Source organism: Globicephala melas, chromosome 4 (assembly GCF_963455315.2).
Source record: "Globicephala melas chromosome 4, mGloMel1.2, whole genome shotgun sequence".
NCBI lineage: Eukaryota > Metazoa > Chordata > Mammalia > Artiodactyla > Delphinidae > Globicephala > Globicephala melas.
The window spans coordinates 71,194,343-71,297,111 of record NC_083317.1 but is presented as its reverse complement, the minus strand read 5'-3'; the positions used below and the strand labels follow the sequence as shown (position 1 = coordinate 71,297,111).

The window sequence follows — 102,769 nt, the reverse complement described above, 5'->3', positions numbered from 1 at the left end:
TATATCTCTCCATCTATTGGTATCATCTTTAATTTCTTTCATCAGTGTCTTATAGTTTTCTGCATACAAGTATTTTGTCTCCCTAGGTAGGTTTATTCCTAGGTATTTTATTCTTTTTGTTGCAATGGTAAATGGGAGTGTTTCCTTAATTTCTCTTTCACATTTTTCATCATCAGTGTATAGGAATGCAAGAGATTTCTGTGCATTAATTTTGTATCCTGCAACTTTACCAAATTCATTGATTAGCTCTAGTAGTTTTCCGGTGGCATCTTTAGGATTCTCTATGTATAGTATCATGTCATCTGCAAAGAGTGACAGTTTTACTTCTTCTTTTCCAATTTGTATTCCTTTTATTTCTTTCTCTTCTCTGATTGCCGTGGCTAGGACTTCCAAAACAATGTTGAATAATAGTGGTGAGAGTGGACATCCTTGTCTTGTTCTTGATCTTAGAGGAAATGCTTTCAGTTTTTCACCATTGAGAATGATGTTTGCTGTGGGTTTGTCATATATGGCCTTTATTATGTTGAGGTAAGTTCCCTCTATGCCCACTTTCTGGAGAGTTTTTATCATAAACAGGCGTTGAATTCTGTCAAAAGCTTTTTCTGCATCTAGTTAGATGATCATATGGTTTTTCTTCTTCAATTTGTTAATATGGTGTATCACATTGATTGATTTGCATATATTGAAGAATCCTTGCATCCCTGGGATAAATCCCACTTGATCATGGAGTATGGTCCTTTTAATGTGTTGTTGGATTCTGTTTACTAGTATTTTGTTGAGGATTCTTGCATCTTTTTCATCAGTGATTTTGGTCTGTAATTTTCTTTTTTTTTTGTAGTATGTTTGTCTGGTTTTGGTATCAGGGTGATGGTGGCCTCATAGAGTGAGTTTGGGAATGTTCCTTCCTCGGCAATTTTTTGGAAGAGTTTGAGAAGGATGGGTGTTAGCTCTTCTCTAAATGTTTGATAGAATTCACCTGTGAAGCCATCTGGTCCTGGACTTTTGTTTGTTGGACGATTTTTAGTCACAGTTTCAATTTCATTACTTGTGATTGGTCTGTTCATAGTTTCTATTTCTTCCTGGTTCAGTCTTGGAAGGTTATACCTTTCTAAGAATTTGTCCATTTCTTCCAGGTTGTCCATTTTATTGGCATAGAGTTGCTTGTAGTAGTCTCTTAGGGTGCTGTGTATTTCTGCGGTGTCTGTTGTAACATCTCCTTTTTCATTTCTAATTTTATTGATTTAAGTCCTCTCCCTCTTTTTCTTGATGAGTCTGGCTAGTGGTTTATCAATTTTGTTTATCTTCTCAAAGAACCTGCTTTTAGTTTTATTGATCTTTGCTATTGTTTTCTTTGTTTCTATTGCATTTATTTCTGCTCTGATCTTTATGATTTCTTCCTTCTGCTAACTTTGGGTTTTGTTTGTTCTTCTTTCTATAGTTCCTTTAGGTGTAAGGTTAGATTGTTTCTTGAGGTAGGCTTGTATAGCTATAAACTTCCCTCTTAGAACTGCTTTTGCTGCATCCCATAGGTTTTGGATTGTCGTGTTTTCATTGTCATTTGTCTCTAGGTATTTTTTTTATTTCCTCTTTGATTTCTTCAGTGATCTCTTGGTTATTTAGTAATGTATTGTTTAGCCTCCATGTGTTTGTATTTTTATGTTCTTTTCCCTGTAATTGATTTCTAATCTCATAGCATTGTGGTCATAAAAGATGCTTGATATGATTTCAATTTTCTTAAATTTACTGAGGCTTGATTTGTGACCCAAGATGTGATCTCTCCTGGAGAATGTTCTGTGTGCACTTGAGAAGAAAGTGTAAACTGCTGTTTTTGGATGGAATGTCCTATAAATATCAATCAAATCTATCTGGTCTATTGTGTCATTTAAAGCTTCTGTTTCCATATTTATTTTCATTTTGGATGATCTGTCCATTGGTGTAATTGAGGTGTTAAAGTCCCCCACTATTATTGTGTTACTGTCGATTTCCTCTTTTATATCTGTTAGCAGTTGCCTTATGTATTGAGGTGCTCCTATGTTGGGTGCATATATATTTATAATTGTTACATCTTCTTCTTGGATTGATCCCTTGATCATTATGTAGTGTCCTTCCTTGTCTCTTGTAACATTCTTTATTTTAAAGTCTATTTTATCCGATATGAGTATTGCTACTCCAGCTTTCTTTTGATTTCCATTTGCATGGAATATCTTTTCCCATCCCCTCACTTTCAATCTGTATGTGTCCCTAGGTCTGAAGTGGGTATCTTGTAGACAGCATATATATGGGTCTTGTTTTTGTATCCATTCAGCAAGCCTGTGTCTTTTGGTTGGAGCATTTAATCCATTCACGTTTAAGGTAATTATCGATATGTATGTCCCTATGACCATTTTCTTAAGTGTTTTGGGTTAATTTTTGTAGGTCCTTTTCTTCTCTGGTGTTTCCCACTTAGAGAAGTTCCTTTAGCGTTTGTTGTAGAGCTGGTTTGGTGGTGCTGAATTCTCTTAGCTTTTGCTTGTCTGTAAAGCTTTTGATTTCTCCATCGAATCTGAATGCCGGGTGGAGTAATCTTGGTTGGAGGTTCTTCCCTTTCATCACTTTAAGTATATCATGCCACTCCCTTCTGGTTTGTAGAGTTTCTCCTGAGAAATCAGCTGTTAACCTTATGGGAGTTCCCTTGTACGTTATTTGTCGTTTTTCCCTTGCTGCTTTCAATAATTTTTCTTTCTCTTTTGATATTTTCCAATTTGATTACTATGTGTTTTGGTGTGTTTCTCCTTGTGTTTATCCTGTATGGGACTCTCTGCACTTCTTGGATTTGGGTGGCTATTACCTTTACCATGTTAGGGAAGTTTTTGACTATAATCTCTTCAAATATTTTCTCAGGTCCTTTCTCTCTCTCTTCTCCTTCTGGGACCCCTATAATGCGAATGTTGTTGTGTTTAATGTTGTTCCAGAGGTCTCTTAGGCTGTCTTCATTTCTTTTCATTCTTTTTTCTTTATTCTGTTCCACAGCAGTGAATTCCACCATTCTGTCTTCCAGGTCACTCATCTGTTCTTCTGCCTCAGTTATTCTGCTATTGATTCCTTCTAGTGTAGTTTTCATTTCAGTTATTGTATTGTTCATCTCTGTTTGTTTGTTCTTTAATTCTTCTAGGTCTTTGTTAAACATTTCTTGCATCTTCTCGATCTTTGCCTCCATCCTTTTTCCAAGGTCCTGGGTCATCTTCACTATCATTATTCTGAATTCTTTTTCTGGAAAGTTGCCTATCTCCACTTCATTTAGTTGTTTTTCTGGGGTTTTATCTTGTTCCTTCATCTGGTACATAGCCCTCTGCCTTTCCATCTTGTCTATCTTTCTGTGAATGTGGTTTTTGTTCCACAAGCTGCAGGATTGTAGTTCTTCTTGCTTCTGCTGTCTGCCCTCTGGTAGATGAGGATTTCTAAGAGGCTTGTGCAAGTTTTCTGAAGGGAGGTGGAGCATCTTGTAGAAATGCAGAAAGTTAAGGAAGTGCTCATCAATAGATGAATGGATAAAGAAGATGTGGTACACACACACACACACACACACACACACACACACACACTGGAATGTTACTCTGCCATAAAAAAACGAGTGAAATCTTGTCACTTGCGACAACATGGGTGGACCTAGAAGGTATTATACTAAGGGAAATAAATCAGAAAGAGAAAGACAATACTGTATGATTCCACTTATATGTGGAATCTAAAAAAACAAAACAAATGAACAAGCATAACTAAACAGAAACTTGAGCCATAGATACAAAAAACAATCAGGTGGCTGCCAGAGGAGAGGGTGGTGGAGTGATGAGAGAAATAGCTGAGGGAGATTAAGATGTACAAATTTCTAGTTACAAAACAAATGAATCACAGGGATGAAATGTACAGTGTAGGGAATATAATCAATAATAATATAACATCTTTGTATGGTGACAGATGGTAACTAGACTTATTGTGATGATCATTTTGAAATGTACAGAAATATCGAATCACAATGTTGTGAACCAGGAACTAACATAGTGTTGTAGGTTAACTATACTTCAAAAACAAACAAACTCATAGAAAAAGAGATCAGATTTATGGTTACCAGAGGTGGGGGTGGGGGTGAAGGAAGAGGGAATTGAATGAAAATAGCCAAAAGGTAAAATCTTCCAGTTATAAGATAAATAACTACTAGGGATGTAATGTTAAACATGATAAATATAATTAATGCCACTGTATGTTATACATGAAAGTTGTTAAGAGAATAAATCCTAAGAGCTCTCATCACAAGGAAAAATTTTTTTTTCTTTTTCTTTTGTATCTATATGAAATGATGAATATTCACTGAATTTATTGTGGCAATCATTTTCTGATGTAAGTGAAATCATCATGCTGTCATGCTGTACACTTTAAACTTATATGGTGCTGTATGTCAATTATGACTCACTAAAGCTGGAAGGAAAAGAATCAGAAAAAAAGAGAATTAGACAAATGAAACATAAAAGCCAAAGACATAAAATATTAATCCCAAAATTTTACACGATAATATGCTTATTTTATTTTTTATTTATCAAATTGTTGGGTATCATTGAACCTATTTTATGATTATAAATATACAGTGATTGCTTAGAGTATTTTTTCTGATTAAAAATAAATTATAGGGCTTCCCTGGTGGCACAGTGGTTGAGAGTCCGCCTGCTGATGCAGGGGACACGGGTTCGTGCCCCGGTCTGGGAAGATCCCATATGCCGCGGAGCGGCTAGGCCCATGAGCCATGGCCGCTGAGCCTGCGCGTCCGGAGCCTGTGCTCCGGCAACGGGAGAGACCACAACAGTGAGAGGCCTGTGTACCGCAAAAAATAAATAAATTGTAGCACAATCAGATACCCTTCATCTGACTTTTAACTTATTCTAATTCAATTACATAGAGCAGAGCCTGGCAAACTTTTTCTGCAAAGGGCCATACAATCTCTGTCCATAGCTACTCAACTCTTCCATGGTAGCATGAAAGCAGCTGTAGACAGTATGGAAACGAATGGGCGTGGCTGTGTTCCAATAAAACTTTATTTACAAAAATAGGCAGCAGCTGGATTTGGTCTGTAATTTGCCAACCCGTCACATTTTAGCCAAACATTTGTGAAATTTATGTTTCCCCAAGAGTATCTTGGTTTTCAAATCACTATCTTGTGAAGCAAACTACTCACTTCTTTTCTTTGTGGAATTTTTTTTTTTTAAATTCTGGCTTTCAATGAATATTGCTTGATGGGCCCCATGAATATAGAAGTCTTTCAAATGACATTATAAAGTGAAATAAACATTCCTAGAGACACGTTTATTAAACACATAGAGATATTATTTCATTTAGTACCAGAGTTTCAAATTGTCAAAAATCTTCATTTAATTTCCATGAATTTTTCTCTGATATTGTTCCCTTACATTGATCTATTTACCAGTTCTTAGACCAAGACTATACTTTAAGTTACTATAGTTTTACATTTTGATGTCTGGCTAGTTACTCAAAATTTATTTTTCCATGTGAATTTGAGAATCAAATTTTCAAGTTTCAGGACTTCCCTGGTGGCACAGTGGTTAAGAATCCACCTGCCAATGCAGGGGACATGGGTTCGAGCCCTGGTCCGGGAGGATCCCACATGCCGCGGAGCAACTAAGCCTGTGCGCCACAACTACTGAGCCCGCATGCCACAACTACTGAAGCCCACGTGCCTAGAGCCCATGCTCTGCAACAAAGAGAGACCACCGCAATGAGAAGCCTGTGCACTGCAACGAAGAGTAGCCCCCGCTCGCTGCAACTAGGGAAAGCCCGCGCAGCAATGAAGACCGAATGCAGCCAAAATAAATAAATAAAATAAATTTAAAAAATAAAATTTTTTTCAAGTTTCAAAAAATAACATTAGCATTTTAGTTCTAACTGCAGAGATTAATATAGGGAGAATTACATGTTTATACTATTAACGCTTTTCATCTGGGAAAACGACATGTCTTCCTATTTATTCAGGACTTTCTTTTTTAAATCCTTCATTAACAGTTTAAAAGCTTTCCCCATATGACTTTTTCACAATTCTTTTAAAGTTTATTCCTAGCTGTTTTATGCCAAATGTTTATTATATAAGAGAGAAGCAACTTCTCTGTCACAGTGCTGTCGAAGTTCCCAAACAACTCTTCCCAGTTTCTGTAGTTATCTCACGGTGACCAGCATAGGTCTGAGGGCTACATTTGGGAATGCACCCACTTGGACCTCTCTGAGCCTCAGTCTCCTCTGGGCTGACATAAGATGGTAATCCCCTTCTCGGGGATTGTTATGAGGGAAGGTAAAGTGTTGCCAGAGGGTACAGAGCAGACCCCTAACTGAGGGAGGCTTTCTCATGCGCTCCTCAGGGCATTCGAGGAGGCATGCCTTCTCTGCTTACATCCCCCAAGCCCTGTAGTTGCTCCCCACGCTTCCCACCCTCCAATCCCCCCTTCCCAGACCCAAGTTCAGGAGGGGGTGGGGAGAGGGGAATCTCCCTCCTGGATGTGATGTGACCCAAGAATTTGGGCACAGAAGCTCCTTGACAACCAGCCTATTTCCAATACTCATTCCCACCTGCTCTTATTCGGTGTCTTCCTCTGTGTCCTTTCTCCCTCGTTTCCACCCCCTTCTGCCTCTTCTGCCCCATTTCACAGACTATGCCATCTCCATAGCCTTCCTCCTCTGGTACATCCTTGGAGCCATCTTTCCCCCTTCCCTCCTTTCTACTCTCAAGCCTTCTTTAATTGTTGGTTGTCACTCTGGGAACCCAAGACGAGTCAACACAACTTTTTATGCGCGCCTTCTCCCATCTTTGGTTCCTCCCAGTGGGAGATTGTTGAGCGCTCCTGCCAGCCTCAGCCACTCTCCAGCCTCAGCCCCACCCTGGTCACCTCTCACATCCCCTCCACTTCTCTTGCTTGGTGGCTGCCTGGCCCTGTGTGCCTCTGCAGGCTGGTGCTCACGTGTGTCCCTCGCCTCTGGCACAATAGGTCATTAGGCCCCCGAGACTTCCCATCATTTGCAACCTGCCTTGACCCACCTCCACTGAACTCCTCAGTCTGTTCTGCATCTTCCCAGCTTCTGCCCTTGAGTCTTGTTTTCCTGTCAGCCTCAACCCGCCCCTCAGACCTCACTCTTGGCCCTGCTTCACTGTCTATGAGCATCTGCATCACATTGTCCCACTGGCTGTGCTGTGGTCCGTAGCACTATCCAGCCTGGCCTGAGACCTTACACTCCCCTAGGATGTGACAGGTGTGCGTCCCTGGTGAAGGGATTTGCAGACTGTCCTGGTTGTCAGGGCTGCACAGGCCTCACCTTTTTCTGTGTCTGCCAGAGAGCCCTCTCCTTTCTTTGCCTGGCTAATCCCTACAGTCTTGAAAGATTCAGCTAAGGTGTCACCTCCTACGGGAAGCCTTCCCAGATATGTGCTTACCTGTCAGGCTGGCTCAGCTGGGAATGCCGGGAGGACAGAGACGGTGTCTTTCCAGGCCTAGGCAGAGCTGAAACTTAGAAAATATTTGTTCACTGAAAAGAAAATCACTTGCTTGTGATTCACTTGGCGCTTGGCCTCAAATCTCCCTGGGCCCACCACACATAATATCTTTTGAAGAACAGCTTCTTTGATTACATTTATGTACTGTGGGGCAGGGTTTTGTGACAGCCATGAAAATGCACTGCTCAGGTCTCCTGCTGCAAGGAGCATAACTGACTGACAACCCAGCTGCTGTCCCTCTGTGTCTACCGTCACTTTTGCCCAGAGGCCATTTCTTCCCCCTACCCCCCACCTTAGGCTGCTCCCAACCAATGCCTGAGCACAGTGAGACTATAATGCAGGCCCATTCCAGCAAACCATGGAGCTTCTCCAATGCATAACTCTGGCTGGAGAACACCCTATTGACCTGATGAGAACCATCTTAGAACTGAGCTGTGACCTAGGACTCTTCCTACCCAGTCCTTTTTCCTTTCCTCTTTCTCTGAATCCTGGTCCAAAGGCTGCTCTCACCCTCTCTGGTTCCCTCCCTGTGGTAGCCAGTCTCCAAATGGCGTTCAATGATCCCCACCTCCCAGTATTCGCGTTCCTATGCAGTCCCCTCCCACATTGTACCAGGTTCGGTCTGTGTGACCAGTAGAATATAGCACAAGAGATAGTATGTCAGTTCTGAGATAAGGCTATGAAAGGCACTGCGGCTTCTGTCTTGCTCTCTCCCTCTCCCTCTCTCAGATCACTTGCTCTGGGGGAAGCCAGCTGCCATGTTGTTGAGCAGCTCTAGTCCACACAGTAAGGAGCTGAGGCCTCCAGCCAACAGTCACCTGAGTGAGTTTGGAAGCCTTTAGCTGACCGTTGCCCCGGCTGACAGCTCAACTGCAACCTCCCAAGAGGCCCTGAACCAGAAGCACCTAGCTAAGTGTCTCCAGATTCCTGACTCTCAGAAACTGTGAAATAATACGTTTGCTGTTTTAAGCCACTGAGTTTTGGAGTAATCTGATCTGCAGTAATAGATAACAAATATACTCCCCTTCTTTCAGAGGCTTTTCCTCCAATTGCATGTCTAATCCTGTCATGGCAACAGCTTTTCAGAGGACTGAAACAACATAGGTGTCAAGAGATGACAATAAAAACAGGTATCAGTGGTGGACACTTCTAATCATGTATCATTTTAGTTAATCCTCACAACAGTCCTATGATAAACTATTATTGTCCCCATTTTATAGACAAGGCACAACAATGTTAACTCTTTTGAATGTGGAGAGAGAACTTAGAATAGCAGAAAGAGCTGTGTTTACCACAGGGGCTGCCAGTTCTGGCTCAGCTGTGTGACTCTGGACAAGCCGGTTCACTCCTCTGGGCCTCAGTTTCTTCATGCCTACCATGAGAGTACTGAAATAATTGGTCTTTGAAGTCCTTTTTAAGGATAACAATAAGGATTGTTATCCCATCTCTAGGATTCTGAGAGACTAACAAAACTAACATGTAATAGGTAAGATCATACGCACATACACATGTGTACATATACAAACATATAAGACCCAAATGTCAACTGGAGTCATCCTTTCCTTGAAGTCTAGATATGGTGGGTTCAAGTCCCATCCCACCTCCCTCATCAAGTTCAATGCTCCTCCCAGACACTGAGAACCCTTTGGTGGTGGGGGATTGGAAGGGATGCTCTTGTGTCAGCCCCCTACACCCTGACCCCCTCCTCCAGTTTCCTGCCTGGTGACTTTTTGGGCTCTACCCTGCACAAGGCAGTTCTGCTTTTCTCTCTGTCCCTGTGCCAACTCAAATGTGAGACAAAGTCTTCCTCTCCTGGATCCTGGCCCTGTGCCCCAGCCCCATGAGGCACCCCCCTGTAGCAGAACACTGACTGTTGTCTCCAGGTCACTGGACGCACGGCACAGCAAACAGCTGCCTGTCACAGAGGGGCAGGCAGTCTTCCTGTCACCTGCCTCAGGCCTGCCCCCAGCACCCCCGACTCCCAGCCACCCAGGCCTCCCCTTCTTGCTGCACAGAGCTGTCAGATAAAATATAGGACGTTCAGTTAAATTTGAATTTCACATGAACAACAAATGATCTTTAATATAAGTATGTCCCAAATACTGCATGGAATATATAAAATAATTATCTGTTGTTCATATGAAATTCAAATTTTACTGGATGTTCTATGTTGTTATTTGTGAAATCTGGCTTCCTCTCCTTTTCCAAGGCTTCTCCTCACCTCTCCCTCTAAGATCACCCCTGACACTCCAGGTTCTAGTCACTGTGTAAGTCAGAGCAATTCTGGTCTCCCCAGACCTCATCCCCAAACTCAGCCCAGGTCCGTGCCTGTGTTTCTAAATCCCTCACGGACATCTGCTCCCTTATTGGCTCAGTGCACCTGCCCTTTATGATTTTTTTCTTGAATTCCTTCCTGGTTCTCCTAAACAGCACTTTCATCCCCTGTTGCTGGTATAGAAGTCGTCTTAAACACAAAAAGGCTTCCCAAGCTATCATCAGGGTATAGAAGGGTTGTCAGAGCCTTGATAATGCAAATAACACGGATAAAGAAAGAATGTGCTAGCAGAAACTGGTCAACAAGGAGAACAAGAAAGGGGGCCCATGAAGCTGAACCAGGTGGGCCAGCCTGATGGGAGGGGAGAGGCCCTGGGACAGGAGCACGGCTCTCCACTTCCCAGAAACCATTACCCACAGTAGCCCAGCATTAGCCTTCTGATAGTATTAGGGAGTGTGGGGGAAAACAGTTTCACCTTCAAATAAATTTGGAAAATTTCTTGTAAACTTGTTCATTTCACAGCCTTGAATAGGCCAACACACACTGTCAATTTGCAGGAGGGGGTTGAAGTATGCAGCCTTCTCCAAATGCAACTGGCTTTACACGTCCTTTTTTTGGGAAAGTTATTCATGTGAGAATGTTGTGCTTTGGGAAATGCAGCCTTATACTCCCCTCTCCCCTAATTCTGATCCTAGGCTCACCAAGCTACTTAATTTGAGTGTTCAGATACCCACAAGTTGTGAAGGAAATGCCCTGTCATCAGATGCAAGTGTTCTAATCCTTGCAAAGGGACAGACCCCACTGAAGATGAACAGACTAGAACTGGGGAGAATAAATCAACAGGCATCAAGCATTCAGACCCTTTGGGAGTTTCATCTTATATTTTCAGTTAACTAACTGGCATTTTGGTTTATATACCAGGTGTCCTCCAGTGGGTGTGGTTAGCAGGAATCATTTCCCCAGAGGCTGGGGCACTGACAAGACCTCACGCTTCGCCGCTGGGCTGAGAGCATGGGCCCGGCCAACGTGATCAGTAGGCTCCCTGTCACCTCCCATGGAGCACCTTCCAACTCTAGAATTATGGGCTTTAGGAAATGTGGATCTTTCATAAATGTTAAATTTGCTGAGGATCAAAGGGGTCATCATGGGTCTACCATCTTAGCAATAGGCAAAAGGCCAGCTAGTGGCCTGAGGTGTATGAGGGAGGAGAGAATTGAGGAAAAGGGGAAGGATGACAAAGAAGAGGAGAGATGAGTCAGGGAGGTGCATAATTAGACACGGACAGGAGATTTGGTAGGTGCCCAATACAGCAGGGCAGTGGGGAGCAGAGAGGTATGGGAAACAGGAGGACAGAGGAACCAGGCTGCTGTGGGCTGGGGCTTCAGAGCAGTTTCAGGTTGAATGCAGGAGAACAAGCCAGGAGGAGATGCACATCCTAGCCTGGGAAGGCCGAGAGATGGCTGTGGGTCTGCACAGCCACGTGGAGTTCTGCAGTAGTGGACAGAGTGTGGAGACCATCCCTGGGGGGGGCACCTGCTCTGAGCTCTCACATGGGGAGAAGGGGCAGGTGAGGGCTTGACTGGGGTGCTGAGTGATGGCAAAAAATCTCTGAGGACTGAGAAGTCAAAGCCTCCCATGCCCCACCTTCCCTTTCATCAGCCACTGCCCTGGTCCTACTCCTCTGATCCAACCTGGTTGTAAGAGGAGAGGGAGCTTCTTGTGGGCCAGTGGAGACCATCAAGGTCCCTCCCTAGGGGAGCCCCACATTTGCCCCCATCTCTGCCAGGATGTCATGCTGCTGATTCCGTTTCCTCTGCCTGGCCCCGGGGTCTGAGCCCACAGTCACCTCCTCTCTGCTTGTGACAGCCCCACCCTTCACCCCATTCCCCACCCAGTTCTCACAGCAGCCCACATTGAAACTGAATTTGAAACATTCCCTTACTTCCTTGTTCCTCTTGGCACTGGGATCACTGCTGTCTCAGCCCCAAACATCCATGGTGCCAGCACCCTCCGGAATCAGGGACCCACCCAACCCGACTCAGAGTCGCACAGTGTTTGACCTGAAAATGGCTATAGCAACTGACTAGTCCAACCTCATTTCACAAACAGGAACCTGAGGCGCAAAGTGGTAGCAGCCGCCCAAAGTCACACAGTGGTGAGACTGTCCAGGTTTCGGTATCTCCATGACCTCCCTGAACCAAAGCAGCGCCCACACAGAGAGCTCCTGTGATCAAAATCCAGAGCTCATTTTTTCCAGCCTCCTGCCTCCAAGGGGTTGATGACAGCAGGGGTTGCTGCTGTCTCATAACCTCTGGAACATGCAAGGACCACTCTGGCTGCCCACTGGCAAATCCAGTCCTCTTCCTTCCTCAGGCCCTAGCACATTTTTCTACTCACTGACTTAACACAGGCCATCAAGTAAATGGTGTCAATCTAAATAAAAAGGTAAAATGAGGTAAGATAAAAATTGTCAAAAAAGGGCTTCCCTGGTGGTGCAGTGGTTGAGAGTCCACCTGCTGATGCAGGGGACACGGGTTCGTGCCCTGGTCTGGGAAGATCCCACATGCCGCGGAGCGGCTGGGCCCGTGAGCCATGGCCGCTGGGCCTGCGCGTCCGGAGCCTGTGCTCCGCAGCGGGAGAGGCCACAGCAGTGAGAGGCCCGCGTACCGCAAAAAAACCAAAAACAAAATTGTCAAAAAAGATGAGTTTATTCAGGAATAGCAGAGGAATTCCAATTCAGGACACATATGGGCAGGAATGTACAGAAGGGAGAATTCAGTTAGAGTCTGTTAAAATAAAAAAAAAATGGCGACCAGCTTTGAAAATTCCTGAGCAGATAAAACCAGTTCAGTCATACAAACAAAGTTCAGGTCAGCTTCTTTTGCAAGACCAACCTGACTTGGGTCATTTCTTCTTCATACCTCTGGAAACCATAAGCAAAATTTCCCAAGGTTGATATGAAGCAACCCCTGACCAACTCTTCATCATTTAAGAAAACTCCAATATTACCAGTTTTCTGTAAATCAGGCACTTACAAAAAAATCAGTCTCTCAGTCCTTAAGTTTTGTTTTCCTGAGGGTACAGGCAAGAGATTTTCCATTTTATATCCTCAGGTTCCATTTTAGATGGAAATTCTTTCACATTTCCCCCGTTTTGATCAAGATCTTTCGCAGAAAGCATTACTCATCAATTATGCCATTCAGGTGTTTTTGTTAATTTTTGTCTAAGGTATAGTTCTTTAAAAGGTTTAAATGGTTTCTGTTTAAATGGTTTGTAAGCATTAAATTCAAGGCCACCCCGGTGGATTCAATGTCTATAGGGAGTCCAGAATTTTGTTTAAAGACAATTTGGAGTCTGCTGTAGTAATCATAAATATATTTGGCAGGCTTTTGGGTGCACACCTGAAATTTGTTCTAGTTTAGTAGTTTAGAGAAAGGCCTTGGAATGGCGAGATGCAACCTTTGAGTATGGTATGAGCTTGGTCATATAACATACAAGCTTGGTCATATAACATACGAGCTTGGTCATATAAAAAATCTGGTGGTTGACTTAATTGGAATTCTAAAGATTGTTTGGGGCTTTCCCAATTAGCAGTTTTCATCCAATGCTGGACTTGACCTTCTCCAGCAAGCATGTGGACTGACTGATAAAGATCGGAGAAGCCAGGTTGATAAATTTGAATTGCAATACTGAATTCTTCAGCGAATCTGAGCACCCTCAGTTACCTTGGGGAAAATCTTTTATTATAGCTCCAAATTCAGCTTTGGTCCATGGGATTTAAGAAATCCTCAGGAGGCCTAATTTTATTTATTTATTTTTTAATTGAAGTACAGTTGATTTACAATATTGTACTAGTTTCAGGTGTACAGCAAAGTGATTCAGTTATGTATATTTTTTCCAGATTATTTTCCATTATAGGTTTTTATGAGATATTGAATATTGTCACCTGTGTTATACAGTAAATCTTTGTTACTTATCTATTTTATGTGTAGTAGTATGTATCTGTTAATCCCATAAGGCCTAATTTTATTTTATTTAAAAAAATATATTTATTTATTTAATTTTTTTGGCTGCGTTGGTTTTTGTTGTTGCCTGTGGGCTTTCTCTAGTTGCGGTGAGTGGGGGCTACTCTTTGTTGTGGTGCACGGGCTTCTCATTGTGGTGGCTTCTCTTGTTGCAAAGCACGGGCTCTAGGCACGCAGGCTTCAGTAGTGCATGGGCTTAGCTGTGGCATGTGGGATCTTCCCGAACCAGGGATTGAACCCGTGTCCCCTGCATTGGCAGGCGGATTCTTAACCACTGTGCCACCAGGGAAGTCCCAGGAGGGCTAATTTTAAAAGGGAATATTTTAGCAGGCTCAGTTGGTTAGTTTCAGCACTAGAGAAGAAAGGGAGTTCAGATAAAGGAAGGAGATTAGAAGAGGGCAAAGGTGGATATAGAGGAGGCAGAGTAATGGGATTAGGGAAACTTTGGCTGGTGCTGCTGAGGAAGAGGCCTCAAATGCTTTTTAAAAATCTGGGCTAAGTGAAATAAGTCAGAAAAAGACGAATTCTGTATATCACTCCTATATGTGGAATGCAAAAAATACAACAAACTAGTGAATATAACAAAAAGGAAACAGACTCACAGATACAGAGAACAAACTAGTGGCTACCAGCAGGGAGAAGGGTGGAGGGAGGGGCAAGATAGGGGTAGGGGATTAAGAGATACAAACTATTAGGTATAAAATAAATAAGCTACGAAGATATATTGTACAACACAGGGAATATAGCCAATGTTTTATAATAACTCTAAATGGAGTATAACCTTTAAAAATTGTGAATCACTGTGTTACATGCCTATAACATATAATATTGTACTATATCTCAATTAAAAAAACTAGAAAAAAATCTCCTTTTTTATTTTCCTTCTGTTTAATCTCCTTCTGTTAACTTAGAAATAGTATTTTGTAAAGAAACAATTTTAGAATTCTAAATACTTTAGAAGTCTTTAGTCACCAAGTAAAATAGCTATTCCATTCATATGTTTAGTTCTATTGACACAGTCTTCTAATTTAGTCCATAGAAAAACAAGTTTGGGGAGATCTAAGGTTCTCCATAATGGCCATTGAAGTTCTAAATTATCTTTAGTAAGGTTGGTCCAGTTAGTCAAAAATGCATCTGAGGAGAGACCATAATTTTTTAACATAAAACCAGCCAGGGTCCTTGAAGGAGGGCCACCCTTAGAGCATTCAGATGACTGGGATTACATATCTCAGAGGTTTTCTTCTGAGCAAAAGAAAATTCCTAAATAGTCTGAAAGGGGTGTTTTCAGAGTTGGGAGTTGTGTTTTGTTTCACAGAGTGCCTTTCATGGGATTCTCTCTCTCTCTCTCTTTTTTTTCCGCTGGCAGACAGCCTTTGTCTCAGTTGTTTGACTCATGACCAGTTATCCCTTGTTACACAGAAATTGTCTTGCAGTTGGCAGGTGATCTAATGTCAATCTGGCCTGTCCACAACCAACTTAGCTCTCATGGGAGTCTTGCTTCAAGATCGAAATCTCTCATAATGAGGAGCGGGGAGTGCTCTCGTAGTGTTTATTTGCTTGAGCTGTGCCCACTGATTATTTATTTACTTATTCATTCATTCATTCATTTTTGCACTCAAGAATTCCAAAGGAATTATACCAAAATTCTAGCGTGCTTCCAATAAGAAAACAAACAAGTACTCACCAAAAAGGACAAAGCCTTTAAATAGAGCCCAAGTAAAGTCATAAAGTCGGAGAACTCAACCAAAGGGAGGGACCTCAGAATCTGAGCGGAGACTCACCAAACTGGAAGTCACGGGTAACACATGGAAGCGATGAGTACAAGGGGCTCAGTGCATGCACCTGGCTGGATTCTGAGGGGCGTCGTCCTTTAGAGGTCATTTCCTTTGGATCTTACTTCAGATTCCAAGGAATGTTGACCTAAATAAAAAGGTAAAATGAGGCAAGCTCAAAGTTGTCAAAAAGATAAGTTTATTCCAGAATAGCAGAAGAATTGCAGTTGAGGACACGAAAACTGTAGCAAGCTACAGGCAAGTCTGATGAGGATCTGTGGTAGTCTGTATTTATGGGCAGGGACTGTAGAGAGTGGGGGACTCAGTTAGAATTTGCTACAATAAAAAACAAACAGAGACCAGCTTTGAAAATTCCCTGAGCAGACAAAACCAGTCCAGTCATATAAACAGAGCTCAATTCAGCTCATTTTGTGAGACCAACCTGACCTGGGTCATTTCTTCTTCATGCCTCTGGAAACTATAAGCAAAAATCCACAAGGTTGATATGAAGCAACCCCTGATCACCTCCATACCATTTAAGAAAATTCCAATATTATCACTCTTCTGTTAATCAGGGATTTATGAAAAATCAGTTTCTTGGTCCTTAAGTTTTGTTTTCCTGAGGGCCCGTAATGAGATTTTCCATGTTATAGCTTCAGGTTCCATTGTACATTGAAATTCTTTCACGGTGGCTTCACCTAGGTGACCCTCAGTGTATTCACTGGAGAAGAAAGAGAATGGTCCCAGTAGACTCTTCCTCTTCACAGTGGTACAGTATTTGTAAAGCCAAAATGAGATTCAGATGCAAAAGTACTTGGGACAGGAACATGTGAGGCCCTCACAAGGTGATGGGGAAAGGAGACCTTGAGCCTTGGCTCTGCTCAGGCCAGTGGCTGTGGCTGCCCTGACCCCCTACCTCCAAGCCACAAGGATTCTGGCTGACACTGTTCCCTGCCCTGGACGGTCCTTCCTCCAGCCCTCAGTGCGCCCACCTGACACCACCTTCCTTTTAGGAAGAGACAGTGTCCCCTGCTTTGGGAATCAGATGGAACTGAGTTCAAATCTCTGCCAGCTAGCATGCTGTATGGTCTTGGTCTCAACAGCTTCCCCTCCTCTTAGGAAAAGTCTGAGATCCTTCAGATGGCTGATGACACCTACATCTGTACTCCTTGAGGTGTCTGCTTCTGGCTACCTGCCTCAGCATCACTTGGGGAAACAGGTAAAAGTGCAGGTGCTCTGGCTGAGACTCGGTGGAGGGTGGGCTCCAGAGCCGGCCTTGAAATCAGCTCCCCCAGGAGATCCTTATGCTTGCAGAGCTTGAAAACCTGAAGGATCTGACTCCTACCCAGCTCTCTAGCCTCATTCCACTCATTCCCCTGTCTTGGCCCCAATCCCTCTGGCCTTCTTTCAGACCCTTGATTAGGCCAAGTTTCTATTCACCTCAGGGCCTTAGCACATGCCATTGCTCTGCTCACAGCCATCTTGCCCCACCCCTCCCTGGCTAACTCCTGTTCCTCCTTTAGCTCCTGCCTGCCCCCCACTAAAGTAAGTGTTCCTGCTGTATGTCCCTAGAATGTTCTCTACTTTCCTTCATGGCACTTATCATAATTATTATTTGCTTGCCTTTCTGTTTAATATCTGCTTCCAGACAAGACTGAGGAGGGAAGAGACTGGCAGTCTTGCTCCCCACTGCCTTTATCTCTGCTTCTAGTCTCATACCTTGCACAGACAGGTGATCAATAGACATTATTTGTACAAAAAAATTAACATCTGTGTTTAATTTTCTCATCTGTAAAACAGGATAAACACCTACTTCAAGAAGTTTCAATGATTAGAGATAATACATCAAAATGCCAAACATAGTGGATACTAAATAAATCATAGCTTAAAAAAAAAAAAGAGCAGAAAAATTTGATAACAAGCACAAAAGAGCTGGCATAGACCTTTACGCTTAGTAGCAAGTAAATTCTGGGAGGATGGTTCTGTTTTATTCCCCTACCCGTGCAGGAGGTGGCTGGCACAGGTACCAGTTGTCAGGAAACTTCGGAGCCTCTGGGGGAAGGGGAAGTGAAATACAGAGGCTTGTGTGGCTTCGGGCTGCTTGCTGGAGGGACATGCCTCATCCCAGAGCTGGCTGAGGCGCAGAGGAGCTGGCGGGCAGGTGGCGGGCATTGCCTGTGTGATGCACAGAGGCAGGCTTCTCTCTGCTCAAGCAGAGGGAAGACAGCATGCTGAGGTCCCTGGGTGAATGTAAGTCTAGCTGGCCATCATGGGCAACATAGCTTAGTCATGACAAACATGATCTGTGCTGACGCATCTCACTCCACCAGACTAGGGGATCCCCATGGCAGGTGGCTGGGTCTTCCTTCCTTCCTTCCTTTCTTCCTTCCTTCCTTCCTTCCTTCCTTCCTTCCTTTCTTCCTTCCTTCCTCGCTCCCTCCCTCCCTCTCTCCCTTCCTTCCTTCCTTTGTATCTTTCTTTCTTTCTTCTTTTTCTTTTTTTTGTCAAATGAGAGTTAAGTATTTATTATCTGATAATGCTTTTAGTTTATTTTTCTGCAATGATTATTTGGGTAAAGAGTGTTTTCAGGGAGGAAAAACTGACACACTTACAAGGTTCCCAAAATTGGACAGAATGTTTATGAATAGAGCTTTTCCTTTAGGATTTTTCTACCAGTAAGCTCCTAGCACCTAAATTTTCACACACTGCTCCACGACCTTTCTCAAAACGACTGCCAACTTCTACCACCCAACAGCTTTTCAACCCACCCAAGTGAGTGCGGTGGACACAAGATAGAGTGGGGAAGACTCAAGCGAAGAGTGAAATGGCAGTGTAACCCCCGAGGAAGGAGCTGTGGCAGCTTAAAACTCAGGATGTCTCTGAAAATATCAACACAGTCAATGAGATACAAACCTGAATTTTCTCTATTTTTGTGGTGTTTAGTGTTTCTGTTAAAGTGATTCATAATTTTTGTGGTGGATTTAAGTTAAGAATAAAGAAGGACAAAAATCCCACAGCCACCTGCCAAGCACCTATTAACCAAAACCTAAAGTAGCGTTGACTCTCCTCGGTCAAGCCTTTTCGCCTAGGAGATAGATAACTGCAAAACCAACCTGGGTAGGCTAACTAAGGGTGTAAAAGCCAAAATGAAGAAAAATACACAATCAATGGCTTGATGTTACATATGGCTGTAATGCAGAAATACTGTAAACTGCAATTTAGTGTTAATGCTGTCAACTAATCAGAAACTTCTGAAAACAGGCAAGGCCTAAACCATAAGAATAAATATACCTTATGTTTTAAGTCTATCAGCTTGGGATTTAAACTATTCCATGTCTGGTAGCATACACTCTGAAAAAAAATGCACAGCTAAAACAGATGAGACAGAAAGTACCCAAAACTTAAAAGACAAGAGCATATCTCTTAAAGATAAAAATCCTTACTGGAACCACAGAACTTATTGAAGGAGGGCCATTCCACTTAAGTTTTCTTTTCATCTTAAAACCCTATTTTCCCCAGCTCTATGTACCACCAGTCCCTACCATCAGGAAACGTTCACAAGCCTCTCAGATAGTCTCATCCACCAGAGGACAGACAGCAGAAGCAAAAAGAACTACAATCCTGCAGCCTGTGGAACAAAAACCACATTCACAGAAAGATAGACAATTCAAAAAGACACATGCACTCCAATGTTCATTGCAGCAGTATTTACAATAGCCAGGTCATGGAAGCAACTTAAATGCCCATCAACAGACGAATGGATAAAGAAGATGTGGCACATATATACAATGGAATATTATTCAGCCATAAAAAAGGAACGAAATTGGGTCATTTGTTGAGATGTGGATGGATCTAGAGACTGTCATGCAGAGTGAAGTAAGTCAGAAAGAGAAAAACAAATATCGTATATTAACGCATATATGTGGAACCTAGAAAAATGGTACAGATGAATCGGTTTTCAGGGCAGAAATTGAGACACAGATGTAGAGAACAAACGTATGGACACGAAGGGGGAAAAGCAGCCGAGGGCTGGGGGTGGGGTGTGATGAATTGAGTGATTGGGATTGACATGTATACACTGATGTGTATAAAATTGATGACTAATAAGAAAACAAACAAACCCCCCCCCCCATTTTCTAGCAACAAGTTAAAGACAGCTCCACTTGCATTAATCTACAGAACCGTCCATATGCCAGTGTGAGGCTGCTGTTCCAATACCAGCACAGCTAGTCTGCCTTTCCACAAGTGGTATTTTGGCAAAAATGTCAAAGTCAGGACAGGTCGTGGGTTTCTCCTTAAGAAGGTCATCCTGTCACCCCTCTCTTTCCCTCCCCAACACGATCCCCAGCTCACGCAAAATAAAATAAATAAAGAGTGCAGTAGTAGCATCAGCGTGCATTGCCAGTCCACCTGGGGGCCTTAATTGCTGCCTTCTCCTCCGGCGTCGTCTTGTTGATCACTTGTCCAGAGCGTTAGGTTGTCTCGAGGAGCTGCATGATGAGCGTCGAGTCCCTGTAGGAGTTTCAACTGAAAGTGTCAAGCTTGGCAATGGCGCCATTGAAAGTTGTCTTGGCCAAGTGGCAGGCTTGCTCTGTGGCATTCCGGATCTCATAGTAGAAAACGCAGTAGTTAAGGGCCAGGCCTAATCTAATGGGGTGAGTGGGCTGCGTGTGCCCTTTGCTGACCTCATGGGCTTTGCTACATGTCTTCTCAGATGACTCCTCGAAGGTTGCCCTCTTCTCTCCAGTGGAGACTTTGGCCAGGTAGCGGTAATAGTCCCTTTTCATATTCAGTTAGAACACTTTGCTCTCATACTGGCTGTCCTGGCAATTCTTGATTGGGTATTTATCCAGCAGGCTCAGCTCATCCTGACACACCAGCTCCTTGTCTATTTTTTCACGGTAAGCACGCACCATGTCTACCTTCTCATTACCCTCTGCAGATATCTTCTGCTCAGCACTACTAATGACCCTCCAGGAAGAACAGCGTGCCCCAGCCGTTCTAGGGTCTCTCTTGTAGGCCACAGAGAGAAGGTTTCCTTCTTCACTAGACACTGGCTGCTTCAGCTCTGTCACGTTCTTCGTGGCCGCGGCCCTGTGGTCCTAGCGTTCCGCCTGCTCCACCAGCCGGGCTTCTGCACCAGTTGCTTGCGGTCTACCGTCTTCACAGGCTGTTTCGGGCCGGGCGAGGAGACCGGGGCAGCCTGGAGCCTGGGTGCTGGAGGGACCGACCCAGGCTGCGGCTAGAGCTGCGACCCTGGGACCGGGCGCGAGGCATCTGCCGGGTCTTTCTTTTTCTCTGGGGGTCTCCCCTGCACCCAGCACAGAGCTGGGCACACAGTGGGTGCTCCCTTAATGATATCGAATGAATCTGTGGATTCATTAATGAGCAAAATGGCCTGGCATGGTGGCTTCAGTCTTGGGGGAGGGTCATGGGCGTGTGTGTGACACTTTAATGGACCGGGGACGAGGAGAGGATGACTTAAGAAGAGACAGGGGAGGCAAGGGCCTCAGAACTGGGAGTGGGGTGGTCAAGGAGTTGAAGGGGTGGGGAGGCAGGCCTGGACTCAGCGAGACTTGGTGGCTGCCTTCAGACGTCTGAAGTGCTGCCCTGGAGGAGGGAGTTGGGGGCTGATCGGGCATGATGAGAAGCCAGGACTCATGAAATATAAGGAAATCTGTCTAACAGTTTGTACTGTCAAACACCAGCACAAAGGTAGTGAGTTTCCCATCACTAGAAGGGCTCAGCCAGGGCTGGGCAGTGCCTGGTGGGGCTACTGTAGAATAGGGTCTCAAACTTTTTTTTTCCAAACTACAACCCATATAAGAATATAGTTCATGCTGCAGTCCTCCTCTGCACATGCACAGAGAGTTTTTTAAAATGCTACTGCTGACCCACTCTGTTCGCATGAGACCCTACTGCCTGGTGCTCAGCACAGGCCTGGGGAATGCATCACGCTAGTTGGCCCCAAGGCCCTATCAGGTCTGGGACTCTTGTGGCTGTCTGTCTTCTCAAGGAATTCAAACTCCTGTGAATAGTCAGATGAGAAAAACTCGTTTAGGAAGGTAAATCTTTGTTTTAAAAACTCACAAAACATTTACTCTTTTCTTATAAAAGAGTGCTTAGTGTTGACTATACCAAAAAGCAAAAAGAATGAATGTCACTGACTACTCAGAGAATGCCAATGTTAATATTGGGGTATATTTTATTCCAAGTCTATTTTTTTTTTTTTTTTTGCAGTAACCAGGCCTCTCACTGCTGCGGCCCCTCTCGCTGCGGAGCACAGGCTCCAGATGTGCAGGCTCAACGGCCACGGCTCACTGGTCCTGCAGCTCCGCGGCACGTGGGATCCTCCCGGACTGGGGCACGAACCCGCGTCCCCTGCATCGGCAGGCGGACTCCCAACCACTGTGCCACCAGGGAAGCCCTAAGTCTTTCTTTTTTTTTTCTCGTTGTATATAGCTCTTTAAAAAACTTTTGCGATAACATGGCATAAACGATTTTGTGAACGTTTTACTGCACACTGTTTTATTGTTTTCCCTGATTGCTGTATATTCTTCCACAAGATTATTTTTAATGAATGCATTATATTTTATTGTACTAATGCATCATAAGAACTTAACCAAATTCTAGTTGTCATCAATTACGCACTTTCCAGCTTTTGCTATGTACGTATGTCTTAGTATACTTGGCCTGTAATTTCATTTGGATAAATTCCTAGAAGTGAATTTTGAAGAGTAGAAGTAAACTCTTAAGATTTTCATTATATATTAACAAATTACTGTCCAGTAATATACGCTTTTATAATCCCAAGAGCAATTATGAATGTGAGCTTCTCCATATGCTCATCAATCCTGGCTATTGTCATTAATTTGAAATCTTTACAAATGTGATTTTTTTTAAAAAATGGTATCTTGTTTTGATTTTACATTTCTTTAAATACTGGTGGGATTGAAAACCTCTGTGTATTTCTTTGTTTATTCATGTCCTTTGCTCCCATCTTTATTTTATTTTAAAGTATTATTATTACTTTGTAATAATAATATATGATATTTAATATATAAACAGTAAATATATATAAACATATAAATATTATGTTTATATATTAAGGATATCTTGCAAATATGTTGCAAATATTTTTCTTTAGTTATTTAAAATTGCTTTTCAAGTTGACTTATGCTTTTTGTTTTACATACAGGTTAACCTTCTTTTAAAATATTGCCAAATGTATTTGAAATGTTTGGACTTTGCATGTGATTCTTCTTTCCTCACTGCCCCCTCTGCCTCTTCCCTCCCCACCATGTACACTACAGATGTAGATAAGCAAGTACTCTTTATGGTTGGCGAGGGTTATCTCATTTTCCAATCTCATTTTTTTTCCGCCACTCTCCAGGTCACAGTCAGGTTATGACCATATAGTTAAACAGAAGGGTCATGGGAGAAAAGGCAACTGTGGATATTCCCTATAATCCCAAGCTGCAGCCATGCTGGGGATTCAGGCCCCACTCTCCTTCCTGGGCACAAAGCCCTGTCACCCCGACTCTGCTCCACATGGGACAGAGGGGGGTTAGCCTGCACTCCTCCTGGTGTCCTCACCCCTGTCCCTGATGGGCTTGTCGAGAAGATTCCAGGGTGGAAAGGCCTTCGAAGCCCTGTCTCTTGGGCCGGGCACAGCCATTCCCGTCTGGGATCGGGCCTCTCACAAGCCCCCAACCTCCATCTGCCTTTCCAGCCCTGACCGCTCCACCAGCACACTCTCTTTCAAACTACAGATGCTTTCACTGTTGGAGGAGGTTAAGTAGCAAGAGTGAAAAGCTGTGGAGAGAGACAGACCTGTGTTCTAACTCTGGCTCTGGCCCCTGTTAGCTGCAAAATCCTGGACAAGTTACTTAACCTCTGAGTTGCTCAGAGACAGTTAGTTATCTGCATGCAAGTAATTTATTTACATATAAGAGGCAGGAGAGCAAATAGGCTGTTGGTAATGAACAAAAAGCAAAACAGGATTTTTAAAAGGCAGGAGAGGAAAAAATTTTCTGGGAACTGTGATTTTCTTTTTAGATTTTCTTTGTCAGTTGATAAGTGGGTGGCTAGGTGAGAGGCCCATTTAGGCAATCAGCCCTGAGCAGGCTGGCTGGGCCTTGGAAGGCAGCAGTTTTCATTGTTTACGGATTCTCTGGGGAGCTTGAGAATTTAGCATGTGGTACACAGGAGGGCAGACTCTGTGAGGTCCGCCATGCCCCTCATGTAGGCTGAGTCCTCACCACTACCTCATGGGAATCTCTCCCAGTAACCACCTCCCGGGTTAGAACTGTGAAGGCTTTATGGGTAAGTACCTGTAAACGTTAAAACAGGACAGTCGGGTCTGCTATAATGATTGTCTCAGAAATACTAATTTGTTCCAGTGCAATTGATACATGAGGGAACAATCTGAACCTACTGCAAATTTCACATTTGCTGATGAATGATTTCATCTTCGGGAAACACTAGGTGAAAGCAGAAATCTTCACCCAGGTGAACCAAGCCGCCTGGGAATACAAAAAACACACATGGCCACACCCCAGACACCTCCAGCTACCTCAGTTCACCATATCCTTCCATATCTGGTAATCGCATAACTGATACCCTCGACCATCCACCATAACACGCAGCCACCCATGTCCAGGAGCCAACATCCCTTCCAACACCCACATCCAGAAGCCAGCTTCAGGTCTTTCTTGAGGTAAAGTACCATACTTATCATCGTCCTGATGAACTTCTTAACCATTCAATGTGTAAAGCCATGCTAGCGTTTTAACTAGGTGTATTTTTTTAATTTTTTTTTTTTTTTTTTTGCGGTACGCGGGCCTCTCACTGCTGTGGCCTCTCCCGTTGCGGAGCACAGGCTCCGGACGCGCAGGCTCAGCGGCCATGGCTCACGGGCCCAGCCGCTCCGCGGCATGTGGGATCCTCCCGGACCGGGGCACGAACCCGTGTCCCCTGCATCGGCAGGCGGACTCTCAACCACTGCGCCACCAGGGAAGCCCAACTAGGTGTATTTTTTACGTGTCACTGACAAAGTTTTTGAGTGTTGTGCCCCAACGTCATTTTCCCCATAAGCCCTGTGATTTTTATTCCACGATTTTGCAGAGCGCTGTGAATTTTAGTAACACATGTGCAGACTATAGCCAGGACCAGCTACATAATGTGTGGGATCCAATGCAAAATGAAAATGTGGGCCCCCTTGTAAATAAAAACTAAGACTTTCAAGGTGATGGCAGCAGAGCATTAAACCAAGCTCGGTGCCCTCCTAATCCTGAGGTCCTGTCTGCCTGCACAGAGACACACCCATGAAGCCAGCTCTGGTTGTAATAGAACTGACTATGCTAGCACGTAGCAAGTACTTGATAAATGTTAGTTGTCATTCCTATTGTGGTTTCTTTAATGTTTAAGCTATTTTCACACTGTAAAGCAGACATTCTATAAAGACCCAGTCATTTATTTATCCATTTTACAAACATTTATTGAGAATCATCAGGGGTCAGGCACTGGGCTGGGCGCGGAGACCTGGGGGAAGGGAGTACCTGGCACTTGAATGAGTCGCCCTAGTAAACCCAAGGTAGGGGAAAGAGCCAACAAGCTGGGCCAGCTGGACTTGGGTTTCCCTGGTGTCGGATGTCCGGAGACAATTCCCCTTTGATCTCTCCTGTTTCTGCAAGTCTGGGGAGCAGAGGTACTGACAGCCTTTTGTTCTCCACTATCTTTTCAAGGATGTTTATAAAGTGTGAACAGCCTTGGAAGAGAGAGATAGTGTCTCCCTCTGGGACAGAATGCTAATTTGTTTGCCATCCGATATAATAAAGATAACGTCTACCTTGGGGGAAAGGTTGGGCAGGTTTTCTTTCAGCCCCTTAAAAAGATTGGTGTTTTCTAAGGTCAGGGTTCCTCAGCTATGATACAAATCCATTGTGTCCCAGCATCCACTTGGGCCTACCTCTGCACTGCCCAGTAGGACTTTGTGGGCAAGGGAAGCCAATGTGAACATGAAGTTCAGGCTACTTCCTGCTCCTTGAGTAATAAAGCCCTTTGTCTCTGTCTTCTACCTGAATCCATGAAACTGTGCAGGCCAGTCCAGGAGAGACCAGGAGGAGGGGCCAGGCCGGGGCACTGGGCACCTGGGAAACACCTGACTGAGCAGGACGGCAGGCAAGGAGGCTAAGGTTTGCCTGGGAAAGAGCCTCAGCAAAAACCTGATGAATAAGCTTCATTCAAACCCTGAGGCACTGTGAGGACCCGCCAGGTAGAGTTGGAAATGGAAAAGACAGCTGCAGGGAGAAGGGAGCCAGGGCAGGAATCCCTGGGGGCAACTTGAGGGAGGACCTCCTCCTTAGCAAGCAGGTGTAGGCCACCTGGAAGCTTGGTCAGAGCTTCCTGATTGGGGGTGGGAGATGGCGGCAAAGCCAGTGAGGAAGGGTCTGAGGTCTCAAAGAATCTTCGGACACCGGAGGGAAGCCCGGAGCCTCTGGCCAATGCTGTTCCTGTAGAAAGCCCCTCCTCCCAGAGATGATGACTTTCACACCCTGGTTCCCACTTACCTTCCCTCTCTCCCTCCCCTCCAGGAACTAAAAGTCCTCCATCCCAGGTAGAAAACAGAAACACCCACCCAAGGGAACCCCCAAACACAGGTGCCTTCTGCACAAAGTCCCCCTCCTAACTCTCGCCTCCCAACACAGCAAGCTGGGAGATGCTGCTCCTTGCAAAGCAGGCTCCTGGCATGTTCCTCAGGCCCTTCTCTGCAATTTCCCTCCTTTCCGAGGCTTCCCTCACTCAGGACAGTCATTCTGGATTCCAGTCAGGTACCCAAAGGGTTTCACCTACATTCCAGGAAATTTGGGTGAATCAGCTGCGAGGACTTCCCACGTTTCTCATAGTGCCATGCAAGCTGGCAGCACCAAACGGCTAACACCTTGTAGGAGCCCTGGTTGCACTGCCTCATTTGCTCTTATTACCACTCCTTCCACGCCCACACCTGGGCTGCATCCGCAGGGGCTGGACTCCTGATCTGCCTCAGTCAGAACGACCATCTTCCCGTGTTCTGGGGACTCTGCCCACAGCAGCCCTTTCCCGTGGTTCGGTAGTTCAGGGTCTGGCCTGGATGCCTGAATCAAACCTGTAAATTTGCTCAGCTCTCCCCTCTGGCCTCCGCATTTTCTCCTTGCCTTCCTCACGGGCTGTACTCATCTGATGAAAGGCTGTACTTTAGGTCCTGAGAAGGGAACAAGAAGTCGTTGTTTTTTGTTTGTTTGTTTTTAATGTGTTGGTCATTTATACAGAAACGCAGACTCACTGACATGGATAAAAGCACCAGTGAATTTTGATTTTGCCTCTCATTCTTGCCGAGGGCTGGTGGGGAAGGAAGGAGAGGCTCTAACCAAAGAATAAGGGTTTGGGTTTCACGGTCTTCATTTTTTTTTTTTCCTTTGCTTCCAGTTTATTTTGACATCTATAGTGACAAGAGTCATAAAATGGGTTTTAATTAAATACCATAAAGCAATTGGAAAGAAACAACTCCCTTAATTGTTTTACTGGTAGAAAACCCTCTGGTCAAAAATCTCACCTAAACTCAGACGCATATATCTGTTGTCACCTTGATAGCTTCACTTGAGTATCTCATCAATACCTCCAACCTCAATACATCCCCAAACTCGAATGAATGACTGTAGGTCTGATTTGCCAGGTACAGGCTCAGTTTAAGTTGTTGTCCCAGTTGCTCCAATGGTGCCTCCTTTCATTTTCAAATGTGTGCTGCTCGGGACAGAAACAACGTGGTGACCCTACCGAGAAGAGACTCATGTCTTTCCCTCCTGCAACCTCCCTCCATGCCTCCAACTTACTACTCCACTGATGTTCCCTTTCTCAGTTACTGGCACCATCTTCCTTCCTGTGGCTCAAAGTGGAGCAGAAGGATGACCCTCTCCCATCCAGCCTTGTGGGTTCTAGCTCTGAAACCTTTCTCCAGCCAAGCGTTTCTCCACCTCCCTGCCGCTGTACTTCTCCGTACACCATCATCTCTTGCCTGGGCTATTCTGTGAGGCCTCCTCTCTCATCTAGTCTCGCTCTTTCACAACTTGATTTCCACCTTTTTTGAACCAAAAGTTGGATCATGTCACCCCTGCTTAAATCCCTGCAATGGTCTCTCCTTGCCCTTGGATGAGGAGTGCCAAAAGGAGCAGCCTTTTGTGATAGGCCCTAGCGTGATAGCCCAGTGTGATAGGCCCAACGAACCATGAGTTTCATGTTCTTAATCCTTTAGGCAAAGTACAGTGATCTTTACTCCGATGGCATGGGGTGGGGGGGTGGGGGGGCCTCTGAAAGCCAGGTCCTTGCAGGTGTGTGCCTGCTCTTGGCAGAGGGGCAAACTAACCAAGGGCGGTGGCCTAACTATCTCATAGGGACCAGGGCTTTGGGGTTTGGCTGCCCAGGACTGTTAAAAGCGATCAGACATTCAGGGGCTCTCCAGGCAATAACAGTCATGAAAGCTTTCAAAGCGTTTTTAGAAAGCCAATCTCACACTTAAATTAGGCTAATACGATAAGTATAAATTATATATACCAGTATATCTTTCCAGGGCCAGCCCGGGGGGAAGTGGGCTCACTTGCCGGGCTTCCCTGAGGAGGCCACCTGTCCTCTACCGTAACGACCCACAAGTACCCTTCGCAAGCTTTCTTCGAAGAGATTTTATTGGGCTGGATGAGTGTCCCCCCAAACTCATGTCGCCTCAGAATGTGACCATATTTGGAAATACAGTCTTCACTGATGTCATCAGCTAAGTTAAACTGAGGTCATACTGGATTAGTGTGGGCAGTACTCCAATGACTTTTGTCCTTATAAGAAGAGAAAAGAGACAAAGACACACAGCGGGAAGATGGCCATGTGGTGACAGAGGCAGAGACTGGAGTGGCGCAGCTGCGAGCCAAGAAATGCCAAGGATGCCGTCAACCACCAGCTGGTAGAGAAGGCGAGGATGGACTCTTCCCCGGAGCCTTTGGAGGGAGTGCGCTTTTGCCAACAACTCGATTTAGGATTTCCGGCCTCCAGAGCTGGGAGAGAATACATTTCTGTTGTTTTAAGCCACCATGTTTGTGGTACTTTGTTACGGCAGCCCTAGGAAACTAATAGGAGAGAGATCCTCTTGGACTGCCCTCAGTGAGTCTGTTCCATTGCTCAACATACACCCAGCCCTCAGGACCGCACACCCAGAGGGCCCATCTGTAAATGCCCCTACCCCCATGTCTAGATCCCTCTAGATTGTGACCCTGTGACGGCAGGGGCTATATCTTATTCATCTCAGCATCCCCTGTGCTGGGCACAGTGCCTGGCACAGAGGTTCACAGAATAACAGGGCTGTTGGAGTGCCAGGCTGACCCTGAGTTTTGCTGCCTCTGCTGTATCCTGGGGAGCAGGGCTTGCTGGGACTCCTTGGCTCTGCTCCCCTTCCCTCCCCTTGCCCGACCCCTCCAGCTTCAGCTAGTTCCTCTCCCCAGGGAGCTGGGGAAGAAGGAGAGAACCTCACTTCCCAGCTAGGTTTTGCTCCAGGACTATTTCCATTTTCTTCTTCTCTGATCCTCTGGTTAAATTCCCCCACCCCATCCTCTTTCAAATTCCTTCTGGATTACTTTCTGTAGAATATCACCTGCGCTATGTATCAAGTCTCAGTTCTTCAAATAAGAGGCCTGGCAGCTGGTCCTGGATCAGGGCTGGGAGCCCACCCAGGAAGCCATCCTTGAGGGACTCCACCTGTTTCCCAATCCACCTGCAGAGTCCTTAATCCAACCATGATTTTAGCTCATCTGACTAATGATCTCATTTTACTGTTGGTTCTGCCTCTACCGTTAGACTGTCAGCATTAGACCCCAAGTGTCTGAGAATTCGCTCACACACTGTAGACTTAGCTAATTCATGTTCATTGACTTCCTGCTGTAGGAGAAGGAAGATCAGAGCAGTGTATCAAAACATACCAGTCTTGATTCTAGCCTAAGGAAATGAGCTTAAATAGGAAATCATCTCTGCACTACTTGTAATAGGGACAAGTAAATAGCCCGTGTCCAACTTAATTAAATAAATTATATGGCAGTCCACTCAATGGAACATTATGCTGACTTTAAAAATGTGTGCATGAAGTGTTTCATAACAATGAGAGGAAATGTTTAGGTTTAAAGTTATGTGGTAAAGTAGAATCCAAATTTATCTATGATGTGATAGATTAAAACTATGTATATGAGCTATTCCTGGAGAAGTAGCTAGAAATCTATCAGTGTATTAAGAGGGGTTTTTCAAACGTACTGATGATGTTTTTCTCCTCTCCAGTTTTAAATATTTTCCATATCTGCTATCGTGAGAATGTATTACTTTCATAAGGGGAAAAAAACAGCGATGGTAAACTTTATTTGAAAAAACTCTTTAAGGCCTGGGCTGGGCTCTCTGTCAGAACCCAGTGTTGGAAGTCTCTGCTGGCCGCCCTGTCTGAGAGGGCAGGAGGCCTCATCATGACAGCCCTTACTGAGCATTGCTTGTGGACAGAGGTTTAGGCTAGAGGCGGGTCTGACTGGGGTTCTAGGAGTGCACAAGACAACCTAATAACCATGGGAGGAAGAGTGCAGGGCAGAATGAACACTGGAACCATGGGTGCAAGCCCGCATCTGCCGCTGACCAACCCTGTGACTTGGGACACTCCCTTTTCTGTGGGCCGGCACCTCTTCCATGGCAGAATGAGCAGTGTGGACTCCATGATTGCCAAGGTTCTTCTGGTTCTAAAATTATGTTCAGACTCTTTTTTTCTTTCAGAATTTGAGAAGGGACGCCTACCCGTAGGTCACAGATAGTGAATCTGAGCTCCTAGGTGCTGGCTTTTTGACTGAGCACTGTTGCTAACTTCCAGGACTGAGTTTTCTTCTCCTTCAAGTTGAGTGAATGGATAAATTTAGACTCCTGGGCCTCAAGTCTACCCCTTCACCCCTGCCCAGGCACTCAGCACGGAGCCTCCTTCTTGGGTACCCCAGGCCTGGAAGGTGTTGCTTGGGGAGGCATTAGTCCCCCTCCGCCGCAGAGGGAAAATGAGAAATGAACTAACTGGTGTGAGAACGCAGGGCACTTTTAGAGAAAGGGCCTTGAAGCCCAATCCTGGGAGAATGACAGAGGCCTTTGTGTGGCCCAAATACCAGGGCCCTGGCTTCCACCACGGCCTGGGAGCCAAGATCTCACGAGCAGAGCTTGCCCTTTGTCACCTCGGCTCCCTCATCCTCAGTGGCCTGACACCAACACATAGCACACTCCCGTGGCGGGTCCAGCCATGCGGGAGCCCCCGCCCCAATCGGCACCAATCCCATTGGTCTGTATCTTTTGCAGCCTGGGAATCTTGCCCTCGCAAGCAGATCTCCCCCTCCTCTGTGTAGCAGGAGCCACGCCCACCAAGACCATAACCACCAACCCCTCCCCTTGCTGGACTGTTGAGTAGAGAGCAGTGGTCAGAGAACTTGGAGTTGTGCAGATTGGGGTTTGAAACCCAGCTCAGATGGTCAGTCTTTATATCGTAAAATGGTCATCCTCTTTTAAGTGAGTGTCTCAGGTTGGGTCCTGCTGGAAGCAAACGCTGAGATGGAGTGAAATGGAAAAGTTTATTGGGAATAACACCTGTGAAAGGAAAAGGCAGGAGGCAGGATTGGGCGGGAGCCAGCACAGCTGACAAAGCCACGAAGTCCCTACAGGTGCTGTGGGATTCTCTGGGGCGCAGACTGCCTCTTAAAGGAATCCTGTGGGACTGGAACTAGCCAAGTCCTTGCACCACTGCCTTGCTCAGTCATTGACCTGAGGGTCACCATGAGAAGGGAGTGCTCCTGGCTTGAAAGTTGAGGTGCACCTGAAGGAGCTGACAGCTGGCGCTACCAACTAACCACTCTCCTTGCAGCCAACAGTGTATCCATTCTTCAAGGCGTATCTCTGCGTCTACCTTGGGGAAATAACCGTTCAGCATATAAGCCCCCACCAGCAGAGGATAAGCGCTCAGGGCATGTTAATTCCATTCTTTGGCTTTGGAGCCAGGCAGACCTAGGCTTGAATTCCAGCTTTGCGACTTCCCCGTGTGACCTGGGCAGGAGTGATTCAGGACAGTTAGCATTCCCCAGTTGCACCTGATCACACAACCCGGACCGTGACTCAGTCATGATGAGAGTGCGTGTTCATTTCCCTGAACGTCAGTTTTCTCAGATGTGAGGTGGGGATGGTGATGTGTACCTTGCAGGGTTACGGGGACATACACAGGGCCTGGCACTCTAGTTCAAGTCTTAAGATTGAATGAATCAGGATGGATACATATCTGACTTCCTGCCCCATCTCAATCTAAGTGTTTTAAGGCTGGCCAGGAGTAACTTTATTAGGAGCATGAGGGTCTATCAGGGCATAACTTATATGGAGGTAAGCAATTTTAACCCCATCCCAAGATGAGAGTCTCCCACTTTGGGTAGCCTAGGAGAGAAGTCTCCTTTAAAGATCTTGACACGCTGCCCAGAACCCAGGCTGAGTCTATTCAAGCCACATCTGTATCTTCCTTCCACGTGGAAATGTCATAATCTTATCCTTGCTCCAATTTACTGATACCCCAAGTCAAGACTGAACTCTCTGGCCCCCCATGGAATATCAACCTCAATTTGGTTTCAGATTCTTGCCCCCGAGAACGCCCAGCAGTCTGCAGGTCTAGGAGGTCTCCATCAGACAGACCTCTGGGAATCTACTCATCTCTTCCCTTCTCACTCACCCCTCTCTGTCCCCATCAGACGCCTCGGGAGGGGAGAAGGAAGGACAAACAGATAAAGAGGGGCATTTGTCATAGAGACCCAGAAGCACACCAACCCTGGAAAATGGGCAAGCCAAGAGGTAGCTGGACTCAAAGGGAAATGGGAAGGGAACTGGAGGCAGACAGGGAGAAGATGAATTAGATTCACACGTGCCAACATCCTAAAACCCAAAACGGATGCAAGAAAGACCTCAGTATGCAAATGAGCCTGGAATTCTTCTCCAGACTCCTCTTCATGCCCTGCTTCCCTCACTTGTTTCTACCTTCAGGGTTGATGTCAGGATGAAACGAGAGGCCAAGTGCCCTCTACAGGTGTCTTCACAACTATAAAGCACTTTTACATGTTTGAGCTCATTTTATTTTCACAACCTTTTGGGTAGGTGTTATTTGACAAAGACTTTTGTTTGACTAAACTTTAGTCAGGCTCCTAAACTTCCTTCTAGGCCCGTCTGTGCACTTCCCTGTAAAATCCGGTTTTAGCAAGAGCCCTGCCAAGTCAGTTTAGCAAGAGTGTCCCATCCTCAATATCTGGAACTCTCAATGTCTGATCAGGCGCTTCATCCTCCTCCATCCCTCCAAGGTGACGTCTGATCACCCTGGCCTGTCTTCGGCCAAAAGTCCTGTTAGGTTGGTTTAGCCAGAATCCGCTCACCCCTGATGTTTTTTCTTAGTAATTTTCTATCCACTGACCCTTACCCTGCTTCTTGGCTATAAATTCCCACTTGCTCATGCTATATTTGGAGTTGAGCCTGGGTCTATACTGAGGTCCCTTTTCTCACATTGCAAGAGTCCTGAATAAAATCTGTTTTTATGCTTTAACTACCCGTCCAGCTCTGTTTTTTCTTTGACATATTATCCTTATTTTATAGATGAGGAAAATAAGTCTCAAAGAGGCTGTGACTTGCCTTGGGTGGCAGAGCTGGGATTCAAGTTCAGGTATCCTGAGCCCAGTTGGAGTCTTGGCCACCACAGTAGCTTCTGGAGAACACTCTGCGCCTCCAGTGTCCCTTGCATTGGAAAGTGGGAGGTTTGCTGTGTTAGGTCGACAAGATGTCCAACGCTTACTTTGGTCTAACCTGGAATGCTTTTTTCTCTTCTAAATAGGAAACTGTAGTCCAGTAAATGTCACCAAACAAAACACATAGCAAGTTAATAGAAAGAACTCATGAGCAAGAACTGACACAGAAAAACTGATTAAGAGACCAAGTTGGCCTTGGCGTCTATGTACATTTTTTCCAGTGATATCTTCCTCGTATCCCGTCCCACTGCTCTATGCTTAAAATTCTTTACCCTTATGGGTTTCCTTCTCCTGGGAAAGAATGGGATCAATGGATCCATACAGAGGTGGGACTGCTGGGGGGACCATGCTACTTCTCTGAAGTAGTTGCACTATAACTGGAAAGTCCAGCCTTTGGGCTTTGGCTGTAATTGGGATTTCAGCTTCAGAAAGCAAGTAGCCGACAAGGTGGTGGAGCCTTCCTGGTCCTCTGAGACGGCGCCACAGTGTAGCCATCCACTCGTCTTTGGATGTCTCCAGGTTTCTGCCTGGGAACGTAGAAATGCCGATTCCTCATCCTAGGCTGTGCAGTGAGAGCCCGAGCTCCCTGCCTGGGGACCAGTCACTCCACAGACCCCACACTCAGGGAATGAAGTCTGGAGAAACCAGGGAAGCAGGGGTTCACACCGTGGCAAAGGGTGGGGGAACATCGCTGTTGCTGTCCTTTGCAGAACTATACCGACTACCTTCTTTCCCCTTCAAACTCTGCCTGACACGCTCAGTTTGGCGTTCCTGTCCCTTCTTGGTTATGCTTGTGAGTCCCAAGAAGTCAAAATGGGGTGCCCTGGTCTCCAAGGTCTCCAGGAGCAGCCCCACTTCCTCATGGGCTCACAATCCCTTCTCCCCAGGTTCTACTCTCTACCACACTACCCAGCCCAGATCTCTCAAGCAGCTTTCCCAGGTTGCCTTGGGCTTTCTGGACCCTGGTTCTGCTGCGTCCTGTCCTGGAAAGAGGAAATTCACCATTTGGTGAGGGTCTACCTTGTGCCTAGCACTGAGCAGATATTCCGAGCCCAGTCCTCCATCCCACAAGTAGCATACGGGGTGGGGGGGTATTTCTGATTCCCACCTCTCACCCCACATTGTTCCCCCCACTTGCCATATTTCTTAGGGTCTCCTCAAGTTTCACTCTCCTATTCATACAGCCCCAAACTCACTCCCTCTTAGCCCCTCTCTTTCCTGTTCTGCCCTGCCCTTCCTCCTGAAATGACCCGGCTGCTCCCGCTGTGGCAGTCCGAAACGCCGGCAAGAAAGGGGCAGCCCAGGACACCAGGCAGGACGGGGGGCCCTCATTTCCGTGTGTCCTGGTTTCTATTCCCCTACATGCCCCTCCCATCCCTCCCGCTACTTGGCCCAGGCTGACTAGGAACAGAGCAACCTGTTTATATTTTTTATTTTTTCCTGGTAGGGGAAGGGGGTGGAGATTGAGGAAAGGAAAGATGGGTCAAGGATGATTGGCAGGGACCCCACCTTCTTTTGTCCGCTTCCCCTGGTACTCTGGCCCCTCAGGGAAATACACCTGTTTAAGGCCAGCAGCCAGTGGGGACAGGTTCACCTCTGCTGCTTGCACTACCACTTCTGTGCTGAGGAGCTTTCCCAGGGGAGCGTGAAGGACTCTTTCTGGAGCCATGAGGGATGTCCACTGCAGGAGGGTCCCCTGGGTGTTCCTGAGCTGCTTGTGTTCCTGCATCCTTGGGCCAGTGCTCCTGGGTAAGTGATGCATCTGGGGCAGCATTCTGGGGACAGGGTAGCAGCTGACGTCGCCGATCCCATCCGAGGAGCTGGGGTCTGTCATGGGGAGAGAGACAGAGAGGTAGAGAGAGGTGAATGGATAGAGATGGGACAATATAGGGGAGAGAGAGGGAGAACGCTAAAGAGACCGAGGAAGGAGGATGTAGAGACACAGAGAAGCAGGGAGATGGGGGAGTGTCCTGGTTTGGGGAAACTCACTGGGGGAACCAGGGCTTATTTTGTGGAAAGAGACAGGTAGGCAGAACTGTAGAAAAAGGGAGAGAGAGTTGAGAAGGAATGACACAGAAAAACAGGAAAGCTGGATAACACCCAGAAGAAAAACTTGCAGAAAGATATAGAGTCAGAGGAAAAGACAGGTGAGAAACAGATGAATCAAAGCAAAGTAGATCCAGAGAGAGGAGGGAATCGGAGGAGACAGGCAGGATAGAAAGGAAGGACCAGGGGAGAAAAGAAGCGACTGGCTTGGAGAAAAAAGGCAGGACAAAAGGGCAGCTGAGACGGGCAGCTGAGACAGGCAGTCGGCTTCTTGCCTCTGAACTTGGGTTTAAAAGCTTCCTCTTGGGCTAATGCCCCCAGGGCAGGGCTCATAGCCCTGGCGTTGGCCTTGGCCTCCTCTACACCCTGCCTGCCCGCCTCTCTCTGGAGCTGCAACTAGAGCTGGAACTAAGGCTTTCTGGGGAAGCTCCCCCTGGGTCCCCTGTCCCTTCCTCACTACCTTCCAAGCTGCCCCCCTGGCCCCAGGGCCAGGTTTCATTCTGTATTTCTGGGTGTCTGAGTCTTCTGAAAGTTTCTGGGGCCAGGAGACGGTGAGGGGTCAGGAGCCCAAACCAAAGATATAATCACAGCTCCCTCCCCTCCTCAGCAGGCCCGGGGAAGCCTTCACCCAAGGAATCATTTCTCACACAGTGGGTCAGAGGAACACATTCTCTTACAGATAGTAAGAGGCACAATGCCAAGGATGTGGAAGATTCCACCTTCCTTGAAATGTTTAAGGGCTTGGCTAAGACCAAACGGAACGCCCACCATCTACACCACCCTCACACCCAAAGCCCCTCATCCTCCCTACTCATCACACAGTGAGGAAACAGAGGCCGGAAGGAGCCTTCGGAACCTTCTGTTGCCAGCCCCACAGGGTCTGTTCCTGGGGGTAAACTAAGTGGTGTCTGTAGGAGTCATGACCATGGGCAATGGGGAGAAGGGGGCTTGGATTTAGGGACCTTGGGTCCAGTCTTGGCTCTGCTGCTAAGTGATCTGGTCCCATTACCAGGTCCTATTGTATCTCTCTCCAGGCCTCCGTTCCCCTATGGAAAAAGGATGGCATGGCCCCTGGATTGCTAAGTTCTTAACGGGCAAGGACTGGGGTGGGAGTGGGCAGGGGAAGGCAGGTGGGGAGCAATGGGGTGTGGGCGAGAGGAGGACCTTGAAGTTGGAAGGGAGTCCCCACGATGGCTCTGAAGCCGCGCAGCGTGCCCTGGAACCGAGTCCTGTGCGTTGCGAAAGGGCACAGGATGGAGCAGCGTCAGGAAAGGAGGGGGAGTGGGATGGGAGGTGGTGCCCCAGGCCTGTGATTGAGCATCCAGAGGACCTTGGAGGGAAAAGTAGTCTCTGCTGGACAGGCAGTGGGTGCCCCACGTCTGCCGGGGTGGGGAGTTCTGGGAAAGTGGGAACTGGTCAGTCCCATTCCCTTGGCTCCCTGAAGGGGACTCACGAGTGACCTGCCTATATTTGAACCCAGGGTCTGCTTCCACGTTGCTGCCAGCGCCCTCACCCAGGCCTGGGTCATCCTTGGAGCAGGTGTCTGAGCCTTCACCCCAGGTTGAAGGGAGAAACCCTGGGGTTTCCATGAAGGTGCTGTAGTGTAAGGGCTTCCTTAGGAAAAAGCCCTGGATCCTGAAGGGGAAAGGGGAAGAGAAGGGTGGACAGAGGTGGACTGGACAGGGAGCCAGCGGAGACTCGGTGCCTACAGGTGGCTCCCGGCAGGAATGGCCTAGAAGGAAGCCTGGCAACCCTGATTCCACGCCCTCTGTCAAGAAAACGAGGTAAAATAAGCCTCAGTCTCCCATACTATCAGTGGCCCAGTAACCGAGGGGCCACCGCCCTGCACAGCCACTGGGAGGTGATGGGACTGTAGCAAGTGCAGGACGGTGGAGATCCACGGCCACAGAGGGCCCCAGGGAGGGCTCTCCTGCTTCCCTTTTCTCCGAGAACCTCTAATCTGTCTGTTGGTTTAGGGGAGGCCCACCCAACTTGCCACCAATGGCACCCAAGCCCTCCACAGGCTATCTGCCCCTCACCCCAGGAAACCCTCCCTGGGCTTGTGAGCTTCCAAAAGGAGAAAGTCCCTGAACAGGAAAATCAATCAAATTTAAGTCAATGGCTTGCAAAATGTATGGCAAAAAGCAGGAAGTTCAAGCCAGGAGACCCCACGTCAAAATTGCCTCTTACCAGCCCAGAATTTGTGAGAGAAAAAACTTTAACTTGGTGTCTTCATTGGCAAAATTAGTGAAGTGGAAAGAAGCTATTTCCCAGGGTTGTGGTGAAGATTAAATAAAGTAATATCTAGTACAAAGTAGAAGATCCATAACATCTTGTTTGACAGACCCCTGCATGTTATTTTTTAAATTTTATTTTATTTTACAATGTATTAAACTATAGTTGATTTACAATATTGTGTTAGTTTCAGGTGTACACCTTCAGATTCTTTTCCATTATAGGTTATTACAAGACATTGAATACAGCTTCATGTGCCATACAGTAGATCCTTATATATCTATTTTATGTACAGTAGTGCGTATCTATTAACCCCATACTCCTAATTTATCCCTGCCCCTCCTTTCCCCTTTGGTAACCATAAGTTTGTTTTCTACATCTGTGAGTCTATTTCTATCTTGTATACAGATCCATTTGTATTATTTTTTAGATTCCGCATATAAGTGACATCATATGATATTTGTCTTTCTCTGCCTGACTTACTTCACTTAGTATGATACTGTCTAGATACATCCATGTTGCTGCAAATGGCAATATTTTGGGACCACTGCATTTCAGAGCTGGGAAGCTGGGGCAGGAGGATGACGGAGGAAGAGTGGAGAGGGCACCTCTGTTGGCTCGGAGGCATTCCCATTCCTCCAAGGATCTTTGAGCTCTAAAAAGCCACCCCCGATCTTCCTGTGGGTTTGCAAGGGTCCGCTCGGTGTATTCAGAATGTGGCATCTCGCATGAACTGATGCCAGCTCCACCGTGGGGCAGAGGCCCTGCTCCCTGACATCGCGGATGCACGCTTCCTTATGTGGCAATCTCCTCCACACCCTCGGTTTCTGGGCTCCGGAGGCAGAGGCTGTCCTGGCAGGGTTTGACACACCAGTGATTTACGTCTCCATTGCCAGGAGAGGCCAAGAAGCGGTCGGCCTTTTACGTGCTCAAACAAGCAGTTTGCTACCGTGTCTGTTCTCTGGTTTCGTGGTGCTGCTGAATGCTTCAGAGATGCAGCCACCAAGCCACCTCTCCCAAGGCCAGGACTGAGGACTTTCCAGCCATCTCTCCTCCTACTTCCAACCTTTCACCTTCCACCAGGCTGAATTCATGGCAACAAATACTTAGTCACTGTTGTGTCCCTGTCCCCAGCACAGCACTGAAGAGTTCAGTTGAAATGGACTCAATTTGTTGGCATTTCATAGAGGTTTAAATACTCAACATTTTCCATGAGACTCCAAAGCAGCCCCAGGAACTGGGCGTCTGTGTTTGCACATGAGGCCTCCACAGTCGTGGCCAGGCTCCTACGGAGGGTGCTGGCTTTGCGGCAGGCAGCTCGGTTCTCCTAGTGTGCATTTTTAAGGTCTGCAAATACATCTCCGCTCTATACAGATGTCCCCGACTAAAATTGCAGTTTGAGTTTGACAGTGGGTTTGGAGGAATTCAGAACAGGAAAGAGTGGGGAGTTATTCATTCACTTGCTGAATTTCCACTCATGCCAAATGCTCTGGACACAAGGATGACGAAGTCATGGTTCCAGCCTCCCAAGCTTGTGTGAGGCCGCACAGCCTGTAAATAGGGCAGCTGGGCCTAGAAGGCAGGTCCCCTGACTCCTCGGTCACTGCATTTGCATTGTGGTACACAAGCTCTATAATCCAGCCCTGCTCATTGGTGGAGGATGAACAGAAGCACCCACACCTCGTGCTGAGATATTCGTTCGTTCGTTCATTCATTCATTCATTCATTCATACATTTGTTAGTTAAACAACTATTTAAGGAGTGTCTCCTATGCGCCTGACATTGTTCTAGGCAGTGCTGTGTGAACACAGTGAAGAATGGAACAGATGGGGCCCAGCCTCCTGGAGCTAAGACCTAGTATGCAGAGAGACATGAAATAATTACAGAAAAATTCCCAACTGCAAATGTGGTGTTATGTTGAACAAGTATTATGATGAGAGTAAAATAGGGAAACTTCATTTGGATTAGTAAGTCCACCAAGGCCTCTCTGAGGAAGTGCCGGACACGTGAGCTGAGACCTGAAGGTTAAGTAGTAAGTGAGGTGGAAATTGGTGGGGTTGGGGAGAGTAGTGGGGGGGGGCAGTGGAGGAGGGAAAGGGAGCATGAACCAGGCAGGGGAAGATGTGCAGAGTAAGGAAAGAGCTTGACCCTTTGGAGGACTTGAAAGAGGTAGACAGGTCCAGATGATGTAGGGCCTTGTAAGCCGTGGAATGGATTGTGGATTTTAAGGAACTAAAATGAGCAGACAGTAAGGGGTTTTAGGTAAAGGAGGGATGTGATCAGATCTGAACTTTGGAATGGTTGCTCTGGATACCATGGAGGGAAATGGATTGGAAGGGGGCAAGGGTGAAACCAAAACTAGTTAGGAGCTGGCTGCGGGAGTCCAGGCAGAAGGTGCCATGATGGCCTAGGGGTAGCAGTGGAGATCTGGGAAGGGCGTGGATAACAGTAAAAACAGCAGCAAACAGAGCTTCTGCCATAATAAGGACGTAGTCACAAGGATTGCTGCCCTTGTCAGGCAGCAATCTGGCATCTCAGGACCTTGTAAAGACCAAGATAACAGGCAGTGCAGAGTGCCCTTTATTGAGCTTAGGAACTGAGCTAAGCATTTTACATTACCCCGTTGGTATTACTATTATTACCCCGTTGGTATTACTATTATCTACCATCATCCCACTTTTATAGATAAGGACCTCAAGCCTCAGAGAGGTCAAGTAACTTGCCCAAGTCAAACAGTGAATTGGTCAGTTCGACTCTGGAAACAACAGTCATTTTTTTTTGAAATTGATGTATGGTTGATGTATAATGTTGTGTTAGTTTCTGGTATACAGCAGAGTGATTCAGTTATATGTATTGATATATACATATATATTATTTTTCATATTCTTCTCCATTATGGTTTATTTTAAGATATTGAATATGGTTCCCTGTGCTAGACAGTAGGACCCTGTTGTTTATCTATTTTACATGTAGTGGTGTATATCTGTTAATCCCAAATTCCTAATTTATCCCTCCCGCTTCCCCTTCAGTAACCATGAGTTTGTTTTCTATCTATGTGTGTGAGTCTGTGGAACCACACTCTTAAGCACTCTGTGGCCTTGTCTCCATTGACTTGTCCCTGTCGGTCTCAGAAAGGACCTTGTTAGGGGGCGTCAGCAGTACCACGTCTGTCTGGAATCACAGCTAAAATAACCAAACAAACACCAAATCATAATAGTTACTGCCGTATCATCTTCCCGCTTCATTCCCTACTCCCCTAAGTCAGAGACCAGCTGACCTATGTTCTGAGGGAACCGGCGTATCGGAAAATTCACTGACGTCTTTACAGCTTTCTCAAGGCTCCCTTCTTTTCCTCATCAGTAAATGGAGCAATCTCCTAGAGCTGACTGCAAAAAAAATTAGGTCAATAACATCAAAGAAAATTGGATTCCCATTTGGCTTCAAAGCAAGAACTTTATCTCTCCTTCGCAACTGTACCCACTGAAGTCACACCCCAAACAATGCCTATTCTTCACCTTGGATATCACCACAGGTTATTTGACCTAATGTCTGGTGTAGCAGACATTAGGTGTAGCAGCACTAAGGTTGCCCTGGTGATAACCCCAGAAACTCTGGAACCAAGTCAAGAAGCGTCACAACCTAGCTCTTACCGTCTGCTCGGCACAGCTCCAACTTTCCTTTTCCTCGATGCCCTCCTTGCCTCAGAAGTCCCATCTCCAGCTTCCAATATCTTGGTTTCGGAGCTTGTCTCTCCCTGGCCCCAGTCGAGGCAGGCCCACCCTCCTAGCCAAGGAGGAGGAGTTTGGCTACCTTTTGCCACAGCAGTGTTCACACTGCCCAGGCTGCAGCCGTCGTGTTGGTCTCCTGACCCCGGGACCACTGTGACAGTCACAGGAGAAATTGATATCATTTCACCCTCTCTCAGCTAAAGGGACCAAAGACTAGGGGATGGGAACACATGAATTCATTCATTCAGCGGATGTCTATGAAGTAATTCCCATATGCCAGCCATCGTTCTAGGTGCTGGAGATATCTTGAGATCAGTTATCCTAAGGGCATTTTGAGTTAGCATCCTTCCTCATCATGAATTCTAGGAACAATGGAGGAAAGATACCCAGCAGACACAACAGTGGTCACAGTTTCTGCTTCCTCTAACAGCAGGAACACAAACACAGCCACCAGCTCCATTGTCACCTGTCACAGTTCCTATAGCAGCGGCTCCAACAGCCATCACATCCATTACCTAACACCCACCCATCATCCCTGAGGGACAGCTCTGGGAAGTCTCCAGCTCCCAAATCCTGACCACAGAGGGGCAGAAGCCTGAAATCACCCACAGCCCAGGAACCTTTCAGAAATTTCAGCCTTTGGTCACCAAGAATGTCTGAGAGGATGACAGTCTTCATCCTTGATCCTGGGAAGTGCAGACCCAGCTCTCTGTGAGCAGCAGTTTCTACACCCTCCTTCCTCCTCTGTGGGAGGGGCTGAGGCTGCATCCCGTTGAAGATGGGGGGCTACGCCGATTCTGAGGCTGACACACATACAAATGGCCCTGGTCTCCCGGCATAGCATGGCAAGGAGGGTGGTTCTGCCCCTTTCCTCCAACTTCTTCACAATTTTCAGGGCACCTGCCACCCACCTGTGAGTCAACTTTCTCTTCAAGGTGAATCTTGCCATTGGGTGGTTTCCTTGGCTCTGTGCTGCCCTAGGCACAGCCCAGTGAAGAGCCCCACAGATCAGGAAATAACAGCAGCAAAGTGAAACTTTGTGGGTGAAATGGCATATGGGTTCCTCACCTCCAGTTCCAAGAATAACTCAAGACAAACAGACCAGGCACGAAGAAGAAGCCTCTGGCCACAATGCACGTCAGCAAGACACAGGCTTTGTTTTGTTTTCTCCTCAGGGAGTGACGTCACCACTATGTGGGAACGCTATCTCCCACTATCTCACCGCTTCTGCCACCACTCCTTCACCTGAGTCAACAACACACCCGTCACCGCCTCATACCTCTGGAGTCACCAGAGGGCCACACAGGAGAAATGAGGCCTGTCAGCACCATCACGCTGGCCGTCCCCGCAGCCCTGAGAGCACAGGGGCAAGATCTGGCCATCTCCCACCGGACACAGTTCAAGGGGAGAAGAATAACGGCCTTGCGGGGAGACCTCTGACTGCAGTGGTAGCAGAGAAATCCATGGAGGGTTCCAGGACTCCGAGTGAGGAATGCTCCACCTCAGTGCCAGCTCTGATGTCCTCACTGTCCTTAGATGCAGGTTCCTCCTCTGGAAGAACTTCTTTAAAACTATCCATTTTAGGTGACACGTGTCTTCTGACAGCAGTCTTATCACTGCAAGAGGTCAACAGCCATCACAACTCACTCCAACATCATCACAGACAAGGGGACACCAAGAAAATTGGCAGAAACCTCCTGGTGTCACTTGCCCCTGAAAATGTGTCAGACTTGTTCTCAGGCTCAGACCACTGCATGTGGCAGGCCAAGAGCTCAGGCAGGTCAGTCACCGTCCCTTACTTTATCTCTCCTGAGGTAGCGTTTGAAGAGCCCAAATTGTGGAGAGGCCATGCACTTGGTGACAGCCCCACAGCTGAGCCCTGTCCCTCACAAGGTATGCAATGTTGGGCAAGTCACTTAACCTCTCCAAGTCTCAGTTTCCTCATCTGTGAAATGGGGGTACTGTTAACTAAGAGAAGCTATAAAGCACTCCACAAATATGTGGTATCAAAATTGTTATTATTTATAGAGTGAAAATATGCCTGATGAGAGAAGTATGAAATAAATTCCTATTCCCAATGGTGTGGGTCAGTTAATCACAAGTCAGTTGACACTCAAGAACTTGATGTGAAGACAGTATCTCCACAGAAACTGCCAACAGGGTAGAAATGCCTGGGTAAGAGGGATTCTTCATTACAGAAACCATTCTGCAGTGCAGACAGAGCCACTGACAAGACTCTCAAACACTCTTCTCAGTCACAACCAGAGGAAGATCAGCCAGCACCAAGTGGCCTCCCTCTGAGGACCCTGGTTTCCTTGTCAGTAGTGAGAGGATGACAGGACCAATTCCAGCCACCAGTCTCCATGGCTCTGATAAAAAAATGAGACCCTGCCCTCAGGATCCAAGCAGCTGCCTTCTAGGGCAGGCAATCCAGGTGTTTTCTGAAGCAATCCCTGCTACGGAGGCGATAGTAGAAATTCCCCTTCCTGGTCCCCATAGCTGAAGATCAGCCCAGCAGTGGTGTGATGGAAGCTAAGAGTCAGGGTGGGAAATGGAGGAATCAGGAAGAGCAGTTAAGAGGTGGCTGCAAGAGTTAATGAGGATAACACAGCAAAGTGAACAGGAGACAGTGTGGGAGAAATACAGTAATTTGGAGGAATAATAGTTGGTCCCAAACTCTGTTGCTGGCAACAAGGAAGAGGAAGGAATCAAAGATGACTCAGGGATTTCTGGCCTGAATATCTGAATATCTTCAGTTAACTGAAGTTACAATTAACCTAAGGAACGTGTTGGAAGGAAAGAATCCTTCAGCTTCTGTGAGGGCAATACTGTGCAAATACCAAAGGGACACTGGTCAGGGAGAGACTATTGAGGTAGATGCTCAATAAACGTTTGTTGAATGAGTGAATGGATGGTGCCAAATTTTACAGAAATTAATGGGAACAGAGAAGAAAATTTGTTTTGGTGCTTAGGAAGGAGTTTTCTGGTAACTCTGGAGGAAAGTGTTTTCAGCAAGGTGACTGAGGTGGAGGAGAGAGTGTAAGGAGTAGATGATAAAGAACACGTGGAGAGTGTAGACCCCTCTGTCAGGATGCTCATCTGAAATAACAGATAGGGATGTGGAGGACACAATATGGATGAGAGACTTTTATTTTAGGTCAAGAAAGACCTGGGCATGATAGTCAGGAGAAGAGAAGGAGCAATGCACAAAGAGACCCTCAGACAGAGAGAAGTGATGGACTAAGCCATCTGAGGGGGGAAGGAGGAAACAGACAGGGCACTGGGCATGCGTACGTGCGTGCGTGTACACAGCCTTTCAGTGAAGACTTAGCCTTTCTTTTTAGGTAGAATAAGGTACCTGGTGAAGACAGAGACATTTCCTGGTGGAGAGGTTCTTGGGACATTGAAGGAGATCAAGTTAGATGGCTTTGGTCTTTTCAGTGAAGTAGAAGGTAGTGTGTCATAGAGAAAGGAGAGAGAGGACGGGAGAGGAGAGGAGGGAAGGGGAGGGGAGAGGAAAGGAGAGGAGAGGAGAAACATATTTCTCTCAAATAGCAACTCTCCACAGTCAAATCCTCAGCTCTCTGCTCTGCAAATATATTACGTATTTGGCCAGGGTGAGAATGACGCGCTTCCGCTGTCTAACAATCTGATGAAAACTGAAAAGCCTGACTTGAGTTCTGCTAAAAGACAAGCAAAGCTTGAGCAGCAAGAATAAGGCTGGGAATATTCTTTAGAACAAAGCGTGGTCAAGACCCCCATTATCTGTGGCTTCAGTAAGGTGGTTTTAGCTTACAAAAAAATGTTAAGAGCAGATACTATCATTTTAAGGACGGTGTTTCTTAAAATGTGGCCCATAGACCACCTGTATCAGAATCACCCTGGGCACATGTTTAAATGCAGGTTTCTGGGGCTTCCCTGGTGGCGCAGTGGTTGAGAGTCCACCTGCCAATGCAGGAGACACGGGTTCGAGCCCTGGTCTGGGAAGATCCCACATGCCGCGGAGCAACTAAGCCCGTGCGCCACAACTACTGAGCCTGTGCCCTAGAGCCTTCGAGCCACAGCTACTGAAGCCCATGCGCCTAGAGCCCGTGCTCCACAACAACAGAAGCCACCGCAATGAGAACCCGCACACAGCAACGAAAACCCAACGCAGCCATAAATAAATAAACAAATAAATAATAAAAATTTTTTTTAAAAATGCAGTTTTCTGGATCCCACCCCACACATGGGGAATCGGAAGTGGTGGTAGGACCCAGAACGTATCCTTACAAGCTCCCGCAGGGATTTGGATACACCCTATCTTTTGAGAACCACTTTCTTACCAATAACAACTTCTCTATAGCCTTCCTCCCTCACCAGGATTTCGTGCCTAAGAATAACCTACTCAAGTTTAGCAGGTTGGGTTATCTGCAAATTGTTTTCATAAATAGCTGAATAATCTGTTGAAGGAGCGTCTTAAGACATTGTTTAAATGGTGGTGAAAGACAAATACAATACTGTAGTTTTGATGTAACTAATGCTAATCTCTTCCTTCTAATAACGAGCCCTACAGATTTAGAAACTTGTTAAGACTGCACCTAACAGTAAAACTCTGTCATCAACGTGAAGGGGCTCACTTGCCTTCTTATACGCTGGAAAAGGACACTCTAATCAACTCAGCCCATGGTTAGCAAGTTCTTTAAAGATTCAAAAGGACACGGCCCTGTTGGACAATATCTAAAATTGGTACTGCCAAAACAAGATTTTTCTCAAAGGGAGAGGGTATTGGGAAACATGTACTTGCTCATATACTGCCAGTGGGACTGTACATTGGCACAGCTATTCTGCAAAGAAATTTGGCAGTACGTATTAATGACATGAAGACTTTTATAACAGCATTAACCAGTAATCCCACTTACAGAAATTTATGTTGAGACAATGAGCTGAAATAATGAAAACAAAACAAAATATCATACAGAAAGATAGTCATCGAAGCTTTATTTATAGTAAACAGCCTAAGTGTCAAACAGTAAGTTAATTATGGGAATATTATTTGATGTAAAAAGGTGATGTCCAATGTTCCACAAGGGACACAGACTCTCTCCCTCTCTTTCTCTCTCTCTCTTTCCCTCTCTCTCTCTCTCTCTCTCTCACCACCCCCCCACACACACCCACACACACACACTAGCAACACATGGAACAAGCATAAAATAAGGTTTATTAAGGAAAAACTTCCAAGCAAAGTGCACATGCTCCCTGAGCTCTCATTATTTCACAGAGAGGGGGTTATAGCAGGACACAATGGAGGAAGTGTTCTAGGAGAAAGACCTGCCCCTGTGCTGCTGCTGTTTGTAGGGAAATGGGAATGGTAACAATGCAGGTTTTCAGGTTGAGGGAATGGCTTTGTTAGGAAAGGGGACCTCCAGAGCTCAGCCAGTGGTGTTTATGTAAAACACCCAAGATCTTGCTGTTGACATTAGCTGGCCCAATCCCCCTGAGCCAGCTCTTCCATGCCTACAAAAGGAGGAAGAGAAAGAACTACCATCAGAGACAGAAAAGATTTGTCTTTCTTCAGGCTATCTGTACAAAGAATAAAAGCATGAAGAAATGCTTATATCAGGTAAAATTTTTAAAAAGAATGCAAAGTTATATATGCTAGGTAACTTGAACTATATATTTTTTAAAACATAGGAAAAATCCTGGAAGGACACATAACAATGTGATTGTCTGGGGAGTGAGATTATGAAGTTTTGGTCTTTCAAGATCTATAGTTTACAATTTTTATATAATGAGTATGTCTTCTTTAATATATTTCAATATTGTATAACTTTGTCCATAAAGATTAAGCACATCTTTTGTTGGATTTATTCTTATGTACTTTATATTTGTCACTATCAAAAACACTACCACCAAAAAAATTTTTTTTGCTGATGTATAGGAATGCAGTCATTTAAAAATTTTTTGGTCATATATGTAAAATTTGTTAATGATTTATAAACTTAGGTAGTTTTCTATGTAAACAATTATATCATCTGCAAATAATCACACATTTATTTCTTCCTTTCCATACCAAAAAGAACTTCTCTATACCTTCATACCTTTGTTTATTTTTCTTATCTTATTGCACTGGCTAGACCTCCAGCCTGATGTCAAATAGAAGTTGTTATAGCTGGCATCCTGGACTCATTCTGAATTTTAAAGGAAATATTTCCAATGTTTTGTCTTTAAGTATGATGTTTACTACAGGGTTTTATTGATATTGTTGAGCAGGTTAAGGAAGTTCACTTCTATTTTTAGTTTGCTAGGAATTTTAACAGGGATGAGTATTGAATTTTATCAAATAGTTTTTCTGCATCTGTTGTGACGATCATGTTTTCCCTTCCTTCTGTTTATATGATGATTTATATACTTTAATAAAGTTTTATGTTTCTCTTGTATTTCTGGTTTAAACAGCTTGATCATGATATAATTTTTTATAAATCCAATATTGAACTTGGCTTGCTAATATTTTGTTTAAGACATTTCCATCCATACTATTACTGAGATTTACTGATCTATAGTTTTCCTTTCTTATACTGTCTTTGCATCTTGGTATTATACTAACCTTACAAAATTAGTTGTAGAGCATTCCCTCTTTTACTAAACTCTGGAAGAGTTTGTATAAATTGAAATTATCTATTCCTTGAATGTCTGGTGAAAATTGCCTATAAAATCATCTCGACCTACATTTTGTGAGGGATGGACTTTTTCACTTTTAACTGATGATTCAGTTTGGAATAGTTTATATTCAGATTTCCTATTTTTTTCTCAATTACTTTTCTTTTTTTCTTTTTTAATTAATTTATTTATTTTGGCTGTGTTGGGTCTTTGTTACTGCACGTGGGCTTTTCTCTAGCTGCAGCGAGCAGGGGCTACTCTTCCTTGCAGTTCACGGGCTTCTCACAGCGGTGGCTTCTCTTGTTGCGGACATGGGCTCTAGGCACGTGGGCTTCAGTAGTTGTGGCTCATGGGCTTAGTTGCTCTGCTGTATGTGGGATCTTCCCGGACCAGGGCTCGAACCAAAGTCCCCTGCATTGGCAGGTGGATTCTTAACCACTGCACCACCAGGGAAGTCCTCAATTACCTTTCTTTTCAATTTTTTAAATTGTGGTAAAATACACATACATAAAATTTACTATCTTTACTGTTTTTGAGTGACATTAAATATATTTATAATGTTGTGGTACTGTCACCACCATCCATCTCCAGAATTCTTTTCATCCGTAAAACTGAAAGTCTATACCCACTAAACAATAACTCCCCACTTCCCTCTGCCCCCCAGCCCTTGGCAACTGCCATTCTACTTTCTGTCTCAATTTTGACAAGCCTAAGTACCTCATATAAGTGGAATCATACAATATTTATCTTTTCGTGACTTGCTTATTTCACTTAGCATAACATCCTCAAGATTTGTCCATGTTGTAGCATATGTCAGAATTTTGTTCCTTTTTAAGGCTGAATAATATTCCATTGTACGTATATATCACATTTGCTTATCAACTTACCTATCAATAAATGTTGTCTGGGTTTGGTATCAGGGTAATTCTGGCCTAAAAGAATGAGTTAGAAAGTGTTCCTGCCTCTTCAATTTATTGGAAAGGTTTGAGAAGGATTGGTGTTAGTTTTTCTTTAAGTGTTTGGTAGAATTCACCAGTGAAGCCATCAGGTCCAGTGCTTTTCTTTGTTGGTTCAATCTCCTTATGAGTTGTAAGTCTGTTTAGATTTTCTATTTCTTCATTATTTCCTTCCTTTTGCTAACTGTGTGTCTATTTTGTCTTCAAAAAAACAACTTTTGGCCTTATTCTGTTTTCAATTGTTTTTCTATCACTAAGTTCTGTTCTTTTTATATATATATAAATTTATTTATTTATTTACTTTTATTTTTTTAAATTTTACTTTTGGCTGCATTGGGTCTTCATTGCTGTGTGCGGACTTTCTCTAGTTTGGTGAGCAGGAGCTACTCTTCGTTGCGGTGTGCAGGCTTCTCATTGCAGTGGCTTCTCTTGTTGCAGAGCATGGGCTCTAAGCATGCAGGCTCAGTAGTTGTGGCCCGTGGGCTCTAGAGCACAGGCTCAGTAGTTGTGGCGTGTGGGCTTAGTTGCTCCATGGCATGTGGGATCTTCCTGGACCAGGGCTCGAACCCATGTCTCCTGCATTTGTAGGTGGATTCTTAACCACTGCACCAGCAGGGAAGTCCTGCTGTTCTTAATTATATTGTTCATTCAGCTTTCTTTTTCTTTCTTCTTTCTGATTTTTTCTAGTCCACCTTTTCACTGAGGGTTCCAGCTTTATGCAGAAGATACTCAATTTACAGTGTCCTGATCTAAGATTCTGTCTCCTTTCCCTATGAAGCCCTTAAATCCCCTAACTCTAGATCTCAGAAATACATGCATATCTTGCGAGAGCACTTACTTATCCTCTTAGTTTTCAACTCCTTCACTCCTGAGTGTCTCCCTCTCTTTCTTCTGTTCTCAGTTCAGCATTCAGACAACACTTATTACACATTATTTGTCATTTGCAGGTTTTGTAAAGACTTATCTCTTCTGCCATATTGCTGGAAATGGAGCTGTACTACTTTTATAAACAAAAAAATCTTTACTTAAAAAATTGGGCTGTGCAGTCATGAAACTTTTGCTGCTGATACTGATTTTAGCAGAGGTGATGTAGGCTCTGACAAGATTTAATTGCCAAGAATCTATAATAAGTTTAGTAAGTTTGGCATGTAAATAGCTTCTGTCTGGTGACTCAAAGCCAGATGACAGAGTGTTGCTTTTATTTATGTTTTTAGGAAAATAAAATAAGCCTAATAATAATTACATAGTGTATGTTTTCCAATCCAAACCTTATCTAGAGAAACCAAGTTTTGGAACTTTACTGAGGAGAGAGAAGGTATAGAATATGGAGTCCTACAAACAAATCTACTCATAATTCTGAATAAAGGAAGTCCCCTTTTAAAGTCTAAGCAGAGTCATTTTGGGTTAAATAGGAACCCAAGGACTTTCCAACACAGCTCTGCAGCTCAATCCATGCATTTGTCCATACCAACTTAGAAGCGTAATTAGTACTATTAGGACTGTAATTAGTTACTATTAATAAATAGTAGGTGAGTCACTTTCTTTTTAACAAATTAGAGCTGCAGGTGAGTCACTTTCTTTTTAATAAATTAGAGCTGATTCATAGTCATTCTCACTCAAAAGTCTAAATTGCTTTCTTTTTAAAAAATATTTTATGGAAGTATAGTTGATTTATGATGTTGTATTAATTTCTGCTGTACAGCAAATTGACTCAGTTATACATATATATTCTTTTTCATATTCTTTTCCACTATGGTTTATCACAGGATATTGAATATAGTTCCCTTTACTACACAGTAGGACCTTGTTTATCCATTAAACTGCTTTCTTAAGAAGAGAAAGTGGTGAAATTGCAGTCACCTCCAGGAACAGCACTCAAACCTAAATTCTTCTCTAGGAGTTTGTCTCACTGTGAACTATATCCCTCCAACTAGTTGTGAGCACAGAAGTTAAAATTTTTTTTGAGAACAGCAAGGGACCTAACAAAACCCAAAACGACTAAGTTCCTAAGAGGGGGAAAGACACGCTTTCTTGGTTTCTTCTTGGTTTAGAAGACTCATGGACCTTAAAGTTCAGGAGGATGGTATGTTCTCCTGGCTGACAGGGTTTGTCTGTAGCTAGTGTAAGTGCAGTCAAATATTTTAAATAAAATAAGTTGATATTTAAACATTTTTCCAGGCCAATAAATTGAAAAAAAAATTAGGTATGATCAATTAAATTAACATCATGTTATGATGTGGTCAGGGCTAGAGTATGTGTACTTACTCATTAGGTTTCTGCTAGATTGGGACAAATGTTAAAAATAAAAATTAAAAATGGTAGGGCTTCCCTGGTGGCGCTGTGGTTGAGAATCTGCCTGCTAATGCAGGGGACACGGGTTCGAGCCCTGGTCTGGGAGGATCCCACATGCCGCGGAGCGACTAAGCCTGTGTGCCACAACTACTGAGCCTGCGTGTCTGGAGCCTGTGCTCCGCAACAAGAGAGGCCGCCATAGTGAGAGGCCTGCGCACCGCGATGAAGAATGGCCCCCGCTTGCCACAACTAGAGAAAGCCCTCGCACAGAAACGAAGACGCAACACAGCAAAAATAAATTAATTAAAAAATTTAAAAAGGTAGAAATTTAATTTGCTTTTTAAAAAATGCTATAACACTCCTTCCCATTATGGAGTTTAAAATAGTCTGGTCACTATTCTAGTCTAATGCTGCCTTCTTTCTCATAAGGAAGATGAGTTGTTATATTCCTGAGATTTTTTTCTTAATAATTTGAAGCAGCCCTAATCAGGTTGCCTCACTCTGTGGGAATCCTGCTTTTCCATCCCTTAGCCTTTATTGTAGCATTTTTTTAAGCTTCCCTCCAAGCATGTCTAAACCTCCGACCTGGCACAAGTTTTATCGACCAGACCTAACCTGGGCTCATTTAGCCTCAGTACTGCCTGGCAACCCAGGAACGCACACACTTGGGACTCAGTCATCTCCTTCTGCACAGATACTGCTTATTCTCCACAGCGAAGGAATTTGTCTTCATCTTTTGTACCTCTCAGGGCGGTCTTAAGGGAAGGAGTATTTGGTGACTTTAGCAGGAAGACTGGCCATTTCAAATCAAATAAAAAATATTAAAATTTAATCTTATTCTAAATTCCTTGAAAAAAATTGATGATGCTTTTTCATTTCAAAAACAAATTCAGGTCTTCCCTGGTGGTGCAGTGGTTGAGAGCACCTGCTGATGCAGGAGACACGGGTTCGTGCCCTGGTCCGTGAAGATCCCACATGCCGCGGAGCGGCTGGGCCCGTGAGCCATGGCCGCTGAGCCTGAGCATCCGGAGCCTGTGCTCCGCAACGGGAGAGGCCACAACAGTGAGAGGCCCGCGTACCACAAAAAAAAAAAAAAACAAAAACATATTCACTTTATAGGATTTTTAAAAAATCAGTGTATGTAGTTGGCAAATTTACTTTTGAGGCCCTGAATGTATATGTCAGAGGCCTTAACCACCTAGAGAAGCACTTTCTTCTAGATGTTAACCTTATTAATGCTCTGTTTTGAATTTGACTAATGAGGAAAAATCTCCCCCTTCAATTAAGTATTTTGAAACTGGCTACTGTCATCACCTTGGAGAAAAGAGCTCTTTTCAAAGAAAGAATAGTGTCTTAGCCTTGATGTTCATATTACTTAAGAGAACAACATCTCTTGATAAATGGAAAAGGTACTTCTATATAGAACCAAATACTGCAAAATTTGTTTAAAACTGGATTCATTGTTGTACTCAGTAACTACTGGAAAAAAATTAGTGTCAACATAAGGGTTGAATCAAAAACAAGTTAGCTCTGCGGTTTTTTCAATAAATTTTTTTGGGAGTTGAAGATAGTTTGGGGGGAGAAATCAGACAAGGTATCTGAACTAATGTAAAATATAAAATGAAGTTAGATTGTCATCAATGAACTGCCACTATTATGCCTATCTCTTTATCACTGGGTCAAGACTTTTGTTGAGACCGTCTAGAAAAAGGGCCACACAATGACTTTCATTGGTGCTAGGCACTTTTGTCTTCCTGGACTTCTTCCTCTGATTAAAAAAAAAATTAAAAACTGTACTTCATGACTGTGTTGGACTAATGCAATCAGGGCTGGATTCATTATTATATATTCATTATAATTACATTGATTTTTTTCCCTTCTGATTGTAAAAGAAATTAACATGAAAACAGTTTTATTGATCCTAAAAGGAGCTTGGGCCCCAGGCCCTGTGGCTCTATGCCTCACCTTGGGGGCTTGCTGGCAACTCTAAGGCAGTGGTGCCTTGAGAAGCATCTTGCTGAGGTTTGTTAAAAGGGGGTCAGCCTGTTCTCAGGACCTCCCACATTGTTCTAAAAACCAACAGAATTCATGCTACTCCCATTTAAAAAGAAAAATTAAGGTAGAAAGGGAAAGCTCTGGATTGTAGGTAGAGGGAACACCCACAAAGATGGTCCTCAGAGATAGTAAAATGAAATAAAAATAACTGTACATCTGAATATAAAAGAGAGTCCAGGGCTTCCATGTTGGTGCAGTGGTTAAGAATCCGCCTGCCAATGCAGGGGAAACGGGGTCGATCCCTCGTCTGGGAAGATCCCACATGTCGTGGAGCAGCTAAGCCGTGCGCCACAACTACTGAGCCTGCGCTCTAGAGCCACAATTACTGAAGCCCCGTGCCTAGAGCACGTGCTCCACAACAAGAGAAGCCACCGCAATGAGAAGCCCACACACTGCAACGAGAAACCCACACACCACAACGAAGGGTAGCACCCGCTTGCTGCAACTACAGAAAAGCCAGAGCGCAGCAATGAAGACCCAATGCAGCCAAAAAAAAAAAAAAAAGAGAGAGAGAGAGACCGTCCACCCAAAAAACACCCACAATATTCCAGAGAAGAGGGAGTCACTTTTATACTTGAGTCCTCATAAATTCTCTTGTATTATTTGGTCTACTCCCAAATGCTTTATACTGAATAAACAAAGCTTTTTAAGACAGTACAAGTAGTTGACATGTACTGTCAACAGTACATGTATCTATTCATGTCAGGCATTCAAATACACAAGTTCATAATATTTCCCTTTCCTTACTCTTCAAAGAAGGTCCTGATGAGTCAGCAAAATTCTTAGGTATTTGAGATGGGGTACGAGAGAGAAATAAAGGAGGAAAAGAAGATCAGAACATTATCACTGGGGGAGAAAATTGAAGGATTTTTAGAAATAGAATTAGGAGACAGGTGAGAAGGAAAACTGAGAGATAAGCACTAGGTTAAGGAAAAGAAAAAGAGGCTATGAAAAAGGCAGAAGGCTACTCATCTCCTTTATCATGTTTAAGAAATGTTTGTATAAGATATGCAAAAATTTGAATGTTTTTCGTTGAATGAACAGTGTGTGTATTTTAATTAAAACACTGTTCTGAGACTGCAGCTAATGGATCTTGGCTTCCATATAAGACTTATATGGGGAAGGTAGGAGTATACTGGGCCAGTTTCAATTACCATACTCACAAAATTAATGGTAATGGAGAAAATGTTAGCACAAAGACATTCATTGAAATATTATTTATGACTAGGTACCACAGTGTTGGTAGAAAACTTAGACATGGTTAAATAATAAATCCTGCAGCCATTTATTCTGAAGCCCTGTGATATAGAGTGATACATGAGCAGAATGATTCTGTTATAGACTTTCCAGCTTCACAGAAGGAACCTCTCATCTGATGAGTCCTTGTATCTTATATTTAAAGGCACTGCCCAAACAAGCACATATGGAACTTCATCTGCCACAAATAGACACAAACTGACAAGTAGTGTTACTGAGAAACTATCCCGTTCCAGTATCAGCGACACACTTCTCTCAACATCGGAAATGTCCACAGTAACAACCTCAACAAAGTCCACTGTACACCAAACAGAAGGAACATCACATTCTGTTACTAGCAGCAATGCTCCAGGCACTTTAGCAGTCTCAAAAACACCTAAAGTAGAGGGAAAAACAAAAGCATCCCCTTCCAGACCCACTACTCAGGTAACATTACCATCTTCTCAGGACCACCATACTCACAGCATAGAAACGACCAGAGAAACTCAAACCACCACCATCACAGATGTGACCACATCCACTCCCTCATCATCCCCACGGGGATCCACTCTTACAGAAGGCACGCCCCAGGAGACATCCTCTTCAGGTGAAACAACCACTTCATATCCAGCTAGTGTGAGCCGCACACCTGCAACAACATCAGAAATATTGACAACACCAACCTCAACAAACAGAAATTTCTCTCCATCTACTGGAGACAACACATCTCGAATGACATCAAAGATGATGACATCACCAGCTTCAACAGACACCACTGTAATAAACACAAGGGACACAAGGCCAACTGTAACGAGTAATATCACTCTAGTGGTCTCAACAGCCTCAGTGACAGCTGGACTAGAGCAACAATCAACCTTACCCTCTTCCACCACTTCTACTGAGGAAACGTCAGCATCTTCTCAGGACCACCAGGCTCAGAGCATGGAAACCACCAGAGAAACTCAAACCACCACCATCACAGATGTGACCACATCCACTCCCTCATCATCCCCACGGGGATCCACTCTGACAGAAGGCACGCCCCAGGAGACATCCTCTTCAGGTGAAACAACCACTTCATATCCAGCTAGTGTGAGCCGCACACCTGCAACAACATCAGAAATATTGACAACACCAACCTCAACAAACAGAAATTTCTCTCCATCTACTGGAGACAACACATCTCGAATGACATCAAAGATGATGACATCACCAGCTTCAACAGACACCACTGTAATAAACACAAGGGACACAAGGCCAACTGTAACGAGTAATATCACTCCAGTGGTCTCAACAGCCTCAGTGACAGCTGGACTAGAGCAACAATCAACCTTACCCTCTTCCACCACTTCTACTGATGAAACATCAGCATCTTCTCAGGACCACCAGGCTCAGAGCATGGAAACCACCAGAGAAACTCAAACCACCACCATCACAGATGTGACCACATCCACTCCCTCATCATCCCCACGGGGATCCACTCTGACAGAAGGCACGCCCCAGGAGACATCCTCTTCAGGTGAAACAACCACTTCATATCCAGCTAGTGTGAGCCGCACACCTGCAACAACATCAGAAATATTGACAACACCAACCTCAACAAACAGAAATTTCTCTCCATCTACTGGAGACAACACATCTCGAATGACATCAAAGATGATGACATCACCAGCTTCAACAGACACCACTGTAATAAACACAAGGGACACAAGGCCAACTGTAACGAGTAATATCACTCCAGTGGTCTCAACAGCCTCAGTGACAGCTGGACTAGAGCAACAATCAACCTTACCCTCTTCCACCACTTCTACTGAGGAAACGTCAGCATCTTCTCAGGACCACCAGGCTCAGAGCATGGAAACCACCAGAGAAACTCAAACCACCACCATCACAGATGTGACCACATCCACTCCCTCATCATCCCCACGGGGATCCACTCTGACAGAAGGCACGCCCCAGGAGACATCCTCTTCAGGTGAAACAACCACTTCATATCCAGCTAGTGTGAGCCGCACACCTGCAACAACATCAGAAATATTGACAACACCAACCTCAACAAACAGAAATTTCTCTCCATCTACTGGAGACAACACATCTCGAATGACATCACCAGCTTCAACAGACACCACTGTAATAAACACAAGGGACACAAGGCCAACTGTAACGAGTAATATCACTCCAGTGGTCTCAACAGCCTCAGTGACAGCTGGACTAGAGCAACAATCAACCTTACCCTCTTCCACCACTTCTACTGAGGAAACGTCAGCATCTTCTCAGGACCACCAGGCTCAGAGCATGGAAACCACCAGAGAAACTCAAACCACCACCATCACAGATGTGACCACATCCACTCCCTCATCATCCCCACGGGGATCCACTCTTACAGAAGGCACGCCCCAGGAGACATCCTCTTCAGGTGAAACAATCACTTCTTCCCCAGCCACGGTGAGCCGCACACCTGCAACAACATCAGAAATGTTGACAACACCACCCTCAACAGACAGAAATTTCTCCCCATCTACTGGAAGCAACACGTCTCCTACAACATCAGAGATGATGGCATCACCAGCTTCAACAGACACCACTGTAGAAAACACAATGAACATGTCACCAACTCTAATGAGAAATATCACTCCAGTAGCCTCAACAGTCTCAGTTAAAACTGGACTAGAGGACCAACCAACCTTACCCTCTTCCACCACTTCTACTGAGGAAACATCAGCATCTTCTCAGGACCACCAGGCTCAGAGCATGGAAACCACCAGAGAAACTCAAACCACCACCATCACAGATGTGACCACATCCACTCCCTCATCATCCCCACGGGGATCCACTCTTACAGAAGGCACGCCCCAGGAGACATCCTCTTCAGGTGAAACAACCACTTCATATCCAGCTAGTGTGAGCCGCACACCTGCAACAACATCAGAAATATTGACAACACCAAGCTCAACAAACAGAAATTTCTCTCCATCTACTGGAGACAACACATCTCGAATGACATCAAAGATGATGACATCACCAGCTTCAACAGACACCACTGTAATAAACACAAGGGACACAAGGCCAACTGTAACGAGTAATATCACTCCAGTGGTCTCAACAGCCTCAGTGACAGCTGGACTAGAGCAACAATCAACCTTACCCTCTTCCACCACTTCTACTGATGAAACATCAGCATCTTCTCAGGACCACCAGGCTCAGAGCATGGAAACCACCAGAGAAACTCAAACCACCACCATCACAGATGTGACCACATCCACTCCCTCATCATCCCCACGGGGATCCACTCTGACAGAAGGCACGCCCCAGGAGACATCCTCTTCAGGTGAAACAACCACTTCATATCCAGCTAGTGTGAGCCGCACACCTGCAACAACATCAGAAATATTGACAACACCAACCTCAACAAACAGAAATTTCTCTCCATCTACTGGAGACAACACATCACGAATGACATCAAAGATGATGACATCACCAGCTTCAACAGACACCACTGTAATAAACACAAGGGACACAAGGCCAACTGTAACGAGTAATATCACTCCAGTGGTCTCAACAGCCTCAGTGACAGCTGGACTAGAGCAACAATCAACCTTACCCTCTTCCACCACTTCTACTGAGGAAACGTCAGCATCTTCTCAGGACCACCAGGCTCAGAGCATGGAAACCACCAGAGAAACTCAAACCACCACCATCACAGATGTGACCACATCCACTCCCTCATCATGCCCACGGGGATCCACTCTTACAGAAGGCACGCCCCAGGAGACATCCTCTTCAGGTGAAACAATCACTTCTTCCCCAGCCACGGTGAGCCGCACACCTGCAACAACATCAGAAATGTTGACAACACCACCCTCAACAGACAGAAATTTCTCCCCATCTACTGGAAGCAACACGTCTCCTACAACATCAGAGATGATGGCATCACCAGCTTCAACAGACACCACTGTAGAAAACACAATGAACATGTCACCAACTCTAACGAGAAATATCACTCCAGTAGCCTCAACAGTCTCAGTTAAACCTGGACTAGAGGACCAACCAACCTTACCCTCTTCCACCACTTCTACTGAGGAAACGTCAGCATCTTCTCAGGACCACCAGGCTCAGAGCATGGAAACCACCAGAGAAACTCAAACCACCACCATCACAGATGTGACCACATCCACTCCCTCATCATCCCCACGGGGATCCACTCTTACAGAAGGCACACCCCAGGAGACATCCTCTTCAGGTGAAACAACCACTTCATATCCAGCTAGTGTGAGCCGCACACCTGCAACAACATCAGAAATATTGACAACACCAACCTCAACAAACAGAAATTTCTCTCCATCTACTGGAGACAACACATCTCGAATGACATCACCAGCTTCAACAGACACCACTGTAATAAACACAAGGGACACAAGGCCAACTGTAACGAGTAATATCACTCCAGTGGTCTCAACAGCCTCAGTGACAGCTGGACTAGAGCAACAATCAACCTTACCCTCTTCCACCACTTCTACTGAGGAAACGTCAGCATCTTCTCAGGACCACCAGGCTCAGAGCATGGAAACCACCAGAGAAACTCAAACCACCACCATCACAGATGTGACCACATCCACTCCCTCATCATCCCCACGGGGATCCACTCTGACAGAAGGCACGCCCCAGGAGACATCCTCTTCAGGTGAAACAACCACTTCATATCCAGCTAGTGTGAGCCGCACACCTGCAACAACATCAGAAATATTGACAACACCAACCTCAACAAACAGAAATTTCTCTCCATCTACTGGAGACAACACATCTCGAATGACATCAAAGATGATGACATCACCAGCTTCAACAGACACCACTGTAATAAACACAAGGGACACAAGGCCAACTGTAACGAGTAATATCACTCCAGTGGTCTCAACAGCCTCAGTGACAGCTGGACTAGAGCAAAAATCAACCTTACCCTCTTCCACCACTTCTACTGAGGAAACGTCAGCATCTTCTCAGGACCACCAGGCTCAGAGCATGGAAACCACCAGAGAAACTCAAACCACCACCATCACAGATGTGACCACATCCACTCCCTCATCATCCCCACGGGGATCCACTCTTACAGAAGGCACGCCCCAGGAGACATCCTCTTCAGGTGAAACAATCACTTCTTCCCCAGCCACGGTGAGCCGCACACCTGCAACAACATCAGAAATGTTGACAACACCACCCTCAACAGACAGAAATTTCTCCCCATCTACTGGAAGCAACACGTCTCCTACAACATCAGAGATGATGGCATCACCAGCTTCAACAGACACCACTGTAGAAAACAAAATGAACATGTCACCAACTCTAATGAGAAATATCACTCCACTAGCCTCAACAGTCTCAGTTAAAACTGGACTAGAGGACCAACCAACCTTACCCTCTTCCACCACTTCTACTGAGGAAACGTCAGCATCTTCTCAGGACCACCAGGCTCAGAGCATGGAAACCACCAGAGAAACTCAAACCACCACCATCACAGATGTGACCACATCCACTCCCTCATCATCCCCACGGGGATCCACTCTGACAGAAGGCACGCCCCAGGAGACATCCTCTTCAGGTGAAACAACCACTTCATATCCAGCTAGTGTGAGCCGCACACCTGCAACAACATCAGAAATATTGACAACACCAACCTCAACAAACAGAAATTTCTCTCCATCTACTGGAGACAACACATCTCGAATGACATCACCAGCTTCAACAGACACCACTGTAATAAACACAAGGGACACAAGGCCAACTGTAACGAGTAATATCACTCCAGTGGTCTCAACAGCCTCAGTGACAGCTGGACTAGAGCAACAATCAACCTTACCCTCTTCCACCACTTCTATTGAGGAAACATCAGCATCTTCTCAGGACCACCAGGCTCAGAGCATGGAAACCACCAGAGAAACTCAAACCACCACCATCACAGATGTGACCACATCCACTCCCTCATCATCCCCACGGGGATCCACTCTTACAGAAGGCACACCCCAGGAGACATCCTCTTCAGGTGAAACAACCACTTCATATCCAGCTAGTGTGAGCCGCACACCTGCAACAACATCAGAAATATTGACAACACCAACCTCAACAAACAGAAATTTCTCTCCATCTACTGGAGACAACACATCTCGAATGACATCAAAGATGATGACATCACCAGCTTCAACAGACACCACTGTAATAAACACAAGGGACACAAGGCCAACTGTAACGAGTAATATCACTCCAGTGGTCTCAACAGCCTCAGTGACAGCTGGACTAGAGCAACAATCAACCTTACCCTCTTCCACCACTTCTACTGAGGAAACGTCAGCATCTTCTCAGGACCACCAGGCTCAGAGCATGGAAACCACCAGAGAAACTCAAACCACCACCATCACAGATGTGACCACATCCACTCCCTCATCATCCCCACGGGGATCCACTCTTACAGAAGGCACGCCCCAGGAGACACCCTCTTCAGGTGAAACAATCACTTCTTCCCCAGCCACGGTGAGCCGCACACCTGCAACAACATCAGAAATGTTGACAACACCACCCTCAACAGACAGAAATTTCTCCCCATCTACTGGAAGCAACACGTCTCCTACAACATCAGAGATGATGGCATCACCAGCTTCAACAGACACCACTGTAGAAAACACAATGAACATGTCACCAACTCTAATGAGAAATATCACTCCACTAGCCGCAACAGTCTCAGTTAAAACTGGACTAGAGGACCAACCAACCTTACCCTCTTCCACCACTTCTACTGAGGCAACGTCAGCATCTTCTCAGGACCACCAGGCTCAGAGCATGGAAACCACCAGAGAAACTCAAACCACCACCATCACAGATGTGACCACATCCACTCCCTCATCATCCCCACGGGGATCCACTCTTACAGAAGGCACACCCCAGGAGACATCCTCTTCAGGTGAAACAACCACTTCATATCCAGCTAGTGTGAGCCGCACACCTGCAACAACATCAGAAATATTGACAACACCAACCTCAACAAACAGAAACTTCTCTCCATCTACTGGAGACAACACATCTCGAATGACATCACCAGCTTCAAAAGACACCACTGTAATAAACACAAGGGACCCAAGGCCAACTGTAACGAGTAATATCACTCCAGTGGTCTCAACAGCCTCAGTGACAGCTGGACTAGAGCAACAATCAACCTTACCCTCTTCCACCACTTCTACTGAGGAAACATCAGCATCTTCTCAGGACCACCAGGCTCAGAGCATGGAAACCACCAGAGAAACTCAAACCACCACCATCACAGATGTGACCACATCCACTCCCTCATCATCCCCACGGGGATCCACTCTTACAGAAGGCACGCCCCAGGAGACATCCTCTTCAGGTGAAACAACCACTTCATATCCAGCTAGTGTGAGCCGCACACCTGCAACAACATCAGAAATATTGACAACACCAACCTCAACAAACAGAAATTTCTCTCCATCTACTGGAGACAACACATCTCGAATGACATCAAAGATGATGACATCACCAGCTTCAACAGACACCACTGTAATAAACACAAGGGACACAAGGCCAACTGTAACGAGTAATATCACTCCAGTGGTCTCAACAGCCTCAGTGACAGCTGGACTAGAGCAACAATCAACCTTACCCTCTTCCACCACTTCTACTGAGGAAACATCAGCATCTTCTCAGGACCACCAGGCTCAGAGCATGGAAACCACCAGAGAAACTCAAACCACCACCATCACAGATGTGACCACATCCACTCCCTCATCATCCCCACGGGGATCCACTCTTACAGAAGGCACACCCCAGGAGACATCCTTTTCAGGTGAAACAACCACTTCATATCCAGCTAGTGTGAGCCGCACACCTGCAACAACATCAGAAATATTGACAACACCAACCTCAACAAACAGAAATTTCTCTCCATCTACTGGAGACAACACATCTCGAATGACATCAAAGATGATGACATCACCAGCTTCAACAGACACCACTGTAATAAACACAAGGGACACAAGGCCAACTGTAACGAGTAATATCACTCCAGTGGTCTCAACAGCCTCAGTGACAGCTGGACTAGAGCAACAATCAACCTTACCCTCTTCCACCACTTCTACTGAGGAAACGTCAGCATCTTCTCAGGACCACCAGGCTCAGAGCATGGAAACCACCAGAGAAACTCAAACCACCACCATCACAGATGTGACCACATCCACTCCCTCATCATCCCCACGGGGATCCACTCTTACAGAAGGCACACCCCAGGAGACATCCTCTTCAGGTGAAACAACCACTTCATATCCAGCTAGTGTGAGCCGCACACCTGCAACAACATCAGAAATATTGACAACACCAACCTCAACAAACAGAAATTTCTCTCCATCTACTGGAGACAACACATCTCGAATGACATCACCAGCTTCAACAGACACCACTGTAATAAACACAAGGGACACAAGACCAACTGTAATGAGTAATATCACTCCAGTGGTCGCAACAGCCTCAGTGACAGCTGGACTAGAGCAACAATCAACCTTACCCTCTTCCACCACTTCTACTGAGGAAACATCAGCATCTTCTCAGGACCACCAGGCTCAGAGCATGGAAACCACCAGAGAAACTCAAACCACCACCATCACAGATGTGACCACATCCACTCCCTCATCATCCCCACGGGGATCCACTCTTACAGAAGGCACACCCCAGGAGACATCCTCTTCAGGTGAAACAACCACTTCATATCCAGCTAGTGTGAGCCGCACACCTGCAACAACATCAGAAATATTGACAACACCAACCTCAACAAACAGAAATTTCTCTCCATCTACTGGAGACAACACATCTCGAATGACATCACCAGCTTCAACAGACACCACTGTAATAAACACAAGGGACACAAGGCCAACTGTAACGAGTAATATCACTCCAGTGGTCTCAACAGCCTCAGTGACAGCTGGACTAGAGCAACAATCAACCTTACCCTCTTCCACCACTTCTACTGAGGAAACATCAGCATCTTCTCAGGACCACCAGGCTCAGAGCATGGAAACCACCAGAGAAACTCAAACCACCACCATCACAGATGTGACCACATCCACTCCCTCATCATCCCCACGGGGATCCACTCTTACAGAAGGCACACCCCAGGAGACATCCTCTTCAGGTGAAACAACCACTTCATATCCAGCTAGTGTGAGCCGCACACCTGCAACAACATCAGAAATATTGACAACACCAACCTCAACAAACAGAAATTTCTCTCCATCTACTGGAGACAACACATCTCGAATGACATCAAAGGTGATGACATCACCAGCTTCAACAGACACCACTGTAATAAACACAAGGGACACAAGGCCAACTGTAACGAGTAATATCACTCCAGTGGTCTCAACAGACTCAGTGACAGCTGGACTAGAGCAACAATCAACCTTACCCTCTTCCACCACTTCTACTGAGGAAACATCAGCATCTTCTCAGGACCACCAGGCTCAGAGCATGGAAACCACCAGAGAAACTCAAACCACCACCATCACAGATGTGACCACATCCACTCCCTCATCATCCCCACGGGGATCCACTCTTACAGAAGGCACACCCCAGGAGACATCCTCTTCAGGTGAAACAACCACTTCATATCCAGCTAGTGTGAGCCGCACACCTGCAACAACATCAGAAATATTGACAACACCAACCTCAACAAACAGAAATTTCTCTCCATCTACTGGAGACAACACATCTCGAATGACATCAAAGATGATGACATCACCAGCTTCAACAGACACCACTGTAATAAACACAAGGGACACAAGGCCAACTGTAACGAGTAATATCACTCCAGTGGTCTCAACAGCCTCAGTGACAGCTGGACTAGAGCAACAATCAACCTTACCCTCTTCCACCACTTCTACTGAGGAAACGTCAGCATCTTCTCAGGACCACCAGGCTCAGAGCATGGAAACCACCAGAGAAACTCAAACCACCACCATCACAGATGTGACCACATCCACTCCCTCATCATCCCCACGGGGATCCACTCTTACAGAAGGCACACCCCAGGAGACATCCTCTTCAGGTGAAACAACCACTTCATATCCAGCTAGTGTGAGCCGCACACCTGCAACAACATCAGAAATATTGACAACACCAACCTCAACAAACAGAAATTTCTCTCCATCTACTGGAGACAACACATCTCGAATGACATCACCAGCTTCAACAGACACCACTGTAATAAACACAAGGGACACAAGACCAACTGTAATGAGTAATATCACTCCAGTGGTCGCAACAGCCTCAGTGACAGCTGGACTAGAGCAACAATCAACCTTACCCTCTTCCACCACTTCTACTGAGGAAACATCAGCATCTTCTCAGGACCACCAGGCTCAGAGCATGGAAACCACCAGAGAAACTCAAACCACCACCATCACAGATGTGACCACATCCACTCCCTCATCATCCCCACGGGGATCCACTCTTACAGAAGGCACACCCCAGGAGACATCCTCTTCAGGTGAAACAACCACTTCATATCCAGCTAGTGTGAGCCGCACACCTGCAACAACATCAGAAATATTGACAACACCAACCTCAACAAACAGAAATTTCTCTCCATCTACTGGAGACAACACATCTCGAATGACATCAAAGATGATGACATCACCAGCTTCAACAGACACCACTGTAATAAACACAAGGGACACAAGGCCAACTGTAACGAGTAATATCACTCCAGTGGTCTCAACAGCCTCAGTGACAGCTGGACTAGAGCAACAATCAACCTTACCCTCTTCCACCACTTCTACTGAGGAAACGTCAGCATCTTCTCAGGACCACCAGGCTCAGAGCATGGAAACCACCAGAGAAACTCAAACCACCACCATCACAGATGTGACCACATCCACTCCCTCATCATCCCCACGGGGATCCACTCTTACAGAAGGCACACCCCAGGAGACATCCTCTTCAGGTGAAACAACCACTTCATATCCAGCTAGTGTGAGCCGCACACCTGCAACAACATCAGAAATATTGACAACACCAACCTCAACAAACAGAAATTTCTCTCCATCTACTGGAGACAACACATCTCGAATGACATCACCAGCTTCAACAGACACCACTGTAATAAACACAAGGGACACAAGACCAACTGTAATGAGTAATATCACTCCAGTGGTCGCAACAGCCTCAGTGACAGCTGGACTAGAGCAACAATCAACCTTACCCTCTTCCACCACTTCTACTGAGGAAACATCAGCATCTTCTCAGGACCACCAGGCTCAGAGCATGGAAACCACCAGAGAAACTCAAACCACCACCATCACAGATGTGACCACATCCACTCCCTCATCATCCCCACGGGGATCCACTCTTACAGAAGGCACACCCCAGGAGACATCCTCTTCAGGTGAAACAACCACTTCATATCCAGCTAGTGTGAGCCGCACACCTGCAACAACATCAGAAATATTGACAACACCAACCTCAACAAACAGAAATTTCTCTCCATCTACTGGAGACAACACATCTCGAATGACATCAAAGATGATGACATCACCAGCTTCAACAGACACCACTGTAATAAACACAAGGGACTCAAGGCCAACTGTAACGAGTAATATCACTCCAGTGGTCTCAACAGCCTCAGTGACAGCTGGACTAGAGCAACAATCAACCTTACCCTCTTCCACCACTTCTATTGAGGAAACATCAGCATCTTCTCAGGACCACCAGGCTCAGAGCATGGAAACCACCAGAGAAACTCAAACCACCACCATCACAGATGTGACCACATCCACTCCCTCATCATCCCCACGGGGATCCACTCTTACAGAAGGCACACCCCAGGAGACATCCTCTTCAGGTGAAACAACCACTTCATATCCAGCTAGTGTGAGCCGCACACCTGCAACAACATCAGAAATATTGACAACACCAACCTCAACAAACAGAAATTTCTCTCCATCTACTGGAGACAACACATCTCGAATGACATCACCAGCTTCAACAGACACCACTGTAATAAACACAAGGGACACAAGGCCAACTGTAACGAGTAATATCACTCCAGTGGTCTCAACAGCCTCAGTGACAGCTGGACTAGAGCAACAATCAACCTTACCCTCTTCCACCACTTCTACTGAGGAAACGTCAGCATCTTCTCAGGACCACCAGGCTCAGAGCATGGAAACCACCAGAGAAACTCAAACCACCACCATCACAGATGTGACCACATCCACTCCCTCATCATCCCCACGGGGATCCACTCTTACAGAAGGCACACCCCAGGAGACATCCTCTTCAGGTGAAACAACCACTTCATATCCAGCTAGTGTGAGCCGCACACCTGCAACAACATCAGAAATATTGACAACACCAACCTCAACAAACAGAAATTTCTCTCCATCTACTGGAGACAACACATCTCGAATGACATCACCAGCTTCAACAGACACCACTGTAATAAACACAAGGGACACAAGACCAACTGTAATGAGTAATATCACTCCAGTGGTCGCAACAGCCTCAGTGACAGCTGGACTAGAGCAACAATCAACCTTACCCTCTTCCACCACTTCTACTGAGGAAACATCAGCATCTTCTCAGGACCACCAGGCTCAGAGCATGGAAACCACAAGAGAAACTCAAACCACCACCATCACAGATGTGACCACATCCACTCCCTCATCATCCCCACGGGGATCCACTCTTACAGAAGGCACACCCCAGGAGACATCCTCTTCAGGTGAAACAACCACTTCATATCCAGCTAGTGTGAGCCGCACACCTGCAACAACATCAGAAATATTGACAACACCAACCTCAACAAACAGAAATTTCTCTCCATCTACTGGAGACAACACATCTCGAATGACATCACCAGCTTCAACAGACACCACTGTAATAAACACAAGGGACACAAGGCCAACTGTAACGAGTAATATCACTCCAGTGGTCTCAACAGCCTCAGTGACAGCTGGACTAGAGCAACAATCAACCTTACCCTCTTCCACCACTTCTACTGAGGAAACATCAGCATCTTCTCAGGACCACCAGGCTCAGAGCATGGAAACCACCAGAGAAACTCAAACCACCACCATCACAGATGTGACCACATCCACTCCCTCATCATCCCCACGGGGATCCACTCTTACAGAAGGCACATCCCAGGAGACATCCTCTTCAGGTGAAACAACCACTTCATATCCAGCTAGTGTGAGCCGCACACCTGCAACAACATCAGAAATATTGACAACACCAACCTCAACAAACAGAAATTTCTCTCCATCTACTGGAGACAACACATCTCGAATGACATCAAAGGTGATGACATCACCAGCTTCAACAGACACCACTGTAATAAACACAAGGGACACAAGGCCAACTGTAACGAGTAATATCACTCCAGTGGTCTCAACAGACTCAGTGACAGCTGGACTAGAGCAACAATCAACCTTACCCTCTTCCACCACTTCTACTGAGGAAACATCAGCATCTTCTCAGGACCACCAGGCTCAGAGCATGGAAACCACCAGAGAAACTCAAACCACCACCATCACAGATGTGACCACATCCACTCCCTCATCATCCCCACGGGGATCCACTCTTACAGAAGGCACACCCCAGGAGACATCCTCTTCAGGTGAAACAACCACTTCATATCCAGCTAGTGTGAGCCGCACACCTGCAACAACATCAGAAATATTGACAACACCAACCTCAACAAACAGAAATTTCTCTCCATCTAGTGGAGACAACACATCTCGAATGACATCACCAGCTTCAACAGACACCACTGTAATAAACACAAGGGACACAAGACCAACTGTAATGAGTAATATCACTCCAGTGGTCTCAACAGCCTCAGTGACAGCTGGACTAGAGCAACAATCAACCTTACCCTCTTCCACCACTTCTATTGAGGAAACATCAGCATCTTCTCAGGACCACCAGGCTCAGAGCATGGAAACCACCAGAGAAACTCAAACCACCACCATCACAGATGTGACCACATCCACTCCCTCATCATCCCCACGGGGATCCACTCTTACAGAAGGCACACCCCAGGAGACATCCTCTTCAGGTGAAACAACCACTTCATATCCAGCTAGTGTGAGCCGCACACCTGCAACAACATCAGAAATATTGACAACACCAACCTCAACAAACAGAAATTTCTCTCCATCTACTGGAGACAACACATCTCGAATGACATCACCAGCTTCAAAAGACACCACTGTAATAAACACAAGGGACCCAAGGCCAACTGTAACGAGTAATATCACTCCAGTGGTCTCAACAGCCTCAGTGACAGCTGGACTAGAGCAACAATCAACCTTACCCTCTTCCACCACTTCTACTGAGGAAACGTCAGCATCTTCTCAGGACCACCAGGCTCAGAGCATGGAAACCACCAGAGAAACTCAAACCACCACCATCACAGATGTGACCACATCCACTCCCTCATCATCCCCACGGGGATCCACTCTTACAGAAGGCACACCCCAGAAGACATCCTCTTCAGGTGAAACAACCACTTCATATCCAGCTAGTGTGAGCCGCACACCTGCAACAACATCAGAAATATTGACAACACCAACCTCAACAAACAGAAATTTCTCTCCATCTACTGGAGACAACACATCTCGAATGACATCACCAGCTTCAACAGACACCACTGTAATAAACACAAGGGACACAAGACCAACTGTAATGAGTAATATCACTCCAGTGGTCTCAACAGCCTCAGTGACAGCTGGACTAGAGCAACAATCAACCTTACCCTCTTCCACCACTTCTACTGAGGAAACGTCAGCATCTTCTCAGGACCACCAGGCTCAGAGCATGGAAACCACCAGAGAAACTCAAACCACCACCATCACAGATGTGACCACATCCACTCCCTCATCATCCCCACGGGGATCCACTCTTACAGAAGGCACACCCCAGGAGACATCCTCTTCAGGTGAAACAACCACTTCATATCCAGCTAGTGTGAGCCGCACACCTGCAACAACATCAGAAATATTGACAACACCAACCTCAACAAACAGAAATTTCTCTCCATCTACTGGAGACAACACATCTCGAATGACATCACCAGCTTCAACAGACACCACTGTAATAAACACAAGGGACACAAGACCAACTGTAATGAGTAATATCACTCCAGTGGTCGCAACAGCCTCAGTGACAGCTGGACTAGAGCAACAATCAACCTTACCCTCTTCCACCACTTGTACTGAGGAAACGTCAGCATCTTCTCAGGACCACCAGGCTCAGAGCATGGAAACCACCAGAGAAACTCAAACCACCACCATCACAGATGTGACCACATCCACTCCCTCATCATCCCCACGGGGATCCACTCTTACAGAAGGCACACCCCAGGAGACATCCTCTTCAGGTGAAACAACCACTTCATATCCAGCTAGTGTGAGCCGCACACCTGCAACAACATCAGAAATATTGACAACACCAACCTCAACAAACAGAAATTTCTCTCCATCTACTGGAGACAACACATCTCGAATGACATCACCAGCTTCAACAGACACCACTGTAATAAACACAAGGGACACAAGGCCAACTGTAACGAGTAATATCACTCCAGTGGTCTCAACAGCCTCAGTGACAGCTGGACTAGAGCAACAATCAACCTTACCCTCTTCCACCACTTCTACTGAGGAAACATCAGCATCTTCTCAGGACCACCAGGCTCAGAGCATGGAAACCACCAGAGAAACTCAAACCACCACCATCACAGATGTGACCACATCCACTCCCTCATCATCCCCACGGGGATCCACTCTTACAGAAGGCACACCCCAGGAGACATCCTCTTCAGGTGAAACAACCACTTCATATCCAGCTAGTGTGAGCCGCACACCTGCAACAACATCAGAAATTTTGACAACACCAACCTCAACAAACAGAAATTTCTCTCCATCTACTGGAGACAACACATCTCGAATGACATCAAAGATGATGACATCACCAGCTTCAACAGACACCACTGTAATAAACACAAGGGACACAAGGCCAACTGTAACGAGTAATATCACTCCAGTGGTCTCAACAGCCTCAGTGACAGCTGGACTAGAGCAACAATCAACCTTACCCTCTTCCACCACTTCTACTGAGGAAACGTCAGCATCTTCTCAGGACCACCAGGCTCAGAGCATGGAAACCACCAGAGAAACTCAAACCACCACCATCACAGATGTGACCACATCCACTCCCTCATCATCCCCACGGGGATCCACTCTTACAGAAGGCACACCCCAGGAGACATCCTCTTCAGGTGAAACAACCACTTCATATCCAGCTAGTGTGAGCCGCACACCTGCAACAACATCAGAAATATTGACAACACCAACCTCAACAAACAGAAATTTCTCTCCATCTACTGGAGACAACACATCTCGAATGACATCACCAGCTTCAACAGACACCACTGTAATAAACACAAGGGACACAAGACCAACTGTAATGAGTAATATCACTCCAGTGGTCGCAACAGCCTCAGTGACAGCTGGACTAGAGCAACAATCAACCTTACCCTCTTCCACCACTTCTACTGAGGAAACATCAGCATCTTCTCAGGACCACCAGGCTCAGAGCATGGAAACCACCAGAGAAACTCAAACCACCACCATCACAGATGTGACCACATCCACTCCCTCATCATCCCCACGGGGATCCACTCTTACAGAAGGCACACCCCAGGAGACATCCTCTTCAGGTGAAACAACCACTTCATATCCAGCTAGTGTGAGCCGCACACCTGCAACAACATCAGAAATATTGACAACACCAACCTCAACAAACAGAAATTTCTCTCCATCTACTGGAGACAACACGTCTCGAATGACATCACCAGCTTCAACAGACACCACTGTAATAAACACAAGGGACACAAGGCCAACTGTAACGAGTAATATCACTCCAGTGGTCTCAACAGCCTCAGTGACAGCTGGACTAGAGCAACAATCAACCTTACCCTCTTCCACCACTTCTACTGAGGAAACATCAGCATCTTCTCAGGACCACCAGGCTCAGAGCATGGAAACCACCAGAGAAACTCAAACCACCACCATCACAGATGTGACCACATCCACTCCCTCATCATCCCCACGGGGATCCACTCTTACAGAAGGCACACCCCAGGAGACATCCTCTTCAGGTGAAACAACCACTTCATATCCAGCTAGTGTGAGCCGCACACCTGCAACAACATCAGAAATATTGACAACACCAACCTCAACAAACAGAAATTTCTCTCCATCTACTGGAGACAACACATCTCGAATGACATCAAAGGTGATGACATCACCAGCTTCAACAGACACCACTGTAATAAACACAAGGGACACAAGGCCAACTGTAACGAGTAATATCACTCCAGTGGTCTCAACAGACTCAGTGACAGCTGGACTAGAGCAACAATCAACCTTACCCTCTTCCACCACTTCTACTGAGGAAACATCAGCATCTTCTCAGGACCACCAGGCTCAGAGCATGGAAACCACCAGAGAAACTCAAACCACCACCATCACAGATGTGACCACATCCACTCCCTCATCATCCCCACGGGGATCCACTCTTACAGAAGGCACACCCCAGGAGACATCCTCTTCAGGTGAAACAACCACTTCATATCCAGCTAGTGTGAGCCGCACACCTGCAACAACATCAGAAATATTGACAACACCAACCTCAACAAACAGAAATTTCTCTCCATCTACTGGAGACAACACATCTCGAATGACATCAAAGATGATGACATCACCAGCTTCAACAGACACCACTGTAATAAACACAAGGGACACAAGGCCAACTGTAACGAGTAATATCACTCCAGTGGTCTCAACAGCCTCAGTGACAGCTGGACTAGAGCAACAATCAACCTTACCCTCTTCCACCACTTCTACTGAGGAAACGTCAGCATCTTCTCAGGACCACCAGGCTCAGAGCATGGAAACCACCAGAGAAACTCAAACCACCACCATCACAGATGTGACCACATCCACTCCCTCATCATCCCCACGGGGATCCACTCTTACAGAAGGCACACCCCAGGAGACATCCTCTTCAGGTGAAACAACCACTTCATATCCAGCTAGTGTGAGCCGCACACCTGCAACAACATCAGAAATATTGACAACACCAACCTCAACAAACAGAAATTTCTCTCCATCTACTGGAGACAACACATCTCGAATGACATCACCAGCTTCAACAGACACCACTGTAATAAACACAAGGGACACAAGACCAACTGTAATGAGTAATATCACTCCAGTGGTCGCAACAGCCTCAGTGACAGCTGGACTAGAGCAACAATCAACCTTACCCTCTTCCACCACTTCTACTGAGGAAACATCAGCATCTTCTCAGGACCACCAGGCTCAGAGCATGGAAACCACCAGAGAAACTCAAACCACCACCATCACAGATGTGACCACATCCACTCCCTCATCATCCCCACGGGGATCCACTCTTACAGAAGGCACACCCCAGGAGACATCCTCTTCAGGTGAAACAACCACTTCATATCCAGCTAGTGTGAGCCGCACACCTGCAACAACATCAGAAATATTGACAACACCAACCTCAACAAACAGAAATTTCTCTCCATCTACTGGAGACAACACATCTCGAATGACATCAAAGATGATGACATCACCAGCTTCAACAGACACCACTGTAATAAACACAAGGGACTCAAGGCCAACTGTAACGAGTAATATCACTCCAGTGGTCTCAACAGCCTCAGTGACAGCTGGACTAGAGCAACAATCAACCTTACCCTCTTCCACCACTTCTATTGAGGAAACATCAGCATCTTCTCAGGACCACCAGGCTCAGAGCATGGAAACCACCAGAGAAACTCAAACCACCACCATCACAGATGTGACCACATCCACTCCCTCATCATCCCCACGGGGATCCACTCTTACAGAAGGCACGCCCCAGGAGACATCCTCTTCAGGTGAAACAACCACTTCATATCCAGCTAGTGTGAGCCACACACCTGCAACAACATCAGAAATATTGACAACACCAACCTCAACAAACAGAAATTTCTCTCCATCTACTGGAGACAACACATCTCAAATGACATCAAAGATGATGACATCACCAGCTTCAACAGACACCACTGTAATAAACACAAGGGACACAAGGCCAACTGTAACGAGTAATATCACTCCAGTGGTCTCAACAGCCTCAGTGACAGCTGGACTAGAGCAACAATCAACCTTACCCTCTTCCACCACTTCTACTGAGGAAACGTCAGCATCTTCTCAGGACCACCAGGCTCAGAGCATGGAAACCACCAGAGAAACTCAAACCACCACCATCACAGATGTGACCACATCCACTCCCTCATCATGCCCACGGGGATCCACTCTTACAGAAGGCACGCCCCAGGAGACATCCTCTTCAGGTGAAACAATCACTTCTTCCCCAGCCACGGTGAGCCGCACACCTGCAACAACATCAGAAATGTTGACAACACCACCCTCAACAGACAGAAATTTCTCCCCATCTACTGGAAGCAACATGTCTCCTACAACATCAGAGATGATGGCATCACCAGCTTCAACAGACACCACTGTAGAAAACACAATGAACATGTCACCAACTCTAACGAGAAATATCACTCCAGTAGCCTCAACAGTCTCAGTTAAAACTGGACTAGAGGACCAACCAACCTTACCCTCTTCCACCACTTCTACTGAGGCAACGTCAGCATCTTCTCAGGACCACCAGGCTCAGAGCATGGAAACCACCAGAGAAACTCAAACCACCACCATCACAGATGTGACCACATCCACTCCCTCATCATCCCCACGGGGATCCACTCTTACAGAAGGCACACCCCAGGAGACATCCTCTTCAGGTGAAACAACCACTTCATATCCAGCTAGTGTGAGCCGCACACCTGCAACAACATCAGAAATATTGACAACACCAACCTCAACAAACAGAAATTTCTCTCCATCTACTGGAGACAACACATCTCGAATGACATCACCAGCTTCAACAGACACCACTGTAATAAACACAAGGGACACAAGGCCAACTGTAACGAGTAATATCACTCCAGTGGTCTCAACAGCCTCAGTGACAGCTGGACTAGAGCAACAATCAACCTTACCCTCTTCCACCACTTCTACTGAGGAAACATCAGCATCTTCTCAGGACCACCAGGCTCAGAGCATGGAAACCACCAGAGAAACTCAAACCACCACCATCACAGATGTGACCACATCCACTCCCTCATCATCCCCACGGGGATCCACTCTTACAGAAGGCACACCCCAGGAGACATCCTCTTCAGGTGAAACAACCACTTCATATCCAGCTAGTGTGAGCCGCACACCTGCAACAACATCAGAAATATTGACAACACCAACCTCAACAAACAGAAATTTCTCTCCATCTACTGGAGACAACACATCTCGAATGACATCAAAGGTGATGACATCACCAGCTTCAACAGACACCACTGTAATAAACACAAGGGACACAAGGCCAACTGTAACGAGTAATATCACTCCAGTGGTCTCAACAGCCTCAGTGACAGCTGGACTAGAGCAACAATCAACCTTACCCTCTTCCACCACTTCTACTGAGGAAACATCAGCATCTTCTCAGGACCACCAGGCTCAGAGCATGGAAACCACCAGAGAAACTCAAACCACCACCATCACAGATGTGACCACATCCACTCCCTCATCATCCCCACGGGGATCCACTCTTACAGAAGGCACACCCCAGGAGACATCCTCTTCAGGTGAAACAACCACTTCATATCCAGCTAGTGTGAGCCGCACACCTGCAACAACATCAGAAATATTGACAACAGCAACCTCAACAAACAGAAATTTCTCTCCATCTACTGGAGACAACACATCTCGAATGACATCACCAGCTTCAACAGACACCACTGTAGAAAACACAATGGACATGTCACCAACTCTAACCAGAAATATCACTCCAGTAGCCTCAACAGTCTCAGTTAAACCTGGACTAGAGGACCAACCAACCTTACCCTCTTCCACCACTTCTACTGAGGAAACGTCAGCATCTTCTCAGGACCACCATACTCAGAGCATAGAAACCACCAGAGAAGCTCAAACAACTACCATCACAGATGTGATCACATCAACCGTCTCATCATCCCCACGTGGACCCACTCTTACAGAAGGCACGCCCCAGGAGACATCCTCTTCAGGTGAAACAACCACTTCATATCCAGCTAGTGTGAGCCGCACACCTGCAACAACGTCAGAAATACTGACAGCACGGACCTCAACAGACAGAAATTTCTCTCCATTTAGTGTAAGCAACACATTTCCTACAACATCAGAGATGATCAATTCACCAGCTTCAACAGACATCCTGAGTGATGTAGCCTCTCGTTCTCCTTCCACAATGTTGTCCACAAGTGGAGAAGTTCTGACAACAACCCCAGGCTCATTCACCTATGAAAATACGATGGCTGGGGTCATTTCCCCTGTAGGTTCTGACAATAACTCCTTGACAAATACCACACAAGTCCCTACTTCCTCAGTGGGCGAGTCAAGCACACCCACCTCTGAGCATCTTGCACCTGTTCAGACAGTAGCCTCTACTACGCATCCTATTACAAAGCCAACAGATATGGTTTCTACAAGTAATCAAAACAGTGTAGCTGGATCCACACCGACTTCACCATTTCCACTGACAAGCTACCTTTCCATCAATACCACTCCTGATACTTCTTCAGCATGTAAGTATTCTAAGAGTCCATTGCTTACTCTACAGCCATCCACAGACTATTCTGTCTCTGACTCTACTTCTTCTGGTAATGTGGGCACAGCTCAGACCATATCGAGTTTCTATACTTCAACCAGTAATTCTTCATTCTCTCAATCAGCCCCTGGCCCTGCAGTCACCTGGAGCTCCACCACCCTATTCACAGGTCACCCCACTCATCTGTCTGTTACCAGCACTTCTCCACCATCCACAGCATCCTTAAGTTCTGCCGTGAAGACTGAGACATCAGGTACGTGGGGACTCCGGGGTCTTGGCCTCTTACAGTGGCCCAGTTGGCTCAGTTCAGCTTCAAGGAGTGCTTGAGAGAGGAAGGTGAGTTAGCACTGCCAGGCTGGAGTTCAGGTCCACGAGAAGATGAAGTCAGTGGCGGGTATGGTGGGTGACAGGCTCATCATCCCTTCTACCCCAGGAGATAACTGCTTTTCTGCAGGGAGTGATTTGGGTGTGACCAGAAGACAGACAGGTTTCTAGCTGTCTCTCCCAGCTCCTAAAGTCTCTGACTCTCTTTAACTCTGCTATTTTCTCTGTAAAGCCCACTCCAGTCTTCTTTCCCTGCCTGCCCAGGAACAATCGTAACCTCACAGAAGACAGACAGTGGGAGAAGCACAGCAACATCACTACCCTCAACAACCTCCCAGTCCCTTACCACTCCCACTGCTGGCACTTCCAGAGGCACCTGTTCAACAGCTGTCCCAGTCCCTATCAAGCCTGAGAAAGGCAAGTGATTCCATAAAGCTGGAGCCTCTCCACCCTGGGAGGGAGAGGATGGAGTTAGATGTGGAGGTTGTAGCTGTGGCAGCTGGATTGGATCTACCAGTGAGATCCCCCATGGGTCGCTGGGGGAACCAGTTCTGTGGATCTCCCCACTGCCCCACCTGGGCCACTGGAAGTCCAGCCGCTCTCCTACCCCCTTGATAGGGGTGGGTAACTGAGTGCTTAGTTTCAGCCTGCTTGCTCATAGACTGTTGTTTTGAATCAGAAGGGCCTTACAGGGGCAAGGCAAGAGCATCAGAGTTGGGTGCTGAGGGTTGGCTTTGCACGTGGTGCTGGGCTAGGAGCTAGAGATACAAGGTGCTGTCTAGCAAGAGACAGAGCTGCTGCCTCAGTAGGTGCCATTAGAGGAATAAGCCCAGGATATTAGCTGCACACACTGGAAGGCCCGAGGGAATGTCAGGGGTGGGCGGTGGGGTCAAGGTGAAGAGGAGGCTTCCTGGAAAGAGTGAATAGGAGCTGGGGTAGTGGAAGTGCCCCAGGCAGGCAGGAGGGCCTGAACAGCTGGAATAAAGGCATGGACAGGAAAAGCAGTCCTAGTGTTGCATGGGGAGGAGATCCGTAAAGCATTTGGGGTTACCAGAAGTGAGGGGAAGGGTGCTGAGAAGCAAAGCTGTCATGTGAGGGAATCTTGTAGATAACAGGCACCAGGGAGGACGTGGCGTGGTTTACATTTATGAACAGTGCCATGGCGGCTGGGGTGGGGGATGAATTTGCAGGAGGCCAGGAGAGCAGTGTAGAGACTGCTGCAGTATTCCAAGCAGCACCAGGTGAGGGCTGCCAGTATGGAAAGGAGGAGGCCCATTGGAGAAATGTTTAGGACAAGGTTTCTCAAATTGGAGCCCAAGGACCTCCATGGGGGATCTGATGACAAATTCTACGGGGATTTTAAGTTTACCTAGAGAAATACCATCTTAGGGAACAAGTCTCATTCTGTGAAATGATCTTTCAATTACTCATCTTCACTACATTGGAGGAATTTTGTCTTTTCACCCTTAAAAGAATTTTGAGTACCATAACTGGTACAGAATAATCTGTTGGTATTCTGACAGCAGAACCTGTTTTTCTTCAAACTGGGGAAGGCTGAGCGTACCATTTCAGGGGTAAAATGAGGAGATGGGTTGAATGCAAGTGGAGAGAGGAGTCCTTGATGGCTCCTACTTAGGGGAACGGGGGGCAAGGGCGGAGGAGCAGCTTGGGGACACTCTTGGGGGCCCCTACCCGCCCTGATGACATCAGGGCCCATGAGAACTTCCTGCTCCTCTTTGTACCGGCCCAGGCGTTTCCCTCTTCCCCTATGGGCTGTGTGCTGGAGACCAGGAGTTTGTCAAGAGGACTGTGGACTTCACCTCGCCACTCTTCAAACCCCAGATTGGCTTCCCCCTCGGCTCCTCTCTCCGAGATTCCCTCTATGTGAGTCCCCGACTGCAGCCCAAAGGGCAGGACCCATGAACTGCATTCCGCAGGCCTTGCTTCTCCCTCTAAGCCTCAGAGACATCCCTGTGACCATGACCAACCATGACCATGACCGAGCAGGAGAATGGAAGCAACGTTGGTCAGGCACCTACTGTGTCCCTGCCGCTAGCTCAGTTTGCATGCACCATCTTTAATGATAGGGCACCAGCTGAAGAAGACAGGGAGCTAGGCAAGGCCTCCCTACCCAGGTGGACAGAAGGGTTGTCACCTCAGTAGAGAGGTGCCGGGGCCCAGTAAGCTCTCCACTGTTTTCACGGGCCCTTTTATTGAGTAGGATGCTCTGCTTGGGAAAATTGACTCTTTGATGCTGTTCACATTTTCTGTAATTATTTCCTGGTTCCCTGGTCCAAGTATTGATACTTCATGTCTCCCGGAGGAGAGCTGAATGGCAGTCGTGGCCCTCAGTGAGGGGGCTGAGTCAGGACACACTGTGAAAGTGTGACACAGCGATGGGGTGAGGGTATCAATTCTTTTAGCTCTAACGGATATAGCACAAGCTTCAGGGGTGGGGCTAAGGGGATTTACCCAGAGACGTCTGCTCTATGATGATGGGCTGGTCTGTAGATGGGTCTGCCACTGAAGCAGGACAAAACCTACCACCTTAGGAAGGACTTAGGACGTGAGGAATGGCCTAAGGATGAAGAGTATTTGTGGGAGAACTATGTACAGTGCCTCTCCCGGCAGGCAGGGAGATGGATGAGACCTTCCAGAGGTTGTTGAAATCTCTGAAGTTCTACCCTCATGCATCCCAGGAGCTGACCCAAGGCTGGGATGTTCCCTCCCTGAATGCTAACCAGAAGAACCTTTGTGCTCAGTTCACAGATAATGGCCAAATTATTTTTCCGGAGTCAGAGTACCAGATTTTCTCCTACCCCAACCCTCCCCTTAGAGGCTTTACAGTCTGGGATCCTGTGGCCCTGGTGGCTCCATTCTGGGACGATGCTGATTTCTCCAGCAGCCGGGGAACCATATTTTACCAGGTGGGCCTTTCAGAGCTCAGCACTCAGAGTCCTGCAGCGGCCAAGGAGAGACAAAGGGCTGTGTGGAGGACCTTGAAAGTGCTCCAGCTGTCAGAGCCCGGACTCAGTGTGGGCAGGGACTGAAGCTTAAATATGAGGGCGGGAAGGAAGCAGACTAGGACACAACCACAGGAAGACTGCAGGTGACAGAGATGCGGTGCAGCGATCCAAGGTTTGATTTTAGAATGAGGTTGTAGGGGTCCATCCTAACGAGGCTGAATCAAGCAGGAACCCTGCGTGTGCTCCTGGGTGGGGTTTATGACTCCAGTCAGTGGGAGGTACCAGCACAATGAAAGCTACCGTAGGCCAACGTGGATCGTGCCCCTGCCACGGACAAGGCACTGTAGAAGGTCCAAAGGTGAAGAAATGCATGCCTGTCTTCAAGGAGTCTTCAGTCGGACATAGGGAGGTACAGACGGGCGCAGGTGGTTGCACAGTCAGAGCCAGCTTACGCTAAGAGATGCACAAGTTCAAGTCCAGAAGACTTGGGTTTCTGGGCCTCGACTCTCCACTCCATACACCCCAGGTGTCCCTGTGGCCCGAATTTAGATCTATCTTAAGGTCACAGGCACTAACTGTGAAAATGTAGGCCTGGGAGGGGGAAGGATGGGAGACACAGGTGGGCTAAAGTGAGCAGAAAGTGGGGGGTCCCTCAGGAGTATTGAGCTGGGACCCTCATTTCCTTGTCCGTATCCGCCTTCTTTTCTAGGAATACGAGACTCTCTATGATGAATACAACCTGCTAGTGAGGGAGGTGGAGTCTTGGATTAAAAGGTTAACAAACACCTGGAACTACAAAGCCAGGTGGACGCTAAAGGTCACGTGGGTCCACGTCCCCGCCTATCCTGCCTGGGGGACCATCGGGGTGAGTGGACCAATGGGCACTTTCCTGTGAACCATCTGGAAGTCAGACATCCTAGAATCCTAGGCAGGGCCCACTCTTCTAAACTCCTCTCTGACTCAAGGACAGATGGCTGATTATAGCACTCCCCTCCGGGCCCACCTCCCCGCCTCCCCATCCCCCATCCCTCCACCTCCAACGCCCCCCCCCCCCCACCCTGTTTCCTGAGCACTTACCACGTGCCAGGTGTGCCTCAGGGCTTTGCTTACATGACATCACACCAGCCCAGAGCACTGGGTATTAGGAGTTGAAACATGGGACATGAAATTTCTGTTAGTCAAAAGTGGCTGCCTATTGGCAATTTTATATGGCTCAACCTAATATTATTATTCACATATTAGAGATGAGGGAGATGATGGCTAGAGAGGTTAAACAACTTGCTCATGGTCACCCAGCTAGGAAATGACAAAGCCAGGCCTGGAACTGAGGTTTTTCTGACTCTGCACTCTGGCTCTCAACCGAAATGCATCCAGTGGAAGGGGTCACAGCACAGGCTCTTCTTAATCTTCTCTCTGGGGCCTCACCGCTCGGACAGTCACAAAGTTATTCCTTGTGTCTGGTCTAAAAAGTCACTCATTTCTTCCTTGGCTCAACAAGTTCATTGCTTACCTCCTTTGTACAAGCCCAGTGCTTGACACCTACCTTCAGAGAACCTCCAGTCTCACCTGCGTGGTCCTCCACACTATTTAGGGTGAGGGGACATTGGGACAATATCCTTAAATATCCCAGAGGAAGTTCCTCAGGCCTCTCCCAGCTCTCGAGTGTCTTGGCTAACCTCTCAGGTTGCTGAAGCTTTCTCATACAGACCCTCTTCTAACTGGATTCTAACCCAGAGTCCTTTACCTTCCCTCCCTGGAAAGAAGTCACAAAGAAGGCGAATCCACCATGGCAGGTGCTTTGACAGTTAGGGTGAAATCTATGCATAACTCCAAACGTGTTGATAGTTTAAGCCTTTGCTCTGGGTAGGCCAGGAAAAGGTGACGTGGCTGTGGTGGGGGTGGGGGGTGGGATGGGTGGTGGGACAGCCCAGATCTCTCACAGGCATCCCTATGTCTGTCTCCTACCAACCCCCAGACCAACACCTACCAGGCCATCCTTTCCACAGACGGGAGCAGGTCCTACGCCATGTTTCTCTACCAAAGCGGCGGTATGCAGTGGGATGTGACCCAGCGCCCAGGCAACCCTGTCCTGATGGGCTTCTCCAGGTAGGACAGGGAGGGGCTGTCAGCCCTTAGCAGATAATTGGAGCCCTGCAGAGCAGGGCTTGCGCTGCACACACACTCCATCCCCCCCAGGACAAGGCAGGATTCCTCCTTGCCAATGCTTCTGACTCACACAGACTCCGGTTCCCATTTCTTGCTGTTTCAGATTAAAAGATTCCTATTCACCCTGCCATTCTCTTTCCTATCCCAATCCCCGTGCACAGTGATAATAATTCCCAGAGCTTTCACTTCTAGGATTTCCACTGACATTAGCTGACCTCTCTCGACTTCTCAAATATCATCACAATAACAGCCAACATTTATTACACCAAGTACTTAATAGGCATTATTTCATTTGACTATCACAACAACCTCATGAAGGAGATACCATTTACTACCCATTCTGCAGGTAAGGAAACTGAGGTACAAATAGACAAGTCATTGCCCAAAGTCACAGAGCTGGGAAGTGGCAAAGCAGGAAGTTGAATCCAAAATATAATGTTGAAATCTGCCTTCCTGACTTCTGATGGGCTGAGAATTAACCTCTTGCCCAGGGGCACCAACAGCTTGTGTGGGGTCAGTGGCAAAGATGGAGAGCAGAGAGGTGGATGGCGCGTGGATGCGGGCGTGGGTTCCCAAGTGTGGAGATGGCTCATTCTCTGACACAACAGCTCCGAGCCATGGTGTGTGTGCAATCAGTTGTGAAGGTCACATGTAATTTGTTACTGGTAATTGCTGCAAGGGTTTTTCTCCGAGAGTGTGTTCAGGATCGCCCCTATAATTACATTGCTTTCACTTGCTTTTTGATGTGCCCTGGAGGAGAAAGTAGCGGAATTATCCAACCTAGCTAGGAATTTCACACCATTCTGAGTGCACCCATGGAAGGTGTCATGCCCAGGTGCCTCATCTGTCCTGTGTCAAAGGGGAGAAAGGATCCGGAGTCGCTGCTCTGAGGCGTGCACCCAGAGAGGCTGAGGGTTCTGCTCCAGGGTTTCCTCCTTCCTGCAGCGGCGCTTAAACACCACCCCGGGATGTGTGGGGAGGGGCGGAGCACCCATTGCCCAGGTCCTCCTAACTCAGAGACTGCTCTTAACCCTCACAACCAGCCGTCCCCTACAGCGCCCCCTCTCCAACCCCTAGTTGAAGGGAAACTAACAGGAAGGAGGCCTGAGCTGTTTCTTTCACACCCCTGTCTCAGGACCAGTTTCCTGCAGTTCTCCATCTGATGTGGAATAAATTAGGGCCTCCTACCCCTGCCCCATCCGCCTCCTTCCCTCCCCTGCTTAGCGCTGGGAGTCAGTGATTCTGACTGAATAGCTGACTGACCAGCTGATAACTAATGACCGGCTGGACCGAGTGGGCTGACTGACCGGCCAGATGAATGAGTAACTTGCCGACTGAGGGGAAAGACTCTGTGTGTGACAGAGGCCAGAGATTCTTTCCTTTGCCTGCAGTGGAGATGGGTATTTCAAAAATAGCCCGTTGACATTCCAGCCAGTGTGGAAGAAGTATCGTCCAGACCAATTCCTGGATTCCAACTCAGGTAAAAGGGCCACCTTATCACACTGGAGGGATTCAAGTCCTCTTCTGTCTCGCACTCCGTGTGCCATGACAGTCCTAGAGGGGCAGCTCCCTTGTATCTCCACCATCCCAAAGGGTGTTTCCAGCACAATCTGACCTCCCACAGGTGGAATCCAGACTTGGCACTGCCCAGGGAGCAGCGTACCTCCTGCACCCTCATGCAGTACAGAGTCTTCTCCCTGGAATGAGCCAAACCCAGGAGGGCAATGAGAGGGGGCCCAGATCCTGAAAGTGAGGACGGGGTACAGCAGGAGGTGGGGACATGAATGAGCAGTTAGGAAAATTCTCCAAGTGTCCTGTCCTAGAGCTGGAGAGAGAACCCGGATGAGATCCCTTAATGGATCTACCAAAAAGGAGTTCCAGGGGATCTAACATCCATTCAGTCATCATTTATTGAGTACCTGCTGTGTGCTGGACACAGTGCTGAGAGCCACAAGTATGCAAAAATAAAGACCAACTATGTTGGTCTCAGAGAGCTCTTTGGTAAGAAGGCCAGTACTTTAGGTCCCATGGGCCTCCTCCATGACTTGTACTGTCTGGTGGCCCCAAAGGGAAAGAAATTACAGTTTCCAAAATGTGATAGAACAAAAGATATTTTAGCATTAGAAATTAGCCACGTAAACTGTGAAGCATAAATCCAGTTCTATTTGTTCTGTGGCAAGAAATTCTGGTAAACAGAAGCTGAGTCAAATCATGAGTGCCATCTTGTGGAGAAAGCTATCCTGTCAGATTAAGTCCCTTCTATCCAGATGCATCTGCTTGTGATGTAGGGGGCGCAATGTGATAGCGTGTGTGTGTGTTTTGGGGGAGAGTATCTGGTGTGTTTCCCTCGATACCAGGCCATTGTGGAGAAGATACACGAAGCTAATCATAAACTATGATTATCCTTTTCAAAACCTTATCAAGCTGTAGTCATCTTGATAATTTCTTCTTTTGTGTGGGAACAGGATCAAAACCTAATACATTACGTCCTATTGCATTTTTTTGTACTCTGGAGCCCCATTTCTCTCTCATGCAGCTGGGGTGGGTGGTAAGTAACTTACAGTTAATTAAAGGTCTATTTGAAGTTCAAACCCCCTTCAGGATTTCTTCTCCCAGTTACTTCTCGTGTCCAAGGATGGCATCTGGGCACAGAGGAAGCTTCCTCAGCCTCGTATTGTCGGAGCAAGCGTCTGCTTCATGTGCCACCCTCCCTGTGGCTCCCCAGCTGACCTCTGAGCCTCAGCCTCCATCCTGGCTGCTTTGGCCACTGGCATGTCTGTGCAAGTGTCTGAGCATGTAGCTGGTGGCTGGTGGCATCACTCACTGAGATATAGGGTGCATGAGGAGAAACTGGTTTGGGGGGATTGGCAGGTATTGGAGCTTAGAGTAGCAGACATGAGGGTAGAGAATGGGGTGGAGTGAAGCTCAGGGCCAGGGTTTGGCTCTGAGTTGGGTATAGGTGAGCTCTCCCTGCCCAGCACTTGTCCCAGGGTTTCACCCTAAGATCCAAGCTTTGGGATTTTGACCGTCACATCAAAGGGGCCTTTGGGGAGGAATCCCTGCCAGCCTCAGTTGGGTTCATCCCTGGAAGAGCTGTCCAGAGTTGGGGGAGTGACATACAGAGGGTGCATTTATGAGTTTTGCTTGTCCCTAAAGCTAAATCAGAGCTTGTGGCCCCAGGCCCTGGGATAACCCCTTCTTCCTCTGCTCCCACAGGCTTCCGAGGGCTGCAAATCTACAAGCTACACAAGGAAGAAAAGCGCAACTACCGTCTCCAGTGCCTGCAGTGGTTGAAGAGAGAGTCTCAGTGGCCCAGCTGGGGCTGGAACCAGATCTCCTGCCCGTGTTCCTGGAGGCAGGGACTATGGGACTTGAGATTCCAGCCCATCAACATAGGTGACGCCTCCTTCCTACCTCTCGAGGCACCCCCAGTGTCCCCCACAAGCCCACCCCCTCCCTCTGGCCATGCCTGACCTTTCCCTTCCGGGGCACCCTCAGTTCCTCCCTGGAAGCACCCCGACCCCACTGCCGCCACCACCACGGGCATCCTGGGCCTGAATGTGTCTGGGCTTGTTGCAGCCTGGTCGGGCCTTGGCAGCAGGCAGCTGTGCAGCTTCTCCTCCTGGAGAGGGGGCGTGTGCTGCAGCTACGGACCCTGGGAAGAGCTTCTCCAAGGCTGGAGAGTGCAGAGTCCTTGGCAGTTTGGTAAGTGTGTCCACGGAAAACTCAACCCCGCCTTTTCTGGAGCTTTCTGTTCTTCACTGTCAGAGACCAGCTTGGGCTCCACGTCAGCAGTGGGACCCACAGAATGAAGCCTCTTTTCCCCATTTCCTCCCAGCTGCTTCCCCTCAATTTCCTGATCTTGTAAGATTAGGAAGTTTCCGACATCCCTTCCAGCTGGCATCCTAGGGATTTCTGACTGAGTTCCTCTTGCCCCATCTCCACTTGGCCCATAACCCAGCCCAGAGTAGGGACATCTTTCTAGGGAAGGGGAGGGGCCTGGTCTGACCCAGATTAGCAGGCTGTCTGGGGGAAGACATGGGGTCGTTTCCCGCAGAGACCTTCCAAAGGAGCTAGAGAGGACAGGGTTGGGGGCCCAGGGTAAGCATGTGCTCCCCACCTCCTCCCTGCAATCTCAGCAGCCTCCTTAGTCCCCAGACGACCAGCCACAGCCTCCCACTCCCAGCGCTTGGAAAGCGGTGGGACTCAGCGCCCCCCACTCCAAGAAAGGAAGGACCCTGTGCCTGCCCACCAGAGGCTTTGCTCCACGTGGCTCTGACAAGCCCACAAGGGACATAGTAACTGGTCAATGGCCTAAGGTCATTAAGCAGGGTGGGATCTGAACTCATGTGGGCCTGATTTGCCAACCATGCCCTTGCCGCCCACATCATCCTGCCCAAACCTCCCAGCTGGGTCCTGCAGGTCCCTCATCTCCCCCAACCCGCTGCTCTTCCCCACAGACCAAGAACTGGAGCCGCAGAATTGGTGTTGCCGTTTCAACGATAAGCCCTCCTTCTGCGCCCTGTACCAGCTCAGGAGGCCCCGCGTCAGCTGCGCTGGGTACCAGCCCCCGAGGCCAGGTGAGGCTGCCGGAGCCCAGCCCTGGGGCAGGGCTGAAGTGGAAGATCTGGGGAGGGGTAGCCTCTCGGGGTCTGGACCAGGGCGGCAGAAGCTTCCTGGGGCAGCGCTGTGACCACAAGGGAAGGTGGAGGTGTGTGCGGAGTGTGGCAGAGGAGGGACTTCACACATGGCCCTGCGGAGGGAGAGGTGTGGTAGGTGGGGAGGTAATGAGAGGACATGAGTGGGCACACAAGCACAAGAGGGCTTTCGGGGAGGGTTAAATGCTCCATGAGCACCTCTCCAGGCTGAAGCCTCCCAGGTCTTTCCCTGGTCTGCCCTGCCAACCTAGTACCTCATTTGTTCCAGCCTGGATGTTTGGGGACCCCCACATCACCACGTTGGATGGTGCCAATTACACCTTCAATGGGCTGGGAGACTTCCTGCTGGTCCGGACCCAGGATAGAAACTCCTCCTTCCTGCTGCAGGGCCGCACTGCCCAGACCGGCTCGGCCCAGGCCACCAACTTCATTGCCTTCGCCGCTGAATACAGCTCCAGCAGCCTGGACCCCATCACAGTGAGTAGGGCCGGGGTCCTCCCCTCGCAGGGAGCCTTTAGCTCAGGGACTTTCAGGTGGAGACTGAGGCCCCGGAGGAGAAAGAGAAGGAAGAAGGGAAGGGAGCAGGAGGGAGGGAGGACGCATCCTGCCAGTGCAGTGGTTCAGATTAGGAGTTTGGGATTAACACACATACACACTACTGTATATAAAATAAATCACCAACAAGGACCTACTATATAGCCCAGGGAACTATACCGAATATTTTGTAATAACCTATAAGAGAAGAGAATCTGAAGAATTATATATATATATATTCTTCATATACATATATGTCTGAATTGCTGTGCTGTACACCTGAAACTAACATGATATTGTAAATCAACTATACTTCAATAAAAATAAATAAATAATTTAAAAAAGAGTCAACCCGGGAGACACGGGATTAGGGTCCTGGCTGTGAGACTGAAGGAACAACTTAACTTCCAGTGCCTCTTTTTCCTTAGAGTAAAATGGGGATGATAATATTACCTACCTCACAGGGCCGCAGTGAGATTTAAAAGCTAATCTATGAAACGTGCCTCGCTCAGAGCCTGGCCCATGCCAATCGCCTCACACATGGTAGCTAGCATCACCTCATGGTCACACTCCCCATCACCTTCACCTTCATCCAAGCCCCAGGCTCTGAGCTCTGCGCAGCCTCCTTCCTCAGTTTCTGGGCCCACCTGCAGGTCGGTCTTAGGCCTCTGCCAATTTCCTTCCAGGTTCAATGGCTCCTTGCGCCCAGTGACACAATCCACGTTCGGCTCAACAACCAGACTGTAACATTTGACACTAACCGTGAAGGTGCAAAAGGTAGGCTGGGGACAGGCGTCAGCTGCCCTCTCCTGCTACCCTGGGTCAGGATCAGCAGGGTGCCCAGCACCAGGGAGAAGGGAGCTGGGGCGGAGAGGCAGTGGCGTCGGGGAAGAGCAGCGTGGTCACCACCCCTGCTGTCCCTCCAGCAGCTGTGCCTGAGCAGTTCCTTCACCAGAGCTGGGCCTTAAACTTTCCCTCCTCACTTCTCTCCTTCCCCTGAGGCCATGACAGCCTCTCTACGACAGCCCGTCCTCAGTCTCCAGGGAGAAGGGTGTGGGGTGGGCCGTGAAGGTGTCCTGTGATTGTGGTTTGGGGCCACTGGAGTAGGACCCTGCAGGGCATCTCCCAGCTGCTCTTAGTCTCCTCGCTGCATCTTGAAACCTCACTACTGCCAAGTCTTGGGCCTCCAGGGCTCCAACGCTGGCTTTTTCCTCATTTGTCTCCCAACATTCCAGGCCAGGAGATGTTCAACACCTCTGGAGTTGTAATGACCCGCAATGGCTCCACGGTATCAGCCAACTTTGATGGGGCAGTGACCATCTCAGTGATCGCTATGTCCAACATCCTCCACGCGTCCTGCAGCCTCCCGGAGGAGTATCAGAACCACACAGAGGGCCTCATGGGTAAGGAACAGGCAGGATCCTGCCTCTGCCGTGGGAGCTCAGACCCCCCAGCCCGTAAGCAGCTCCACCTCCAGTGGGCCTGTGGACATCACAGGTGGAGTTTCCTTTCTCAGCCTCCTTGGAACAGAGCCTGAGGGTACAGAGCAGCAGGGAAGGAGGAGGGAGGTAGCTCTTCAGCTGCCTCTGAGGCTCACTTCCCGTCCTCCTGAAGCTCTGGGTCCAGGGCAGCGGCGGGCGGGGGGGGCGGGCAGGGGGCATTGAGGATGGGCTCTGGGGAGCATGGGGCCAGCAGCCACCCTTCCCCTCCCTGCCTCCCTCCCTCCCTCTGGCTTCACACCTTCCCACCCTCCCCCATCCCCCACATTCCCTCCCTTCTTTCCCCACTTCCTCCTTCACTTCCTTCTTCCCTGAAGCAGAGGGGCAGGCTCTGAGGCTATAGTCCTCTCCTGGCCTCCTGGAGGACTGAACCGACAACAGATGCCACTGAAAGAGGCTTCGCAGGCCCCCTACTCCCCACATCTCCATGTGACCTGTTGGATGCTCCCCAGGGAAGGGAGGGCCACAGTCCCAGGGTGGCTGACCCCTGCTCTGTCCCTCAGGCTTCTGGAACGGCAACCCAGATGACGACTTCAGGATGCCCAATGGCTCCACCCTTCCCCCAGGGAGCTCCGAGGAGATGCTTTTTCACTATGGAATGGCCTGTGAGTCTGAGCCTCAGGGTCCCCAGGCAGATGGGGTAGGGCCAGGATGAAGGAAGCTGCCGCACTGTCTCCCTCAGGCCTGTGGGGACCAGACCTCTGTCCTCTATGAGAGGGGAGTAGGAAGGAAGAGACCTGAGGATGCTGGTGCCACCTCAGATTTGTCCCCTCCACTTCCGTCCCACCTGCGTCTCTCTACCTGGAAGAGAGGACAAGGAAGCTGGGTGGCCCTCACTCACGAGAGCGAGGACTTCCAGACTCAGAAGCTGGAAGTCGCTCTGTCCTTCCACATACCCCTCCCCCACCCAAACCATATAAAGTAAGGGTAAGGGGTGGACACAGCAGAAATATAGCTGGAGTCCCACCCTGGTGCCACCACCATCGCACCTTGTGTGTTTTAGGGGAAATCAACGGAACAAGCCTTTTTGGCAAGAGGGACGACCCTTTGCCGTCCAACTTCACCCCTGTCTTCTTTTCACAACTGTCGGGAAACAAATCTTTGAATGAGAATTTGACCTCCCAGTGTAATGGAGATACCCACTGCATCTACGATGCCCTGGCCACAGGAAACAAAAGCCTTGGACTGTCCACTGAGATGCTCTCTAGAAGATACCAGCTGATGAACACCACCCTGAGTAAGTGGTGTGAGGCCCAGGGAGGCATGTGCAGAGTTAGGGGCAGACGAGGTGACCCCCTTCCATGACACTCCTTTAAGCTACACATTTTTAAAACTTAACAGACTCTTTTGCTCATGTTATTCCTCTGCTCAAACCGTCCCACGATCCCCCAGCCCTGTCCTTATGATAACCTTCACAGCCCTATCCAGTCTGGCCCCCTTGCCTCTCCAAACTCTTCTCCTAGGACTTCCCACCTCACTCATTCCACTCCAGCCCCACTGGCTTCTTTGTGTTCTTCACACATGCCAGGCTCACACCCGACTCCGAGACACTGCACGTGCTCTTCTCTTTGCCTGGAATGCCCTTCCCCCAGAGAGCCACAGGCTCGTCCCTCACCTCCTTCCAATCTCTATTCAAATGTCACCTTCTCAGCAGTGCCTTTCTTGGCTAGCCTGCCTAAAATTTCACATTCACCCCCACTTCCTATTTGCCTTCCCTGCTTTATTTTTTCTCTTAGTATCTATAACTATCTAACATATTTTCTAATTTTCATAGGTATCTTTTTTATTATTTGTTCATGGCTGCATCCTTACTACCTAGAACAGTTCCAGCCATAGAGTAGATGCTCAGTAAATATTCGTTATGACTGACTGACTGAATGAATGAATAAACGATTGTATGGAAATAGCAGGGCTCCAAAACACAGAGACCAGTGCAAAGGTTTTACTCCCTCTCCATTTCCTGACAAATGCAAAGCCCATCAGATGTTACCCTCATGGTTTACAGCCCTCTTCCAAAGGTAAAACTCCACAACGGTCTGAGCAATGCTGACCTCTGATTCACTTCATACCATGCCCAGAATAGCATTCTGATCAGGAAAGAACTTGAATCCTGTTTGAGGAGAAGATAAAAGAGAGAATAAAGATTTGGGTGTGTGGGCAGTACAACCACAACCTTCTCTGCATGTGTCTGAGAGCAGGTACACAGAATAATTCCTGCTTCTGGAGGTAGGTCACAGCCCGGGCAATGCCTCACACAAGAGAGAGGACTGAAGAAACAGGAGGCCCAGAAGGCAAGAGAGTATCTTGCCTCACATCTCGCATTCCTTCTTTGTGTCTCAGATCAGTACCCCCCGTCTATTGAGGGTCCTGATGTGATGGAAGCCTACATGGGACAGGCCAAGGTGGCTAATTACACCAGCAGCACTAAGGACGTCACATTCACTCTCAGAAACAACTACACTGACTTCAAGCTCTTTGGTAAGAATCCTTGGCTGGGGCTGTAGCAGATGAGGTCACAGTCAAGCTTTGGGTAATTTTGCATTATTATACCCTGTGCAATTTCATGTCACTTTTCCATTGGAATATCCAGGACCAACATTGCTTGGGAATAATCCCTGTAATTCAAATAGGTGCCCCTGGTGAATAGTAGTGATGGGCTTACGGAGATTTGGCTGGCTAGCTAGACTGCCTCTGGGCATGTACAACTGATTCAAAGATCATTTCATCTCAGTCTTATAATACGCAATCATCCTTATGCAATCAACAGATTATTAGAATAAACATAACAATTAACAAATACTAATTTCAAACATTTTCATATCTATTAAAAGAAGGATATCATATGGAACGAGATTTAAAGAAAAGCACATAACTTCATTTGGTAACTTTCTCACTATTTTTATGTTTGTCAACCATGTTTACTTCACTTTGCCTCTCTTTATCTGCTTTTCTGCGCTGGGACCAAGCAAAGCTCCATCTTTCCCTCCCAGTAATGGTGTGAAGACCTGGTTTCAGGCCTGTAACCATGATCTGGGTCAAGAGTCAAAGCCCAGGGAATTCCCTGGCAGTCCAGTCCTTAAGACTCAGCACTTTCACTGCCGTGGGCCCGGGCTCAATCCCCGGTTTGGGAACTAAGATCCCACAAACCACGAGGCACGGCAAAAAAAAAAAAAAAAAAGAGTCAAAGCCCACAGGATGTAGCTTGCCTTCTGTTGCCAGCACTAATTAAGCTGGTGACTGTTCTTTGCTAAAACCAAAGCCCTTAGGGACCTTATTCTGAGCTCTGAGCCCCTCTCTGACTCATTTTCTTTCTCTGTGCATAAGAAGGGACTGCTTTGGCTGTACCCTGTCGCTCCATATAGCATCCCCTCAGGTGCCAAATGAATAGTATCAGGAGATTTTCTCCTCCATGGGGCTCCTATCCTGAAGAGTGTTGGCCTGGAAGTTATGCTCATTTGTTCCCTCCTATCAGCTCTTCTCAATCTACTGTTTTAAGGAGACGTTCCTATTTTCTTGAAAACATAAGACAGGTTGGATCAGAAGAGTCTATTGATAGGTAGCAGTGTTTCACTGTAGTCTGGTGTCTGAAGGTAGCTGGTCAAAAGTCCAGGCAATGAGAGCAGCGGGTGAGAAATCAGGGCGAGGGATGAGGATGCCATGAAGCTGAAGTCAGTTTGGCCTGCAGTGTAGCCTGGGGAAGCGTTGGGAGGATCCTGGCCTTCGTCCTCCATCGCCCCTGGATGTCCCATCCTGGTGCAGGCCTAGGCGGCGTTGCCTTTTGGGGTCTCTTCAGGGGGAGCAGCTGCCTCCCCCTCTGTGAGGTTCCACCCTACAATCGCTGAGTTGGGCTGTGCCACCTCCAGCTCGGAGCGTGGTCAGGATTACTCCAGGAAACCAGCCTTGCTCAAGGAAATGCCGGAAAAAATTGGAGGGGTGTTCTGGCGGGGGGGGGGGGATGTCCAACATCAGCTCTTGGGGTGGCGGAGAGCAGAGCAGTTGAGGCCTCCAGCTCTCAACAGTCTCGTCTTCCCTGGGGCAGAGAATGGGACATTGCTATGGACACCAAAGTTGCTGGGACCACTTACTCTGGAGATTCTAGCAAGAAGTGCCAAGGACAACTTGTCATCTGTACTCAAGCCAAGGACAGTGGTCTGTGCGTGCGAGGCAGAGAGCCAGTGTTTATACAACCAGACCAGCTGGGTGGGTGATTCCTCCCTGGAGGTGAGTGGCGAAGAGGGTTGGCGGTGGAGGGGGGGGGAGTTCCAAGTTGAGGGAAAGGAAGTGGGAACTGAAAGGATGTCGTCCTTCAGCTCCTCTGTGCTAATGTGTGTGATGGGAGGCGGGTGGAGCTGTGGTAGGTGAGTAGAGCAGACAACAATCTCGGGCCACAAACTTACAAGTGTAAGAAATGGAACTTTCTTTCCTGCTTATAGCTCAACTGAATTTTTATCTCCCAGCTCCCATTTAGCCAGGCTGGCAGGAAACTTCCACCTCAGTCTTTCTTAGAGTTGCCCAGTCGTTGCCAGCTCCACGGTTCTGGAGTAAGACAGTGAAGAAAGACAGTAAGATGTGGGTAGGAAGGTGCCCATGTGGTCCCTGGGCCTGAGTCTACACGGATCACAGCTCCAGGCACCCTCCCTTCAGACACAGGGGAGTGTTCTGTGGCTTCTGTGCGTTGCTCAGACACAGGAAACCTTGTGGCTTAGGGTCCCATCTGCCTAGAAGCACTGCATAGCCATTTCTCTGGGGCTTCATCTTCATGGTGTTGGGAAGAGAAGTACAGATCCCTCTGATCTTGGTCCCCCCAAAACCTTTTTTTTTCCCCTTTTACTCTCTTCCTCCAACTAAAAGAAACATCTCTTTTGCAGTTTGAAGAAAATCCTTCTCCATTCAAGTTTCTAGCCAAGATACTTGGCCTAAGTCCATGAATCTGGCCCCATCTGCTTTTTTTTTAACTTTTTGGGGGGAGTCAGAAAGGAAAGTGTTCGGCTGGCAATACCCCACTACCTCCTTCACCTCTTACACACACACACACACACACACACACACACACACACACACACACACACACACCCTTCTCCTGAAGCATGAGCAGAGAATTCCTACTTGAAAGGGAGAGAGGTGGAGGAGTCCAGGAGGCAGAAAAGGAAAAAAATACAGAGTAGGGGGAAAAGGGATTAAAATCAATATATTATTTTAGATATCCCAAGATATCCAGTGTTAAAGGGTTCCATTTCGGGGAGCTTTCCAGCGTCATCTCAGTAGGCGAGATAGAAAAGAGAGATGAGGAACTTGATGAGGATCTGGACGGTTCCCCTCCCTGTGCCCTTGTTCTGGTTGTTGCGAGCTCTCACTGTGCTCAGCAACGAGCCTCCTTCTTGGCTGGGAGTCAGCAAGGGAAGAGAGAGCAGGAAACTGCAGCTTACGTAAGATCCAGTTTTCCAGGGATAGTAGAATATTTATTTATTTAGCCCCTGTCTAGGAAGGGTTTCAGGCAGGGAGATTTGCTGTAAGAGGGAAGAGGCTGGGATCCCGGAGCAGAGGCCAGGCAGAGGGCTCAGGAAAAGGATGGCCCAGGGAGGCCACGTGGCCTGGTGGACGGTCTGCCTTTGACAGGGACGTGCAGGCCCAGGGCCTGTTCAAGAAGCTGCTCAGTGGATACTGGCAGAATTACGACAAGGACTCAGGGTCCATGGGTTCTCAGACCTGAGGGGTTGGTACAGCAACACCCCAGAAACCCTTAATGGTTCAGCCTCCTGGCCGCCCAGTGATCAGCAACCTATTCCAGGTGGCCGAATGCAAGTGTGACGGGAACGCCACAGGCCGCTACTGCAACCGCACCAAGGACCCCTGTGAAGAGCAGTGCTTCCCGAGTGTGAAGTGCATTTCCGGGAAGGGCTGTGAGGCCTGCCCCCCGCACCTGACTGGGGATGGACGTCACTGTGCACGTGAGCTGGGGACAGGGCCTCGGCAGGAGGAGGTTCTGGGGACAGGTGACATCTCGAGGGCTTAAGACAACTGGGCGAACCATTTCTCCCCCCTTTCCAGCAAGTCTTTAGAATGTTCAATACAGGTGGGTATGGTAAGGAGGTAAGGTGGGTATGGCAGAGTGTGAGGCCGAAGGAGAAGAGATTGTACAGGCATGGAGGAGGGGCCAGAGCTAAGAAGCCCTGAGGCACTGTTGGGGGAAACCCCGGGCAAAAGACTGAAGATGGCCTGGAGAGGGGAGGGAAATTTAGCAGCAGTCAGGGAGCCAGAAGTAAGCTGGGGTGGGGCCCTCAGGCTCCGGGGGTTTTCAGAGATGCAAGGCCCAGGGTCTCTGCATTTCCCTAGTCAGGACATTGTGTGAGGTGGGGAGGGGGGGGCGGGGGTGCTGCCATGGGCATCTGGTGGCAGGGGTGCCTCATCTTCCCTTTGAGTCCTCCTTCCACCATCTGTTGCTTGACCTTTGAGCCATCAGAGTCATGAGGGCATCACGGTGAGGCCTCCACTAAGCCCCCTGAAGCGCCCCAGTGAAGTCTAGAGACCACTGCATCTTCTGAGCAGAGACCAGAGAGGTAGAACCACAGCCTTATAAAGGCAGAAAAGGGGATGGAAGTGAAGAAAACAGGTCGGTGGGCTTTCCTGAAAGAGAGTCCTTTCCTGATGGGAAGGGTCTGATAAACACTCCATTCCCTCAGCAGAATTGGGAGAACCCTTACCTGGCAGGGGAAGAAGGGTCGCCCGGCAAAGAAATGTCTGGAAAAGGAAGAAGATAGTTCGGGGTTCAGAGTGGCCCACAAGCAGAATGCAGCTTAAGTGGGCTTTGCGGGAAAGAAATCAAGCCTGTCCTGGGAGCAGCTTTCCCTGGGCCGAGGGCTGCCCCTTGCTGCTGAGAGAGGTGTTGCTGACCTCTCTGCTCCCCCTGCAGCTCTGGAGAACCTCTTCCTCTGTCAGAACAAGTCCTGCCCTGAGAATTACTGCTACAACAACGGCCACTGCTACCTCTCCCAGGCTCAGGCCTGCCAGCCTGCCTGCACCTGCCCCCCAGCCTTCACCGACACCCGCTGCTTCCTGGCTGGGAACAATTTCACTCCAACAGTCCATCTAGGTACGACCAGATACTCCACCATCCCCACTTCTCTCTCCTTGGGGGACGATATGGGGCTCTGGGGGCCAGGCTAAGTCCCTCAAACTCACAGGACACAACTCCAAATTTCCCTCAGGTGGTGGTAAGTTGTAGGCTATGGGAGCGAGTGGGGGGCAGCTGTCACAGCATGAACCACGGGCCTGAGCAGTCTGCTGAGGAAAGACTGAAGGTGACCTCACAGCTCAGCAAGACAAGAGTTAGGGAAGCCTTGACCATAGTCCAACATGCATTTGTGTGAGGGTCAGCAGACTTGGCCACTTCTGCTGATCCTTCTGGTAAACCTGTGAGGTGATTATGAACCTCCTTCTCCCGTCTCCAGAGCTTCCCTTAAGGATCATCCATCTCTCACTCATGGAAGACGAAGGTGCCTCCCAAGCAGATGTCAATGCCTCGGTCAGTGCTGCAGGCCAGCTCTGGGTGGGGGACGGGTCTTGGCAGGTTCAGGGTGGGGTCTTAGCCATGGCTTGTGCATTCTGCCTCTCATAATCCGTCTAGATTCAACTGCCAGAGGGGGCTGGAGCCTCCTGCCCCAGGGAAGGCTGAGGGTGAGGAAAGCAGGAAGGCCTAGGACAGAGACCTCCAAGGGGGTTAGAATGACCAACTCGCAATGAATAGAGTCCAGGGTGGCCGAGTCAATGCAGCCTTTCCTTCCGAGCATCCCTCAAGACCTGCCCTTGGATATTATATGGAGGAAACACAAGAGGGCATTTCACCTCCAGGAAGCCTTCCCTGACTTCGCCGAGGAAACTGGGCCTCCCTCTTCTTGGCTCCCATGCCCTTGTCCATTCCCCAATCACAGGCAAAGTAGCACAGTAGTTGAGCTATTGAGGCTCAGGAATCCTACCCAGGTTCAAATCCTGACACTACCACTCACTAGAGCAGGTGTAATAATTAGACAAATTATTTGAACTCCCATCTGTAAAAATAAAGTAATAACAGTACTTATGTCAGTGGTTTGTGTCAAGGTTTAAATGATAATGTAGGTAAGGCACTCAGCACGGTGCCTAAAACACAATGTATTAAAAAAAATTATCCAAATTATTATTACTACTGTTGCTACTACCACTACTACAGCACTCCACACTCTGTACGGTAAAATCTGTTAACATTTGTCCACTGCGCCAGACTGTGGGTCTTTGAGAATGGACTGTTCCTAAGTCACACTGACATCCCTCACACTTGACCATCCCCTAGGACTGGCTAAGTATAATCTCTGTTCAATATACACGTGGGGAGAGAATGAGTGGGTAAGTCGGGGATCAGAGGCAAGGTAGAGGTCATTCATTTCAGATTCTCCCCTTGTGATAGGAAGTGGGGGTAAGGATATGTAAAGTCCTTCACTCACCAACAAACTTCTATTAAGCAGGGACCTGTGCCAGTCACCAGGCTAGGCTGGGGTGTGGGGATGCAGAAATGCATAAGAAACATTCTGGTGTCTTGGGTCCTCATCTTCAAAGAAGGAAACAGGGAGTTCCCTGGTGGCCTAGTGGTTAGGATTCCAGGCTTCCACTGCTGTGGCCCGGGTTCAATCCCTGGTCAGGGAACTGAGATCCCACAAGCTGTAGGGTGTGGCCAGAAAAAAGTTAAAAAGGGAAGAAGGAAACAGAAAGGGATGAATATGTGCATTAAAGTGGGAAGGGTCTCCTCTCTGGATTGGGCCTCACCCTCACTTCCACCCTCCCACCCCAACTCCCATCCTCTGCCTTAGGTGGCCTATAGACTGAGGAACCTGGATGTGCGGGCCTTTCTCTGGAACAGACGAGTGGATCGAATGTAAGTGGGACTGTCCCTACCTGGTCGCCGGGTCCTCCCCCAAACTCCTCACCCCTTGGCCCCTCACTGTGCCCCTCCCATACAGTGGGCCCCCAATAGCACAGGCCTCAGGAAGCTCCCTTCACCGCTGGAGCATCATCTCAGAGTTCCAGTACCGCCCTGGGGGCCCTGTCATCAACTTCCTGAATACCCAGCTGCTAGATGCAGTGGTGGAGGCGTTCTTAACTCCGTGGAGTAGGTGGAAGAGAAGTGCGGGGCCCAGGAACAACGTGACCTTCCACCCCATCTACAGGAGGGACGTGCACAGTATTATGGCTTGTGAGTCACTGTCTTGGGGACAGCTACTGGGATAGCTGAGGGGGGAGGTAAGCAGAGGGAGCCTGTCACAGATCTGCAGCCCACACAAATCCATGGCTGAAATGTGTTCTACAGCAAGCCACAGACAAAAATTAAGTTAATTTAGTTTTTTTTGTTTGTAATTTTTGAGAGACGTTGTGAACATTTTACCCACCAGCCTTCTAAATTCAAGAACAGGCGCACAAAATACTGCTTGATGAATCCCCACGTGTACAGTTTCACAGAGCAATTACTCCAACTGCTGCTTTCCTGACCGTCACTGCTAACGGTTTTCTTTCCACAAAATTGTTAATGATTTGGTTAAAAGACCATTGTACTTTATAAACATAAACAAGGACATTCTTTTTGCCTTTGCCCTCCAGCTGGAGATATTCAGTTGAAGGCTGGAGACCTGGCCCAGGGGCAGATATATCCCCTCCCTGAAAGAGTGTGACCCCATGCAAAAGCCATCCCCAATCTAGGCCTCCACACTCCCATCTGGAAAATGAGATGGGATTTCTGAGGTCCCTTTCAATTCTGACAGCCTCTAATTATCCCGGAACAGGAATGAAATAGGTTGGCAAGCTTGCCAGGGAAGGAAAGGAATAGCCCACCGTATTTTGTGAGTCAGGCAGAGAACGGGGCAGTGAGTATGTCAAATCCGACAGAAGCTGCTGCGTTACTTGGGTCCAGGACCAAGGCAGAGCTTCTTTTAGAATCTAGGCTAAGCCTCCTCCGTCCCAGGGGCAACGATGTGAAATTCTCCAAACTACTATGCGTATGGGTGGTAGGGGGGTAGGGTTGGGGTTAAGAGGACACCCCAGACCTGATTGTGCCTTTTGTTAGAGAAAACAAACAAACAAACATCCCGCAATTTTTATTATACAAGTACAATGTGTTTATTGTAGAAACTTTAGGAAACACAAATTAACAAAAAGAAAAAAAAAATCACTTGTAATCCCTGTCCCCAGAGACAAATCCATTTTGCACCTATTTTTCTGAATTTTCTTTTATGCATAGGAACCTTCAGACATATAAATTTGTTTACAATAAAGGGATCAAATCATGCCTAATGTTTGTTAACCTCCTCATTACTGAAATAATTGTGAACATATTATCTTGTATATTGTTTACACATTCCAATTTCATATATTAGTTTACAATATGTCTTAATATAGTGTGCTATAATAGATTTTAAAAAGAATGTTATACTAATAGTGACCATTTAATGAGGGCTTCCTGTGCCAGGCACTGTACTGAATACTCTGCATATATTATCTCATTTAAAATTTACAGCAAGGTAGTTTCCTTTTAAAAATAAGGAAACTGAGGCTGAAAGAGTTAAGAAATTTCCCCTAAACCACACAACCAGTTAGTAGTAGAGTTTGAATTTCAACTCAGGTCTGGCTGATTTCAAAGCATATGCTCTTAATCAATGCATTTTTCATACCGTGGTGCTTATCAGTTGCACAATATTTAACAAAACCACTCCTGTTGAACATTATTGCTCTTATTAACCATGCTGCTCTGGTCTTCCATGAACATATGTAGTTTTCATGTGTGTTTCCAATTATTTCTCAGGATAAATGCCTGAAAATGGAATTCTTGATCCAAAAGGTATAGATCTGGTGTTAATCGGTTGCTTTCTATATTCACTTTTATCCTACCTGACAGTGAATGTGAGCACGCTGGAAACTTACCTCCAATGCAGCGGATACAAGGGCTACCATCTGGTCTTCCACCCCCAGAGCGGCTTCACCTGCGTGTCCCCCTGCAGTGAGGGCTACTGTGAGCACGGAGGCCAGTGCCAGCACCTGCCCGAGGGGCCTCGCTGCAGGTGGGCGGGGCTGGGGGCAGGAGGCGGAGGGCAGTGCTGGGAATCCAAGCTGCAAGGGGTCCGGAAATGCCATGGTACCTCGTGGTGTCTGAAAATTTAGGATGGCTCCGTTTGTAATTAAGAGAAAGGGGATCCGAGGGAAAAGGGACAATGGAAAAGAAGATGTGTGCATGCCTAAACTGTGCGGATGAAAAAGTTGCTATATTACCTATGCAACTCAAATCAGCTACTGGGTAGATATTATGACCACTTTAAAGATGAGAAAACTGCAGCTTAGAGACGATAAGGAATCTGCCTAAGGTACCCAGCAAGTTAAGTAACAGGATCGGGGTTCCAAAGCCAGACTCTCCCACCTGATTTTGCTTCTTGGGTGGACAGCCTGCTGCCTCACTGTGGAAAAGGAGCCCATTGTCTTGTGTCTAGGCCCGGCCCTGACCCTCCTTAAGAGTAACAGGGGAGGCCCTCTCAAACTGGCGCCCTCTGTCCCACCGGTTCATCAGCAGTCTGAGGGGCTTCCGTGAGGGGAGTGCACTAGGTCGCAGGCCTGCCATGGAGAGAGGCAGCGCCACCTGGGCCCTCTTGTCACATCAGTGCCCTCCGTCTACGCTTGTTCCCACTGCAGTTGCAGATGGGCCCAGCCCTCTCCGCTCCTGAGTCCAAGGAGGGGGCGGGTGCAGCCTAGCACCGGACCCCAGCTCTCCCGGGGGCAGGCAGGGTTTGTGACTGCGCATGCTCACCTGCGGCCAGCCCCGCCCCCTCCCCGAAGTCCCTGTGGAGGCGACCTTAGATGAATTCACCACCCCCTCCCCCATCCCCCGCCCTCCTTGGTAGCCCAGTGGCCTCCCCTCAGCTCCAAGTCAGGGCTGACTCCGCCCCTTCCCTAGAGGGGAGCCGAGCCTATCGTGGAAAACCTCCTCTGGCCCGACAGAGAGGAGGGATGGGGAGGCCGAGCCACCTGCTGACCCTGTCCCCTCTCTGTGTCCCCAGCTGTGAGCCCTTCTCCATCTACACGCCCTGGGGCAAGCACTGTGAGCACCTGAGTTTGAAACTCGACGCCTTCTTCGGGATCCTTTTCGGGGCCCTGGGCGCCCTCCTGCTGCTGGGGCTCGTGCTGTTTGTGTTCCTGCACTTCCGGGGCTGCTGCGGGAGCCGTTTCTCCTACCCGCTGGGCTCGGAAAGCTGAGGCTTTGCCCCGACGGGCTGCGGTGGCCTATGATACCTCAGGAGCTACCCCAGCCTCACCTGCACACACTCCCAGGCGTCGTGGTTTAGGGAGCCTGGAAAAAGTAAGGTGACTGATGCGGATTCAGGATTCTTTAAGAAGAATGAATAATGGGAATGAATAATAAAGACCACACCTTGTCAGAACAGGAGACACAGAGGCTGAAAGGAAGAGGCCATAAAGGCCTACTATATAAATAGATGGATTCTCACACAGACATACCCACACAGAGGACACTGACCTACAGAAACACTACGTGCACACACCAACGTTGATGGGGTGATGGCTTTAAATTAAAAACCAAAATACATTTGGACACAAAAGTCTCCAGTTTACTTCTAATTAAAGTTTATTTAAATAAAATCCCTCTGACTTTTTGTGTTCCCAAAGCCATGGATTTCATTCATGATTTTCCTCTGGTGGCTGAAGGGCCTGATACAGAGGGTGGAGGGAGCAGAGGTCGGTTGGACCCAGTCCTGCTTCAGCCCTCAGTTACTCTATGTTGGGAAGCTCGGTTACTCCAGCCCAGACTTGGATCTTTGCTTCAGTCTCCACATCCTCTTCTTCCCCTCCCCCCAACACAAGCCAAGGCCTGGCCCTCTGAGGAGAGTGGTAAGGATACCCCCATATGGAGTATCCCCAACTCTCTCCCAGGACCCCTCCCTGCCTTGCTGGTCTCTGCCCATCAGTTTCAAGAGGATAAGTATGCAGTGCCTTTTCCTATCTGGAGTGTTCCCTGGGGGAAGGATTAAATCATTTCAGCTCCCTTTCCAGGAACCACCCCATCCTTAGATCTAGGGTACCCAACCCCTGATACATTTTCTCTGTCCTTTCCTGGGCCCCAGTTAGAGTCTTTTGAGCTGCTCCACCCCGTAGTCCCTCAGTCCCACTCTCTCTGCTTTTCCCAGGAACCTGATCAGTTTCCACCTCAACCTTCTCTCTTAGCAGGCAGAACTTTACACATATCTGGTATAACAACTCCAAGGACAATTGGTCCACACCTCCTGTGTCCAGAGCACCTCAGTTCCAATCCTGTGCAGAAGCTGGGTAGTTGCCTTTTGGTCCTATATCCCAAATCCATGAAGAGAGAATCTGATTGGTCCAGCTTGTGTCAGTTGTCCATCCCTGGTCCAATCAAGTGTAACCACAGAGTAGGAAAAGAGGTCACATGATACAAACCTGGTGATCAGGCTCAGACTTGTAGGTGAGTAAGTGGTGTTGGGAGAAGTTCCAAGAGAAATATGATTTCTGATTTGAGCAGAGACTCCAAACTGTCTGCTTTACGTAGAGAACGACTTCTCCCAGCAGGTGAAACGCCTCCCAATATGTACAAGTCTGTCGTTTTCCCCTCAAATGCCCCCAAGTGTAATCAAGTCTCCATATAGAACCACATTCATTTAATCCCAGCATTCATTTATCAAGAATTAAGCACATGGGAATTCTCTGGTGGTCCAGTGGTTAGGACTCTGTGCTTCCACTGTAGGGGGTAAGGGTTCGATCCCTGGTCGAAGAACTAAGATCCCACGGGCTGGGTGGCATGGCAAAAAAAAGAATTAAGCACATAGCCCAAATACGTTCACTGGTGAATTCTATTGATACCTAACATTTCAAGAAGAAATTCTGCCAACTCTATAATCTCTTTCAGAAGACTGAAGCAAAGGGAAGCTTCCTAACTCATTCTGTAAGGCCAGCACTTTCCTAATACTAAAACCAGAAAAATGCATCACAAGAAAATAAAACTATACACCAATCTCTCATTAACATAGATGCAAAAATCCTCAACAAAATATTGGCAAATCGAATCCAACAATGGATAAAAGGAATTATACACCACAATAAAGTGGCATTTATCCCAGGTACGCAAGTCTGGTTCTAC

General features: G+C 47.3%; 3 protein-coding genes and 1 pseudogene across 3 annotated transcripts; 3 read left to right on the top strand and 1 right to left on the bottom strand.

The window, feature by feature from the left end:
* Positions 1-20,010: 20,010 nt before the first annotated feature.
* On the bottom strand, positions 20,011-20,507 carry LOC115857417 (14-3-3 protein gamma-like; annotated as a pseudogene).
* Positions 20,508-35,101: 14,594 nt separating this feature from the next.
* On the top strand, positions 35,102-100,966 carry MUC4 (mucin 4, cell surface associated). Its single transcript, XM_070045374.1, is given in 25 exon segments — positions 35,102-35,183; positions 77,038-77,190; positions 78,524-78,657; positions 79,536-79,700; positions 80,449-80,604; positions 81,715-81,845; positions 83,297-83,385; positions 85,122-85,301; positions 85,485-85,610; positions 86,366-86,485; positions 86,832-87,040; positions 87,784-87,874; positions 88,333-88,500; positions 89,100-89,201; positions 89,600-89,833; positions 90,937-91,074; positions 92,636-92,817; positions 94,385-94,544; positions 95,507-95,686; positions 96,045-96,118; positions 97,434-97,498; positions 97,584-97,816; positions 99,509-99,671; positions 100,659-100,848; positions 100,850-100,966. Coding segments are annotated over 25 exon segments (3,642 nt in total).
* Positions 64,384-68,042, top strand: LOC138842665 (mucin-4-like). The gene is made up of 6 exons (XM_070045401.1): positions 64,384-64,714; positions 65,267-65,611; positions 65,831-66,052; positions 67,169-67,390; positions 67,610-67,752; positions 67,860-68,042. The coding sequence occupies exons 1-6, from the start codon at positions 64,384-64,386 to the stop codon at positions 68,040-68,042; spliced, it is 1,446 nt and encodes a 481-aa protein (XP_069901502.1).
* Positions 73,309-76,694, top strand: LOC138842664 (mucin-4-like). Its single transcript, XM_070045400.1, has 3 exons — positions 73,309-73,672; positions 73,751-74,156; positions 76,619-76,694. Exons 1-3 carry the CDS (start codon positions 73,309-73,311, stop codon positions 76,692-76,694), a joined length of 846 nt encoding a protein of 281 aa, XP_069901501.1.
* Positions 100,967-102,769: the final 1,803 nt, after the last annotated feature.

Coding starts and splice junctions, on each gene's coding strand:
- LOC138842665 (XM_070045401.1), top strand. CDS start 64,384: ATGACATCAAAGATGATGACATCACCAGCTTCAACAGACACCACTGTA. Junction 64,715..65,266: donor CCAGGAGACATCCTCTTCAG/GTGAAACAACCA, acceptor CATCTACTGGAG/ACAACACATCTCGAATGACA. Junction 66,053..67,168: donor CCAGGAGACATCCTCTTCAG/GTGAAACAACCA, acceptor TGGTCGCAACAG/CCTCAGTGACAGCTGGACTA.
- LOC138842664 (XM_070045400.1), top strand. CDS start 73,309: ATGACATCAAAGATGATGACATCACCAGCTTCAACAGACACCACTGTA. Junction 73,673..73,750: donor TTCATATCCAGCTAGTGTGA/GCCACACACCTG, acceptor CATCTACTGGAG/ACAACACATCTCAAATGACA. Junction 74,157..76,618: donor CCTGCAACAACATCAGAAAT/GTTGACAACACC, acceptor CCCTATTCACAG/GTCACCCCACTCATCTGTCT.